Source organism: Lepisma saccharinum, chromosome 13 (assembly GCF_977018435.1).
Source record: "Lepisma saccharinum chromosome 13, izLepSacc3.1, whole genome shotgun sequence".
In the NCBI taxonomy this organism is placed as follows: domain Eukaryota; kingdom Metazoa; phylum Arthropoda; class Insecta; order Zygentoma; family Lepismatidae; genus Lepisma; species Lepisma saccharinum.
Window position 1 is genome coordinate 82,465,047 of NC_139241.1, and position 132,895 is coordinate 82,597,941.

The 132,895-nt window shown below is 36.4% G+C and overlaps 3 protein-coding genes and 1 long non-coding RNA gene across 5 annotated transcripts; 1 reads left to right on the forward strand and 3 right to left on the reverse strand.

Moving 5' to 3' along the window:
• The first annotated feature begins 7,289 nt into the window (after positions 1–7,289).
• LOC145997469 (uncharacterized) lies at positions 7,290–15,822 on the forward strand. Its single transcript, XM_083134551.1, has 4 exons — positions 7,290–7,357; positions 8,834–8,894; positions 10,197–11,017; positions 15,469–15,822. The coding sequence occupies exons 1-3, from the start codon at positions 7,301–7,303 to the stop codon at positions 10,970–10,972; spliced, it is 894 nt and encodes a 297-aa protein (XP_082990677.1). The 5' UTR covers positions 7,290–7,300; the 3' UTR covers positions 10,973–11,017; positions 15,469–15,822.
• A 2-nt stretch (positions 15,823–15,824) lies between these two features.
• On the reverse strand, positions 15,825–24,996 carry LOC145997468 (uncharacterized). 2 transcript variants are annotated; one of them, XM_083134550.1, is made up of 4 exons: positions 24,906–24,996; positions 23,514–23,568; positions 21,818–22,075; positions 15,825–18,834 (listed from the first exon to the last, which is right to left on the reverse strand). In XM_083134550.1, exons 1-4 carry the CDS (start codon positions 24,930–24,932, stop codon positions 17,921–17,923), a joined length of 1,254 nt encoding a protein of 417 aa, XP_082990676.1. In that variant the 5' UTR covers positions 24,933–24,996; the 3' UTR covers positions 15,825–17,920. The 2 variants fall into 2 exon arrangements, with proteins under 2 accessions (XP_082990676.1, XP_082990675.1); XM_083134549.1 differs by having other exon boundaries at positions 21,683–22,075.
• A 12,394-nt stretch (positions 24,997–37,390) lies between these two features.
• LOC145996836 (uncharacterized) lies at positions 37,391–90,903 on the reverse strand. The gene is made up of 11 exons (XM_083133369.1): positions 90,836–90,903; positions 84,795–84,846; positions 82,590–82,829; positions 81,230–81,378; positions 64,984–65,327; positions 59,405–59,516; positions 55,661–55,942; positions 47,957–48,023; positions 45,382–45,453; positions 40,428–42,804; positions 37,391–37,583 (listed from the first exon to the last, which is right to left on the reverse strand). The coding sequence occupies exons 1-10, from the start codon at positions 90,842–90,844 to the stop codon at positions 40,442–40,444; spliced, it is 3,690 nt and encodes a 1,229-aa protein (XP_082989495.1). The 5' UTR covers positions 90,845–90,903; the 3' UTR covers positions 37,391–37,583; positions 40,428–40,441.
• Positions 90,904–95,784: 4,881 nt separating this feature from the next.
• LOC145997090 (uncharacterized) lies at positions 95,785–116,100 on the reverse strand. The gene is made up of 6 exons (XR_014442867.1): positions 115,857–116,100; positions 113,678–113,776; positions 112,013–112,040; positions 111,319–111,351; positions 110,729–110,769; positions 95,785–95,962 (listed from the first exon to the last, which is right to left on the reverse strand). It is a non-coding gene; the product is annotated as an uncharacterized LOC145997090 (long non-coding RNA).
• Between the last annotated feature and the right edge of the window lie 16,795 nt (positions 116,101–132,895).

Below are 132,895 nucleotides of genomic sequence, written 5' to 3' on the forward strand. Positions count from 1 at the left end.
CTTTGGGTTAATCCATGTATACCTTAAGAAGAATAAGTGTTTGGGGTCCACGTGCAGTCACTTATGAGTTACTTCGAAGGCCTTTCCACCCATCTGCCTTCGAACTGAGGGTATCCCTTATCGCACAACACTTGAGCAACCTTGCGTTCTGACGTCATGTTACTCTTATCATAAATAAAACATTTTCAGTGAATTTATGGTAATAGAACCAAAACTAACAGACCTTAACCTACAAACGTAGGCATTCCTCGTCTGACGTCAGAACGAAAGGTTGCTCAAGTGTTGTGCGATAAGCGAGACCCGCGAAAACTGAGGCCATAGTCGAACTTTCTCCTCCATTAGTAAACTTTCTGGTGTGGTAAACATGCACAGATATATTGAATTTTCATTTGCCGAGAAATTTCCGTAAGTTTTAGGCTGACAGAAGTGTGTATACGAGGCGCCATCTTTAAAATGACAAAAATGGCGTTTTGAATCTTACATCATTGGTGTTGTAGCCTCGAGTTCGATTTGTAAATATCAGTTGATACCTCATGTAAATCTGAGCTGTATACAGTCAGTCTGTCCTACAATTTTTATTAGACTTTTAAGGTCTCCTAGTACTTCGTACAGTACAAACAAATCACCGCTGGACAAAGTTGCAGTGACTGCGATAGACTTCCATCAACCATCGTAGCTGTCTGATTCCACAAGCATTTGAGCTTCCACGCTGAAAGTGAGCGAGCAGGAATGTTGTGTAAACGAGGAATTGAGGAAGAAAGCAAAAGCGGAAACTGCATTTTCCTGCTCTGTTTCGAAAGAAGCGACATGCAACAGCTCATGCATAATCTGCCACGCATGAGGGATGCCATGTTGACGTCTGGCGACAAGGGAAAGTTTACTCGGAAAAGGAGTTTATACAAAGTTTCCTTCATACATTTATGAGCGGTTCGTAACACATCTTCTTCACGATTTTTACAATGTTATTACAGTAAAAAAGACAAAAAAAACATATCTAGGTTAGTCACATTGTAGAGAAATAAATAGGACTAAGCCTATACCGTTATCGGTTGGAGTTTGTTTACCGATACCGACCGATACTTTTTCGGGTCCGCAAAAATGCCGCGAAACCCTTTTGCTAAGTCTAATTATCCTGGAAATTGTGTAAAATTGGAAGTTTTCAATATCTTGAAACAACGTTGTGTAGTAAAACTGTGATTGCACAACATATATATTTTAATATTTCTGACGTAATTCTTGAATATTTTGAAGGAAAATTCTGGTAAATTGATGCTTGTAATTGGAATGAAAAACTCACCCACTAATATTAATCAATATTTTGAAAAACTTTTAATCGTTACAATTTTCCAGCATCGGTGTCTGTGGAAGTCTGTAAGATTATCGGCATTGATATTGATACCGGTTCAAATTGGTACCGGCTCAGCTCTTGAAATAAGTGATTTGCAGTTAACACGACCTCTAAGATCAACTGAAGTGGAGTTAGAGTTTAGGCTACTTCGACAATAACATTAAGCATATATGTAATCTCATTTCTTCGATGCCATCTGTATCAGCCTGCAAAGACTACCGACGCATCATTATTGGTCATAGTAACTTCTCCAGAATTCGCCCGTCATCGCCTTGTAATCAAGGGGTCCCGGTTCGATATCCGGTGGAGGCACATAGTGCTTCGCATCCAACTTTAAACTGTAGGTCCAGTCCCGATTAGTCTGTGCATAAAGTGGACTTAAAACACAAATTCAAACAATTCAAATCGAGAATTCACCATTGTGCATCAGGCTGGTGGGGAAAAATGACTTCAAGCGTGATGAAATCTGGAGTATTATTAACATGTTTCATGTATTACTTTGCTGTAGAATTATATGTAAAAAAAATATTAGTAACTACAAATTAAACACTAAAAATCAATTTTCATTTAATTATTTACCATATAATTGTGCTTCATGATGGATCTAAGAGAGATATGAAATAGATCTACTTGAAATATAATAATATCATACGAATTCGCACAACCGTGTTCGATATCCGGTGGAGGCACATAGTGGTTCGCATCCCACTTCAAACTGTAGTCCGGTTCCGATTAGAATATCTGGGCATAGAGTGGACTTACATAGAAACTTTAATATTCACAAAGTCACAACATGTACTCGTACACCAACTTGTAATGTCCAAAGAATTATTTCCGTTCAACACAATTACCATGCTAAGTCATGAATCATTTATCTTTCACACATAGGAGACATTATCTCCGCTAGGAATTAAACAAATGCTTGCATTTGCTCCTAATCATTTATTTTGTACAAAGAGGAGTTTCGAAACCGTTCTGTGTTTTACGGTCAGCGATTCCACTCCCTTCGTTCTGTCCAGTGTCAAGAATAATACCCACAGACATTATCACGTGACTTCAATTTAAAGTTATTACGTACGTTCGTCTATTACTTTGCGAAATACCTATACTTGACAGTGAAGGACATGACTGTAGCAAAAGGAGTATATTCTCAGCCTTGTTGAACGATGGATTTCTATATTGATACAAGCATTGTGCGAATTAAGCTTTTTGCCTTGGAGGGGGCGGGATGCCCACTCAGTGGCGTATTGTGATTTCTTTCTACAGGTATATAGTAACGAACCCTACTCGTCACAATTTGTACGGGATCCACCTCTATATTCATAGCTTTCTAAAAATCTAAGGTAATTGAAATTAATATTGTTTATCGTTAATATTTAGGGTTGGATATACTGTCTGTAGTTTGCGATTCTTCCACTCGCTTCCGCTAGTGTCGCGGAACCTTTATAAAGGCGAGATCTTGGTTAGCAACTTATTAAGATAGGCCCTTCTAAGGACCAAAATTCTGACGGCCCTTCTTAGGACCAAAATTCAGTAGGCCCTTTTAAGGACCACAACACTCAGTTCGTATTTGAACTGCCATCACAGACCGAACCTCGAGCGACAGTTGCAGAGGTAACAGAAGCCAATTCATCGCACTACGCCATTACCACAACTATAAAACAGATGGGAGTCAAGGAAACGGTACTTCTACAGAAAACTTAATGAAATTTTAACTTCAACTAGCAACTCAGTTGGCCTCCGCCTACGGGCGAGAGTAGGACACTCCACCTTAGGGTGAGAGAACCCACTCCGCTTGATAGCGAGAGAAACCCCACTCCGCCTAATTGGCGAGAGATTCAGATATGATATCCGTCAAAGCTCCGTCTCTCGGACGTTGGGAGATTACAGTGAAACCCCATCGTATCGATGCCGAGAAATTCGCGTCTCCAAGATCAACTTCGCATGGTACCCCGTCTCTCCGAAGCAGGAAATAAAACCACGTTTCCATGGTTACTCCCAAACATTTTCTTTTGGAAACTTCGTCCTGAGCACATAAAATTGCAGCCTAAAAGTAAAGGTGTATTTCAAAAGGGATATTAAGTATGTAAGAGGTTATTATCCCTTGTAGGTCATATAATTACATACAAATACTGTTGTCGAACTGTTCTTAGTATTGAGGTAACTGCTTCAATGAAAGCTAAAATCTGGAGTTCGAGGACCCGAAGGTTAAAAAGTTTGTAAACTGTGGAAACTTCCATACATATAACTGTAAAACTATTGTTTTAGTGTATCATCGTACTGTAACGGGTTCAAGCTTTGTTCTTGTTTTAATTTCGTTCTGAATAAACCTTATCTGTACAAGTCCTTTGAGAGGTTACAAAGTGGAACGATATCTCGCTGCCAAAAACTTCAGTAGCCTTTAGTGAGTGCACTTAACATCCGAACTCTGAGTGTAACAGATTTTCATGCCCCGACTGGAGCAAAGGCTAGCATTATGGGTAGAACTTGCAACTAGGTATCTCAGTGTTTGAAGATCGTGTCCGCCCGACCGATGTGTGAAGTTTTGAGGTCCCCACAAGATATATTGCGACCCCGGAGAACGTTGCAAGATTTTTATGTGCATGCAATACATTTCCTGTCAGTAAACTAAAATTATTACCTTGCGTTTCTGAGTACCTTAGAGCATTGGTTCTAACCTAAGTGATCAAATCTAATGGTAGCATTTGCACACAGGGGAAAAACAATCAAAGTCCACTTCTGATGGATATTAAGATTATGATACCATGGTATTGTAATGGTGGTGTACTACAACCTGACATGCCTAACTTTAGGAAAAACACTCATATTCCTGCACAAATCAGAATTGAAAAATCCTTTTTCTGCTTCATTCTATAGCATTTACAAACTTCAAATTGCATTCCTGTAAAAAGTTAGAAAGTGGGCTTTGATTTTTTTTTCCCGTACCCTTCTCTTATATTTGAATGGCTTATTGCAGAAAGGGACCTGAGTCACGTTTGCACAATATTGAGAAAAACAAGAAAAATCGTATAATATTGATAGTGTAAGAAAGAAATGTAGCGCTGTTGGCTCAAATATTCAGCATAAAGAATAGTTAATTTTGCAACCCTCAATGCGCCCCCCTGCAGTATGCTGCTAGAGACAGTGGAGATGAAAAGGTTGCGACTCCGGTACCTTTCTGCAATAAAAGTGGAAACTTTGAGAAATAAGAAGAGATATATATATATCCTACAAACGCCCGTTTGTCATTGCCACATAAGCTAGGTTAGGTTAGGTTATGTTATATATGCCACAGAAAATTGTAGATTCACCAATACATGACAGTGTATTGCACTTTCTGGACTTTATTGTCGGTGTTTGAAGTACAATAATGTACGAGCTCATACATGCATGTCTTATTCTACATCTGAGTCTGTTTCATTGCCGTGTGTAGTGAGCCACTGAAGAATATCTTCATAAAATCCTTCGACGTCGTCTGGTACATACGACAAGGCAGTTCATATGTCCTTCAATTTAGTAAGCTTGATCGGCATACGTGCAACTGGGAACGTACGTGGCGTAGGAATTACAATTCTTGCACCTTTGGACAGATAGAAGGTGTGAGACGTCAAACCTTTGATGAATTCAGAAACCTTGACAGTACCCTTATGTTCAACACAGTATTCAAAGTAATGATACTTGGAAATCTGAAAATACTGCCTATTCTGGTAGGAGCACATGGTAGTTTCCGGCACAGATGCCACAATTTTTTTGTAGACATGAGGTCACCACTTTGCGAAACCAATAATATTACTGGTGTCAATAAGTTTGACAGTATTTTTACCGCCCCGAGCTGCATTACAGATTAGCGTACACAGTTCGTACAACGTATAAATACGGCTAAGTTTATTGCAGAAAAGGACCCGAGTCAGTAACTCAGGTATCTTTCTGCATTAAAGTACACTTTTCACTGTGCATTTTCTTGGCTATAGCCTCGTTTGACTGACTTCCTTTCTGCACTACAAGATGTGTCTGTAACTAGGAAAATCAAAAATACCATTAACTCAGATACCTCAAAAATGTGACTCAGGTCCCTTTCTGCAATACGCCATTCATTTACATTATAAGGAAACCCCATAGTCATACACAAAAGTAGCTTTCGAAGTAGTAACAGAAAACTTGAGCAAATTTCTATTGCCCAGTTCAAACTAACCTAGCCACAAGTTTCTTGTGAACACTTTAATAGTACATGTAAAATATCAGCACTATGCCATGGAAACTTAAGTGGAAAACAGCCTTCTGTTGTCTCGGTGAGGTGAGGTTGGCCAGTTCCACAATGGTGTAGTTCTATACTCTACAAGGCTGTATTCTTTTCGGCATGAAAATCTTTGATGACTGGAGCATTAATGGACACGAATGATTTTTCAATGGTGTTTGTTACATAGTGAAGAAATCGTATAATATATGGTTTCAATCTCATTTTCTTTTTAGGATAATAAAAACATTCGTGACAGGGATAAAAATAATTTCCCTTTGACGTCGATAATTTTTTTTGTGGGTGGGGGGGAATCCCCGACACCCCTTCCGTTAATTCGCACAGTGGATACAAGTAATGGTGGAATGGTGTCCTTATTGTTAAATGTTTACTCCACGCAAGCATTTCTAGAGTTTACAACAATAACCCCTGACTTGTAGTAAAACAATTAGCAACAATTCTTAAATAGTGGCACAGAAACAAGCTATGTTAACCACAAGGAAATTTACGAATGAAAGAATGGTAAGAAGTTGTACATTATGTTAGTGGTTGGTCCACAGAAGTGTACTCGCAATATTTCAAGATGCGTTACTGTTGCAGCAGGATGTTTTTAGAATATGCGTCAATGCCAAGGTAAAAAAGAAAAATAATATATTCCCCGTATTTAGGTTCACCTTTCCTCTTGTCTATGTTGAGTCAGGATTAATGTTGTGTTATCAGATTCTGCTGTACGCGTAGTAGCTACAGGAAAGGTAATAGTGGACAAATTGTTCATCATTATTTTCATTTTTGTTTTTATCCTGCATCCTTGTTATTTTCGAATGGAAATCTGTTGATTCGAAGCAGATGCTGTCTGAGTTTGAGTTGTTGTTTTAAGTCCACATTATGCACAGATAGGCCAATCGGGACTTGACCTATAGTTCAAAGTGGGATCCGAAGCAATGTGTGCCTCCCCCTTGATTACAAAGCCACGACGTTACCATTTATTCACATTGTAGAAAATGACAGTGTTTTTTCTTTACCTAATGTTTTTAACTTTTGGAGAAGTACAGGCTTTTTCTCTTTACACCCTTTTTTTACCTTGGATAAGAGGATTTTCCCTCCTACATTTTGAAGGGTGTAAAATGGCCAAGTGTGTCGACTCACCCAAAATTTTTAATTCACTCATTCACATTGTGGAAACGGATTAAGTAAAACAATGAACATGGTGATTGACCCAATTCGCCTAATATTTCTTTTGATTGATTGATTTAGATTATTTTACTTCACTTTTCTGCCACTTTTGGCTATTCCTGAAGATGAGATTAATGGTGATGAGATGGATGACAATCACACAACACAACACGAGCCCTGACTGCAAGTCCAACCGCCGGAGCCTCGCTAGAGTGCTAAATGGAATTTAGGGTGTACTACTCTATCTCTTTTGCCGTTGGGCGTACAATATGACATTCATTCGACATATGTAGGTCTCTCTGCAACCTCTCCCATCCATAAGCGAGAGTGCTTGCGGAATGCAGTGCAAAACAGCGTCGGTTGCGACAACTCTTCATTCACAATGAGCACTTACCTCTTAACTTCCTCCTGTTCGCAAGCCGTCAATGGAATTGCCTCAACGGCGATTGAGAAGGGGTGTGGGAGCCCAGGGAAATGACCCTTGAAGACTCGGCCACTTTTTTGCACCGCGGTTTTGACACAACCGCTCTTCAAGTATATATGCCATGTTTTGCTTAGGCTTCAAGCTTCTGTGTGGACGACTCGCTGTAGGAATGACGTTGGTAAGGATGTTTCATCTTTTGCTTGCTTCAGTGCTAGAAATTCATTCATGTTAACTTGCAGTGGCTTACACTCCATATGGGTGATTCTGTGATTAGGGGACAATTTAAAGTACCAGCTCTGTAACAATAGTTTCTAAGCATGTGGAGTAATTCTAAAGAAATTCCCAAATTCTAGGTATACAACCATTTGCGTCACACCAATTATTATGAAAAAATGTTCAAATGTAAGAGAGGAAAAATTACCATATAGGTGCAATTTGTCAGTAGGACGTCCCTGGCATGGCGTATTACAATTTAAGTGCATTGTTTTCCTAAATGTTATTATGAAGTAAAAATATTTTTTGCATAAATTATGATAATTTATAATACCATGAAAATAAAAAGCAATCAGCAATATAATATAATGGGGATGCAAATAAACTTTTCCCCCTAGACCCTATGTCATCAGCATGACCAAATTTTAATTTAATTTTTGGAAGACAGGGATATTATTTTTAATTAGAGTAATGGTACACATGACAACACTATTTCAAGTTACAGTGACTGACCATGTGCTTCAGAAGAATCTTGTTAGACTGCAACGATACTTCACACTGAATATATATTGTACGCGAAAGATGAGCAGACTAACACAATTTTAGAATTAAATTGCAAGTCCTCAGCGCTCAACTGGGTTTCATAATGTTATTATACTTACATTGCAAGAATTAAGCAACACAACTCAACTTCCAAAATATTATTTCACTTTATAACATTTGATATAAACTCATTTTTCGATTTTTAACACAAGACATTTTTAATTCAATCTTCTTACATATACATATATAACAAAAACGAATCGGAATCAACAACTTAAAACAAATATCGACAATGATACAGCGTTCTTAATCTCAATAGTTCCCTGTTAATTTTATAAACTTGTACGCAATCGAAATAAAGTAAATATTGGTTATTTGTGAATGTAGAAGACAGTCACAAGACTGATTGGGGTACAATTTACAAATACTCTTTTTTCTGAAACCAAGGACAGTATATTAATTTGTTGTCATTAGCATGGACTAAGTATAATTCAGCAGACTAATAATAAAGTTATATTAAATTTACAATATACTGGTTGAATGATTTGAAGTCAGAAGTCCAAAGCTGGGATTGAATTACTGACGACACCACACAAGTGTAAGAGCTTGCTGTAAGATTAGTAAATCACGCAGTGATTATATTTCTTTGAAGAGTTTACAGTCATCAGAAAACAGAGTGAATTTATAGGGAGAGAAGACAGGATCCCCATGATCTAGATTAGCATGACAGTCATGATATTAAGAGTGGACAGCATCTTTATGTGGCTAAATCCACGGTAGACATGATCGTATGTCGTTGTTGTTCATTCCTTTTCTTTTTTGTAGATATCTGCTTATTGGCAATGGTTCTACTGAATATATCTGAACACTCTGTGATTCTTGTCTATTACTCTTCTAGGTGGCTTCCGTTTTATTTTTCGAGTTGTGGCTATGTGTAGTCTACACTTTTGCAGAGCCAGGTATGTATCTATATGTTTCAGTACTTGTAAATATTTATCATTTTACACTTGTTTGGCATGTCGTAAAAGTCATATTTTTATCGTCTGTGAATAGCTACGTAGTTTATATATTACTATTATTGATTGATTTGTTGTTTTAAGTTCACTTTATGCACAGTAAGGCTAATCGGGACTGGACCTACAGTTTAAAGTGGGATCCGAACCACTATGTGCCTCAACCGGGAATCGAACCCGGGATCCCTTGATTACGGTACCACTGCGCCATCGGGGAGGCCACATATTACTATTATTGTTTTTGACCCAATGTAATTACTAATTCCATGAAAATAACTTGCATGTTCTTAGTAAATATTTACTTTGCTTGGGAAATATCAAATTTGTATGCATTTCAATTTATGTGGTGTATACATTTGCAATTTCATATCTTGACATAGCCGAACATTGCATTTATTCCAAAAGTATAATTAGAAAGCAAACAAGCATGTATTAACACTACCACCAATCATTGGCCAAAAGTTTACGGGTCGATATTCTCGCAGTTATACCTTACAGATAATACTATTGCGTTATGCATTATTTAGTTTTTTCTTATAGACTATTATTAGACAGACTAATTAAGACTGAACCTACAGTTTAAAATTGATCCGAACCATTGTACAATGTGCTTCTGCCGGAAATCGAACCCAGGACCTCTTTATTAGAAGACAACAGTGTTGGAAACTTCCTTAGGTATAGGTGTAGTTTGTCTCCACATTTAATCACGGCAGTATGTATCCACATTCTCGACATACGAAAATCGGAAAGACTGATCCTTTGTATGTTTTCTTCATTTTACTTTCACGTAGGTAAGGTAAGGTTAGGTTAGGTTAGGAGTGTTCACTGTTTCTGATTGAGTCAGTTTTTCTTATTTGCAGTGTTCAATGAACACTCCTAACCTAACCTAACCTAACCTACGTGAAAGTAAAATAAAGAAAGTATACAAAAATGAAGAACTTCCTACTTATTCAAATGTGAAGACATACGACACTTATTGTCTTTCTTCTTCTTCCAATGTGGAGACATACTACACCTATACCGCTTCCTTATGTGGTGAGAGCATCTACAAAGGCGAGATTGTCAGAAATTCTGGAACTATTTGATCCAGAATAGGCTTTTGTCTCCATCCATGTAAATTTACGTTCAATCTCTCTCTCACATGGCAGACTATAAAATCATCGTCTTGTATTATTCAAGAAATCTTGAATTCGATTTGAAGTTTCGGCATATTTCGTTTTCTTGGACCTATCTTTTTTTGTTTTCTAGGGTATGGCCACAGTATGATGGATGGATCTATGGGTAGTCGCGGAAGAAGGAGTGGTTCTTCTGGATTTGGAAACGTGGCTGATTTCGGAAGAGGATATGGGATGAAGAGGATGAAGATGATGTACGGAATGTCGAGTGGAGGGCGTGGGATGATGGGAATGGGCAATGGGATGATGAAGAGCCCACCAAAGGGTTATGGGATGATGCACAAAGGAGACAGCTATTCCATGATGGGCATGAAGCATGGATATCCTTCAAACATGATGCACATGGGGGGAGGCTATGGTATGATGAGCCACGGTATGGGGTATGGTATGAAGGGAGGGGGTGGCGGTATGAAAATGAACATGGGGTACTCAAGACCATCAAGAATGCCATACGGATCTATGGATTCGTATAGCTCGAAGGGGATGATGAAATCAGGGCATGGTATGATGCAACATGGGTATGGAATGGGAGGAATGATGAGTTCAGGCTATGGGATGCACCATATGATGAAACCTGAACATGGTATGATGAAAGGTGGATATGGAATGATGAAGGGTGGATATGGGATGATGAAAAGTGGATATGAAATGGGAGGAATGATGAAAAGTGGATATGGAATGGGAGGAATGATGAAAAGTGGATATGGAATGGGAGGAATGATGAAAAGTGGATATGGAATGGGAGGAATGATGAAGCATGGATATGGAATGAAGGGGATGATGAAACATGGTTATGGGATGAAGGGAATGATGAGTGGATACGGAGGAATGATGGATAAGTGGCGATAGCGGTTCATCATAAAACTTTGTGATGAGAGAAACTCATAGACACAGGTGAGAGTTTGTTAATTGTTCTTTAGTAAAAAAATACTAGTAATTTATCATTGGTGGAGAAAACATACAAAAATTTAATATATTTACTGTAATATTTAAAATAATAATTTATATTTTAATATTTATACAGTGTGTTTCAAAAGTTTGAAACTTTGAAACACACTTTGAAAATTTATATCACGAAAACCGTAAGAGATATTCACATCGGGTTTACTGCATTATAGAGCCTCATCCTTTGAGATATTTTTCAATGTTTAACATTATCAATTTATTCCATACAGAAAATTAAATAAATTAATAACTGGAGGAAGGCAGCGTTAAAATTTTTCCAGAGATGCACTTTTCAGTGAGAAAACTATATAAGAAATTATCGGAGAGTCAGAATTAGACGTCTGATGACTGATGCCATGTCAATCTGTCATTTGCGACCAATAATGATCATGTGCAGCATTTGATTGATTTATGACTGGCGATTTTATGGATTCAGTGAAAAAGTGCCATATTTGGGTCATATCTCCGTAGCTGGCAACACTAGCAGGTCCAAAATTTGTCAACGGACGCACGCAATATGTGCTTAAATATTGGCCCTACATTTGCACGAAAAATCGAAATCATAAGTTTGCACCGAAATTTGACTTTTAAGTGTAAATTTCTACGCACCTGGCAACCCTGCCATTCTAACACAGCTAACGAGAGCTTGTTACGTAATGGTAAGGGCGAGTCAGTCGCGGCTATACACGTCCGGATTTCGTGGAGGCTTTGTTGTGTTTGTGTCCACTTTTTTATTATTATTATTTTTACAATTTGGACATCAAGTGTTCCGATTTAATCACTAAACTAATCATGTAGGCTATCACTGGGTCAATAAATTTGTTATCATCATTTATCCAAACAAAAACAATTACAATATTTTATAAACATTGTTAATTTGCTGAAAACATACGGGAATTGATCTTCAACTGTAAATACCAACTCTTAACAATTTGTGGGATCATTTGTTGGTGTTTGTTATTGTTGATTGCTGTCAAGTCGGAGAAGAGAAACAGTCTGACAACAATAGAGCAAAAGTGTCACTTTTACAGGACATGCTCAAAGCGGGTATCCTTCTCATGGATACATGCTCACACTCTTCTAAGCATGTTGGTTGGAACTCGGTGAAGTGTTGCCTCCTTAATGTTCAAAATTGCAGTTTCAATGTTGGTCTTTAATTATTGCAGGGTGGTTGGATGTGTCCTGTAAATTACTCCTTTGAGGTCACCCCAAAGATAGAAATCTAGAGAGGATAAATCTGGTGATCTGGGGGCCACAAATTTTTGGAAATAATCCTTTCATGAAAAAACTCGCGCAAGAATGCCATAGTTTTGTTGGAGGTATGGCAAGTAGCGCCATCTTGCTGAAACCAGCAATCGCGTTCATCCTCTCGAAGCAGGGAAATAAACTGAGTGATGATATCTCGGTACACAATACCATCCACTGTTCACTCAAATGAAATGGGACTCACAATACGTCGTCGGGATACGGCACACCATTCTCCAAATTTTTGTGGATGGAGCGGTACCTCGTGGAACGCATGAGGATTTTCAGAAGACCATATTCTGCTGTTTTGGCTGTTGACATAACCATTCAAATGGAACCAAGCTTCAACAGTGAAAAACAAGGGATTAATTAATGATGCCATTTTCTTCGATGAGATATCGAAACAACCTGCAGTACTTAAAAGCGTGTATCCTTATCAAGCAGTGGCGAAGCTTGGTCTTAAGGGGAAGGCAAGCAATGCAGTACTCCGAAAGAGGGGGAGAGGGGGTTGTTGTCCCAGTTTTTCTAGGAGAGAAAGGGCATTTTAAATAATAATAATAATAATCCCCAACTCCTCTCTCAACAGCCATGCTTGTTAGTTCAAATTCTTGGTCACGTTATTGATATAACTTGCTATTACTTACAGTTTCCCGTACACAATTTGAAATATCCATGTTTGTTTTGGTAAATTCTCAGCACACCAAACAAAAGAGAACTCTTACTTGAATCACTCGTTCTTCCCACACAAATGGAAAATGTTCCGAAAAGCTCCGAAACTAACAGAAAAGTGATACCAACTTCGTTGTAAAAATTATTGTTCACGGTAGAATAAAATAACTGACTTGAAGCTTAAAATTATATGAAGCATTGGAATAATAAGTCATTAGAACAGGAATAAAATACGCCGGTTCTTTTATTTACTATGTATCATATTAATAAAAATAGTATTTTGAGTTTGATAGCATTTAGGACTTAACGTTTTTGCTATTTGCAGGTCTCAGAAGAGTGTTTCATTGCTTTCTTGACATAAGTGTTATCGAAAAAACATCAGTTTATTGAATTTGTTTGTATGGAAACTCACGATAAATATCGTGTAAATTATTTGGTAGTAGTTGTCAACACTGGCGTGGCGTTGCAATTTGAGATGAGAGAGTGTGAGGCGGACAATAGCCAGCTGTTCTGCAGATTCCAGTGCTCTCCAGCGCCGGGGACAACATGTTTATCTGCACGTTTTACAAATCGTGAAAGTTAAAGTAATGCTTTAAAGTATGTTTACGTGGAATTGGAACAGTTATAATGATTTATTTCAATAATTCTGTGTTTATAATAAAGCAAATATCCATCTTCGATATCGTGTTAACACTTATATGCTTTCTGCTAGTAGTGTCTGCTGTCTGCTTGGCTCGGCTGTTTTCGAGAAGCCGAAAAGCTCCGAAAAGCAGAGCTTTTATTAGTGGTTTGGGGACCGTACCTTCACCAGCATCTACCCTTCGCCATATGATACTTCAGAAGCGTTGGTTTCCCGCGCAGTGGCTGCAAGCAGAGAGTTTGGTGCTTGCCAACGGGCTGCTGAGAGAGTTTGCGGCCGAAAAATTTCGCGAAATCGAGTGCAATAGAAACTAAATAAGGCACTCAACATTAAGTACATTAAATACTATTTTAATAGTGCAAGCAGTGCTTGCATTGCTTGTACTATATCTTCGCCACTGTCAAGGTGTCGCAGTTCTTGAACAGCTCGAACGCGATATGGTTTAGGTAGCTTTCTTCACATCACAGCCCTATGAGCACTGGAAAGTGACAAGTCCGCTTAAGACGCAAGTTTCCTCAGGCTTTTGGTTGGAGATTGTTCCAGGCGTGCAAAAACGATGGCGACCACTTCGTGTTTTGTCACATACACTTCCGGTTTCTCGAAATCGACACACTACACGTAAAACAGTTGCTTTGTGAAGTACAGCAGAAGCAGGGTATTTATCTTGAAAAACTTCTTGCACATAAGTGTAAGAATGAATAGTAAAATACTCTTCAACAATGCACAACGCGCTTCTCAAATGAATACGCCATGCTGAATCAACCAGGCACTGCAGTGGCGAAGCGTGAGCGAAGAAAATTCAGGGTAGCCAGGGGCAGCCTAGGATTCTCTCAAGAGTCCAATTTCGCTACAAAATCATGATTTATGATTTTTCACGTAAATGTATGGACAATACTTTGGCACATGTTGCGTGCGTCTGGTGACAAAATTTCGACCTGCTAGTGTTGCCAGCTACGGAGATATGTTCGAAAAATGGCACTTTTTCACTCAACCCATAAAATCGCCAGTCATAAATCAGTCAAATGCTGCACATGGCATCAGTCATCAGACGTCTAATTGTGACTCTCCGATAATTTCTTATATAGTTTTCTCACTGAAAAGTGTGTTTCTGGAAAGAATTTAACGCTGCCTTCCGCTAGTTATTAATTTATTTAATTTTCTTTATGAAATAAGTTGATAATGTTAAGCATTGAAAAATATACCAAAGGATGAGGCTTTATAATGCAGTAAACCCGATGTAAATATCTCTTACGGTTTTCGTGATATAAATTTTCAAAATTTGGGTTGCGCGACTTTTGAAACACTCTGTATTTGATGTCACGGGTACTATAAAAATATATATTTTTTGATAAGTTGTCCCCTTAATCTTACGATTACTAAGAGCGAAATCAGAACTTATTAAATTAAATGGAATAGTAAATCTTGCTTCAAACATAATAATTTTTACGAATTTCCCAAAATTTTAAAAACACTTGAACAATTTACCGGTACTAATTTCAAATTATTGCTTATTTTCAAAAATTCGTTCCAGCACTCCGTACTATATTATATTCTGATATGTTTTGTAGGCTAATAGTTGATTATAGCTATCTATTTAAGTATACACCTACATCTCAAACGATACTTCAGCTTTAAGTTAAAAACGTAGAACCACAGAAAGTATTTTTAAGATATATTTTAAATCACTTTTAGTACTATATATTGAGATATATATATATTTAATTTAATATATATATATATATATATATTTATATATATGAATGTAATTTATATATATATTTAAAATGACGTTTTGTGTTTGCGGCGATATTGTACGCATAACTAATGCATACCTTTTTACTTGCAGATAATATATTTCAAACGTAACTTCATGGAAGTGTTTCGAAAAGTGTTGAACATCTTTAACGTCTCGTCTGATAATTGCGAATTGGCTTCCACGTGTGTAGAATTTTTAATATTTTCAGTTTCCGGCAAGCATGTTTGGAAATGAACTTACTTATACGTATATCAGTCTTTTAAATCGTAATATTAATCAGAAAGTATGCAATATGGTAATGAAATGTATGTATTGTAAAATATTTTCTGTCACTGCTCTTGCGTTAAGCATGTAATTTATTTCTGTGATTGTGATAATTTTTTATTGAAAGAAGTTTCTAGAACGTGATTGTTTTGTACATGAATAATAAATAAATATTACTTAAATACATTCTAAATTATTAGAACTCAAAGTCTTTCTCTGTAAACATTTTATTTTAATGTATCAACATGTTTCAATTATTTAAAATAAGTAAATGTATCTTCATCTGCGTATTTTATTACAAAATTTCAAGTTACATATATTAATAGGAACACATGATATAAAAAGTATGAAATTAAAATTCAATTTACAGTTTGTTCATGGATACTTCCAATTTCTCCTTTCGTTCAAAATTAGAATAAAATATGGCTAGAATTGACAATACCGGAAGCCTCTATAATTTGTATCCTACTTCTTATACTCACGAAATAATTAGTCGCGGTGGTTTATCTGATGTTTACATGTTGGGGTGAAGTGAAGAAATTAATTATTGAGCTGTAGGAGTTGTATAATGAGCTTCTTCATTTTGGCATTCATTCTCCGTATAGAAGTATGTAAACCATGTTTGTTGACATAAACAATTGACGATCACAATCGGTTACGCTGTCTACAGCGTTGCAAGACTGTTGACTTGATACTTGGAAATCATGGATCGTGCAGGAATGGCGGAAGATCAGAGTAAGAAAGTTGTTAATGTATCACAGATCTTGAAATGGGAGTATGGAGGAGATGGACGAGGACTAATTATGATTCAATGTAAATATATATGCGAATTTCAAATAGAATTCAACTTTTTTAAATCATGTTTTCATTGGTATTTATCAATATTTTCATATAAAGGGGCTCTATAGAAAAAGGCGGGGCCGCGGTAGCGGTAGCGGGCGGTAGGTCAATTACCCCAGGGGTGGAGCCCGGAATCGGAGGGAACTTAATTCTACTTTTTTTTTCAATTCCGATTCTTTCCTTACCTTAAATTTTACATTTATGGAATCCTTGATTCATAAAATTTCCAACGATGTATCAAACATATTTTAAGAGGGATCGATTCGACATCCTTAAATCTTTGATTAAAAGTAGGTTTGGCAACAGTGCATCGAGCATACAAATTTGCTAGTTACGAAAATGGCGTCTTCTGTGTAGAAATCTTGAAGATATAGTACTACTAAATTAAGATTTTTCAATCGGTAAGTGATCGCAAATTAGTAAATTCATGGTAAGGTTAGGTTATGTCGTGACAATATCAAGAACATATATTATTCGTTCTGAAACGTAAAATATTGCGATAAACATTGTTTTCGTGGAAAAATCCAGAGTTTGTGTTCGGAGCAGGGAGAGCTAAATTTAACTTATTTCGCAAAATATTAACAAAATCGGAGAGCCTTCCGGTATTGTCAATTCGCTCCTAAAATATATTTATTATGCTATCTACTTATATGGATTAACTCTCCACAATGTTAAAAGCAATAACTCACAACAGAATATTAGTCTTATTTCCTTCTTTCTGTATAATAGCTAAATTTATACTTTCATACATATACTTATATCAAGAATAAACAAACATCAAAACATATTTATGTAGATACGAACTAGCAAATTGCAATTTTATAAAATTCATTATTAGAAGAGTATGTCCAATTACTTTGCATCAAAGTACATTAATGAGGAATTGTAGCAAAGAGGTGCCAAATAATCATTTTAAAGGACACACCTCGTATATGTATGTAACGGAACTTTAGGTATTAAATATAATCCACATTTTATACTTTACTCTACCCACCTTGGATAAATAATGAAGTGAAAATATTACTAACAGTTGGACACGACTCTTCTTGTATGCATAGGACATTCTAACATTCAGTCTCTTTCTCATACGCACATAAAACATTCAGAACACACATTCACACACAGACCAATGATAAAGTATCACATATATACTGAAAACACTATGCATTTACAGTATAGTATTCTGAACCATTTTGTTTTTCATTAGCATTTCTTTCGCTACTCCAGTGTTTATCGTTTATATATGTACTACAAAAGATAAACAATAATCAACAATAAATTGCTTGATTGTTTTTTAGACTGGTAACTTGAAGCTCTGAGAATTATATGAATTCTTTATATTGCTCTAATATTGGGCAACACGCAATCGTGTTAATGAACAAGCTAACTCAAGTACTAAAAAATCAACTCTCAAAAATTGAACTGCCATTTAAATCACTTATTTTACATGATTGCTGCTAGTCGAACCATAAAATCCTACCCTGCTTGTATTTGACTTAGTTTCAAGTGCATATTTGCTAATATCCCTACCATAATATTCGCCATACCCTGCTTCGTTGACGCCATTATAATCAATGTCACTGCCTCTATAATTGCTACCTTGCCCGTAACCGTTCCTGTACGATCCTTGTCCGTAACGGCCTTGGTCGTACCCTCCTTGACCATAACCACCTTGACCGTATCCTCCTTGACCGTAACCGGGCCTGTTGCCTCCTTGTCCGTAGCCTCCTTGACCGTAACCGCCTTGACCGTAACCTCCTTGTCCGTATCCTCCTTGACCGTAACCGGGCCTATTGCCTCCTTGTCCGTAGCCTCCTTGACCGTAACCTCCTTGTCCGTAACCACCCTGACCATAACCGGGCCTATTGCCTCCTTGCCCGTATCCTCCTTGTCCGTAACCACCTTGTCCTTGACCGTAACCACCTTGCCCTTGTCCGTAACCACCTTGCCCTTGTCCGTAACCACCTTGCCCTTGTCCGTAACCACCTTGTCCTTGTCCGTAACCGTTTTGTCCCCCTGGACGATTTCCTCCTTGTCCGTAACCGTCCTGACCGTAACCGGGCCTATTGCCTCCTTGCCCGTACCCACCTTGTCCGTAACCGCCTTGTCCGTATCCTCCTTGTCCGTAACCGTTCTGCCCACCTTGTCCGTAACCATCCTGACCGTAGCCGGGCCTATTACCTCCTTGACCGTAACCACCTTGCCCATAACCAGGTCGGTTTCCATAACCGTTTTGACCATAGCCAGGACGGTTTCCTCCTTGCCCATAACCATTTTGTCCATAACCTGGTCTTTGACCACCGCCTTGTCCGTAACCACCTTGACCGTAACTTCCTCTATTTCCATAGCGGTCTGGAAAATAAGAATGCATGCATGTCAATTATTTATATAAGAAACGGTATTATACTAATTAAAAAATTCATATGAACAATTAATATTTTCAGTGACTAAAACAATTACGCATCTATTCAAATGCACCATCAAAGAAAGGTTGCAAAGTGCAGACTCGTTGGCGATTGAATTTGGACAATGTTTCTGCAACTAGTTATAATAATTAATCGTTTGTTTATTTTATATTATATAAAAACGAGACGTAGAATTTCTAATGTTAGTGTAGAATTTTAATGTACAATTTTAAAGCCTTTTCCTTCTTAGACGTAAAGAATGAGTTGTTTCAGTTATAATATTTATATTAGATTATATAAATATTTGTAATAAAATATAATATTTATATTAGTATATATATTAGGTTAACGCATGTGTTCCATGTGGAATGTTTATGAGGTATATGTTTAAGAGAATAGATATATACATAAAGGTATACATGTTACGAGGATTCCAATACATTTTCATTTAACGAATGCCTTTGAATACATTTTTTTACTATAATATTGGGACTTATTATAGCCTACCACTATATATTTATAAGATATAGAAGCAGAGGCAGACTTGTCGGTGATAAAGTTACGAAGCAAGGTTTCGATGTATTATTGTATTCGTTTGATCATTTATTTAATGAGTACATTATTCAATATTAATGTAATAAAAGTGGCAGATAATCTACGTAAAATAACCCAACTAGAGAAAGAGATATGGGATAGAGGCACTGTGTGTCTATTATACGATTAGACACACTAGGTCGTCAGGTCAATTACCGGTAAAAGCATATATTATCGATTTTATCAAATATGTACTTCATTCGTCTTTACCGTTTCAAGGAACAAACATGAGTACATTTCAAAGTAATAAATCTAACTTATTTATTTAAATTATTAAATTGTATTCAATTTAAACAATTAAAAATTTCATTTAAAACAACTAAAATGCAATTATGACATGCTTGCAAAGTCATCTGAGATTTTTTATCATCTCCAAAAAAAAAAAAAACATTTAGTATTCTCGAATAACAACTTTCTTTTGGCGAAGTGTTATCACAGCACGCTATGACACCAAATGTCCCGGGTTCGATTCGTAGCCTGTGTATAGTAGGGATGGCCAGATCCGGATCCCAAAATTTTTCGGATCCGGATCCAGAGCTACGTGTTTTCTTTTTTTTGTTTCGGCTAAAAAACTGTTTTAGGGGCAACCCCCCCCCTTCAAATGTCAAGATGAGGACAAATTGAAGTGGGAATTGAGCCCTGTGTCCCCCTCCGATTTCCATGAAACTTGGCAGGTATATAGAGGGGCCCAAAGGAAGAAATACGTGTTTTTGTGTTTCAGCTAAAAAAAAACGGTTTTAGGGAGCAAGTCCCCCCCCCCCCAAATGTCAAGATGAGGAGAAATTGAAGTGGGGATCTGACCCCGAAACCACGTATTTCTTCGATTGGGCTCATCTATTCACCTGCCAAGTTTCATGGAAATCGGAGGGGGACACAGGGGTCAGATCCCCACTTCAATTTGTCCTCATCTTGACATTGGGGGGGGGGGGGATTGCCCCTAAAACAGTTTTTTAGCCGAAACAAAAAAAAAAACACGTATTTCTTCCTTTGGGCCCCTCTATACACCTGCCAAGTTTCATGGAAATCGGAGGGGGACACTTAGATAACCTCCCTTGTTAGTCTTACACTTTGTAATTATATAACACTGCATATATTATAATGTTTTATTTTAATTTTTAAAACTGTAACTGTAGAACAATTGTATAATTTTTGTATAACATTTCTATCTTGTTAAATGTGTTAAAGGTTTCATCCTGGAATGGAATGTCTCACATTTATGTGTGTTTCCATTTCCAATACATTCGAATGAATACATATTCGTTTCAATGGCATTTACAAAATCACCTCTGACATTTTATGTTAAACAAGTAAGATTATTTTTGTGCACGAGTGTGTTAGCCGATGGGTAGCAAAGTATTTTAGGAACAACACTTGAAAAAAGATCTTGTAGGACTAACTAATGAAAAATTTCTTTGTAATGGAAGATCATAATACCTTTTAAGGTGTGGTAATATTATAATGGGATTGAGATACGAAACTCTCGGATCCGGATCCAGATCCGGTACTTTCGGACCCGCATCCGTTTGGCCATCCCTAGTGTATAGTTGATCTTTATTATGAGTGCCCCTTCATCAATTTCATGATATCATAACTTTCACTCTATAAAATTAAACAAATCAATCAATCAAACATGTTTCTTAAATGTTGGAGAATGGCGAGTTTCAAGATCTATGAACTGTGAAACTTCAAAGCTCCCATCAATGTTTGCATGAGATCATAGTAATATAATACTTAAATGCAACAATATAAACTAAATGTTATATATTTACTTAAAGACTATACAACGAAATCATAGTTTAAGCTGCGAAATCACGATGTGATACATGGGGGCTAAAGTAAATATCATTGAACCTTCTTGCACTATTTTTCGTTTCCTAAGCAAAAAATGTGTTGAAATTCACAAGAATGGACACAATTCGCATTTTAAGCCAAATCCGTGTCATTATCTATATTAACTGAACAAGTTAATCAGAATTTATGGTGTAAAAATCACGAGGTTATTCATATGATCTTAGAGTCAATATCATTGGTCCTTGTCGATGACGTACAACTGTCAAGGTGTTCTGAGTATATTTTGTTAACACACAATGTTAACAAAATAATAACATACAGTGTAAATATTGTACTTACCACCCAGTCAGCAAATACATCCACACACGTAGCCCTGTTATGGGAATTCTATTAAAACAGATATCACTTACCGCCATAACTCCCGCCATATCGACCACCGGTTGCATCATTAGAATCACCAACGTTTCCATACTTCCCATTGCCAAGACTCCCATAACGTTTACCACCACCGGTTCCATAATTGCCACCAGTTGAACCGTACCCACCGTCGTTCCCATAGCGACCGCCGTCACCATAACTTCCGTCGCGGTTCCCATAACGTCCTCCATCGCCATAGTTCCCATCGCGGTTCCCGTAACCTGGGTATTGCCTGTTGTATAAACCTGGTCCTCTTCCGTAATAGCCGCCGCCATCTTCGCCGTAGCCGCCATACCGTCTTCTGATTAGCCAATAGGAGCTGCCTCTCCCATAGCCTCGTCCGTAATCACTGTCTCTGCCGTACAGGCCTTCTCCGCGGCTGCCTCCTACGGCGAAAAGGAGAAACCATGATATTATGATGCTTTGGCTTTTCAACATTGACTTCCATTTTTCGCAAATGCGATAACGCCAAAGAGAATGTTAATTGATGCGGAAAAGTGTTTATGTATGTGCAGTGACATGTCCTGAAAACCTTTTTCATCCATTCGAAATCGCGAAATAATGCAAATTTGGCTGAAAATTCGATTTGTGGCCCTTTCCGCCAAATTCAGCACATGTTGTGCTTAGATAACGCAAAATACTGTGAAAATCAATCCTTATTGTGTTCTAGCCAAAAAATGTGAATGGTACGAATATATAACGTGCGCGTTTTCCAAAATGTTGTCCAAAAATACAAGAAATGATTCCAACAGATACATGATACCGCCTTGAAATGAGAGTTACCCACGGTTGTTCACCTTCTATGGGGATGTTTTGTATTAGCGAGGATATTGACGGGGATCTGACGAGAGATAGAGAGGCGTAAAACCGGTATTTGTCCCATGTCAAATAATGGAAAGTAACTTCCTCAAAAATTGTTTCTAACACGTGAGACCGTCACATACAGACATGGGCCACATGACTTATAATCTATGATTAATTTTAAGTATATTTAGCAGAAATGTGTGCTAAAATAAAAATCCAAATTTTGGAAAACAAAATAACGCCAATTTTGAGGAAAAAATTGAGATCCCTATTTTTTTGTTGAGAACTCAGTGACACAACAATCCCTCGAGAGTCAATGGCTTCCAAGCTTTTTTTTCTTTCATTGAGCGACGCGTGATCAGCACATCGAGTCTCATCGCCGCTGTTTTCTGGTTTTCGATATCGGAGTTCCCTATTTTTCACTTTCAAGTAGCTCCCCGATTGTTGTACGAAGCTGAGTCAACACTGATAATTTTTGAGCTCTCAGCGGGTACCGAACCCGGAACCTTTCGCATCTAAAGCATACTTGTAACAAATGTTTTAGTATTCCCAAGCAAACAGTTTGAGTGGTTCAAATTAATGTAGATTGTTAGATGAATGCCCAACCAAACACTTGAGAGTATCCCAAATACTTTTTTTTCCTATACCATTTGATTGATTTTGTTTGTTTTACGTCGTATTTCTGACAATTTTGACTAATCGCGACGACAAGGATGAGTTACCATATTGTGAAATTGATGAAGGGACAGTCGCAAGGCATGGGCTTGAACCCGGGACCCCTGGCGTGGTAGTGAGCTGTGCTAATCACTCAGCCACGGAGGCCAGCAACGTTTTTTTCTGGGCCCTAACGGCAAGAAGAAACTACACGAATAAGGAAAAAATGATGTAGTAGTCAATTGTTCTTCACACCCAAATGAGTTACCCTTTGACCACTTTACTAACTAAACTTCATCGTCAGAGATACAAAATGGCTTTTAACTGCTTAGGCTAATTTACTATCCCTTACAACTATTATATTACCTGGGGTCTCGTTCCTTCCGCTTCGAATTAACAGAGTCAACAGAAGAAGGATGGCCTAGAAATGAAATTTGAAATATCTGATGTTAGTCTTCTATTCGCCAATGCGAGAAATATGTGCAACATTACATATAAAGATCTTCGAATTATCAAGTAGAGATATATAAGTAGAAGCTTTATTTTGTGTGTATACATATACTTGTATATTAGCTTCTCTCTCAGATCAATTTCTAAATTAAATTTATATGTACAGTGGGATCCATGAGTATTAGCGTACAAATTGTATATAAACATGTTCGTGCACTTTGTTTGACCCAATAAGAGCTTGAAGAATTAAAATAACTCAAGAACAAGCTGTTGACAACTTCTGTACCAGCATACATAAAAATCCATCACTTAAAATCACATAGGATGTAAGAGAAAAAGTAATGAAATGGATAATTTGCACGGTAATACCACAGATAGAGATATATGTTTATCTGTAGTAATACTCATGGATCCCACTGTACGTGTATGCAAGCAGCAAAAAAGAGAGAGAGAGAGAGAGATGTTCGATTGTAAGCACCTGAAAATTAGTGATTTTGACCAAGCATTTGTTTAAGTATAGAGAATAAATGACTTTCCACCAACAGCCAAGATTTCGTTCAAGTATAGTTATTTGTTGCGAACTAATATTTGGTCAGAAATAGAATATTTGTTTAAAGCTGACATAATTGTTTCCTCGTTAAAATTATTCAAGTTAAAAATTGCACTTGGAAAGCATCTAAGTGTAGTTTGATATATTAAAAAAAGATTTGTCTCACTTTATTTATTAACGTATCAATTCAGAATACCACGTCAGATCTGACCATGCTTTTAGTGTGTCTAAGAAAAATGTTGTTTTAGTAGCTTTAACGAACATTATCTTATTGGATGTAAATAGTAATGCAAACATGGTTCGGTTGGGGGGACACATCCAGCTTCTACTAACAGTCACTAAAATTGATTGCTAAGGGCTCTAAACCTGGTCGTCGTAAACTAACAATTCGTAACTTACAATTCAGCTTTGGTGTAATAATGTACCACATGTGATTAAGTTAGGAGGACCAGCTTCAGAGGTCTTAGCATTTACGTTTTGGTGGAAGCTCGCACCACACCAAATCAACCTTCTTAGTCAAAATCTAGCACCATTCCTAACTAATGCGATCCAATTTAAACATTCCAAATTTTAATTTCTTGGTTTGTTTAGGTTGAATTTGGTATCAGACATTTCTTTCACTTTCCTTTAGCAGAGGAATCTGGACTTGATCCACACCACATTTTGGTACCCCCATATGACTCGTGAAATAGATTCAGACACACTATTATCACTATGTCTGGATGATTTCATGAAAGATCTAGCTTGAAGTGACTTACCAGCAAGTTCGTCCATTTGGTGTGCATTTCTGTCCTCGTGGAAACAACGTATCCCAATGACCCGTAAGCGCAATGGTGGATGTTTTGTTTGTGAAGCCGAGCTTTAGAAGGAGAAAACTTTTATAAGCAAGGTTGAGCAGGGACAGCATATTCCGTAAGCCCACGTTCACCTTAGCTGGAGCCGAACAATGAGAATAATGTCGGGAAAGTGGTTCCTCTTTTGGGTGGGCGTTTGGTGAGGTTGCCTATGACAACACGGTCTTTCCTCCACTTCCACATTGAGACGGTGTAATTAAGACATTTCTGCACGTTGATATGGATACGTAAGCTTAGGAGAGCTTTCGCGGTAATCTTCTCATCTGGAGAGGATGCAGTTCGCATCGTGGACGTCCGTCTCTAGCTTCGGGAAGTTCATCTGGAAACAAGAGACAGTTTTCGCACCGTAAAACCTTCCTACTTACGAAATTCTCGTGACTGTGCAAGTTATCACTGTTTCCACACCAAAATAACTTCACTTAGTTGCACTCAGTGTCATTTTTTAAATATAGTAATTCTCAGTTTTTGAAATTTTGAACTATCATGGACCCCACGAAAAAGGATTGATTTGGATTAATTTACTTCGCTTTTCTGCCACTTTTAGCTAATCGCGGAGATGAGTATAAGTGATGATATGATGAAACTGATGAAGGGACACTTACAAAGTACACCCATGCCTAGCCCAGGATTCGAACTCGGAATCCCAGGCGCATACTGAACTATGATAACCACTATGCCACGGAGGTCTTGAAGCAAGCTTTTTAGTAGGGATGTGCCGAAGCCGATTACAGATGTATGAAAATCGGCAGAAATTGACATATCGGCATCGGTATCGGCATCGGCAAAAATCCGATATTTAAACCGGTACAGATTATACTAGAGTTTTACCTTCTAATAAGTTTTATATTCTGGTTTTGTAAGATTTATTGACAATTAGGTTATGATTCATCATTATTGTAGTGGTTTTGTAATAAAATTATTGCAAACTCTCATTCAGAGGACCAACCTAACTCAAAATCGGAAATAAAACAGAACATTGCTGAACCAGGATCTACTGTTGTATTGGAAATTCAAAAAAGAGTATTCAAACCTGAAGCAAGTGCTGAGAAAATACTTGGGCATACCTGCTGCATCAGTATTCAGTGATTGAGTGTTCAGTGTTGCTGAACAGATTTGCAGAACTCGTGTTTCTGAAGTTGAATCTGGCAGCAGTAAATTTCCGACATTAAGAACAGGAATTCATTTTGCATTTCAAACAACTGCTTGTGTACTAATGTTAAATCTCCTGAGAATCCATGTTCTTAAAGGTTCACATAACCACCATTTGTAGATGCAAAAGTACATTCGCATCTCTTGAGAATACATGTGTATAGCTTATACATATGATAAACAATAGAAATGTACATAGATATTTATTTTTGTCATGCTGAAAATAACATCCCATTTCTGGTTAATAATCTTATGTATCGGAATCGGTTAAATATCGGCATCGGTATCGGTTCCAAAAAATATCGGCGAGTACATCAGCATCGGTAAATTTTCAGCTTCCTCACATCCTACTTTTTAGCTAAAACTTCAACGAATCATCCTCCTATTCCTTCTACCAAGAAGCTATTTGCGGTGTAAATTGAGAGAAATCCCGGGCGTCACTATTAGAAATATGCATATATTAATCACTTACATATCTACATTAATTTGTTTCTTATCTTTTGTCATGCTCAAAATTTATATAAATTTATACAATGTAATTTTGTATTAACAGCTTATTAATAATGTAATATGTAATACATCATATTATTTCAACACAACATTTTCGCGAAATATAACAAAATAGCAATTAATAACGAAAATAATGGATGATACATCATGATTAGTAAACTAAATAATAAATAAATGAACATCTTTGGGTCAGTCACAGTCGGCCCCATGGAAAATTAATGTGAACAAAAAATGTTATATAAATTGCATTACAATGTTGATTATTGTAAGAGCATTTCAGGAACATGATAACTTAAAACTAAAGCAGTGTGTTTTGAGAGGGGTAACGCTAAAATATGCCTCTTCCCCCTCCTTTGGAAAAAAATATCTTGCTTGCCACTTCCTGGAAACAGTCCTGCGTACGTCAATGCGTTGAACGCATGATCACCACTCATGGAATTTTTAAGGCGTAAAATTTATGTTGTCTACCAGTCATGAAAAAGTAAAGAAATTATACTTGTAGTCAAGGATGTTTGCTTTCACAATGATTGATTGATTTATTTTGTTTATTTTACTTCACTTTTCTGTCACTTTTGGCTAATCACGAAGATGAGTCGTAAGATAAGAGGGACGAAGGGACAGTCACAAACATACAAGGATGACACAGCTTGATCCCCACAGAGGGATGTGACTCAGTCAAGACGCCAGAGCCTCGCTAGTCTGCCAAACAGCCAAGGGTGTACTCCGTGGAAGGGAGGTTGATATTTCGGAAACCCTGCTATCAAGGACTTTTTAGGGGGGTTCGGACCCCCCCGAATGTTACCAAGTACTAACATTAAATAATTTAAATATAGTTGAATAGATTTTGTTTAATCGATCGTTATTTATTTCCGCAGAACTTATTGGAAGGCAAGGAATTTGTCTCATACGGCTTTGAGGGACAGATCCAAAGATTTATGCACTCTACTACTTATCATAATATGCATAAAATATTAATCAACAACTCTACTTTTCGCCAATTGTAATAGGTAATCAAAAGTGATCATCGTGCAATTATTTTTGCGTATTACAATTGAATATAACTCCTTTCTTGTTATTCAATAAATACTCAATTCTCTATCTATTACTTTACATTCATACAAATGTTTGTCGATCTTAACCACACGTAAGGTAGATAATGAATACATACTGTTATATATTTAGTATTTTATTATCTTTTTATCAATTCATGTAATAATAACAATTTAATATTTGTTAATTTACATATTTAATTAATATTTTATATTCATTTAATATAATTAATTTCATTGAATGGGTGAGAAAAAGAAGGAATAGATTGCACAGAGTGTAATTTTTGAGAAATCAACGAAATGGTTCTGGGGCTCAAAGTACATTATTAATTAAAAAACTTTATATTGTGAAATTATAATACAAAGCTCTGACAATGATTCTAAAGCATACTTTTTGTAAATTGTAAATAGACACAGGTACAAAAAATCGTGGAATGTTTTCCTTTTGGTTCTCACTTGAACGTAGCAAGCAATAAATGCAACTTTTAAACATTACAGCCCAGTTATTAGTTAACGAAACATTACTATGAATGCAAGATAAGTGTTCTTACCAAATAAAATGTTTCTATTAACAATTCTCGGTAATAAATTTTAAGTAACACAACATTTTCTTGAAAAACGGGCGAACCTGCAAAATGAACATTACTTTGAACAGTATTTTCTGAACAGCCCTGCTAGTCCCTATCAGAATATTCATCATATGCAGACTGCATGGATGAAGACCATGATAAAATGATGTCATAAAACTCTTTGCAGTCGTCTCGTACTTTATGCACAATTTTAGCCACGTCCAATTCTTTTATATATTTTTAAATGTTACTGTTTATTGGAACTTTCCCACCATAAGCATTATTAGTAGCAAGCACAATCTCACCGTCTTTGTAGAGGTTGAATACTGCTTCTAATGTAGTCTATAAACTCATGTTCTGTCACATAACCTTTTTCTTCTTTTTTTTACATGTACTTGCTAATTTGAAACACTTCTCTGCTTTGCAAGCTTTTGGTGCTCTTCTTAAACAGCGTAGGCCACCATTGTTTAAAGTTGATTATTTGTTGATTTTCAACCGCTTTTACTTCAAATGTTGGCTGCTTCTTATCGGTGCTGAGAGCTAAAAAGCAAACATTGAAGGAATGTTTTCCTTCTTCCCCTCAATGACATTTCCCACTGTCCACTACTACGAGAATGTTTGCTTTCTCTGTGTGAGTTGAAGCATCATAGCTAAAGTAATAAAATGGCTATCTCAGCTCAAAATGACCAGAAAGTGGAATATTTACCTTCTTTCTCTCACCCATTCAATTATATATATACAGGGTGTTTCAAAAAATACTTTTACAAACTTTGAGAGCTGGTTCCTCAAACCAAAATAAGAAGAAAAGTTCATATAAACATATTTCCGAAAATCCTTAGTTTCTCAGTTATTAATGAAAGAACATAATGGCACATCTGTTAGACATTGTCAGCTTATTAGCAAATGTTGAAACTGTCATCAACTCAGAAACTCATAATAAATGTTCAAAATATCCTCCACTTGCTTCCACACACGCATGCACGCTTCGGACCATGGACCGGCGCACCCTTTCACATATTCCCACACGGTGTCGAACGGTTTCGCAGGCTTCCATGACACGCTGATGAAGTACCTCTGCATTAGGAATGTCTGCTGCATAAACCAATTGTTTTAGGTAAAAATCCAAAGGATTGAGGCCGGAGGAACGTGCAGTCCATCGAACTGGTCCTCCCCTACCTATCCATCTGTCATGGTAGATATCAGCCAGTGCATCTCCGACGTGTGCATGCGTGTGTGGAAGCAAGAGGGGGATATTTTGAACATTTATTATGAGTTTCTGAGTTGATGACAGTTTCAACACTTGCTAATAAGCTGACAATGTCTAAATGATGTGTCATTATGTTGTTTCATTAATAACTGAGAAACTTAGGATTTTCGGACATATGTTTATATGAACTTTTTTTCTTATTTTGGTTTGAGGAACCAGCCTCAAAGTTTGTAAAAATATTTTTGAAACACCCTGTATATATGTATGTGTGTATATATATATGTATTTCTAGATATGTGCCTGCCTGCTTTCACAATGATGACCATTGCTCTTATTCTTAATTTATAATGATCTTTGGAGCATTTGGAGCAATTGACTGAGTGATAGTTGTCTTGCATTATTATTTTTCAGGTCTACACCTATCCTAAAACATGCAATATTTCCCTGATAGTCGTTTATGAATATTTGGAAATCTAAAATTGTATTGAGTTGTGGTTTAAAATTTTTCAGCTTTTTTTCTTAAGAATTATATTCTTGTAAAAACTTCACCATCCAAGATGAAGTCTGAAGCATCATTTTTTACATGCATTAATATAACAGTTTTCATCGTAACCAGCCTTTTGGTATTTGTTTTTCATTAAATTTTGCCTAAGTAAGGGTCGATTAAATAACGGTTAAGATAAGCGAAACAAGATCAAGAGAAAGTTAAGAATTTTGTGTTTGTTATTTTGGTAGACACCCTGGCATAATAATGGGGAAATAACGGAAGATAGAAATTTGAATGGATCGATGATATTCAGAAGACCAGAGAGTGGGAGACTTGTACTTTCATGTCATAACATCTTTGTTAATTTTCACGCTGATCATTACAAATGGTATGAGACTAGGGTAACAGTTCGTTATATCGGAGACACATTTCTTCATTTTTACAGAAGAAACTACTTACGGAATTAAGTTTCTGTAGCATTTTGAAAGTTCTTGGAGGTACAGTATTTTCTCACCGTAGAATGCTGCACAACAATAAAAAGGCACTTTTGATATAATAAACTTGCATTTTGTGCAAAGCGACAACATTATGCCGTTGTTTCCATTATGTACCTGGAGATGGCGCGAGCGTCGAAAGTCACGCGGTCTCGCCAATGTTTCCAAACGTGCCTCTTTTTTACGAGAATTTCTTTTTAACTATGCTTACCTAACCTAACCCAACCTAACCTAACCTTGCCGGAAATGGTTCGTGGGGCTATCGTGAATGGTTTTTGGGGCTATCCGTCAATGGTTCGTGGGGCTATTGTGAATGTTTTTTTGGGCTATCCGTCAATGGTTCGTGGTGCTATTGTGAATGGTTTTTGGGGCTATCCGTCAATGGTTTGTGGGGCTATCGTGAATAGTTTTTTGGGGCTATCCGTGAATGGTTTGTGATGACATAATGAACATGACAGTAGGTATTTTTCGGTTAAGAAGGTTGAAACACTGCATATCCACTCCAAATCGACAAAACACAAGCACGACGCGCGATGATCCACAGCTGTGCATGCCATATTGTATGTTCCGCAACGGAAGAAAGGAACCAAAAGAATTACTAGTAATGTGAAAAAACGATGTTATTTTCGTTTAAAAAGCATAATGGCACCTTGAACTATGTTCCGCAATACACTATTCGTAAATACGAACCATGAGAAACAGAAAATATCCGATTGTAATGTGTCTCCGATTTAACGAACTGTTACCGAGACTAGATTCAAAAGTTGAAAAATACGACCTTGTTGCTTATCACAGCCCATATAATAGCTATACATAAATGCTATCATAGATTTTACGAAACGGGACAGGACAGGAGTAATGATGGCGGTCTTGCATTTTTGTTGAAGTTTCGGCAACATTTGTTGTTTGTTATTTGTTGTATATTTTTCCTGTCCTGGTTTCCATTTATTTTCATATTTTTCCCTTTCGGCTCTGCTGTCATTCTAGTAGGGCATTTAACATTGTATTACATTGTACGAGTTATATTATATTAAGTAGGCCAAGTAGCTGTACCTGATCATTTTTATTCTATTACATATATTTGTATTTCTTCTGCCCTTGTCCTAAGTGGTTTATTCAATTTATTTGTTGCATATTGAACCTGGTATTCACCCATCCGAATACTGTCCAGCGAAGACGATGCGTGATTTGTGTTTCATTTAGCCGGTTGCAGTATTATGCGACTTGCTGCTTTGTGTATTTGTAATTTTTGAGATAATCTAGTCTCGGCATTTTATAAATCCGCCTCCTAGGATCCCTTTGATCGATGTTGCTGATGGTTGGATCGATACGATGTGCCTTTTTCGCCCGAAACTTTATCCTTTCGCTTTGCATGTAGTCGAAACACATTTCGAAGGCCTCTTTCAATGTACGCTGATGCAACTTTAGACTTTACTCAAAAAATGAAAGACAAAGCAAGTATCCACTGCAGAGAGCAATGCAAAGCTTCCATTCTCATCATATGTGTGCATGACTGAAGTCCGTTCGGTTGTCGTGTGTGAAACACGAGCCTTGAAAGTTCTCTTCCAGATAATGACTCTCGCTTGCCGTGATCTTCCGTCCGACAACATTGTCCCACATCGGAGCTTTCGGTGTGAAGCTTCAAGCTGTGAGAATCTTCACAACGATGGTGGTAAAATTGTAGTGGTTACTTCGATATTTCGTTACAGCAAATACCTCAGCAGACCACTCTCTAACATAATTTCATTTTGGTTTTTGCAGTTTCTTGTTTTGTTTGAGTCCATATTTAAGCTAAGATCGGGTAATATGTACAGGACCAGCAGTTTCAAGTAGGAACTACTTCCACCAAGGGAACTTTTGATTTACTGATTTGATACACATATTCATAATCCCGTGTTGCTTTAAGCCGATATCCGTGGCGGAGTGATTAGCACAGAGGTCTTGGGTTCGAATTCCGGGTCAGACATGGGTGTTCTTTGTAAGTGTTCCTTCATCAATTTTATCCTTATCGTCGCGATTTGCCAAAAATGGAAGAGAAGTAACGGTAAATAACAAATCAAATCAAAGCGTGTGACTTTATACTTGTCATCAATAGAACATATGCACCGCACTGTCAATAAAATGGCGTCTAATGGGACAATATACGATAATATTAATCTCCAAGTCCCCTGCATATAACATCGTAGCCGGTTTGATGGCAGAGGGCGTTAAGTGGTCGACTTTCGATCTCGCCACTAAAGTTCTCGAGTTCGAGTACCGGCCTGGGCGTAGATATTAATGTATGATGTTCAAAGTACCTAAGAACATTGGTTGTAACGTAGACAACTATTTATTTATTTATTTATGTCTTGGATTATACTGCTGAAAAACAGCATACCTGCCTAATACAGCGGTTTATGATATTGTATGACATATACACAATAAATACAATTAAAAAATAAACAAGAGTACTACATGATACAATACAGTAAGAAGACCAATTGCATTAACATAAAAGAATTACAAATTTATAAAGTAAAATGCAATCACTTATACTAAGAAACACGTCAAGAGTGAAATTACACGTTATTTTCATAATAAAAGGTTAGTAGACTCCAGTGGATTATGGCCGTATGTGGACATAAGAAAATTAAAATACCTATTCTGTCTAAAATAAGAAATGACAGAAATTGCAGAGCAGTTATTTCGGAGTGCTCATTGACGAGTCTTTAGTGTAAGTTTAGATAGTAAATATGGGATATCAAGTTTTCCATTAATTAATTTGCAAATACAATTGTAATCGTTAATATTTCTTCTTTCCAAGAGGCAAGAAATATTAAGTTTGTGTAACAAATTATATTATTCATAATAAAACCTAAAGAGTCTGAATTTAAAGTACAAAAATGAAACAAATCTTTTCTGTAATTACATTTTCAAGCATAATTTTCATATTATTGTTACGTGCATAATTCCACGTTGTTGTACTGTATTCTAAACCAGGCCTTACATACACAGTAAATAACTGAAGTAACAATAACAGATTGTTTGAAAATTGATTGTCTGTTAAATCTTAGGATAGCATTTGCACGTAATTTACATTCTAAGGAATTCTCAAACGAATACGCACACAAAGAAAGCTATGAATCTGGCAACACCGAAAACATGAGCAAATCTTCTATTGCCAAGTTCAAACTACTGTAAATGTCCATTTAACTTACCTACAAGTTTCTGGTGAATGCTTTAATACATGCAAACTATAAGCACTACGCCATGAAAACTTAAGTGGAAAACAGTCTTCTGTTGTCTCGGTTCGGTGATGTTGGTCAGTTACAGAATGGTGTGCTCTAATCCACAAGGTTGCTACTTTTCAGCAGGGAAATCTTTGATGACTTGTGACTGGACCATCAGTGAACACGAATGATTTTTCAATTGTGTTTGTTACATAGTTATGATGGTCTATGCTTTCAATTTAATTTGAGGGGCAAAACCCCGTCATCCCCACTTAACTCGCATACTTTCGTCAACTTAATCTAATAATTGTTCATCCGCGTCCGTGACAGAAAAATCGACGTAAAATAACAAGAATGCAAATTCATAGCAAGTTATGTTTGTCTACTAACACTACGTGCCAGATAATGAGTGTGACCTATGTTAAACGAGTACTATATACTATATACCCATGTGAATATGAATTTAATTTTTTATATACCTACTAACATTAACAACCACATTTGACTACTGAATAATATACGTTAAAACACACTGAACCTAACAGAACAAATGATTCAATACGTCGAGAAAGACAACTTCTTTTGATGTCTGAAATCTTAGTGGATTATTAATCTATCATCTTTTTCCTATGTAATATTGCAGGTTCCAAACAAACTACAGTAAACTCTCGTTAACACAAACTCGTTTAAGACGAACAGACGAACACTCGGTTAACATGAACAAAATGTTGGTCCCGGCAGGGATGTATTATATCTTATAGAAAGTGTTATCGGTTAACGTGAATTTCGGTTACCACGAATTACGAACTGTTTTTTAGTCCGTTGCGTCATTAGATCTCATTTAACACGAACTTCCAAAGTTTTTCAAATTATTTTCCCGTTGTTCCTCTGCCGTTTCTCTGCTAGGTATGTAAGAAATCGCTCAACAATCTCTATCATCTTGTCAACAATCAACTTATACAGTATTGTAACTAACAGATTCAGATCAACAATGTGTTCAAATGTGTTTTCTATTCTTTAAAACATAGCCAGTACGAGTAACAATGATTAAAACTTGGGTGCAATTGCTCGACAATCGCGATCATCGCGTCAACAATGAGCTTATACGTATTTGACCAACAAATTCAGTTGTGTTCAGATCTGTTTTTCTATTCTATTGGACACTTTAGAACGTTTCGCTGTAACATCCGAATTGACCGCTAGTTTTACGGAAGCTTTGAGTACAGTTGACCGTGAAGTTACCAGGCATTTGCGTTCCCGTCTGCAAGCGCAATATACAGGAATTTTTCACAGAAAATGATCTGTGAGTGTTTTTTTTAAAGTTAATTACTGTAGTACTGTAGTAGTGTTTCCTTGAAAAACTGTATCATCGATGCAAGCTCTTTCGTTGATTGTTACATTTAAGTCAATACAGTTGAAACTGAGAGGACAGTAAGGTTAACGGAGTATTTGAGCATGTAGTCCCCATCCGTAAAGTGTATCGTTAGATGTATTTATGTCTCTGTTTAATGTCATGTTATTTTGACGCATTTCAGACTCAGGACCTCCTTATTTGATCCGAATAAATTCATCCTGCAGCTTCATATTTGTTTAACTTTGATTCATTTGGTCTAAAAATCCAACGGAAGTGGTCTCCGTTTTCGAAGTTAAACGATCTGAAAAATCCTTTTAATTTTGATCAGGCACGTTTATTTGCCAGAAGAAGGTTACATTATTTAGAACTTGTATTCATGTCCAGATATTATTAGAATGATTAAATCAAGAAGACTTAGGCCATGTGGCACGAATGGGAGAGGAAGTAAGAGTTTGCAGGATTCTTGTTGGGAAACCTAATGGTAACAGACCCGTGGGAAGGTGAAAACGAAGGTGGAGGGAAAACGTTGAGATGAACCTAAAGGAAATTGTTAAGGATAGAGAAGATTGGATTGATCTTGCCCAGGATAGGGACAGATGGGAGTATTGTGTTGCTGCAGACGTAAACCTTAGAAGGCTAGAGAGTGGATCTCACATATATTCTAACCCCTTTGGCCTCAAAATAGGTTTTAGTATTATGTACATTGACAGTGTTACGTCTTTATCACTCTAAACAAACTTACAACCACATTACCCCTTCACGGACAACACAAGACGTTCTATCATACTGTGAGGCCAACGCAGACGTGGGATGCACTTTAAGGCTTTTTATAAAAAATGTCATAAACTTACACAGTAAAGACTCCATAAAGCTTCCTCTGATGTTAATTTCGCACAAACTGCACTCACAAATAAAATTCTAGTTCGAGATAGAGCTGTATTAATCTTGGAAATCTTTGCTTCTTTACACTAACAAAATCAACTTGCATCAACCATCAAATCAATAATTCACATCACCTAGCAACCAAAACTGAAATCTTAAGGTTGGTCAATTACCATTGGAACGGATTACAAAATTGCATCAAATAAAGTATGACGTCATACTATGACACAAGTATTTCATTTTATATTTAACAGGTTAAACATTGTATTGGGGAGTGTAACAACCGCAATTGTTCGAATAAATCTAAATTAATTGTAATTCACCTGCTCGGTACTTAGAAGTTTTAATAACATCTGGGGATTATGAATTAGCAAACTAAAAAAAGCTCATTTTTATTCATCGCTAAATGTTCTTTATTTTAAAAATGGAGTGTTTAGTATCATTAATTTTTTGTATGCCATGTAGATCCATTTGTGCAAGAAAATACTTGTATTTCTGAAAAGAAACGAGAAAATTAGCTTGTAATTTGATACAGAGAATTAATACAATGTGCTGTTTCAGTTATACTGACGTGATGACTGGCATTCTGCAAGGGGCGGGACGTTGGTGGGGGTTATAACTTCCCTCCCTTTCCTTCAGATTTGGTGTGACAAATTTGTAATTTATGTAACTGACAATTAATAAAATAGTCATGAGTTAACATAAAGTTATATCATCCTCCTTACAAAATTCCTCAGCACACCACAATTGTAGACAAGTTTGTTAGATACTATTTATCTATCAAACTTGTCAACAATTTCGTCGTACCCAGAAATTTCGTAAGGAAGTTGGTTCAAATTTATCCTGGTCTATTATTTATCTTGTCTATTTTGTCTATGGCAATTCGGCTTCCTTTCGCGATAATTGATTGAGTTGGTGTTTTAAGTCCACATTGTGCACTGGTCTGGACCTACAGTTTAAAGTGGGATCTGAACCACTATGTGCCTCCACCAGGAATCGAACCCGGGACCCCTTGATTACAGACGTCTACGATACCACCGCGACATCGGGAGGCCCTGTTTTCGCGATAAAAATAACAATTTGTAACTTTATGAATTCAAAATTCTTGAAAATTAGAGACTTGTCACATTTATAGAGACTTAAAACTTATTTTTCTAAGTTTCGATTCTATGTTTTTAGACCAGGTCGATCAAGATAGTTGTCATGCGCTTTTTTTATGAATCTCAATTGTTCAAAAAGATGGATATAGTGATCTTAAGAGAAATTTCATATGCTTTCAGGATTTATCGAATTCGAAACAATGCGGGTGGTCATATGGAAGTGTGCTAAATTAAACTACAATGAACATATTTGCAGCAGGATTGAAAAAAGCTTCTTTCTATATTTTACATGCGTTTCACCAAAATGTAATTTATATTATTACATGGAATATCTAGAATACATCATAAATAAAACACTTATTAAAATATAAAAAGGGTTTTACGTTTTTATTACAACATTACATGTTTTTACAACAATAAGGTAATCGTGTGTGTATATTACAATGCATTCATTCTTAGAGACTGATACACCGATCGCAGGTCGATAAAGGCTCATAACCTGATGGCTTCAAAATGAATCTTTCCTCTGTGGAACATTCATTAGCTCCCTGAATATTGTAAGAAGAACTGCCCTGCGAATAGAATACAAGACTTAAATCAATTTCTGTGCTTTGAGTAGTAAGGAGAATTATTTTACATTTTGCAGCAACAATTTTTGAGGTTTAAAATGTATTACATAAGTCAAAACTGATTACAGTATAGAATTTTGGTGTTAAAGCATCAGGAGGTCAACTTTTAACCTCGGTGGTGTTAAACTGGTGTTAATTATCAGTGTCTTTTATCTCCAAGTTTCATCCCTCACATATAACTACAACCCCGCCATATACTCACTCACTGTAATATTGCTGCCTACAGGACTGATCGTACTAACATAACATTCCGAATATTTTCCCCATGTATACTGGTCACTGTCTTCTATTACTTTTGCAGTTTGTTACATATTAACCCTTCCCTTACTTAGACATAATATGGGTCAATTTTTTACCAGTCAAGAAAGTCAAGGAAAGGTAAATAAATCGACAGGTAGATCAGAGTGCGAAATCATTTAAGACTGTTGGTGGGGAGAGAGAGCTTAATCAACAAACCTCCCTCCCCCACAAACATATATATCAATTATACAATAGACATATTTATAATGTTATTAAAAGTAAAAATAAATTACTAAATTAAAAAATATTATTATTATTAATTACACAAAAAGAAATAAATTTGTTACTTTTACATATATCAGATATTATAAAGTAGCAAACTACGTCATTTACTAACTGATTAAAGATGTTAAAAAATTATGAAATAGTTGAAGTGGTTTTATTATGTGTAAGTTTTTATTAAGTTTTTTTGCTTTATGTTAATATAAATCAATTAGATTTCATAGTTATTATTGTTTTGCATTCTTTTATTGTGCGTAATGATGTAGATTTGTTAATGATCTCTTGAGAGAGAAAAAGCATTAAACACTCACTACACTAATTTGTGCATGTTTTCGATATTATTCTTAGTACAGTTAATTTGAAATTAAATGTAATTGCTTATCTTTTGTTTGTTGTAACAAAAACTCTCCCCCCGGAAATTTTTGGTTGGGGGGGATTTTTGAGGCCAAGATTGTTGGTGGGGGGAAATCCCCCCAGGATTTCGCACCCTGAGGTAGATCAAGAAGTCAAGAAAAAGTCAAGGCATTCTCGTACTTGTGGTCAAGGATGTTTACTATCACAATGATTGATTGATTCGTTTATTTTACTTCGATTCTCTGCTCCTTTTGGCTAATCGCGAACATGAGGATGAATGATGGTAAGATGGATGAAAGGACGATTATGCTGGCTATGAGTCCAGACGCCAGAGCCTCACTTGTCGTACAAATGCAGTCCAGGGTGTACTACGTGGAAGGGAGATTGACATTTCGGAAAGGGTCAGCCCTTACACCCTGCTATTACAATGATGACCAGCTGAATTGCTCATATTCTTAATCCATGATGATAATTTGAGCAGTTGACTGAGTGATAACTGTATTGCGTTTGTTATTTTTCAAGTCTACACCTATCCTACCATATGCAAACTTTCCCTGACAGTTATTTATGATTCTGAATATGTGGAAATCTAAAATCGTATTGAGTTGTGGTTAATATTTGTTGGGCTTTATTTATTAATAATTGCTCTCTCTTATATGTGAATGCTGAAGCATTAATTTTACATGCATTAATAGATAAAGTAATTCTCTTGTTAAAATACAGCTTCAGTTTTTATCTTAACTGGCCTTTTGGTTCGGTTTTTCGTTTTATTTTCTTAATTGCTTATTTTCAACATTACCTAAGTGTGGGTCTATTAAATAAATGTCAAGAACAAGTCAAGTTCGGATTTGTTATTTTGGTAGACACTTTGATATAACACTTTTTGATAATTCAGTAAATCGATATTAATTGCAATTTGAGACTTAGGAAGCAAGTATGCAAGTACATGTGCGAGATTATTGCATACAAGCTTAATAGTAGGAGTGTTTTCAAATAACTATAGGCCAAATAAATGTTTATAATGTCCGATTTGAATGAAATTGATATAAATATTACTGTGTGTCTGTGTTACTTCGTCTAATAAGGTAAACCGGGGTATTAAGGACCACGGGGCATTAAGGACCGTGTGCTAGAATTTCGTAAAAAGCGCAAAGAAATGCGAAGCAGCAGGCGCGCCAGCCGTGTGCACGGTCTGTGATCCTCTTTTGTATGCGTAAATAGTACTCTGCACACAAATGGCGTGTAAGCTGCGTAGTTAAGACTGAGAAACGGAACCAGCCAAAAGGCAGACGCGCGAAAACGCCATAAAGAACTGCTGAGCGGCTGTATGAAGTTAAAAGCGCATCCTGGAACGTCTACTACATTAATAGCTGCAGAAGAATCACAATTAGAGGAGTGCTTCATTCTATTTCCTCAGTGGGGTTTTGGAATGAACAAACAAGACTTGTGTGACGTAGTTCAACATTATTGTGTTTCGAAAATGAAGAACGTACCATTCAAAAGTGGACCGGTCCTTGATACCCCATTGGCTGGTCCTTATTACCCAGCAAAGGGGCAATTGGGACCATAAAACCTACCTTTCACTTCATTGTTGTTTTTGCCTTTGCATTATATTCCTACTCGTTTGTGTTGCCATTAATGTAAACTAGAAAATATACATTCCAGAATGTATCCTGTTTGTGTTTTCTTGAACAGCTCCTGATGAATTTATTCAATGAAATAGCAATTTGGTGGTCCTTAATACCCCGGTTTACCTTCTCGTAAGGATTCGAAAACAACTGAATGGTATTAAGGTTTTGCTCCCTTTAACAATGATAATTACTCAATGCAACTGAACAATTATGAGTAACAATGAATATTATTCTTTCTATGTGAAACTTACAAATTGGCAAAAAGTTTAAAACAACTCACCTTGTAGGATGAGGCTAGCTCTTCTCATTCTTCTTTGTTTTCTGGGTAGCTTTTTTTGGTATTGTTTTGGATTTTGAACTTGGTTTCTTAGTCTGTGAATCAATGCGTTTAGAAATAGTCTCTTTGCTCTCACTGTGTCCGGATTTTCTTTCACTCTTAACGCTCTCCTCAAAGTTCAAATCGTCCCTGGGTAAATAACTGTCCTTACTTTCAAATTCATTATTGTCAGCCTCCACTATAGTCCTATACACATTGTCTTCCTTCCTTTTCACTGTCCTGTGATTGTTGGATCTGTAGCCTGCTATTGTCCTGTACACTTCACCACTGTCCAGCGCGCCACTGACCCCTTCGGCTATGTCGTCGTCTGTTTCGTAGTAGTTTCTGAAGTCACCTTCAGCGTACCTCTTCTTGTTTTCGGAATGGCGTTCTATGATTCTTCCATCTCTGAAATCTCCTGGTTGTGGGCCACCGTGCACGTCTTGAATCGTTCGGTATTCTTGACTCTCAACTATGACGCCGTTGTCCTTAGCGTTGTAAGGGATGAAACCTCCTGTGTCCCCAAAGCCTTGAGGTAGTTCTCGTGAGTATTCGCTGTTGTAATTGTTCTCGTTGAACACGTAGTTGTTCTTTTCAAAGTTTTCTTCTTGGTAAGTTATTTTGTACTTGCTGTTTGCTTCGGAGCCTCTGGTATTGGTATTGCTGTTCCCCAATGTAGCACTTGTACCTCGTACGTTATTGGGATGAGGTTGAGTATTGTAAGCAGCGACTGGGGGAGAGTTGGTTACGGGCTTGTAGGCTTGTTGCGCGGTGTTTTCTTGCGGCCTGTATCCTTGCGGTGCATCATTGAAACTGGAGGGATTGTAGTTGCCTCTATCTCCATGGTTAGGGGCGCTTTGTGTGGGTGCAGGCGGGGGGTTATAGTTAGTGGGGTTAACTGGTGGGTGTGGTTGATTGTAGTGTTGATTGGGATTATTCTGTGGCACAGAATACCCACCGCCGTGCTGGGCATTGTTGGGAACATGCTGTTGAGGTACGTATCCATGCGCACCATGGTTCTGATGGTTGTAGTTATTCACTAAGTTACCTTGGTTATTCACAGGAATATTGGTTTGAGGCTGTTCGTAGCCGTTGTAGGTGACGGTTGGAGGAGGATTACTTGGGTATTGTTGATGGTTATCAGTGTTGTAAACATTGTTTGGTGGTTGGTAATGGTTATTGGGATTGCCTCTACCATACTGGTTTTGTGGTGGAGGCACGTAAGAGTTTGCATCGTGGTAAATTGGTGGGGGTGGGGTCACTGAAGTACTGATAGGAAGACGAGGCTTCTCATAATGCGATGGTTTCTTCTTGTGACCAGGAGCACGGTGTTTGTAATGGGCCCCTGTGTGGCGGTGGCCCTGCCTTACTGGCTGCTGGTAGCTATTTGAGGGACTTTTGTAACCTTTTGTTGGCCTTGGGGGCGGTATTTGTTCCCTATAACCTCCTGCGCCGTGACCCTTGTTGTTATAGCTATTGTGTACTGGAGGAGACTTGTAATTGTTGTTATTCTCATTCACAAACGTGTAACTGTCTGGGATTGGGCCTCTGTAGTTGTTCAAGTCTTCGGTGTGTGTGATTGTGCGATACCCTTGCTGGCCTACGTTTGGGTTGGCATTGGCAGTTGGATGCTGATAGACAATGTTTGGATTTGAATACCCGTTGTTGTTGTGTGCATGTTGGGTAGGGACGACACGGTTCGCATTGTTGTATCCGCTGTTTCTAGGATTTTCGATCGGCGTTCGATGTATTGTATACGGCACATCGTCATTGTAGGGATCGTCCACGTTTACGCCTTGTTGTTGATATGTATTTGGGGAGGCAGGTCCTTTTACGAGCTGGGACTGAAATACTCCTCTTTGCGGTTGGGTCGCAGATGTGGGGATGACGTCATCTAGAACCTCGCCTTTAACATAACCCCCGCCATTGACATTGTATGCGGGTGCGTTTTGAACTGGATGCTCGTGCAGATTTGGTACGTCCACATGAATATGGACCGGAAGTTGGTACAGAGATTGATCGTCAACGTTTTGGATGACGTCAGGGCTTCCGTAGGTTGGATTCGAATTGACGACCGGGAGGTCTATGGCGTGTACAATTTCGGGCTGGCTGTAAGTAGGCTGGCTATAAGTTATGGTTGTATGGGGGTTGCCAACTCCTTGCTGAGGATTGCTGCGGATCTCTCCTTCGTACCGTGATGGAGCAGTATTCCCATGGCCTCCGATGCTATTAGATGATGCATATCCTCCACTCTTAGGGGTATCATGGTCCACTGTGTATTGGACGAACTTCAAATGGCTGTATACCTTACCTTTCTGCCCAGCATTGGCAAATTGTGCATCTGCAATGTAAAATGCTGTTGTATAAAAAACGTTTAAACCTTAACAATTGAATTAGTTACACAAACAATATTGTTCCCAACAAGACCAAATGCCACAGAAACATAACAACAATCAACCATGTTCCATTCTTTATACGTTATTGATGAAATAGGTTAGATTGATTTTTATTATTTAGAGTCGTTTTTCTGTCACTTTGGGCTAATCGCGATGATGAGGATGAGTGATAATATGATTAAATTGATGAAGGGACACTTACAAGTAACATCCATGCACAAGCCGAAATTCGAATTCGGGAGTCCTCAAATAGTTTAACGGTGCAGAAAACTCTTCCATCTGTTCATAAAAGGTGTCTCTACCTGTTCTCGAAGCCATAAACAATTGTTCTCAAACATTTACGTATCTGTTAGCAAAGCTGTTGGTTAAAATGTTGTTCGTGTGACCGATTTAATTATAAGTTAATTTTGTTGTGACCTATTACGCGCTTGTCATATTTCATTCAGTTAAAATGCTTTTATATGACATTAATAAAACTCATTCTCAGTGGCGAAGCGTGACATATTCACGTAGTCATCACAAGATTTGCCAAACGTCAGGGTCGATCTTTCAACGGAGAAGGGGCCACAATATTTCTCTCGATAAACGCCAAGGTCACTGCCAATTCAATGTAAAAGCTAATACCACAGACCTTACGACTACAAAAGACACATAAATCTATCCCATAAAACGAGAATTATTAAATATAATGGAAAATGAAATGCAAACACCTCAATTGTCGCGTTTAAAGGTAAGAAGAACCTTTATGGTTCGCCGCCAATTGTTGTTTTGATAATGAAAAGCATATTCATATCGTTCAATGTGTGCTTTTCCTCTTAACAAGTGGAGATAGCAAACATTCAAGTGGGGTGCCCAGGATTTTCGAAGAGAGGAGGGGGGGTTACGTGTACTTTTTAGTAGTGATTCCTGAAGTCCTCATTTTGCCACCTTTTCCTGCCTTTTCTTTCTTCTTTTTTTTTCAAAGAATATTGAGCCTAAGTAGAATTATGATCCTCACCACCCCTCCTTGAGCACGCCACTGGACACTCGGAAGAATCTTGATGACTCCAGACAAGCCCTGCCGTGGCTCTAAACATGGGGATGGGGGCTCAAAAAAGGGCCTGTTATGACCCAGACCTTCAAGAGTGGGGGAAAGTACATATCGTTGGATCTGTCTGCCTGTTCGGTTGTTCTCGGCACCGGCAGAGACCAGAGAGATTCGCACCATTCTGCGAACACCATTGCCTTCAATAGGGAGCTTGGCGGGAGGGTTCGGCGCGAGGGGTAGTACTGGGGCCTCATTTCGATGCGCTAAGATTAGCGAATCCCTTGCATATTTCGAGCTGTTTCATGCTGTCGCTTGGCTTATTTTCCACAAATATGCGAGTAATCTGACTTATTATTTTTACTGCTTCTCTAAAACATATAAAATACAATATTTTCAATATTTTGCTTGGTCATCTCCCGATGAACGGAAACCTCGTCTCTGTTCATTCTTACTTTATGAATGTTGAATGTCCTAACTTAAATCACTGGGAACTGTGTGTGTTGTTGTTTATATTAACAGTCTACAACAATCATTATTATAAATACAAGATACAGGCCCGTAGTCAGAATTTTTTTTCTGGGGCTCGTCCCATATCAGGAGCTGCCATCTATAGCCGAAAAGTGGGTGGTAGAAGCCCTGATGAATTTCTCAGTATATTACAACTTATTATACAAGATGTATAATCCTGGTAAGGAAGTTAAATTAATTACCACTATACACTATTTAAATTAGATATTTGTAGGATTCTTGTGGCTTCAGCTTCCCCGAAGCACCCTCCCCCCTGGATATGTGTCTGGAAAGACTTGAATATTTTTTGCTCTCATACTCAGAATTGATAAACAATTACTTGATTTGTAATTACGATTCGCATTAATATTTTCTGCACCTGAATACTTTATACCTCACTAATAATTTTCTAACTAATATTTACACTACATGTATGAACAAGTGAGAAAAATACGGATACATATACTGTATGGTTTTTTCCTAAGAAAGAAATGATGCAATCAGCTGATGCATACTTGTGATTTCTGCAAATAAACTTACTGAGCACAGGTTTCATGGCTGGAGCAGCTACAGAAACATAAAAGTTCCAAAATTATTGAAACTTCTCCATTCATGTTTAACTTATTTTTATTTCAATATGTAAATTTGTCTACATAATATGTTTGGCTCTTCATGGATTTACAGTTTCTTTTTTGCTTTTATAGCATTCCGCATTGAAGCTCATTTTATGGATAAGAATTTTGCATTGTTTCGGTTTTACATTTCTTTATAAACGTTTTCTTGTTTAGAAATCATAGCATCGGTGGATACTGTAGAATGTTATGTAAGCTACGCATTTTTTCCCCTAACAACTCGTCTTGTGATCTACAGTGCAGTTAGAACAATATGGAACAATATTACATATTTATAAATTCTATTTACACATACTATTATACAATACCACTTTACTTGCCCATGTGTGATAATAATTTGTTTTGGTAAAACTTGCCTTGTGATGTTATGGGTAACGGTACATCTCCTGTTGGGAAGTATTTTCCACTCGGCCCGTTCGTATAAGAACCTGTGAAGGACAAAGAAGCATAAAAAACAGTTGAATAAGGAATGTTGAATCTCTACTAACTTGTATTGATTGATACATTAATTGTTAGTACGTATTTGCATATACTGATATACAGAATAATCTACGAGTTCTCAAAGCTTAATTCTTTCAACGTACTGTACTATCCAATCAGCTCATTGAATGATTGTCACACGCTGCAGGAAGATCTAAACTCCTTCGCAAACTGGAGTAAGCAGACGGGATCATAAATGTGAATAAGTGCAACGTAATGTCATTCACCAAAAAAAAAAAACAACAACCATTACACACGAGTATAAAAATGGCAGCTCGACGGTGAAGCGTACGAGAGTTGTCGTTGACCTCGGTGTCCACTTCACATCTGACCTGTCGTTCAACACCCATTATCAAGCCTTGGTGAAAAGGTGTATAAAGCTAGTTGGTTTCATTAGAATAAATTTTCTGTTTAATTTTTCTGTGCCTACAGTTGTAAAAATATACGTCGCACTCGTTCGTCCAGTACTGGAATACTACAGTCCCATATGGAATCCACAGTACAAAACATGGAAAGAGGAAGTGGAGAGCGTCCAAAGGCAGTTCGTGAAATGGCTGTGCTTCAAGGTGAACATTGAATATCTTAAAAAGAACTACACATCTTTCTTTATATGCAAGCATTTCGGTCTGGAAACTTTGTTCAACAGAAGAGTCGTCAGTGACGTCATTTTCTTACAAAAATGATTAATCATGGCTGTGAGTGTTCTGCACTTTTAGAAAGTATAAACTTTAATGTAGGCCGACACAGTGCAAGAAACCGAAAATTATTCTACACGGAGAGGTCAAGGGTCAACACGCACAGGTTTTCATCTGCAGTGCGCATGCAGGACACAGTGAATGAACTATTAAAAACTGTAGACTTCGACATGTTCACACACTCACGTAGTGTGCTGAAAAAAAGATAATCACAACAATAAGTTCATAAATTGATATAAATATTGTGTACATAGACGCTCATACATTCATGTATTCTTTTTTTCTCTTCGCTATCGTTATTTATTCACAGTGTATTATGTTAAACAAAATTGGGAAATGTATCCTATGCTGAACAAATAAATAATAATAATAACAACACACAGAACACATTTCTTGTACTAGTAGTTCTATAACAATTTATGCATCATAATTCATGAACTTTATTTTTATTGATCTCAATTGAATATCATTGTTGCCGACATAGCTGCAATGTTACAGTTGCGTGAATTAGTCCAATTGCTAATAATTATATTTATTCTAGTTTAGGTGTAAGAGAAAGTAACATTTGTACAGTGGGATCCATAAGTATTGGTCAGCAAATTGTCCATGACTATTTTCGTTGGTTTTAATCTTCATCCTAATTATTTTTAAGGAATGTATTTTTATGTATACTGGTTCAGAGGTTGTAAGCAGATTGTTTGGTGTTTTGTGTCAGTTTTTGAAGCTCTCATTGAATAAAATAAAGGGAGTAAACGTGGTGATGGACAATTTGCTTGGTAATACTTACGGATCCCATTGTACAATGATAGAATTTTAAATGAGGTGTACAAATTTTGGGCATAAATATTATTCCTCTGTGTAATCGCAAACGATTACGTATAAAATAATTTGTATTAATGTAAACAAATAATTTGTTTATGCACTCACTTCACTTACTATAACACCATTAAGCCTTGTTTCCATGATATGAAAAACTCAATATGCTGACCAAGGTAGACATTTATTTTATTATAAAACACAAATTAAACGTAACGTTTCAACCTTCTAGCAAGGTGTATGTACACATTTGTACAGTGGGATCCATGAGTATTACCGTGCAAATTGTCCATCACCATGCTCATGCTTTTTATTTGACCCAATAACAGCTTCAAGAATTAAAAGAAAACTCAAAACAATCTGTTCAAAACTTCTGCATTACCATACATAAATATCCATCGCTTAAAGACACATAGGATGTGAGATAAGAATTAATGAAAATAGTCATGGACAATTTGCACGGTAATACTCATGGATCCCACTGTACTTGGTGCAGAGTCTGAAGAAGACCTTGCTAGAAGGTTGAAACGTTACGTTTAGTTTATGTTTTATAATAACATAAATTACTGCCTTGGTCAGCATATTGAGTTTTTCATACACTTACTAGTTGGTTTAATTTTGGCCTTTAACTAATTCACAGAATATTTTTCAAATCCTTTTAATTGCTTTCGAAAATTACTTGCCGTTTTTAACTGAGTTGTTAATATTATCGTAAACCTTAAAATGGGCAACAGAGTTCACAGTAAATTTATACACATAGAGTTTTCCTTGCTTTCTGTAAATTATGTGTTCTATTTGTAATAGCTATGAAATAATTTTACAATCAAGGTAGGAAGAAAACCATGACATTTAAATGTAAAAATGTCTATTTGGATTGTTAATCGAAAGAAGATTGATACATGAGAGAAAAGTACGCTACTAAAAAGGTATTTTAGCTTACCTTGAACCGGTGGCTCGGCATTGGCCGTGTAGATAACAGTGGCGCTCAACAACGCCACAATACCAAGCTGCGAGAGAGAAACAATAAATGATAAGTTACTAAGAAATAATTCAACTTTAGTTTTATTAAGATAAATATATTTTTCTTAAATGCTTTGAACAACAGAATGAAATTAAAAATTTCCGAGTTTTATATTTACTGCTAATCAAAAATATACATATATACAATATACATGTGGGTCCCTTGATTGGTTCGGCTTGTTTTAGTTTTGTAACTTTTGGCTAATCGCGAAGATGAGGATGAGTGATGATATGAAATTGCTGAAGGAACACTCACAGTCCCAGGCCGGGATTCGCACCCAGGACCTCCGATATCGTAGGGCGCTTTACTAAGCAGATACCTTGATTGATTGATTAGTTGTTTTAAGTCCACTTTATGCACAGTAAGGCTAATCGGGACTGGATCTACAGTTTAAAGTGGGATCCGAACCATTTGTGCCTCCACCGGGTATCGAACCCGGGAACGCTTGATTACAAGGCGAAGACGGCAGATACCTTGAATTCGCATCAGTATGAAGAGATATAATATCACAATATCAGGAATGAATTTATAATATAAAATGTAAAAGATATGACCGTTTAAGAAAATAATTTGATATCTGTACTTCACATTTACTCGTGCATGCACGTATCCACATATAAATTCTTCTAACCCCATGAATGGATATCCAAACGTCTAACTTAATTTATACATTTTTCTGGTAAACACATCTGATTTTTCTTTTTCACGTGACCCATTGGTTAAATATTGTTAACGGTAAGGGCGGGCGTGTTGCTGGAAAAAGATTGAGAAACGATACATGAAGAAGCCCATCCTTGCTATTCTTGTACGCTCTTTTGGAATTTCTTTGTTTTATCATTGTTCAACTCAGAAGGCCGATGTGAAAGAATGTGCAATACATTGGTGTGGAAATGTAAAAACAAGTAGCTGTTACAGCCAAACGCATGTTAAAATTATGAAATTTTAACCTGATATCTGGTCCCCGACAGAAAATACATCTGACAGCTTAACGGAAACGCAAAATTTACGTCATTGTTCTTTTGTTTTTACCCTGCGAGTTTGAGAACTGGGACATTCCAAAACGTTTTGTGAAGAGTGGATAATTTTGTTTCCAAATACATGTCCATTCTTTCGTTGTAAAAACCTAGGGGACAAAATGCAATTGTTTTCAGCGACAGTAAATCTCAAGAAAAAGTGAGAAAAGGTAAAGTTCACACGATGCTGTTTTTGTTTCGAAATCGTCTTGAGTCCAAATTGTTTTAGCTTCTGCTTTTAAAGAAGCACAAGTTTATCTGTGGTATTCCAGCCGTCACAACGTGGAGGATCCGAGTCGTTGGATGAATGATGCTACAGCTCTGAGGACCACCCAGCATTACATCAATAGAGACACCCGGGAGAAGCCTTTAGTGATAAAGGCGGCCGGAGTATGGTGCTGATAACATCACCGAGATTTCCTGTGAAATAATGTGTGGAGCTGTATTCACACGCATTATGTGCCTTCATGCAACAGGGATACTATCATGTGCCCTTAATTACTTTCATATTTACAGGTGCGGTTTTGCCCGTGTTGTATTGTATTTATATGTTTGTTTATCACATCGTCACTCATTCTCATCTTCGCGATTAGCCAAAAAGTGGAAGGAAAGCGAAGTTAAATATCAATCAGTCGCCCGAATTATTTTTCATTTAATTATTTATTATATATACATTACTGTAGCTAGAACATAACTAACTTTCGTGACTTTTTCAGGAAAACGCACGTCTACACAAACTTGCACGCATAGCATTGCGTGAAAAAAAATAATTAAATTCCCGCCTAAATTAAAATGTCACAGCAAGCGTTCCTAGAATCCCCACTCCATAAAAAAATGCAAAGGTCAAGTTCTACAAATTTTTACCTAAAGTACTCAACTTTCACATCAGAATATAATTGAGTTGGTGTTTTTTAAGTCCACTTTATGCACAGTAAGGCTAATCGGGACTGGACCTACAGTTTAAATTGGGATCCGAACCACTTGTGCCTCCACCGGGTATCGAACCCGGGACCCTTTGATTACAAGGCAATGACGCTACCACTGCGCCATGGGGGAGGCCCACATCATAATATAACAACAATGCTCTAGAAAGTACAAGCATGTTAGATAATATAACATGATATCAAAGAAATCGATTTAATGTTCATCGCGAGAGAAATTCCAACTAGTAACAACGTTGTATGTAAAACTTGAGTAGTTCATCTTCAGAAATTTTCACAAGGATCCACGAAAAGAAAGCCAAAATACTTTTTTAACATAAGAAGCTATCACGCAAAGGGTGGTAAACATGGGAAAACATTGGCGTTAATTCGTAGCGAACAAGCATGGCGGTCGTGTAGGCTTATCTGTCAGAAAACGTGAAGAAAGGAAAAGTTTAGAGGTGGATCCCGCGCGCGGGAGAAAACTTTTCCTTTTGACGAATGGCGACCCGTTCCTGAGGATCACTGCACCGAGACGGGTTTCTGTCTGTCTGTCTTTGTTTCCTCTGGCTTTCCGGATGTTTGTGGCCCAGCGGAGGGTGAAGTCGTGACCTACGACACGCAGAGGAGACGGAAGGTGTAGAAGGAAAATCAAGTTAACTTAGGCCCGGAATACTGAACTGACAATTATGTATTGTTTTCAGCGTGCAAAACGTTTTACGCTATTTTCGTCAGGTTATGGTTGCCTCTCACGGAATGCACAAGGAAACAGTAAAAAACAGCGAAAAAAATAAAATTAGTCACCTTCATATGCATCATTGAGGGATTAAGATAATTTGGGGTATATTTTGTATTTTGGTTATTTGGTAAGAAGCAGGCCATGTGGCACCAATGAGAGAGAAAGAAATAGTCTACAGCAGTGGTTCACAAAGTGTGCACCGCGGCGCTGTGGGGAGCCATGGCTGGCCTACAAGGGCGCAATATTCCAATATTTTCACTGAAACGATGTGATTGTTCCAAATATGGGCTTATTTAGTACTTTTTACACAAACTGTTGCGGAATTTGAAGAATCTTTATTTTTAACTTAATGAAAGCAACCTAACCACACTAATAGAGCGTTGCAAATGTTAGATAGGCGGGAAAATCTTGAAACACTTAGGACGCCGTGAAACGAAAAGGTTTGGGAACACCCTGGTCTACAGGATTCTTGTTGGAAAACCTGATGCAAAGAGACCTGTAGGAAGGCCAACACGACGATGGAGGGATATGGTTAAGATGGACCTAAAGGTAATCGCTAAGGTTGGAAAAGATTGGATTGACCTGGCCCAGGATGGCTTGTGTTGCTGCAGCCATAAACCTTCGGGTTTATGAGGGCTAGAGAGTGAGTGAGTTAGTTTACCACTACCAAGCTTGCCAATTCTCTCGGAATCGAACTCGGTCTCCCGGACAAACTTTGTTATCTCCAGGAATGACGAGATTTACTATTATTATATATTTTTGTTATTATCTTTTGATTTTCTTTTGGTATGCATTTCCCGAGCAAAGAAATTTGTTATTGCAAGCCAATTAAACTTCACAATATTATTTTGAAGACTCGTGAAAAATGATTCCTTGTTTAAGTGGTAGGAGATAGAAATAAAAAAAAAAAGGTAAAGCTCTCCCCTGTGCTTAGCACCACGACATGAAGGCGTAGAGGGGGTGTGGGGGTAACTCCCCACACTTTCTTGATTCGGTCGTGAGTGGGGGTGATATGATCAGCAGAAATACGAAGTTTAAATACATTGTTGCTGCGCCAGAGCGCCTACACAGGAGCTGCAGAAAACGAAAATGAATTTGTCGTTTCGCCAAATTCTCGAGACTTCTTTAGTTCCCTCCAAATAATTTTGGTAGGTACATTATATAGATTTAATTCGTAGTGGGATCACAGTGGAATTAAGTGCGTTTCGGTGTTTGTGTTGTTTTCATAGCCAGGGCATCAAGCCATTACTTGTATTAATAATGTATTAATACAATGCAATATTGTATGGCTTCATTGTAACCCTGTGAAGATAATAAATAATAATAATAATAAAGTTAGTTCGGGTCGCCAGAAGAGAGAGAGGGAAATATTACTGTATTCAATGACAAGTGGAAAAGTTATTTCGATTGGTTACAGAAAGAAACAGTGAGATTCAGCGGAATGTAGCGACTGTATGAATAAATTTGTGGTATTGTATTTTGAAGAATTTGGTTTAGTATTACAGCTTCAGAAGTCTGTGTTTATATATATATAAATTGTGCTAAGTTGTTTTGATCAAGTTGATTCGATTTTGTATTCACCGTAGCAACACCACAAAGAGATGACAACTGCTATCCAGGGCATTAATCTTCCAGACCATTTTCATCTAAAGTGTTAGAAGGCTGTAAACAAATCTCCCGGACTTGTTTTCCTTAAAGTTGGCAAGCCTAGCCTCCACAGGATACTCTCAACGATGAATGATGCTGGAGACCTTTTCGAAGTCACCTGAATGTCAACCTCTCTTCCACATAGATCAATGTGGACTTAATTATTGCAAACTAACAAGGCTGTGACGCCCAGACCCACATTATCATCTGTGGGAGATTGTTTTCTGTCGTCCGTATGTATTTGTGATTCTCCTTTCATCCATCTCATCTCATCACTTTCATCCACATCGTCGCGATTAGCTTAAAGTTGAAGAGATAAGGAAATACGTTATAGTAAAATCTAATTATAAGTGAAAGACAAAGCAATAGGAAGAATAGAGAGGTAGAAAAAGCATAGCATTAGACATGTAACGGGAGGTTTGCCTTAGATACAAATCTAGTTGTCATTGAACGCCATGTAGGAATGGTGCTTCTGATTTAGAAGTGTAAATTGGTGCGACCCATAAAATAAGAATGTTATTACTTACATGTCAAGGAATAAATATATACACGTGAATAATGAAAATACATGTGTATCTGGATTTGTGACCCACCTAATATATGTAAATAAATTATTTATATATGTATATAAATTGCATATACATAAATATATCGATTTACTCTACATTTCAATAATTCATTGAAGGTTTTAAGGTTGTTGCAAGAACAGTCTGCAAATCACCAATAAAATTAAATATAGTAATTAATTAGAAAACACAAATCACTATCTCTTTGATTATGGTGACTGTCGATATCTAAAATGGGTAAGATAGGAAAAAAATATACAGTTTTTAATCTATTACGTGCAGCCAAGAGTACTAATTTTAACGATTTCAAATTTATTATGTGTTTGAGAGATTTATTACTAGTGTGCTTTATTGTTCACAATTTCTTCCGGCTGATGCTTGATATTAATAAATTCAACATTATTCTTAATCATTGTTACTAACGAAGAAGAGATTGCTAAACGTAGAATGGACAGAAAATCAACACAATTCCAGCAAAAGCACAGTTAATAACTTTTTAAATCAAAGGCAATCTCCACTAATTACCTTACATTTTTATGCGTATCCAATGGAACGTAATTCTCTGTTATATTATTTTTTGATGCTTCGTGTAGTTTATGTACGTTCATGGGTCTCCATTCTTCGCAACAAAACAGAGAATTAAAATTATGTTCGTATTTTCAGTACGAGGTTACTTTTCATATTTATAAGTACGAAGCCCTTTGTACACAACATTTGTAATGAGGGTGGATAAAAACGATGACTTCTTTTAAAAAAATAATTTCTCATAATTTTTTATTTCAATCGGATTTTTTTTATTTAAACCGATTTATTTTTAAAAAAAGCCTTAAAACTGCTTGTATGGTTTTTGGCACCACACATATAGATATGTTTTTTTTAAAAAAACAAAGGATTTGTGTAGTAAACGGCTCTGTAAAATATTCGAACAGTTTGATTAAAGCAAATAAAAAATTATATATAAATATACATTTCTCTGTTTCTGATACTGTATATATAAACCACCTACTATGGAATGTTTGTTGAGTGTGTGAATGAAATTATAATACATTATTTCAGTAACTTTTCTTCCAGTGAAACTAATAAATTCTGGATGTACTCTATAATTGTAATTATATTAAAATATTTTTTATAGTTGAATTTTGGCAATTCTTTAAATGATAGTTTGCAAAATATCAGCTGCCATGTTTATTTACAGTTTAATGATATTGACACTATTTACCGTTTAACATAATTAGTATTTTGTATGTTATTCCAAACAAAATGTTTTTCTTTTTCCTATAAATATTATTGAAATTTAAATCAAGCTAAAATAAAGTATGCTTACAGTTTACATATTACGTTTCCTTTCGTGCGAACTCCACCCCCATCAGTACATATATTTGTTACATTTCTTTTCTTCCTTAGAGCCTAATCAACACTATTAAATGATTATGAGATTAATGTACTTTCACCAAAAGAGATTCTGATGTCTACAAAATCCTCATGTACATTATTCTATAAATTATTTCTTTAAAGTGATTTAAAATCAGTGATTTTTTTTCTTCACAAAAGTCACCTGATTAAATCAATCCAAGCTGTTTGTACTATTACAATTTCAAAGTTGTGTGGTAATTTTTACCATTGATAGTACATCAACGTATTTGAATAATATATTCTTGAGTTATTTGGTATTAGTTGTCAAGTAACACCTCTTTAATATTATCTGATAAAGTAAATTCAAAATATTTTCATCTTAGAATAAATGACGTTTTGACACTTAGAAAGATTAATAACGCTTGATATTCATGGCACATGTCCTTAGCATTATAAATATTAAATCATTATATGTATATATAAACTTTCATGGGCATCACGAAAAGGTAGGTCGAAGAGTTAGGTCTACCTCCCCCTCCCCCTGAAATTTGAGAGCGTTCATTTCAAATTACAAAAAGCAAACAGTCTATTATTTTTATAGTCGATAATAATATAAATAGACGTAAGTTATTTATAATTAGAAATGGGATGACCAAAGTAAAAAAAATAATCATACCGAAAAATTGAGTGTAAGATTAGGTGAGATTTTAATATATAATAAAATCACTTAATCCCAAATATTTCAAAATTCAAAAGGAAGAGTTTTATGCTAGGTTTCACACAACTTAAATTTTACGAATAAACTTTCCCTTGAAAAAGGTACGTAAAAGATTATAACAAAATAGAATAAATATGTACTTCAATATTTTAACTGTGAAATGTAAAAAATAAAAGATGATGAAGAAAAATTATTGTGTTCATCTGTTGGAGCGAGCATAAAGCTGTCACCACGGATTTAATAATAATAATGAACTGAAAATAATATTTATTATACGTTTATAATAATAAAAAAATGATGCTTTATTATTATTATTATTTCAAGTATTGAAGTATATGTTAATGACCGAAACCCGAAACAGAAACACAAAATTTTTGGCGATGCCCATGATAACTTTCATTGTCCTGACAAGTTGTGTTGTGCGTAATAAACATTCCATACCGAAACCTAAAGAAACGCACACACCGCTATTATGTGTTGATAATGGTGCAGACTAATATTAAAGTACACAGAAGGAGCATCCAAGATTTCGCCATTCGGCACAAAAGTCCTTTTCAACATCACAAGAACACGAGGCACTGCCACTATCACACACGAGGTTATCCAAACCCAAGAGGAATTCAGAAAGGACCACCTCAACGCGGACCTTGCACCAACCGGCACTCACCTGGTTCATGCCTGCTTCCAGCGCTTGCTCACTTGGTGCTGTGGCTGGGAGACGAGATGTGTGAGGGCTTTCTCCTGTGGTTTGCCTTTTATACGTCGCATTGTTTTGGAAAGGGAAGAAAGTAATCCTACACATTGGCTTCTCGAAGGAAAGGGCAAGGGGAGGCGATGAAAGATGGGAATTTCTTCCAATTAGTTTCCATAAGGCTGATGGAACGTTGCACTCCACAACGTGGTGGAATGCGAATGACCAGCAATGAATGAGCTTTATGCACGAGTTGCCCTTCGTAAAGAAACGATTTATAAATTGTTCTTTATCTTGTGATTTTGTAGAATAATCACATGAGTAATAAAACCTGCTAAACGGTAATATCGCGTCACAAATGCAATTTACACATGTTAGGATTTGATCATTAACGTCCCTTGCGGAATAACGCTGCTGGTGAAACAATACTATATTGTGTCGTATTTCTTTTTGTCCTCTTTAATTAAGTGTATAAGTCTTGTTGAGTTGGTGAAACAGATAAAACAACAACATTTGCATTTGGGGCATTCCATGTCAAAGTGTATACTCAATTTTCGAAAGCAAAGCTGTAACTTTAAATTGTGAGTCAACATTCTAGTTTTGTCATTTGAATTAAAAAAATCAAGTATTATACATAATTAAATTCGAAGGTAGAATGTATTTTACATATTGTCAGTTTATTTTAACTTTTTGATTTGCTTTTGTTTTGTATTGTGTCCCACCCGTGGCACAAAAAACAATTTCTCCTTTAACTGTTGCATTTCCCCCTCAAATCCACTAGAATATTAAAGGTCAATTACCTTCTCTCTTTGTTTTAAATAATTTACTTTTTATCATTTGACAATTCACAGAAATTAAAATAAATGTCTTAAGTAAAGAGGCAGTGTTTTATCTGTCCCACCCATGACACAAAATAGTTCACTTAGCTATAAATCTGGGAAAGTATTCTAAGGGTAGTTATGTTTAATCAACAGTGTTTCGTTTCATAATTCATTCCACAGAAACTGTAAGAGAAATGTAGCTTAATTAAGAAGTAGAATAGTTACTTTAATGCCAAAAATGTAGTTTGTATTGTAGTTATTTTGCTTGGCTTCTCTGTCACTTTTGTGTCAGGATTAAAGATGGCTAAATGCTCTAGGTCAGATTTGAACTTCCAGGTTTATATTCTGTGGCTTTGTTTATATGTAGAGAGCGGAAGTTGATGAAATGTCATCTTTTTTCTGACATCTCTGACACGATGCCCATTAAATATACACAATATTACACTTCGCCTAAAACCCAAAAAAGGTAATTTTAAATTGCATTTTTTAATTATTTTTTTTGCCAATTTTCAGGTTTTTGGTCATTTTCCCGGATTTTCGGCATTTTCCCGTCATTTTTCGCAATATTCGGTGTATTGTTTCGTCATATTTAGTCTCTTCTTTCATTTTGGTAATATTCTTGAGTCTTTTCTCCATGGTGAACATAGGCCTAAATATATCTCACAGGATTGTAATTTATGAGCAAAAGAAATGCTAAACTGGTGACAGTCTTTGTTGTGTCGGGGGAAACCACCAGGTGTCCGTCTGGGGCAAACTCAGATTTAAGATCAGATAAGGTCAATTTTTAGGCTGAAAACTAACAAATTTAATGGTCATGTTTTGCATTTTTTACGCCATTTTCCCCATTTTTTAGGACATTCTATAGGTCATATACCTATATTTTTTAGGTCATCAACTTCCGCTCCCTATTTATATGAATTTGTGAAGGAATGGTGTACTGTACTTGTTAGGATTAAATGTATTTAATTTGATTTATTTTACTTCGCTTTTCTTCCATATTTGGCTAATCTTGAAGATGAGGATGAGTGATGATATGATGAAATTGATGAAGGGGACACTCACAAGGAACACATGCCCAGGCTGGGATTCCAGCCCGAAACCTCTTTTGTCTTAGCGCGTTGTGCTAACCACTCCGCAACAGAGGTCGGCTAGTCAATCTTGGCAACGAGGATGAGCAATGACTGATTCACGTACGCTTTATTCTCAGATAGGGTAACCATGTCTGAACTTAATTATAATGGGATAAGAATCAATGTGAAACGAACCTCCCCAAGAATTGAACCGAATCCAACCACTTTAGCTATAGGAGAGATATTGAAATGAACAGTAAATGCCTTGTACATGATCCGAACCTAGAACCATTCAAAACGTAGCCTACTCTTCTAGGGACTCTAGTGAACATGGCAGTTAATTGAAAAGCATTGCATATTCCTATATTTACCAAAAGTGTATTCAAGATAAATGACTTGTAATAATTGCCTTCGAAACAATACTAATTGTTTGGTACGTTCACTTTCATTGTGTTTATTTTCTGGAATTCCCGTAACTTGGTTAATGGTTATGAAATGACTTATCGTGAGTCTGGTAGAGATAAGTGAAGCAAAACTCTGTAATTGTAGAATTTCAACAGCAAATGAAGATCTAAAGATTTCATGACGAATAAGTCACGATAAGCAGATTAAGAGCTCTTTAATGTGTTTCATTGCCAACGTTGCATTAGTTTCCATTGCTTATTCGGGGTGACCCTTTCCGAAGATGCCAAATGTCAACCTCTCTTCCTCGTAGTACACTCTGGGCTGCATTCTTGCAGACTAACGAGGCTCTGGTGCCTGGATTCGTGTATTGTGTTCTGTCCATGTGTATTTGTGGTTCTCTTTTCGTCTAGTTCATCTTTCACCATTCATTCTCATCGTCGCGATTATACTGATCGTATTACCAGCTGTCGGCTGGCTCTTTCTGTCCCCCAATCGTCTCAGGGGTGTGTGCGGCAACAAACTCAGTTCCGAAGTAAAAGCTTTAGGGGTAACATCGCTCTCCCGAAGTAATGTTGCCAAGCGTACGCCAGTTACATACCGTCTCGTGGGTTGGTGGTTCCGGAAACTTAATTGTCCAGGACCACGTGTGCAGTTGTGCCATTAGTTGTGCTGACGATATCGTTGTCGGAGAACTCTCACGTTTTACAGCACGTTTGGCAACATATGGTGCATCAGACGCTCGTTTGTTTCGTCGCGCTAACAGCGTTCGGTGCCTTGTGACTCGAAAGTGCCCGATGTCAGTCGAAGAAAATTCAACTGATCGCTGATTCGCTGTTTCCCAGCCGCCAGTTGGAAATGCGGTCAGTATACAGGGTGTCTACCAGTCAAGAAAGCCAAGAAATAAGGAAATTATACTTGTGGTAAAGAATTTTTCCTATTTTTTTTTACAGTATAGTGAATTTACGTTGTTTAATACCAGTACTGGGATTTGATAGAATTGAATATTTGGAAATCGAAAATTGAATTGAGTTGTGGTTAAAATTTGTTCACTTTGGTGAAGTTTTGTATAAATATTAAATGAAGTAATGTGGTCATTCCCCATCCAGGATGAAGTCTGAAGCATTATTTTTTACATAATTAAAGCAAGTCTAAATCTCTTATTCAAGTGCATCTTCAGATTTCATCTTAACCGGCCTTGGGGTAAGGGTTTTTCATTGAATAAAAAGATCTATTTTCTTAAATTCGAACTATACCTAAGTAGGGGACGATTAAATAAATGTTAAGAAAAAGTCAAGAATTTTGGTATAGTCACAAGTGGCAGAAAACCAATAATAAAAATAAACCAAATGAATCACTCATCCTCATGATCGAGATTAGCCAAAAGTGCCAGAAAAGCGACGGTAAACATCAAATGAAGACACAACCTTTGCAAGGCCCAATTTCCCCTGGAGGAAAGCCTCAATTGCAACATTCCAGCAATGGGCAGGACTCTCCATTGTCGGAAGAACCACGTTGACAGACTCCACATTCACCCATCTTATTTAAGAAAAGGCATAAAGGGTGCAAGTTCGAGATAAACCACGAAGTCGTGAGTTTCCACTTGGTAGACCGGCAGGAAGCAGAAGCCCACGCGGAAGGTACGGGAAAGAAATTGTTGAAATACTCTCAACAATGGGGAGAATGGTGGGTTTGGTGCCATGGAGGTAGGCGGCGAGAGATGACAATTATGTTTTCCGCTCAGCTTTTGTGTTTGCATAATGAGGTGTTTATTGTATACACGACAGTGTGTGAGAATGTTGAATGTAACGACATGGCACATCATAAAACCAATAGAATATTCAGCCGGCTTCCGTGGCGGGGTGGTTTAACGCAGCGTGCTACGACGCTAGAGGCTCCGGGTTCGATTCCATGGGCATGGGTGTTATTTGTGACTGTCCCTTTATCAATTTTATCATATCGTCACTCAACCTCATTGCCGCGCAAAAAGTGGCACAAAAGCGACGCTAAATAAAAAAAAATAACAAAATGAATTGAACGTGCAGTTTTATATCATTGCAGGAACGTCGTTAAGTCGGACCCGGGTGTGGGGGGGGGGGGGCAGTGCCGGATCTACAATCCGTAAAACCCCGCAGTGCGGGGGGGGGGACAAGTAAGCTTTTAGGGGGCCCTCAGCCATTGACATAGTAGAGGGTTCGCTTATGTAAAAGATAAACGTAGTTACTCACGGGTACCGAAATGAATACAATATCTGCAGGTAAAGTTAAAGTTCCCTATGCATATAGCACCGTGTCATGAAAGCACATTTAGGGAATTGGGGGGGAGGGGGTAGGTCTCCACATATTTTTGATGTCGGCCATCTTGGAGGTGATATGTGATCAGCACCACGCTGCGGCCGCCTATACCCCCCCCCCCCGATACCATTTGATTTGAGGCTGGGTGGGCCCTAGAGCCGCTTTATGCGGGGACAAAGCCGAAAAAATTCCGAACTTAGCTCACCCACCCCAGACTGCCCGCGTGGCAGCCAGACTAGAATCAAATCTGGCTAGAATTTCACGAGAAATGCCGGGGTTAAGGTTCCTTCAACGAATCTTTAATCAGGAAAACGTTACGACTGCGTGATTGTAACAAATGTACCTATCATTTTCCAGTTGTGAGAAAATAGTGTACTATATATCTATATATATCACATAACCAACCCCCTTCCCAATCTATTTTTTTTTAGTTTGGTGGGTGTAGGTAGTATTTGGTAATATTTTGCAGGAGGGGGGGGGGGCAATGCTTGTAGATCCGGCACTGGGTGGGGGAGAATGGCCCCTCCGAAATTTCCACATGACCCCTCCCAAAAAGAGCACATCAGCCTAGCTATATCACTGATCATATATGAATGCCATGTTTTAGAAACCATCCACTCCCTAAGAGAGCTGTATTGTTGGAATATATCGTACAGGGCTGTAGTTGAGTATACGCCGTGTACCCTTTGGTTAACCTTACTCCTTAGAGTTTACCTTCTGTCCCAATACGTAAACATTCTACTTTCATTTCGTTTATATGTATTTATATAATTTGGCAACAACTCCAGCAAGTTTATTAAGGCTAAATACCTACAATTTCACGTGATCGGAAACATAATGTCGAGAAGGCCCATCAGTTAATCAGTTTGTCTCAGAAATATAGTATGGGGTCCCGGGTTCGAATCCCGGCCTGGGCATGGATGTTTGTGAGTATCTATTCATCATATCATCACTCACTTCGCAAATTAGCCAAAAGTGGCACAAAAGGCGAAGTAAAATAAAGCAAGTCAATCAGAAATATATGAAGGTATGGCTGGAAAACTACCGTGGTGCAATTCAAGAGTTTGTGCAAGACGTCCTTGTGATAAATATGGTGAAGTATCAAAAGAGGCACATTGGAGTGTTTTAGATAAGTGCGGTCTTCAACGAATTTTTCTTCCAGTTCTTTTATTTTTATTGTTATCAGCAGTATTATTAAAGTTATCAAGAGTATAGAAATGCCAATTCACAAAAGCAATAAGCAAAAATATAACATTCAATACCTGCTGGGAGATGGTAAGAGGCATAAATTATTAAGGTGCAACTCAATGTAGGAGAGTAGCAACACACACACACACACACATCTACATTGTTTCAAAATTATTAGTTTTGGAAAGAATTGTACTGAAGCTGCCTCGTAATTTATCTTGTAAAAAGTATGTTTGCTTGTATACGTATTAGAGCATATCATTGTTAGAACTGTGTCGTGTGTCCGTTTCACTGGAATGTCACATAAACTAACTCAATACGCGCACACGTTAATTCTTGTATGAAAATATACAAGCCAATATATCTAATAAAAGTCCATTTAAATGTTAATGTAGTTATATTTTATTTAAGTAGCAGTTACCCTTCAGTATGTTTACGTTGATATTGATAAGATATCCAGAAGTTATTAATGATGAAAGTCAGGCTGTTACAACATCCCTTTATGCAATAACAAAGCATTGAAAAATCTTGTATTTCAACTCACGTATCTCCTATTATTGCAAGAGAAAACTTTCTTACGTGGTGGAACAATCAGAAGCCTTCGTTGCTTTAAGGTAAACGTGAGAGATTTCTGGATTGAAAAGCGCGTGTTCTGTCGCGGCGTAAGTGTTCATGAAGACTGACATGTTCTTTCAACCACCTCATTGTTGCTTGATGTGAGATTTTCATTTGAATTGGCAAGGAAACTTTCCCCCCTTATTGTAATTAAGATATTGTTACCTGCAAATGAAAACCTCTGATACTGTTTTGAAAATTACCCATACGTGTTTGTGATTGTATCTTCGTCTTATCTCACTTCATTCCCATCGTCGCGATTAGCCGAAAGTTACAGGAAAGCGACGTAAATTCGAGTGAATCAACAAGGAAATTAGTTGTCCTACAGTTGTTCCATGTGCTTCAGTAACGAGCAGCAGGTGCTGCCACCATCGGATGTAAGTGGAGTTACTTGAACATGGAAACGGCATGCAAGGGAATCATATCGTGCAGTTAAGGAAAATTTGAATTTGAATTTTTGTGTTAGGTCCACTATGAATCGAACCTGGGGGCCCCTGGATTACAAGGTTATGACCCTTTCCACCAGTTAAGGAAAATAGTTACTTCGAGTTGTTTTGTTTGTTTATTAAAAAGTAATAGTGCATGAGGATGTTTACACAGTTTCCCTAACACAGGGAGACGACACCAGAGGTCCCGGGTTCGAATCCCAGCCTGGGCAAGATTGTTCTTTGTGAGTAATCCATCTTCAATTGAATCTAGGGTTGACAGATTTCTAAAATAAAAAAAACGGGACATACAGATTATATAGACATGGATATAGTTAAATTTATTTTTTATAACATTTTTAAACATTACAAAATCAATTGCTGTTTAAAGCATTGTTAATCCATAATTTTTAACATTTTGGCAAAATATATTAATATTTGAGTGAACTCTTGGCGTCCTTTAAGAGGACATTTTTTTCCAATGCATTACTATAAAATTCAGAACATGACATTTTCTCATTCACTAGAACTTGCAATATGTTTTCCACTGTCGTTAAGTCCAGCCGATTTCGTTCTTTGCTCCACTGTAGAGTCATCACAGAAAATATGATGTATAAAATGATTTTGAAATTTGAATTCGTTATTTCTTTAGCTAAATACGGGACAAATGCGCGTCCCGAGAACATGTTCCGGGATACCGGGACATTTCTTTAAAAAAGGGGACAATCTGGCAAACCCTAATTTAATCATATCAAAACTTATCCTTATCTTCGCGATTAGCCAAAGGTGGCAAAGGGGTGAAGTAAAATAAACCAATTCAATAAACAAAAAATAATTTAATTCGGTCTGAGTTATTTCATTATGAGCATAGAACGGATTTATACACACTAAAATAGTTACATATGCTTAGTTAATTTAATCAAAATATGGAATTACATATGTACTTACAATTGTGAATAATGGCAATTATCATTTCACAATCAAAATTTAAATACAATTTTTTTTCTTTTGTCTGTGTGAGTTTTTTGTCATCTTTATGCACAGAAATACTATATGGGCTGGATCTACAGTTTAAAGTGGAATCGGAACCAACATGTGTCTCCATATATTTTGTTTCCGAAACAATGAATTAATAAACTTTCTTTTAAGTAATGAAACGTGTTTCTCCGCCTGGTGTCCCTAACGATTTATGTTGACTGAAACTGAGTTGAATATCGCTGAAGCAATGGGAATATATTCAATGGATTTCACCACGATGGTTTGAGCTTACTTACATTCTCTGTTGTTGACAAGAATGTTAGTATAACAGATGCATTATCTATTGTCAAGATTTAAATTAAACAGACGGTACAAAATGAACAGAACGGAAACCTTAACACAACTCGAGAAAATTTAGTAATAGCATGAATATGGAATATATGTCGGAATATGTGTGAAAATATGGAAATTAAATGTAAAAATAACTAAAATATGCAAAACAGGTGCTCAAAACTAATATACCGGGCGGCCAGAATAAAGTTACCCAACTCACAGCCCTCTGTAGCCTGTTTGAGGCATCGTAGAACTCTGAAATTTGGTGAACCCACTATGCAGAACATGGGGAATAGGATGACGATAAAAAAAATAGTTCCATTTTCCGACACCAGGTTGAAATGTGACGCTGTACTTCCATGATACAAATAATCACGTTAAGTGATTTAGCTGAGTTTTTAATTAGAAAGACATTTGTTAGTGGCTGGAAGTTGCGTGAAAAATAATCTCTCGTATATTGCAAGATTGCAAGGTAAAGGCAAATCCATAACCAATTGGAGCAGTTTACGTCATTATTACAACCCATCATGGAAGTACAGCGCCACATTTCAACCTGGTGGCGGAAAACTTGAACAATTTTTTTATCGCCATCCTCTTCCCTATGGTCTGCTTAGTGGATTCACCAAATTTCAGAGTTCTACGATGCCTCAAACAGGCTACAGAGGGCTCTGGCCACCCGGTATATAAAAATATGGAAAATGAAAATATAACTTTAGAATTTTTCATACTATGGTTCGCAAAGATAATACAAATTATCATTTGGGCCTCCCCGATGGCGCAGTGGTAGCGTCTTCACCTTGTAATCAAGGGGTCCCGGGTTCGATACCGAGGAAGGCACATAGTGGTTCCGATCCCACTTTAAACTTTAGGTCCAGTCCCGATTTGCCTTACTGTGCAAGTGCCATCTCAATTAATCAATCAACAAAATAGCATTGGGTACAAAAATCCTCCACGGTTATACCAAGCCGTAGAATGTCGACGTAAAAAATGCGAAATACGTATATGTCAGGCGCATTACATTTAAATTCCAATAAGTATAGAATAATAGAAAGGCTACAGGAGTGAATGAGCTACAAAAATACTTTAATAGAAATGAAAAGGTTAACAAGAGGAAGATTATATTAAAACAAGTGTAGCAATATCATTTCCACAAAGCACGCAATCAGAAAATGCCCTCCAAAGCAACTTCGTATGGCGGACTTGCTGGCAACGTCACTCGTAATGTCTGGAATGTCTGCATTGTTTGTGTCTTTCCCTCGTAAACCTGGGTTTGCAGACGGGACGACCACCGTGTACTTCCGGTTGAAGCTGGTGTCTGGGTCTTCGAAAGAAGCTCCTGGCTTGAAGTCGTACTCCCTAGGGAACGACTGACTCCTTCCAGGGACGCTTCCAAACTTCGCCTGGGTCATCCCTACGACGCCCGGACTGAAGTTTCTGTCGCCGTGGCCTATCTTGTAGGAAATCACCCTGCAGCCAGTGTCACGACCAGTCCTCTTCACTGTGACAACCGTATCGTCCTATAAATAAAGAAAGTGTTTTGTTATTGCACTTAAAAGTAACAACTGGTGCTTTCTGAAATTATTTTCAGTGATATGAACCCGGTCATGAAAACCTGCAACAATTAATGGAGGTTCATCGTGCTGACCACACGTCACCCTGTAGCTGGTTGGATGATATCCACGAGTGAGTGAGGCCGGCAGTCGGTAGGTATTGTTTTTTCCAAATATGGTCTCATAAAGCCATGACACAAATCAAGATAAGGCTACACATTTTGAAATATGATCTTAAAATATATTAATTAATAATTACTTCAAGATTGTATTAACAGTAATTAATTATTGCCCCAGAGTGCCCTTCCTAAAGATGGGGCAACTGTTAACAGCGTGAATATCTATGCAATACATTTTAATGTATGGCCGACTCTGCCATGTCGCCGCAGATTTTGAAATTTGGCTAGCAACGGTGAAGAAAAATAATAATGGCGTGTTTATTATTCTGATTTAATGATACCCGTGATACAAAAAGCACATACTACACTCGATATTTTTAAAAAAAAGGTAATGGACATTTCCGTAAGCGAACTCAAAATATTTAAAAATATATATTTTTGTAGCACTGAATTTGAGAATTAAGGCGCGATGTGAAAATTTTCAGTCGCCATGGTGACCGGGTGCCCTGTATTCTTCTACCCCTGGATACACACACGCACACACACAGAGCTAGAGGGAGAGAGAAGTTTATTCAAAATGATTGTAATTGCCGGGGTATCAATATATTTCTGGGGCAGGTCATTAACCATATGGCATTCATAACCGCACCAATTATTGATGCAGCCACACTCAAAGTTTTACTTCGTAATAGGAAATGACGAGCGGCTAGGGACATGCTAACAGCACCTAACCTAACCTACTAACCTATCCACGTAGGCACATAATAGCTTAAATAAAGAAAATATAACTTGCCAAACCTATTTACATGCTTTCTTATGCTGCCTGCCTCCTAGCGGCCAAAACATCTACCTCAAATTTTTGCTATTATAAATACCATATGTTTCTTGACCTGGCCAGAAAAAAATATGAAATCTCCGAGAAGCATTTTGAATAACCCGGTATACCACGGATATCAAGCTTCAATTTTGACAAGTTAACGTTGTTACCATCTGATCAGATAATCCGATAGTGAAGATTTTTGAGTGTGTGTGTGCGTGTTAAAGTTTCGTGAATAAAGTTGTGCTGCTGACTTGTATTTTAAAATCGTTTCGCTCGCTCGTAAGTACTTCATGGTTAAACTTTATATACTCTGGACTGTCACAATTGAATTAGCTTTCACAAACCAAAATAGCGGACTATGTCTACTCATGCACTATAACCATAATATCTACCAAGATCAGATCACACAATATGGTAAGGACAATTATTATTATTAACATATCTTGAGTGAATATTCGTGTTCAATTTTGTGAGAAAAGTTCCGAAAATTCGATTTCACGTAAAGTGAATTCACGAACTATGAATTATAAGCAGAGAACGGAATCATATGATGCTAAAATCAATGTTATTTTGTATTATCTTCGTGGCATGCAAGATCGAAACATGCTGTTGTTGTTTTCCATATTTTTACATACACACGTATTATCCAGGTAGATCGGTAAACTTTCTTGAAGCTTGAAACAAACTTCTCGTGTAAACCGAACAAGCTTGCTCTAAGTTTGCATCAGGCTCGAATCAAGTCAACTAGTTTCCGCAAACTTGCAGCAAGTTTGACATGACAAGCTTGCATGAAAATTTCAGGAAACTTGCCAGAGAAAGCTGTATCGTACTGGCTTTGACAAGCTACAAGCAAGCTACCACAAATAAAAATAATAATAATAAAAAAAACATACTTTGCTAAAGACCTGTTCCGGTTACCCGAATGGGTCAATACAATAATATAAATTTGAAGATACTATTGTATGTATAGAATACTATACTTTTTCTTATTTTTATTTTCTTATTTTTTTGTGTGTTTGTGTATTACATTGAAAATAAAGATGTACAGAAGGAGAAAAAACGGCGGGGGAACCGTTAAATTCAGAGCAAAAGACGTCCTGGTTTATTTAAAGGTACCAGGACATTAAGCGTATACCCTCTAAAGTATGCGGGTGGACGCGGGCTTACATCGGGGGTTCTCCCCCCCTTTTAGATATGTATATGTGTCTCAAAAAGTATTATTTCATATTAACTCAATATGTTCTGTACTACTGTATTTCTCATGTTCTAATAATTTTAGGTTCTAAAAAATGTGATTTTAGGTATATGCATGTTGGACGAGGAATATATTACGGACCTTATCTATATATTCATACATGGACTCCTAAAATAGGTTCTAGAAATCTCAAAATAGGTTCTAAAAAACTTAAATTAAGCTCGAAAAATCCTGAAAAAGGTTGCAAAAAGACATAATTTGGTTCAAAATTCCTGAAAAATACTGATTAGACCCAATCGTTGAAAACAAAATTTCACAAGAACCGTAATAATCAAATATTAATTTTCTAAACAAATTTTCATTTCTTTATATCATTTTCAAAATTATTTACAAATTTTTATAATACTGCACTTGTGCTGTTAGAAAAAGTTACTTGTTGATGTGAAAAATGAATTACGTATGTATAATTTGCTGCACAATATCAGGGTGGCTGCTCACTTGGAATTCCTTGAATTCCGGGAATTACACGTGGATTGTTGGCACCGGAAATTATGCGTGAATTATTGGCTCTGGAAATTATTCACGAATTTTGGCAAAACATGACAAAAGGTACAACCGGATGTTTTCTCTATTCCAATTTTGGAAGTACGTAGACGTGAAAAATTGCAACTTTTATTAATCCAAATCCCATGAAATTTATACAAGTTTATAAATGTCCTGAGGCAAGTTTCTCTCAGTTTAGATTTTATTTTATTTTATTTTTTAGGAAGAAAAAGAAAGCTGCATGGAAAATAAAAATAATAATTCTCAAACTGTTAACTTTTTAGTGTCTTTTGCAGAACAATCTATGTGACAGACGGAAGATTATTACAAAATAATATATCTTGAAGTTGATTAGGTAAATTTTTTGGTACATTGGAATCATACAAACCCTTTAAATTGTTAATATTTTTATGTGTGGTAGGGAGGGTGAGAGGCGGTAATACGTAGGGTTGGAATAGCGAGAACATTCTGCTTGTATCCTTGAATATTTGGAAAGTTCGCCTTGAAAACAAGGAATTATACTTGAATTTTATCATGGCCCTAGTGACCACCATTAATCTTTTTGCGTTATCCACACTCAAACTCCACCTTTGTCTGTGAGGATCATTTCATGTGCTGAAAATTATCTTTCAACAGAAACATAGTCAGTAATGCAATTGCAATCAAGGGGTTCCGGATTCGATACCCGGTGGAGGCACATAGTGGTTCGGATCCCACTTTAAACTGTAGGTCCAGTCCCGATTAGCTTTACTGTGCATAAAGTTGACTTAAAACACCAAAGCAATCAATCAAAGCAAATTTTACCTCGCAAGACGTGAATACCAAAGAGGACCAAACTGACACAAGAGTGAGGAAATCTAGGGTGACCAGACATACTCTTTTTAAGAGTATTATACTCTTTTAGAGGTTCATATACTCTATACTCTTTTCAATTTGCAAAAATCTCCAAATATACTATTTTCCTTGCTATTTAATTTCATTCATTATTTACGCGTAAAAACGTCTTAAAATCCACAGAACGGAAAACGTCAAGATATCAACAAACTGAAGTATTTACTCCTTGACTCAAGAATTTCCTATGAACAATTTCAAGTGTCATTTTCATATTCCATCAACAAGCAAAACATATTTCAAATTCATTGGAATTTAATGATAATGATTAGGGCTGAGCCGATTCCACTTTGAACCGATACCGATACCCTTACCGATTCCCACAGATACCGATACTTGAAAATTGCAATAATTAAAATTTGTTCAAAATATTGATCAATATTGGTGTGTAAATATTCTCCTCCAATTATATGCATCAGCATACCAAGAAATTTGCTTTAGATTATTCAAGAATTGCATCAGAATATTAAAATAGATATTATGTAGTCACAAAATATAGTTTTATGTGCAAAATTAGTGTAAAATAAAAAGGAAGTTTTAATTTTGCATTATTTCCAGGATAGTTAGACTGTCAAGAAGTCGCGCGGAATTTTTGCGGACCCCGTGAAAGAGCAAAATGCATGCGCACCTTCAACCTATAGACTATACTCTTTTTGGTCAACAAATATCTGGTCACCCTAGGAAATCTCAGAAGTTTTCACTTGGGATTGTGCAGGCAGTAGAGACGATTAGGTGCCAGAACTGAGAATGGGGAGGAGGGGGTGGGAGCAAGGACAGTTTTTATCTTACTAGGCAAGGCTTATCATTAAAGTCTATAGTGCAGGAGTAAAAGGTAGGGGGGGGGGGAACTGTCCATGTTCGCCGCCACTATCTGGAGGTAACAGTGACGTCAAGACATTTTTTGCTTTGTTTGAAGCTTTCATAAACATCATATACGTACTTGGAGGGAGGAAAATCGACAGAAAACATGTTTTTCAAACTACCTAGTCATTGAATTATTTCGCCACCAAACCTAGTGAGATATAAAAATCCCGTAAAACCTAAAAAAAAGGTTTAATTTAGGCACATAAAGCTAAAATAGGTTCTAAAAGGCAAAATAGATTAGTTTAGGCGCTATAAAACTTCGTCAGCTGTTTCGTTTTTTAATGAAACGCTGATATAACTTGTTATTTCTTATTTATCTGCAAAGGAAAAAATAGGTTTAAAACCTAAAATTTGAGGTCTAATTATGATTCATTCCATGAACTAGTGTATCTTGTGTATCATCTTCTAATAAGATGTAGTGAAAATGTGATCCAGTGAAATGTATGATAAAGTTATGAATGTATACATTCTAAAAAAAGGTCAATAAAAAAAGCAAGTAATACAAGCTTGCCTCAAGCTCTCGATCCATCTGGCCAACTTTTAGCACATATTTAACATATAATTTTGACATTGTCAAACATTTTCCGATATAGGTTGTATTCCATATTCATGATTTAACTACATTGTTCCTTGTTGTGTTAAATACAAATTTTTGTTCGCCAGTGTTCTCTGCTGTGTACTCTTTGTTTATTCAAATCTTGACAATGGAAAATGCATCTCTTATTCTAGCATTCTTGTCAACAATAGAGACTGCAAGCTCATGCTATCGCGGTGAAATCCTTTGCATGTTTTAAAAATATTCTCATTATTTCACGAGATACTGAACGCAGTTTCAGTCAATATAAATCTGTCTTTAAGGACAACAGGAGGATATTTAGGTTTCAGCACTTAAAAGAAAGTTTCGTAATCAATTCTTTCGGTAACAAAAATAAAGAGCATTTTTACATTACAATTAATGTCATGTAAGCTTAGTTTGTTAATCCATTGTTTTGACAAGAAAAAATAAAGCATATTTTGATATTTGAATTTTGCATTAAAATTAATGCAAAGTAAGCCTAATACATTTTATTTACACCAGCTCCTTCTTTAATGAAAATTGCCACTTTGACCTATTTAATTCCAGTTTCGATTAAAATAACTAAAGTGTAAATCACCAACCCTGAGACCTTCTGTAAACAAACCGTCTCACCGATTCGATGTATCAGTGAACACGGAGACCTTCCCGCACGCATAGAACTCGCCATGTTGAAAGTGGCACTACTTCCTTGCTGTTCACATGATTATTTTTAGAAAATAACCAATGTTATAAAATATCATTATGTACGTACAAAAATCTCTAAGCTCATTGAAATTTACAATGCATATTCCTACAAAATGTTCACACTTATCTTGCCTTGCCATGTCACCAAGTTATTTTACGAAGTGTACTATATTTGGCGGAACAAAAATCGTTATTAGGATGCTTGTCAAAGTTTCCAACCGCAATAAATTTACGAACTTTCTTTGTCTTGTTTTGATGATCATCATCAATATATTTTTTTGGAAATACAGCATTGCATAGGGCTGTTTATGCCCATTATAGGTATATTTTATTTACATAAGATACAATATACATAAAATCTACAGACAAATTTCAAATACACTCCTAGCTATATCAAACCTTAGAAATATACATTACACTATTATATCATATTGTCTAAAAAAAAATGCAAGTAAAATGTATTCAATTCGCATGCAAGAAAGAAGCCAAATTTATGGGAAATGATTACTGGTGCAAAGAGTTAACCATAAAAGTGAAGCAATAAGTACAAAGGAAAGAGCATTGGGTTTAAAATGAGACCTCATTTGCGGCAGCATATCCCATACTACAAAGTTGCCGTTGTTTTACCTTACGTAACGAATCCTGTCACGTACACAAACTGCGTTGCTTTTCTTTGAAATAAAGGACCATAGATGGCAGCATGCAAAAGGAACAACGGTTATATGAGGTGATGCATAAAGCAGTCTAGAAAGTGGGTAAGAGATGGCACCACCCAGGAGAACTTATACGATTGTAAATAGAGACAACGGAAAGAGCAGATATGATGAAATAGTGATTGTATATATTAATACTAATTATGAGGAAATAAATAAATAAATTTAACATAATAACAGGATATAAATAAGGAGAAAAGGGGAATTATCATTCAGTAACGGCATAAGTGATTAATATACAAAAGTAATGAAGTCGAATTGTAATTTCGATTTTGTGTCTTTTTCGGTTCCCACGAACTTAGAGTTTCATGTGGCTTTTGGGTTGTTATTTCCCAGGTGTAGCGCCATCTCACGGCAACAGCCAAGCACATTTGGAAGCGCATACACTGTAGCTCCAAGTTAAGGTTAGCGCCGGCTAGGCGGCGATCTTTAACTAACCCCTTTCTCTTTGTTTGTCTGTGGGATTGATTTTATTTCCGTCAATTTAAATCGACAAAGAAAAGGAAGAAGAAATATTGATTACAAGAAAGAGAAGCCTTAGCGATTATAAGAAGAAGAAGCCTTATTAATTGCATGAAGAAGGCACCTTAAGAAAAAGATGATATATTAATTAAGAGGCTATAAGAAGAAGATGCCATATTAAGAAGAAGATGTCATATTAATTATAAGAAGAAGATGCCATATTAATTATAAGAAGAAGATGCCACATTAATTATAAGAAGAAGATGCCATATTAATTATAAGAAGAAGATGCCATATTAATTAAGAGGCCATAAGAAGAAGAGGCTATATTGATTACAAAAAGAAGAAGCATAAAGAAGATTAGCCACAATAGAAGAATAATATTGTATAAGAGGATTTACAAAGATATTAACACTTGTATATAATTATTCAAGAATATAGTACGAATTGTACCCTCCGTAGTGGGTTAAATCTGTTGTTTCTTTTCATATATTCTTAGCGTTAGTAACCTTGGTCTGTGCCCAGAGGTATCTCACTGTTTCTACCCTGTGCTAAGCTGGCAGATGCTCACGCGAGGGACGTGGCAATCCTGTAACAACGCTGGAATTTCGTGGGGATTATTTTACTTCTATGAGTTTGCAATGCTTTCTGCATGCACGTGGTTTTGTTTACAGAAGGTCTCAGGGTTGGTGATTTGAACTTTTTTTTTATACATAACTATATAACACATTTTGGTACATATATATCCGTGCCCTGGTTATACTGTATGGATTGTGTTGGTTTTTAAGTCCGCTTTATGCACAGTAAGGTTTATCGGGACTGGACCTACAATTTAAAGTGGGATCCGAACCACTATGTGCCTCCATCGGATATCGAACCCGGGACCACCCTGATTATACGTATATGGTTCAGAGGAATGTGTTCCATGTATTTGTATTTTACGTCGCATTTGACATCTTTATGCTAATCGCAACGATGATGAGTAATGATGCTGGTGATACAAAATAACACCCATGCCCACAACAGGATTCGAGCCTGGGACAGTCTACGGTTACGAGACAAAACATGTATATTTCGCATGCGGCTAGGGTTTTAGTGTGCTCATGGACTGAAACCGCCGTGATTTAGTCTTGTTTTGCACCGTGTTTTGAAATATGTTGTAATAGGAAGGAGTTGTTTAGCTCGAATATGATGTTTCATTTTGCAGCTTTGACATTTCCTTCTATATAATCAGGTAACTTGCGTAGTTTTCAAGAAAATTATGTAAGGAATCAATGTATCCGAAACATAACGGGGCATTATTGTACTCAAAGTAATATTTTATGTTGTTTTGGAAACCAATTTCGTGCAAGGATTATGTTGAAGTTATATTCCAGATTGGAAAACAAGTTACGTCACCAGAGGTGTTATTGTAGTTATCGGTTCAGTTGGAGGTCACGTGCTCTATTCTGACTATTTCGTCAATACACAGTCTCCTTGCAACAGTGTAGGACCTGTTGAAGATTCAGTGAGACGGTTCATGAAGAACCCAAGTGTTTACCAACAAAGGAGCTTATGGTAAGTCGAGTTACAAGTCGACTGCAAATTGCCGGCTGAATGCTATTTTATCGTATCTCCACTTTTAAGACTTGATTACGTTTTCGTGTTCCGTACATGTTAATGTGCCACGTTCAGAAACGACGTATCTGGTTGTCAGGTGGCGTGAAACATTCTTAAAAATTAAAATGTTTATGCAAATCTTGTCGTATATTACAAATCCACATAAATCAAACTTTCATCAGTTAGTGCAGATGGACATACGACAAATACTATTCAGCCGGGGAAATGTGATATATATATAGTGAGTCTCACGTTCAACAATTACTGTACAAAAGATAACTGAATGCGTAAACCACGCAGGGCCGTTTACCATACTTTCTTTAACCAAAACGTGTGTGCCACAACAATATATGTTTCATGCTTAACAACAATGCACTCAAAATTAGATAAAAGATAAATCAAAAGCGTAAGCCTCGCAGGGCATTTCTCCAGCATTAATAATTATATATTAAAGAATATGGCTATCACGCAGGATAGCTAAATGTGATGACCACGCAGGGTCGTTACAGGATATTGGTAGTGGAAGTGTTAATCGTGCACCTCCTTACTTACAAGATTCAATGTCACCCCACTAAGATACATTAAGGCGCTACAAATTTTAAGTTCAATGAATAAAAGTGATTAATAGGAGAAACGATGTACGAACGCCACGTACGATATTGTGAAATATTTTCAATTAAAATGAAAATGTGGATGTAATATTGTTCATTGCAGATATGCATCAAGTCGGTGACATGATTCCCAGAGTGGTGTTTCTTCTCTCTCCTGCCATGCGTTGCAGCTGGTGTGCTTCATCTGGAGACAAATTACCAGACACCTCGAGAGATGGAAGATTTGTCAAACTGCGTCCTGGATATCCTAGGCAAGTACTTCAGTAAAGCAAGAACTTTGTATTTCTTGCAGGATGAACGCGTTGATGAACTGAATAGTGCCATTAGCAGAGATGTCCGGCATCCAGTCATGTCCACTGAACTAAGCAAAGGCCGTATTCTTGAATACAAGTTGGGGATGGGAAGGTTCTTGACAAGAGACAACGTTCATTATTTGATTACTTTGAAGAACGCAGAAATCTTCCATGGAGCTTTTGATGCCATTATGCTTGCAATTGCCTCTCAAAAAGATGTCAAATTCTTGATAGTTGTTGCTAGTAAGGAAGTTAGTCTAAACGGAATAATGGAAATTCTGTCGGTTTTTTCGTAGAGTGCGCATTATGAATGTTGTTATCCTTCATCTGATCAAGCTACCAGAAAACATTCCGGGGTACCATGTGGCAGCAGGCACATACTTCCCCTATTCGGAGTACAACTGTGACAAGATTGCAGACATTGTAGACGTGTGGAATGGCAAACAGTTCGTTTATGGAGAAAACCTTTACCCTAACAAAGTAGGGAATTTGCACATGTGCAAACTATCATTTACGGCACAAGAATACCATACCTTTTATGTCGAAAAAAACTTACCTAAGGATAAACCTCAACTGACAAGTGTACATGGGAGGATGCTGAATGCTTTTGCGCAGAAGCACAACTTTACTTTAATAATTGAAAACTTTCGATGTACTGGCATACAAGGAGGTTGGATACATTCTGAGGGAAATAGAAAACTTGACTCCACGGAAATACGTAACGGAAAACTGGAAGGTACAATAAGGGAGATACCCGCTAATCCATCATTTCATGTCATGTATGATTTAATTTATTCAATGGCATCTTTCTGTGATGGGTTCGTGGTTCCTGTAGGAAAACATTATCCTCCATGGATGAACTTGATCTTTCCTTACGGACCTATTTGTTGGCTATGCATTTCTATTAGCTTCATTCTGTATTTTGCATTTTTGAAATGCCGTTCAGAAATTCCTCATAATAGTCAGTCAAGCCTGTTGTTCAACTTGTCCATCGTTTTGGGAATCTCTGTTCCTCAAATGCCGGAGATGTTATGTTCGAGGTTTGCCTTTGCCGTTTGGGTGCTTTGTTGCTTGGTGCTGAACGCAGGCTACCAAGGCTGTCTCTTCAGCTTCACAGCTCATCCCAAAGTGGAACCACCCATTGATAGCCTGGGGGAACTTCTTGCTTCTGGACTGCCTATAAGTTCTATGGAGGGGATGGAGACGCGGTTCAAACAATTCGAAGGCGACATCTTCAAAGCTCTGTACAGCAGATGGGTTCCATCCAAAGACCTTGGAGATACCCTCGAAGCAGAGGGACGTCGCCCTATATGTGCTTACCTATTACATAGATGAGATAGCCAGGGAAATGAACATAACAGATCCGTATGGCACACCGCTTTTTCACATTATGCCACAACGCATTTACACCGACCCTGTAATGTTCCGCATGAGGCGTGGTTCCCCCTTTACAAAACCTTTTGAAAGTGTAATCAATGCGTGTTTTGAATCCGGTATATCCAAATTGTGGGAGAACATCGAAATGTTTCGGTACAGGATATACATTCAAAATAGCTATCGTTTCAAAGAAGTTGAAGAAAACGTGGTCTTTGGATTAATGAACGTAGAAGGGTATTTTGTCTTGCTCATACTAGTAATTATTTCGAACTTTATTGCGTTCGTAGGCGAACTCCTATATAAAGCTGTCGGAAAATGGAGATGCAAATAGAAGATAAAAGAGAATTAGAATACACACAAGCACACACTGATTCATGTAGTAGGGTGATGAAAATTTGGTGTATCTCCTAATACTGCACCTCCCTCGGTACATATAGGAGCATGTCCTGTTCTGATCAGTACTATAACCTTTGTCAAAATAGTTCCAGGACTGATGTTGTGAAAATAATATATTCAACTCACCAAGTAATGGTTCTCGGTCATGTCAAAGTATTCCCTCTCGCATGTATGCACAGATGCTACTGTTTCTGTAAGTCTAGGAAGCAAGCAGAGAAAGCCTCTTTTTGGTGCTTCTCAGCTCATCTGTAGCTTCCCTTTCAGCGGCATTTTCACACGGAAAAACTGGCGAATATGGAGGGTGTGAAAGAGCAAGAATACGGTGTTTGGCGAGCAGTATGGGACCTTGCATTATCATGCAAGAGCTACCACTGATGACACACATGCATATTCAATTTCAATCTGATATAAAGCGAACATTAACACGATGGTGTTCTCAAACGTTCTACATTTTCGGAGGTATGTGCTGTTGAAGGCCGGCCTGCTCTCCTGAAACCTCTTATACAATTCGAACACACTGCCTCTTGATATTGTCTGGTCACCATAGGTTTGCTGTTTCATGTTACATGTATCCGTGTGCGTTTTTCCTAGCTTAACGCAAGAGTTAATACTAGTAACTCTCTGCTCCAATTCCGAGTCTTGCGTGACTCCAACAAAATGGGCCAACACGACGACCAAGTGTTGCTTGGACACATCCCTACCACCTGGTGGTGCTTACGCGAAACCACTTCCGAGGACATATATGTCCACAAAACATATCAGGTGATTACACCCAATTCGCCTGTTTCATTATCACTAGAGAACGGATATTTATGAAATTCCATATTCTCTATACGTTCCGATATGCATAAACTCCATTGCGCATGAAAAAATTAATATTTCATAATATTTTGACAAAAGCTTCACATTTTACCAAATTTTTCATATTTTTTATATTTTAATGTTTTATGCCGAAGTTGTCTTAATTATATTACAAAAATCTTCGTGGAATCGCCAACAATATGTTTACGATATATTTGTTCTTTTTTCTGTTCTTTGGGTTTTCCAAGCATTTCTGGAGCAAAATGCCATAAATCTATGTTTATCTTCAGCCATTGCTGAGGATGACTAGTTCTCAAACCCTTGGAGGTGTTTGGGAGGGAGGAGCTAGTGAATGGAATTTCTCTGTCCATCAGTTGCTGTGCTTCATTGTTTGTCGTGACTTGTGGCTGTTGTGAGCAGGACGTGGAGAATTGTTTGCTAGGAATAAGTGATAAACGAAGATGCCGAAAGCTGGAATTCGAGATTGGTGATCTGAATTTAAATGTTACCGTACAGATGGGAAAACAGACAGACAGACAGAAGATCTAAACTGCTTACGGGCAACATGGAGAAACTTGTCGTTATTTACTGCAATAAATAGGAGTTCTGCACATGATTTGCAGTATATACTGAGGAAGTAATTTTGTGACCAAAGTCGTTTATTCCATTTATATTTGAAACATGTAGAAATACTTCGAAATAAATTTTCATATTTTGGCATTTTCAATTTCATATCTTCCTAAAATTTTCTTCATAAGAATCCGTTCTTTAATTATCACAATTTCAGAATTTAAAGTGGAAAGCGACTCTACCAAAATGGCAGATAGTTTCGGAAAGGTTTCAAGTGTTGAAGTGATGCCGGCAGATCTCCCTCCAACCCCCAACCCCTTCCCCCCTTCGTAGCACAGCTTCATAGAGAACAAGTTGATAAGGTGTGATCTCAAGGAATTGCTTACCAACATTCTGTCGCGTATCTAAAAATGGGACTAGATAAGGAGGATATCAAAACCCCGGACAGAAATTTTTGACTCAGATGCCAGCCTACATGAACTCTCCACGTATGGAAGACCTTTTCAGGAAGGCAGAAGGGAAATATTAAGTCCGTTTCATCGTATTCAAACATTCATTGAGAATAATGAACGTACATTGATGCGACTCCAACAATGTAACGTCAGTTTGTGCCATAGAATAGGCAATTTGTTTCCTTCACATTATTCTCACGAGAACTTTAATTATTGGAATACTGTCAAAATTGCATTCATCAGCTAGAATAAATTCTTCAATTTTTCGTTGCACTTTCACTAATTTTTGGTGCAGTACTTTGCTTTTAAGTGCAACTATTGGGTTTAGACACTCAGACTTTTTTGCTGTTAAAATTTATGAACCAGTGTAGTAAATACATGTAATATAAAGTATTTTTTGTGCATTTTAAAATGTATGTATGCAAATGGGTATCAACTACACTCACGAAATTAGTGTAATATTTATAGTCTGTGCATGAAAAATATTCACATACACATTGTTGAAATTCAAATTTAACGCAACACTTTATATAGGTTAAAGTTACAGTGATGTAAGTCAGTCACTGAAAAAAAAAACAGACACAGAAACCAGATCTACATAAGTCAATCTGTTAACAGAAAACGTGAAGTAAGTCATATATTCATTCAACTGGCAACAGATGACAGTTTAAGGTCTAGTGATAAAGGAAACAGCTGTTGTGTTGATCAGCAAAGTGCTGTGAGTCAAACTGTTTTTTTCTTTTTTTAAAAGTGACTTACACCACTGTAACTTTAACCCATCCATATATAAAATGTCAGTTAGTTTAGTTATTGTAGCTTAAGTTACTTAATTTAAGCGTGACATGTAAGGCTAATGTTTTACATGTATACACATACACAGGCAGACTTATTTTGCTTAAAGCTTGGCCATTATAAGGGGATGAATTTCTGAAGTGATTTCCTATTCTTTCACATTTCACCATCTCCAGAACGAACATTTCAGTGATTTTGTTCTAATATTATACAAAAATTTAAAAAAAACCAAACATAGCATCTGGAAGTATAAATACGTAGATTTTGCAAAATTTCTTCATGTTGGAGTGACTTGTGTAATGTGTTGTGAAAGCAGAATTGTTCAATTTGAATTCATTCCATGATAAAATGTTTTCTTCTAGTTTCACACATAGCATCATAATATCATTACTAATTGCTTCAAAGATGTGGTAGTATACATATTCAATCACATTTGAAGTAAGCGCAAGTAATGTATGAAGATATTGTATCTGCTTCTATACAAAATAAAGTTAAGAAAACATTTTATGACATCAATGTCTAACTCGTTCCATAACTTGCATCTTTTCAACACTCGTCAAGATTACAATATCGTTCTTATCTACACTAAAGTTGCTGACCAAGGCAGTTTATTAAGTTTAGTTGTTCGTCTGAGTAAGACCTTGATAGAGGGTAGAAATGTTACGTGCAAAGTATTTTTAATTCTTAATAAACTGCCTTAGTCAGCAACTCTGGTGTATTTAATATGGACACAAGGCTTAATTATGTTATCGTTCCTATCCTGAGAAATATCGTATTTACCGACATATAAGACGCACCGGTGTATAAGACGCACACTTCTTTGTGCACATGTTTGAGGATGGAAGTTTTATTACTGAATATTATAATTAATTTAAAATATATAGGAATATGTATGTATGTAGGTATGTATGTACAGTCCAGCCAAGGAAGACTAAACTACCTGGAAAGGACGATTCCAAACGCGAGAGGGGAAGCAGGAAGAAGCACTCGCTAAACTATCCTGTGGTATTTCACTTGTGTTTATTACCGCTTTCTGTGTTGTGTTTGTGATGGCTCTTACAATTCGCAAGAACCGTTTCGAAGTAGAGTAACAGAAATTTGGACGTTTTGGCCTCTGCTGTACATTCTACAAAACACCCTCGTTACACTAGAAAATGTTAGAAACCATTCAGTTACTACATTTATATTTATAATACTACATACAATAATACTATTATTAGTGAATACTATCCTGATTAATGCTGTGTACATTTATGCTAATTATAATATTAACTAAGGACATAAATTTAATTGAATGATCTAATATAAAGCTACTTGTTTTAGAAACAAGTTCATCTACTAATGTGACGATATGAATACTTTTCTGATATGTTCTGTTTGCTGATATGGTACATGGATGACTTTAATTTCGTTCTGAACCCTAACATAATTCGTAAACATCTCTCTATGTATTTTGGCAGCGATGTTACTACGTTGAAACTTCATTGTTGTTTCCACAGCAGACAATTTTCAAGGAACCCGCTCCCTGCCCAAAGTGCCGTCACCCCTATTTAGCCACTGAACACGTCCGGTTAGCGCATGCGCACTTCCGTCCATGGTCTCGGCTAAGGCAGCCAGACAGTAGGTCTACTTTCAAGAGCTTACGTCGGTCCATGTGGCGGAGTGATTAACACATCGCGCTACGACGTCAGGTGTCCCGGGTTCGAATCCCGGTGTGGGCATGGATGTATGTGAGTGTCCCTTCATCAAATTCATCCCAATCTTCGCGAATTAGACAAAAAAGAAGTAAAATGAAGCAAATCAATCAATCAAATTACTTACGTAATCTAACTAGGATGTATTTTAATCTTTTTCGTTAACCTTTTCGAGGGGAAGGGGGGGGAGGGAGGAAATTTCGAAAACGTCTTCGTTGTCGTCGGCCAAAGATCTACCTCCGAGACATTCGGAGGTAAGGTCTTGAGTTGGCAACAATGGACTAACGCACCATTTGCTTCTATGAAACAGTGATTATAAACATTCATTTGCATAATATGGTAGAACTGGGAAATTAAATGGAAGTAAACTATCATTACAGACAACTGAAGATTGTATGAAGTATTTGCATACTCACCCCTTTTCCGGACCTTTGAACGTTGTAGCTGTCTCCATCGTTGTTCACATTCTCATTGAAGCATCTCACAGATTTAACTTTTGTGAACGCTGTGGGCTTCTGGGACAGACTCCATGGCCAGGAAGAACCGTAAACGAAGTCCCCTGGATCTTTAAAAATATTTATTTTCGAGATTTGTTCTGTAGAAACAAGTTGAATTGATACATATCATGTAAGCACACGGCCATGAAAATAGGCGGCTTGGCGGAATTGCGCTGGTGCCACATATGGGACAAGCAAAACGAGGGCGGGACAAAACGATGGTTCCTGCGCAGTGTGTGGCAACGTCAACCGGGCCGGGCTATTAACCGGTGTGGAGACCACCTTTATGGCAGTGACCTTCTGTAGCCGCGTTTACCTGCGAAGGAACTTGCTGTCAAACCGCCAATTAAGCTTGGGCAAGAAGTGACAACGTTAAAGCTCACCCTCCCCAAAGCAGCCATTAAGGAAACAAGATTTTGTCAAAATAACCGTTCTGCGCTGGGAATGGACACCTCTCTCTGGGGCATACAGCTGTCACCCCTTACCTTTCGAGCAAATACTGTCAGTTTGTATCACGTGGATTACGAAGACCAACTCTACGAGATCTTTCATTCTCTTAAACTCCGAACACACGGGGTTGTGCTCCGACGTGGCAACAGCGCGAACTTCTGCCACCCGCCTCATTTCATGGTCCTGCGTTTACTCACTATCTTCGCTGCAAGAGAACATACGTCCAGGCTTAATTATAAATGTTTACATTCATACCTCGCTGATTTTTATGTTATTTTCCTATTGGATGCGGTTTTAGAGATGACACAAGAGTCTTGTGTACTATAACAATGAATGTTTTTGTTCAAAAGTGATACAAGAACGGAAATAATTTCGAGCAATGTTCCTATCAACTACTTGATTGAAGCAAGAAGTTTTTTAATTACTTTATTACTTTATTAATTACATGTGAGAGAAAAATGACCTGATGTATGAACATATAGGACTGTGAGGTTATTTTGTGATTCTGTATTAACTAAATACATAATAAATACTATTTTCAAGGAACTTTTTGCTATCAGACAAATATGTCATATTATCACACCTATAAAAGTGGCGAAAATTCTGTTTCCTTTTTAAAGAGCTAAAAGGGGTTAATTATGACCAACACTAATCTAATCATATTTCCATCCCAGCCTGGACATGGATGTTTGTGAGTGTCCATTCATCAATTTCATCATGTCATAACTCATCCCCATCTTCGCAAATTAGCCAAAAGTGCCACAAAAACCGAAGTAAAATAAAGCAATCAATCAATCAATAATCATATTTCTTTTAAAATAATTACTACCTTTCCCATAATTCCCGCTGTTGAATGCACCAGGATCGGGAGAATATTTTTCGCTACTCCATACTCCACTAAAGTAGTCGACACTATCATACAGGTTGGGCTTCTCTATGTTTTCTGTTTGAAATTTGTCCTCGGTAGAACTGTCCAATCCGGTGCTGTGCTTGAAGCTTTGTTTGCTGGCGAACAAATATCCTCCTCCATACTTGCGATAAACAGTCCCATAGATACTTTGGTGGAAACCTGTCCGTTGTACGAAATGCATAAAACACCATTTTACATACACCATAATACTATATGGATGAATCAAAAAGAAGTTTAGTAAAATTGTAATTTTTCCATTACCAATTGCTTCATCACCACATTGATTGTCCCTTCATCAATTTCGTGTAATCATCATCAGCATAGAATGGACTTTTATGTATTTGCTAAATAAATATCTTTATCAAATCAATGTTTTTTGCATTATCTTTCAGAACCGTGGCATGTATGTTCGAAAGATATTATTTTCATTTTCCATATGTTTCCTATGTTAGCTTGTAGCACATATTTAGTTATTTTTACATAAATTTCCTGTCTTCAAATATTTTCCGGCATATATTCCATATTCATGCTGTTACTACATTTTGTCTTCTTGTTTAAAATACCAAAGGTTTTCCCTTAATCAGTATTCTGTTAGTTTTGTACTAACTAACTAACTCTCTAGCCTTCTTACACCCGAAGGTTCATGGCTGCAGCAACACAAGCCTTCCATCTGTTCCTATCCTGGGCAAGTTCAATACAATCTTTTCCATCTTTACAAATTTCCTTTATGTCCTTCTCAACGTTTTCCCTCCATCTTTGTCTTACAGGCCTCTTACCATCAGGTTTCCCAACAAGAATCCTGTAAACTCTTCTTTCCTCTCCCGTTCGTGCCACATGGCCTGCCCACCTAAGTCTTCTTAATTTAATCATTCTAATAATATCTGTGCATGAATACAAATTGTGCAGTTCTAAATTATGTAACCTTCTCCACTCACCTGTCTGCTCATCCCTTTTAGGTCAAAAGATTTTCCTAAGGATTTTATTTTCAAATATCTACTCTTAATTTATGTAAGGGACCATGTTTCGCATCCATAGAATACCACAGGCATGATTACTGTTTTGTATAATTTAACTTTTAGTTTCTTAGTTATTATTACGAGAAGATAAACGTTTATGAAGAGAAAAGTAGGCTAATTAATATGCTTTCTATTTCCTAGTTCGTTTTGTAATCTCTCTTTATTTCAAATCTTGACAATAGCCTTGCATCTGTTAGGCCAGGCTTATTCTAACATTATTATAAACAATAGAGAAGGCAAGTCCAAGCTTTGGCAGTGAAATCCATTACTGTCATTACTACATGCGATATTGAACGCAGTTTCAATGTATCATTAAATTAATTTAATGCCCTTAATTCCATTATTTTCTATACCAAACAACCAGCGAAGTACAGAAGCGTCACTTAAGTACTCTCCAATTCAAGCATTGGCATCCATACTCTCTGTACCTGGCTCAATTCCACAGATCTGTCTTAGGGACAACAGGAGAATATTCACGTTTTAACACTTTTAAAGACAGTTTGGTAATCAATCGTTTTGGTACCAAAGAATTAAACACATTTTGTATTTCAATTAATGTTAAGCCTGATGCATTTTATTTAGCTAAGAGAAATTAAATTGCCATTTTTCATATATGAAAGCGTTATACTAAAATAATTAAATATATATTACTTTTTTAGTGTCGCGGGTAACACAAAGAGGAAGAAAAATCGTAAAATGACAAAATTTATGATTGTAAATTACGGTCAGGAAATAAGAGATTACAAGATTGTTGTTGGGAAACCTGATGGTAAGAGACCTGTAGGAAGGCTAAGACAAAGATGGAGGGATAACATTGAGATAGACCTAAAGGAAATCGGTAAGGATGGAAAAAGATTGGATTGATCTTGCCCAGCACAGGGACAGAGCTTGTGTTGCTGCAGTCATTAACCTTCGGGTTTAAGAAGGCTAGAGAGTTTCTTTAGTTTAGTTAGCATTCTACTATTGTACTTTATGAAGAATTTACTGTTGTTTGTAACGGCATTACTTACTAAACGATTATTTCGGCAAAAATGTATATTTTAAATTAGCAAACTTCTATTTTAAGAATATGCACATTGTAAGAATTTCACAATGGAATTAGTCTTACCATTTAAGCAATCACTTCTTGTATGAATGAGAACGATTCCTGCTATAAGAACCTAAAAGACAAGAAAGAAATTGCAAATAATTACCTTCAAATGTTTAATGTTAACCATAGTTTTACTTAAAATTTGTATATGTCCCTAATAGGTATGGATTTAGATGTGTGCAGTTATTTTAGTAGGAAAAATTTACTATAAAAATTTCCTAAGAGTCGCTTTTACTAATTATATAGAGAACTATTGACAAAACTTTGTAATAATAGAGAGTCGTCCACTTTTGAAAAAATCTATGTAAATCATTTTTGATTGTAATGATCCCCGTGACTTTGGTCAGGACCGAAAATCCTAAAAGCGTCTATGACTTTACGAGACAGAATTGATTATGGGGGAAAATTTTAAATAGCAGCGCACCTAAAGGAAAGTTGAATTTTCGTGAAAGTGCATTGGCTGCAATTCTTTTCCTGTTGATTCACTGTTGCAAGTCACAGATTTCTCAACTCTATCGCTCACGCCAAAGTGAGAATTGGGCGTTAACGAAAGTTCCAGTTCTAATAATGACTGGACTTACTCGATTGTTGCTACTCTTGTTCTCGGCAAAATAGCCATATGAAAACTGAGAATAGACAAAAATAATACACTGCTCACGTTAGGGGAGAATGGGGCACATTTGAACACCACCGATTTTATTGTTTTACTTCATAGTCAACTTTTGAATGCAAAAATTTTAAAAAAATCTTGTAATACATGTAAACATACTTTTTACACAAAAATCATGGTTATTTTCAAAGTGAAATGCGTTAAAAAAAAATACAATGAGTAAGTGCATTTCTCAAGGAGGTGTCAATGAGAACAACCTGAACACGACGAAAATTGCATCATTCTGGGTTTTAGATATACAGTAAAACCTCGTTAATCCGGACTAATGGGGGGATCGGGGGATAAGTTGACCGGTTTAACGAAAGTCCGGATTAACTTAAATAACCTAAAAGAACAGTAGAAAGAGCATTTAAACTCCGTTTATAGCAACAAGACTAGTGTTGCCACGGGACGAGACGGGACAGGCTTTTAAAAATTCGAGACGAGACGAGATTGACCATGTGTCATGAGACAAACGAATATTTTCGAGACGAGACAGCATTTCCACGAGACAGGCCAAAGTCTCGTCTCGTGGGCAACACTAAACAAGACACGTTTATTATGGTGTATTTAAAGGGCATAGGCCTAAATGCACTATACAGTACAGTACAAAGTCTGCGGGAAACAGAATTTCATCAGTGGTTGACTGCCTTTTCCTTGCGAAGTTCTCTTGTTGACTTCTATCCACATTTAAAACCTTGCATTCTGCTTCTTTTTTCCTTTGGCCTGTCCGGATTAAGCGAAGTCCGGCTTATCGGGGTCCGAATTAACGAGATTTTACTGTATTTGAAAAGGGGAGGGGCCCCTGAAGTAAGCCCGCCTTCTCCCGTATACATTCGAGGGTATGTGCTTAAGTCCTGGTGCCTTTAAATAAACCAGGGCGTCTTTTTTAAAAATTTCATCGGTTCCTCCGCCTTTTGGTTTTCATATTTATTAATTAATTAATTATAATATACAAATTCATATAATATACAAACAAACAGAACATATATAATACAGTATATAAAGGAGTACAAAATGTGGACCCATTCTAGTGCCCAGAACAGATCTTGTACGTGAATTTATTAGTCTTAATATATTGGGATAAGAATAAAGATGAGTATTTTATAGAGTGTTGTTGTAATTACGCGTCTATTTGAATTTAATGATATTTTAATGTTGAGTTATCCAATTTTGATAAAATTTCTGGGGTCCAGAACAGTTGCTCGGACGTAATGACGTATGTGCTGTGGCGAGTGTATGTTATAAGGGGGATGAAGTGTTGCTGTGGAAAAGTTGGGTAGGTTGGGATGCGATGTTGCATGCCCAGACGCTCTGCACTCGCTCTGGATTTCAGATATTGCCACCATTGTGCAACCATCAGGTATTGTTGCTACAGGCTTCATGCAAGTCTTGATGGTATTCTTGTGCATTTTTGCCACGGGCCGCCTGGATTTTGATCCACAATTGCTATTCTACCTTTGTAAACATGTTTTACGGCAGTAGTACACAAAATGGTGTTCATTTCAACCTCGCACACACACAACAGCACTCGGTGCACCGACCACTTTCGGCACTCCACACATGGGCAAGGACCCCAGCTGACATTGCTCACTGTCTTATAGTATATGCACGATGCTATCACCTTATCCTGACAGTGTTGCCACTTTTAGATTTACAACCCACGTAGAAAGTGAAAAGCAAGACGTTTTGAGAGGTCCTGAGACTGCCACATTGGGGGCCGGGGTTCGATTCCAGGAGTAGATAATCCCAAGTGGCTCTGGGGTTCGCCTAGCCTCTAATATAATAGGGGTAAACACCACCAGAGCGTGGTGTCGATTACATCAGCTTCACATATGTCATCATGGATACGTGAGGTCCTGTCTTCATGGCGCACCGTAGCTCACTTCGTCGTGTGAGAACCAAAGGGACGTGACTCTAATTTATCAAATTTCCAGGAGAGAGGAAATGATGTATTCTTATGAAAGAGTCAGTGAATTCGAGATATTTGACTCCACCTTACTGCTAAGAATTAGAATTGCAAATATATCGATCTGACTCGAAATGGAGATCTTCAAAGCAGGTACGTATCTAGAGATAGGGTCATGCAGGGACATCTCGACACTTGGGAGATCCCGACACTTTTAAGAAAAAACCCTCTCAAGCATGTGCTGCCACCTAGTTAACGGTCGAAAAGCACAACTCAGAAGTGCTTCAAGGTCTGTGTGTGCAATTGTTTGTCGACGGTTGGAATACTTGATTTTTGGGGGAAGAAATACCATCCGAAACTCTTTCTGGTGAGTAAGTCATAGTGTCTAAAGACCGTACTATAAGAATAGCATTGAAAACTGATGTATATTTTACCGATGTGTGTAAATTCATTAGATTTACAAAGTGGACGGTGGAAGGGCCAAACACTGGTGAATATCGCTGTCTGCTCCAAAGAAGCGTGCACGTTCATAAGAGGCAGTGCTGCCATCTAGTTGGAAAAAATGTAACTCTGGGAGATTCCGACACCATGCTATGGGGAGATCTCGACATGTCGAAATGTCCCGAATCTTGCAATTTTCGGCAATGTCTCGTCTACAAAAGTTTTTGTTTCTCTTTCAGGTATCGGAAATGCCTCGAACATACCAATATAAAGGAATTCATGGCAAGTGGAAGCCAGAGGATATGGCGGCTGCGATAAAGGAAGTAACAGAAAACAAAATACCTCTTGCAACTGCGGCCAAAAGATGTAATGTTCCTAGAAACACGTTAAGAGCAAGGAAGGTAACGGGTATTGTGTCAAACCGGCAAACTGGAAAAGGAACAACACTAAGTGCTGCTGTGGAGCAACAATTGGTTGAACATATGCTATTGTTAGATTCGAAAGGATTTGGTATGACAATAAAGGATCTGAGGGAGATTACTTTCAAATTTGCAGAAAGAAACAATGTAAAACATAAATTTAATACCGAAAAGGGAATGGTAGGATATGACTGGGTGTACTCTTTCCTAGAAAGACATCCCAATTTGTCCATTAGAAAAGCACAAGGACTGTCTTACGCTCGTTCAAGAGGTCTTAACAGAGATGAGGTTCGAAAATTTTTCGACAATTTAAGGAAGATGTACGACAACCTTGAACTATGGGAAGATCCGGGAAGAATATTCAACGCAGATGAAACTGGGCTACAGCTGATATTCAAGCCAGGAAAAACTATTTCTCTCAAGGGGAAAAAAGACGTTTATCACGCCACGACGGGGGAAAAGGGTTCTACAGTCACTGCAATGGTTTGTAGCAGTGCAACGGGAAGTGCAATTCCACTTTTTGTGATCATGAAGGGTGTCCGACATAAACCCTCCTATGCAAAAGGGTTGCCGAATGGGGCATGTGTCCAGTTGTCTGAGTCTGGGTACACGACTAGTGAAGTATTTCGTCACTTTCTTGACCATTTAAATAAATACAAGCCTCAAGGGAAAATTCTGCTTATTATAGATGGGCATGCCTCTCATTGCAAGGACCCAGATGTCCTTGAGAAAGCTACAAATTTGGGGATCGAAATGCTCTGTCTCCCTCCTCATAGCACCCACAAGTGCCAACCGTTAGACGTGTCTTACTTCAGAAGTCTGAAACACTTCTACAATGAGGCATGTAGAAATTTCGTTCATCATCATCCTGGGAAGGGGATCACAAAGGACGATTTTGGAGAGATTTTTAAGCAAGCTTGGGATAAATCGGCAACATCAGGTAATCTTGCCAGTGGATTCCGAAAATGTGGGATTTATCCATACAATCCTGACATACTGGAAGACGATGTCTTTGAGTATCAACTGGTCCCTAGTGAAAATGGTGGAGTTCCAATCATACAGGAGGAAGAAATTGCTCGTGGTCAAGATGAACGATCTTCTTCTGGTAGTTCGTTTGCAGAGCTGTCTCCAGTACCAGTGACAGAGAAGGTTTCTGGACGGAACAGAAGGAAGACCCAGGAATCTGTCATTGTAACATCCGCCGAATACATTCAGAAACTTCGTGCAAAACAAGCCACTCCTTCATCCAAAAGGCGTCAAGGAAGGGCTGCACCCAGTACCTCGAAGGATCTCAAGAACAATGAAAATTATTGTGGTGGTTGTGGTGGGTACTACTTCGACGACACTGAAGGAGAGAAATGGGTGGAATGTATGGGGGACTGCGGTAAATGGTTCCATGAAGACTGTGTAGAAGATGGAAGTGAACCTCAGTTCACATGCCAACAATGTGCCTAGTTGAAACGTGGTCTGTGTCGTGTTTACCACGAGACGCGATACATCTTCTGAAACTAGCGACAAGACGAGACACGCCATCTTTAGTCTTTGCCTTCCGAGACGAGACGAGACGACAAGAGACATGTTTTTCAGGCGAGACAAGACACTCATTATAGCATTAGCAATGTGTTTGAGTGAATAACTCTTGATATTTACATCTGTTTTGAAAATGTTTTCTTTACTGTCGAGATCTCCCATAGCTTAGGGAGAAATGGACATTTTGTATACTTTTATTTTTATTGTATTTGTAACTTTTATTACATTCATGTCGTTTCCAAACTTTTCAAATAAGTCAATGGCATGTTCATGTACATGTATACAAAATGTAGTCATTAAATGTGCAAAAATGAGTCAGTTATTCCACGATTTCTCTTAAGGTGTCGAAATGTCCCTGAATGACCCTATATATATTTCGAGGGGGGGGTCCGAATCAAGAGGCTCGGAAATAATAGTAAAAATAACATAAATGTTTAAATTAATATTAAAATATGAGCATTATTAATATTGCATTTTTATTACATGAATACGTATGGCGTAAGAATATAGATGTGTAACAGCACATATTTATTACCTAGCTTGTGTATACTTAAGATCGCCAAACTTTGTACAAGAACAAGGAAATTAATGTCAAATAGATAAAGAATTGAATATTTATTGAGTAATAAAACATGTTAGATCCAGTTGACAAAAAGTAAAGTTCCTCATTAATTTTATGAATATTATCATAATAGTAGTAGTGTGCTTAACTCTCTTTGGTACGGTCCTTCAAAGCTGTATGATAACAATATAATAATCCTTGCCTTACAAGTTCAAAGGAAATAAATAAACATCGATTATAGTGGAACAAATACTAGCAAGTACATTATTATTATTTTATCTTAGTACTTGGTCTTTCTGGAGGGGAGGGGGTCCTGATCCCCAGGATGGCCCTTGCTTCATAGGAGTTTATTTAAACAAAACTGAACACAGCATTTTTGGAGTTACGTTTCCCTGCTTTTCATACGACGAATTTTAACCTCAGATGATACACAAATAGTTTAGATTCATGGGCGGATAAGATACGTCAACACATTTCACTTGATTCTTGTCTTAATATGTAATAACTAATTGTACACTTACGAATTGATTAGGAAATGTCTGAACTCACCCATCTCATGGCGGTAGCTCTCTGCGTGCTGCGTCCAAGAGTCAACCTGTTCCGCTTTCTTCCATCCACTCACTCCCTGCTTACCAAATGCCGTGAGCAAGCACTTCTAGCGGTGGAAGGAGTTGTTGTTTTTTCGGTACTCTGAGCAAGAGGCTTCACGGTTCGCGTTCGTCGCGGTTGATTTGCCACAAAAAAGCGCAGACGGAAATTTAATAAAAGTGAGCTAATCTAAAAATTCCGAACTGAACTGCAGATTGTCCGATATATCCCTAGATGTACGACATATTTATTTATTATAACATATGTATCTACTTACATTATAACATACTCGAGGTTCGGTGCACTTCGTACTCGGCTCAGATTTGTCTAGGTGTAACTTTCTTTGTACGACAATGCACGTGGGTTGCTACAAGTCAACATAATTATATAATTAACTACAAGAGACAACGGATAACCTTTGCGAAACCTTATTGCTATAGGGGGATAAATTACCTTGTCCAGCATCTGTGAAATTAAAACCTGAAATTTTGGATATTTTCTAAAAGTTTAATTAACGTAAAATTTCAAGTATATACATGTCGTATCCGAACGTTCTTTTCTCTAATTATCGGGCCAAAACTCTAATTTTGATGTTGGAATCTCTATTGTTTGTAACTGGATACTTTACATTTCATTAATTACATCGGGAGTACGCTTGTCACAAGATAGACTAGCGTTACTCCAAGAAACGTCTTAACAGGCGCTAGGTCGCCCGACGTGTACATTTCTCAACCTTCACGGTGACAAGGCACTAGGCTGCCCGGCGCACCGTAATTACTTCAAAATAACATCCAGTACAAACTACCTTTTTACCTGTAAATCGGACACCAAGACACTAGCTTGCCCGGCAATCCAATTCCTTACAGCATCCGTTACGGGAGATCTGTCCTCCGATGCGAACTGACCGAAGCGAAAACAGCCTCTCCCTTCCAAGTCTCAGTTCCAACAGCCGACCTCCCCCACTCTCATCTGGGAGTTTATATACGTTTTGTTGGCGTCTGTTGCCAACGGCCTTCTTTCCAAGTTTTTAATCTTTAACAGCTAAACTGCCCGCCTGTTCCTTGAACGTTCGATAGAAAAGAGAGCTACAGGGTTTTTATACATGGAATATATACGAACCTAAAAGTGCATAATAAATTGAGATACACTTATCACATATACATACTTTTATACACGTAATTACCTAATTAATTAACATATTAATACATATTTCAATAAGGAAAAAAAACACTGTTGCCCTGACACGGGGTCAGGGGAACAACTTGCAGAATGAACAACAGGAAGTTACCATGACAACGACAATATAAAAAATTATGGCGATTGAGCCCATGTCTGGATACTTAAACTTTCTAATAATATTAAACAGCTATAACGGGATTAAAAGTTATGAATACTCGAGTTTGAACTCCAATTAAAATTTAACCAGTAGACCTACATCAAATTTTAGCTATCTGCTATGTCCGTTGAATCATGGAAAATGCGGGCTGTCACAGCGCGGTGTTGTCCACGTTCAACACACATCTTCACTCCGTTGAATAAAAATATCCAAAAAATTGGTTTCGCAGTGTGAATTGACAATGATAATGGATAACAGTTGCAAAGAGTTTCAAAACAAGAACAAGATCGTATTTTTAAGGGTACCCAATATTAAGAAAATATTTTTTTTCACAAAATTGGTACGAGCCTGAAATCTGAAAATTAAGAATTGTATTTAAAATATTTCTACCTGCACAGTATTTAAATTTCATGACGATCGGGCCACAAATTTTTTATTTGTAGAATAATTTATTTTGGACAACACCAGTTGGTTCCAGTGTCGGATCTACAAGCCGCAAAACCCCGCAGTGCGGGGGGGGGGGGGGGCGGAGACCAGTGACGGATTAAGGTTGGTGCTATTGATGCTGCAGCATTAGGCCCATTCCTGAAATAGACCCAGATGAAGACAGACGAGAATTTTCCGAAATCTGGACAGTTTTCTTTTGTTATATTAACCTGAATATAAATCTTAGAATCAAATTTGGAGCCCCAATTTCGGACGCCTAGACACAGTGGTACTTATTATTCAGTTACTATTTTTCTTTGTGCTGTGACGTAACTATAACGTCGTTGTGTTTATTGTTCGCAGAAGATTTCAAGTTAATGCTATCCATTTTACGTTAAACAGTTTACTTAGTAAAGCATCAGGCCAATTTCGTCTTAAGCCGGCGCTGCCGGAGACAAGTAAGCCTTTAGGGAGCCCTCAGCCATTGACATAGGAAAAAATGAACGTAGCTACTCAGGGATACAGAAACGAATACAATATATACAGGTAAAGCCCTATGCATATGGGGTAAAGGAGGGGAAGTTCGCCACCAAAATGATTTTCATTCTTTTTCCTTCTAAACGAATTGGGGAGGAGGACAAAATTTATACAATACAAAAAGTAGTCATTGTGGAATATAAGGAATATAACATAAATACTGTGTTACTTATACTTATGACGTAATATTAAAAATACTAAAATGAGAAAAAGTGGCGAAATTCCCGCCACATGCTGGAAAATTCGCCATAGCCCTATAACTTATTTATCATTTTATCGTCAGTTTAAGTGCATGAAATACCAAGTTGTTGCCCATAACTCAGACAACAAAGTGTAAAAGACCTACAAATGACAATACAAAACTGCTTAAAAATATACAATACAAACATGTTTAAGAAACATAGGCCTAAATGTTCATATGTTAAGCATATTTTGAAACTGAAAATTTGTGTAAATAATATGAATATTTTATCGAATGCTTGCATAAAATGTGCAGCAACAAACTGCTTTGGTAGACACGAACGTAGCTAATATTTTAAACGTTGACTAAATCTTGAAACAAATTAATTTGCAATCATAAGCAATAATCTTAACGTTAACTAATGTTTGTAATTCAGGGTAAATTATTTGATATTTCTAAAAAAAATTGTTGACAGAGATAAAACATGACCACATTTAAGAGTAGGTATATTAGATGCCCATTCCGGACACATGAAATGTTTACATGATGAACTATTACTCTTATTTATTTATGAGTATAAAACCTTTGTTACTTAACTTGTATCTTTTCGTAGGAACCAAATCACATGGACTTGCCCTAAACATTTCTCATTTTCAGCAACTTCATGAAGAAATGTGAACGTTACTCTTACCTTTTTCATCATAATTGCCTCTGCAATTGAGCACACAACACATATACACCATACGTCATTTAAGCATATTTATACGTCATGTAAACTAGATTACAGTTCTTAAATTTGCATTACAATTCCATATTCACTAAAAAGGTCCAACATTGATTCCGAAGAAGCAAATCAAACATGGCGGCTATCTCGCCTCCAGTTGATGACGCTTAGTCACGTGCATGGAGCAAGCCATCAGGCTTTCAGATAGAGAAGGTAATGGCTGAACACGGAGACCTTCCAGCACGCATAGAACTCGCCATGTTGAAAGTGACACTACTTCCTTGCTGTTCACATGATTATTTTTAGACAATAACCAATGTTATAAGATATCATTATGTACACGAATCTTTAAGCTCATTGAAAGTTACAATGCATATTCTTACAAAATGTTCACACTTATCTTGCCTTGCCATGTCACCAAGTTATTTTACGAAGTGTACTATATTTGGCGGAACAAAAATCGTTATTAGGATGCTTGTCAAAGTTTCCAACCGCAATAAATTTACGAACTTTCTTTGTCTTGTTTTGATCATTTTCATCAATATATTTATTGGACTTACAGCATTGCATATGGCTGTTTATGCCCATTATAGGTATATTTTATTTACATAAGATACAATTTACATACAATCTACAAACAAATTTCAAATACACTCCTATCTATATCAAACCTTAGAAATATACATTATCATGTTATATCATTTTGTCTAAAAAAATACAAGTAAAATACAGTAGAGCGTCGATTATCCGAAGTAATTGGGGGACATGGGTGTTCGGAAAACTGGTTTGTTCGGATAATCGAACTGTACATGTTTATTTGCCAAAAAGAAGTACTGTACAGTAAATTTATTCATAAAAACAGGCATCTCTTTAAGTATATATTACAAAGTAACGTACAAAGGCAACTTTAGTAGGAATATATAGTATGTGGTACAGTTTATTAAACAAAAATATGTACATATTACATACGCATTTTGCATGAACAATACACACAGTATACAAAATTAACGTTTAAAAAAATCCTTTATTTTGGTCTGTCTAAGCAAGCCTAAACGCTTACGAGCAGCTAAGTCACGTACTTTTTTCATTACAGATATCTGAAAGTGAGCGAGTACACAGTTCGGTTAAGCGGTCCTTCCGTTGACCGACGTTCGGATAATCGACGCTCTACTGTATATTCAATTCGCATGCTAGAAAGAAGCCAAATGTATGGGAAATGAGAACTGGTGCAAAGAGAAGGTGAAGCAATAAGTACAAAAGAAAGAGCATTGGGTTTAAATTGAGAAGTTATTTGCGGCAGCGTATCCCATACTACAAATTGGCCATTGCTTTACCTTACGTAATGAATCCTGTAACAACGCTGGATTTTCGTGTGGATTATTTTACTTCTATGAGTTTTCAATGTTTTCTGCATGCACGTGGTTTTGTTTACAGAAGGTCTCAGGGTTGGTGATTTGAACTTTAGTTATTTTGCATTAGAATCCACTAACAAGAGAAAATAAGAACATTTAGAAAATTGTACAATCGCCTTCTAAAACGTGCCTGATTTTGATAAATGTATTTGGTTTGGTTGATTGTTGTATTGGCTGGGTAGTGTGTGGAACAGGAAACGCTGGGTTGGGCATAATCTTGGTTTAAGAGAAGCGGAAAGTGCAGTGCTTCGGTAAGTGTCAAAAACTAATAAACTAGAATGAATCTAGAATAGAGATATTACGAAATTATTTATTGTAAAATTTCACAATGCATTAATAACACGACACAATATAGGAATTGAAGTAAAGATTTAACATTTTTTATATCTGGTTAAAATTATCAGTGATGTTCTACTGTTCACCATATTTCTTGATTTCATTGTTACAGCAGCCATTCTTGTAGTACGGATATCTGAATACAAGTTGAATAAAATTATTAATTACTTTCTACTTGAGGCTATATATACACAACCTACTAAATCCAACTAATTAAGCTAGCACACTTTCAAATAGAATTATTTAATTGTACAGTAAAACCTGTCTATCCAGGAACATGATGGTTCCGAGCAAAAGTTTTCTTCTTATACAGGGTTGACTTTAAATACAGTATAGAGCGCTGCAGGAAATAATGGAAATACAGATTTACATTTCGCATTACTTATACTATACTTATACTAGAGTACTAATGCATGTACGTACATGAATAAAAATGCAATACATTCATCAATTTCATCATATCATCACTCATCCCTATCTTCGCAAGTTAGCCAAACGTGGCACAAAAAGCGAAGAGAGGGCCTTGGGCCCGTTAAACTCTCCTCTTATATACGGCTATGGAGTCAATGGAGTTATGTCTAGCCAGAATGATCAAAAATTAAGAATATATATGACAGAACGAGGAGCCCAAGAAAAAAAAGACCGTGCTCTAAAAACTTTTTCCCTCCCACCAACATATGCATACATAATATTGAGTGCTTCAGAACCCATGCCAGGATTCGAACCGGGAACCCCTGGCGTCGTAGCGCGATGTGCATAGAGGGAAAGAGAGAGATTGAAAGATGGAATAATAGAGGTGAAGAAAGATTGAGATAAAAGTGAAGAAAACATAAAGAAACAAAGAGAGATAACAAGAAGAATAGAAAGATGACGAAAGAACAGAGAAAAAATAGACAAAGAAAGGTGGAGAAAGAGGGTAAGAGATGAAAGAAAGAAACGGAATCGTAACAGCTATGAGTATTGTAGTGATATCGACAATGTTACCAGTAGTAAAAGAATACGATAACGTCAATCGCTATTTAATATTCGCAATTAATTTGCACGTACTTAGAACTAATTTGCACGGGTTTTAATTAATTTGCACGTATTTAGAATTTATTTGCATGTACTTAGAATACTTTACATTTATGTATTTGCATGTTTATAACTTTTTATGAATATATATTTATTTATTTTATGAAAAATATGTATATAGAAGGTAATTAGAGGTACTAAATGCTATGCATATGGTTTTATATTCATTACTGCAAAGTATGTAATGTATGAAACTATAATAATTAATGTTTATAATATTGAAAATAAGAGTTTATGGTTTATGAACCGCTATGAAAGGTGTTAATGATACGAAAGAAGACGGTCCCGGTACTCGAACCCGCGATATGTAACCTTAATAAATATAGTGCACTATGTAATACTGTTATATGGCATATAATATATTGAGCGGAGAAGAACTATGTATAACGTGTGAGCTGAGTCTGATGCCAGACAGACAAGGGTGAACTCCGCGCAGGTAGAGAAGAAAGGAATTTGGGGAGTGTGCGTTCAAGGTCAAATGACGTCACAACGTCAGAACAAAGAAAGAACCCGATTGACCAATCAGAACCGGTTTTTCCAAGGTTAACCAGTACGCAATAACAGGGAAAGGTATGCAATACTGTAGGGCAGGGGAGGGATTCAACCAGACAACAAAGGATGTCTGGAAATGCGCAGCAAGGGTCAAATTTTTTGAAGCTATGCGTCGCTTGTAGAACCGGTTTCCGCCGCCAATTAATATTCCGCTCAGGGTTGCCCCAAGGCACAGGACGCTTTAGCGCGGGTTTGGGGCTAGAACGCTTGCATGTCAGAACAGGTTTTTGTCTAAGTAAGCCAAGTTTGCCCAGAACACAAGAAAAAAGAATTTTGGGATATCCAATTAGATTGGAGCGAGAACTTTAATTTGAACAACGAGAACGAAGCGTAAGGGTTTATTATCTGTACTAGGAAGAAGGGAGAGCTATCAGGGACTGGGCCTACAGTTTTCACTATTTGCTTTTATCACGGGGTAACAAACCTAGGACCCTTTGATTATTGATTTAGGTAGTAAATTTATGTTACTGTGTGCTATTTAACATAACATTGAGTTTATTTTTTTACCAAACTTTGACTTTATGTCAAATCTTTTACAAGTTTTTATGTATTTTTACCAAAATAACACTATTTATACTATTCAGGCAACATTTTTTATTAAATGTTGGACTCGCAAAGACATTTTTTCAACTTTTAACTTATTATTTTACAATTTTATGTTAATTTTTTTACCAAAATAACACTATTTATACTAATCAGGCAACATTTTTTATTAAATCTTGGACTCGCAAAGATATTTTTTCAACTTTTAACTTATTATTTTACAATTTTATGTTAATTTTTTTACCAAAATAACACTATTTATACTAATCAGGCAACATTTTTTATTAAATCTTGGACTCGCAAAGATATTTTTTCAACTTTTAACTTATTATTTTACAATTTTATGTTAATTTTTTTACCAAAATAACACTATTTGTACTATTCAGGCAACATTTTTTATTAAATTTTGGACTCGCAAAGACATTTTTTCAACTTTTAACTTATTATTTTACAATTTTATGTTAATTTTTTTACCAAAATAACACTATTTGTACTATTCAGGCAACATTTTTTATTAAATTTTGCACTCACAAAGACATTTTTCAACTTTTAACTTATTATTTTACAACTTTATGTTAATTTTTTACCAAAATAACACTATTTGTACTATTCAAGCAACATTTTTTATTAAATTTTGCACTCACAAAAACATTTTTCAATTTTTAACTTATTATTTTACAACTTTATGTTAATTTTTACCAAAATAACACTATTTGTACTATTCAGGCAACATTTTTTATTAAATTTTGGACTCACAAAGACATTTTTTTACAACTTTTTAACTTATTATTTACAATTTTATACCTATTTTTAACCTAAATAACACTATTTATACTATTAAGGAAAGACTTTCAGTTATATTTTCGACACACAAAGTGTGTGTTCTCAACTTCTATCTGTTTATTTCACAAGTTTAGGCTTATTATTACTCAAATAACACAATTCAATCTGTTCAGGAAAGACTTTTAGTTACATTTTCGACACACTAAGTGTGTGTTCTCAACTTCTATCTGTTTATTAGGCTTATTATTACTCAAATAACATTATTTATACTATTCAGGCAACATTTTTTTATTAAATTTTGGACTCAGAAAGATATTTTTACAACTTTTTAACTTATTATTTTACAAGTTTATACCTATTTTTAACCTAAATAACACTATTTACACTATTCAGGAAATACTTTTAGTTACATTTTCGGCACACAAAGTGTGTGTTCTCAACTTTTATTTGTTTATTTCTCAAGTTTAGCCTAATATTTACTCAAATAGCACGATTTGATCGTATCTTTTATTACATTTTGGACACACACACACACACACACACACACACACACACACACACACACACACACACAGAGAGAGAGAGAGAGAGAGAGAGAGAGATTTTTCCAAGTTTACAGGATTATTCTCCAAGTTTACTCAAATAACACAATTTAAATGTGTTGTGAATTAGATTTTGTACACACGACGTGTGTTTTGTCAACTTTAACCCTTTCATTTTTAAGTTTATTTTACCAAAGTAAGACGGCTTAGTCTATTCAAGAAAGTTTTCAATTATATTTTGGATGCAAAAGTATATTTTGTCAAGTTCTACCCTTTTATTTTACAAGTTTAGGCTTATTTTTACTCAAATAACACAATTTCATCTATTTAGGCAACATTTTGTTTCTTATATTTTACTCACAAAGACATTTTTTTTCAATTTTTAATGTATTATTTCACAAGTTTATGTAATTTTTTATTCTAATAACACAATTTTAACTATTCAGGCAACATTTTTTATTGCGATTTGGATTTACAAAGAGATTTTTTAAATTTTTGTATTAAATTTTCTATTTATTACGTTTTGTATTTCACATTCACTAATTTTTAAAGTTTTACTTTTTATTTTTATCTAAAAACTAAATAAAAAAGTATTTTTAACTAAAAGTTATTTTATAGTTTTCGGTTTTCAGATTTCCACAATGCTATTTTTGGTTCTGTATTTCTATATTAGGATATTACAGTTCTAAGGTGTGTATAATATTTCAAAGTATTTTCAGGGTGTATTTGTTAATGCATTTGGATGATAACTATTAGTTTTTTGGACGAACTAATGTTAAGAATATTTCAACCAATCAGAAAACGCGTCGGTTTTATTTCAACCAATCAGAGAAGGCGTCAGTTTGCTTATGAGGTATAAAAACTGCGTAAAAGCAAGCAGAAGCTATTTTGAGAAGTATTTCTGAAGCATTGCGTCAGAGAAGACATCAAGTTGTGATTATTGTCTGAGATTTGAAGACAAAGAACTCAAAAGAAGCTATAATTAAGGTAAGTGAATTGTTACATATATGTATGGTGCTTTTAAATAATGCGTAAATGCAAATATTGAAACGAAGAAAACGTCAATGCAAACCAAAAAGAATATGCGTAATGTGAACAAGTACTACAACTATTTTTCTATTTTTCAGGTGCTTCTAATTTTGTATGTGTGACTGAAAGGGACCATTAGTAAAAGATGGCGTCTTCAACCTCCACAAACAAGGCTAACCACACTGCGGTGAGTACCTCGCAAGAGATTTTACCACTGGAATGTATATTTCTCCACTAGTTTTTGAAATAATATATAAATCCAGAAAACAAAGAAACGAAGAAAGTAAATACAGAAATGAATATGCGTAATATAAACAAGTACTACAACTATGTTTCTATTTTTCAGGTGTTCTTATTTGTGTACCTGTGAGTGGAAGGATCTATTACTGGAAATAACGCCAACAAAGTAACCAACAAGGACATGAGTCAAATAATTGCATCATGTCCATGTTTTTCCAATTATATCTATAAGGACTGTGTGTTGGAGACTTTGAAGAGGTATACACCTGGCAAGTATATTATATGCTGGGGATGTTATTCTAATCAAGGCAACCAATTAGCCCACGATTGTGTAGTTAACCATTTCTACGAGTGTGAGTGCGTATGCTGTAAAGATGAAGATTTACTCTCTGAACGTTATTTTATTTGCCAAGGAGAACGCTGTTTGAATAAATGCCAACGATGTTTTAAGTGGATGTGCGAGAGAATCCAGTATTATTTACAGGACTTGGATAACACAAAACATATTTTTGATTTTTATATTACTAACCATGAGGATGTTGCGGATGCTTTGACGGCACACGAGGTACAGACAGAATACAAAGCTTTTTATAGTGTATTATGTGAAATTTCAAACAATATCGAACTAGTGAAAACTCTTATAGATCCTATACGCTCAGCAGAGCTTACTTATGGTAGCACAGGATTTTTGTGAGAGTTGAATAGAGACTGACTAATAACACCGAAAATGGTGCAATACATTATTGATGTACAAGGATTTATTTATAACAGAAAATTTATATTGCGTGAGATTTGTGTGAGTTCTACAAATTTGGACACTGTGTATTATGCGCTTGTGAGTGTTCCCGATTATTTCAAAGAGAACAAAGAATCGCGCTGGGTTAAAGACAATCTCCATGCATTAATGTATGATATTCCTTGTGGATGTGAAATATACTATGTCCGGAGGGCAGTTAGGAACTTGAACTGTCAAGGTGGTACATTTTTCTGCAAAGGAAAATCCCAAATTATCAAAGATTTGTTTAATATTGATAACATTGTTGATTTACAAACTGTAAACTGTCCATCCCTTAAGAATTTGTATATGTTTCAAGGAGGATTGTGATACTTCTGATACTTCTCCCCCAGCTGAACAAGGTTGCGCATTCAGAAATGTTCAAGGACTTGTATGTTGGTACAATAATAAAAATATTAATGTGTAATGTATTTAGTGCAAATAATAAAGATTTGTGAAAAAGAAATGTTTTCTATGTTGTTATTTAGTTTTAAAGCCTTTATTCAAGGTATTTTCAAGTATTACTGGTTTTTTGGCTGCATCAACACATGGGTTATTTCTATTTGGTTTATTATACGAGGCTACAATCACTATATGTCTATGAGGACTAAAATCCACTGATTGAACCTTAAAGCTTAGGTTTACTATGTATATTGATTAAACACAGGACAACACGAATCTTACAGAGGATTGTAGGAGGCATAGGCCCACACGCCAGAGCCTTATTAGCCTGCAAGAACAACTTGTATGTTGAATTGTGACTGTTTAGCAATAATATTTATAAAGTTTAAATCATTTTCATTAGATTACATATATATTTTGGATTCAAATAAAACACTCAAGTTAAGTTTTTTAAGTTTATTTTTATTTAATATACAAATATAGAATATATCAAATTTACATATATGAAAAGTACTCTACCAAAGAGCAAAAGTCACATAGGGATTACGATTTAGCCGATGCTGAAATTCTTCCATGAGGGATTTGTAGTAAGAGAGAAATTTTTGCCACTGTTTAAAGTTGAGGGTGACTCCACCAGAGATGCTGGTGATTTCCACTTTTATATTTTCTCCACTGCCCTCGAAGGTGAAGTAAGGTTCTCCTATAATGTCTATAGATCTGAATCTGTCTTTTTGTGTGGGGAATCTGTTTTTGTAAGTGTCGAAGATCACATCTGATTTGTAGACGCATGATGGGTACTCTTCTTTATTTAGGACAATGTATTTTTTTTTCATGTTTCAAAATCAATTCAGTGTCTGCGAAAGTACCTCGAATAATGATATCCATGTTGGCATCGATGATGAATCTGGTTTCTGGTTTTATGTTGTTCATTTGGTGTGTGCCTCTGATAGACTGCATTTTGGTTTGGTATCAATAAAAAGTTTTAAAAATATGCAACTAGTGCTACAAAAGGAACGGAAATTATCGACAATTTCTGGATTATAACTAAAATTCAGTTTGCCTTTTACATATCCAATATTTACATACCAACACTAACTAGACTTCGATTTATATAAATGTAGCAGGAACTATATTTCTGAGAATCAAACTATATTAGGATTATATGTTAAACTTATACAAAACCAGATTATTCTATGTAAGTATATTTATATTGACTGGATTATTTAACAGACCAAACAGAAAGAAGGCAAATTCCACTAAACGTAGGTGATTGCATGAAAATAACTAGGTCAAGGAGTGACCAACAGTGAGCTGAGGTTATATATAGAGGGTCGCTCTTCATAATTCTTACCTTCGCTGGATCGGCGAAGGAACGCACTTGTGGGCGGTAGAACCTGAATGGGCTCCACCAAGACATCGGAGACTCGAAGAAGATGTATAGGTGGATGAACCCAAGTAGGGTCATAGGCGCTAGGGTCAATTTGGTTATTTCTTCTTCTATGAGGAACCAATTTGGCCAACTCCCCACATTAACTTACATTGCTTATAACTAATTAAATTTGAAGAAAAATTATAATCTCTTAGACTGTAAACATATTTTATATTTAGGCTGCACAAGATCCAATGATAAAATTAAAAAATGGTAACCACCCAGACAGGGACTCGAACCCTGGACAGATAGGTTAAAACCCATCTGAGCACAAGGTATTCTTTTTTTGAAAAGTTAGTTATGTTAAGAAATATCGTTTGAGAACTCTTTTGGTCTGGGTCGACAGAGAAGGAGACAGCATTTCCAAAATTTTACAGACTGGATGTATTTTACCACCACTATAGAGGTCTTTACTATATGTAATTCGAAACGCTAGAGTTCAGTTAGCTTTCAAAATTGAAGTTACATAGTACAATATGTTGATGTTTTTGTGTTTGGCACGCATAACAAGTTACACTATATCTAATTACGGACATATAATACTAAAACTTTGCTAGTAGTTGATGAGATGACAGTAAATTTGAGAGTTTTAGCATTATTTGTCCTGAAATGGATATATATAAGATATAATATAGTTCCTGCTACATTTATATAAATCGAAGTCTAGTTAGTGTTGGTATGTAAATATTGGATATGTAAAAGGCAAACTGAATTTTAGCTATAATCCAGAAATTGTCGATAATTTCCGTTCCTTTTGTAGCACTAGTTGCATATTTTTAAAACTTTTTATTGATACCAAACCAAAATGCAGTCTATCAGAGGCACACACCAAATGAACAACATAAAACCAGAAACCAGATTCATCATCGATGCCAACATGGATATCATTATTCGAGGTACTTTCGCAGACACTGAATTGATTTTGAAACATGAAAAAAAAATACATTGTCCTAAATAAAGAAGAGTACCCATCATGCGTCTACAAATCAGATGTGATCTTCGACACTTACAAAAACAGATTCCCCACACAAAAAGACAGATTCAGATCTATAGACATTATAGGAGAACCTTACTTCACCTTCGAGGGCAGTGGAGAAAATATAAAAGTGGAAATCACCAGCATCTCTGGTGGAGTCACCCTCAACTTTAAACAGTGGCAAAAATTTCTCTCTTACTACAAATCCCTCATGGAAGAATTTCAGCATCGGCTAAATCGTAATCCCTATGTGACTTTTGCTCTTTGGTAGAGTACTTTTCATATATGTAAATTTGATATATTCTATATTTGTATATTAAATAAAAATAAACTTAAAAAACTTAACTTGAGTGTTTTATTTGAATCCAAAATATATATGTAATCTAATGAAAATGATTTAAACTTTATAAATATTATTGCTAAACAGTCACAATTCAACATACAAGTTGTTCTTGCAGGCTAATAAGGCTCTGGCGTGTGGGCCTATGCCTCCTACAATCCTCTGTAAGATTCGTGTTGTCCTGTGTTTAATCAATATACATAGTAAACCTAAGCTTTAAGGTTCAATCAGTGGATTTTAGTCCTCATAGACATATAGTGATTGTAGCCTCGTATAATAAACCAAATAGAAATAACCCATGTGTTGATGCAGCCAAAAAACCAGTAATACTTGAAAATACCTTGAATAAAGGCTTTAAAACTAAATAACAACATAGAAAACATTTCTTTTTCACAAATCTTTATTATTTGCACTAAATACATTACACATTAATATTTTTATTATTGTACCAACATACAAGTCCTTGAACATTTCTGAATGCGCAACCTTGTTCAGCTGGGGGAGAAGTATCAGAATGATACTTGCACAATCCTCCTTGAAACATATACAAATTCTTAAGGGATGGACAGTTTACAGTTTGTAAATCAACAATGTTATCAATATTAAACAAATCTTTGATAATTTGGGATTTTCCTTTGCAGAAAAATGTACCACCTTGACAGTTCAAGTTCCTAACTGCCCTCCGGACATAGTATATTTCACATCCACAAGGAATATCATACATTAATGCATGGAGATTGTCTTTAACCCAGCGCGATTCTTTGTTCTCTTTGAAATAATCGGGAACACTCACAAGCGCATAATACACAGTGTCCAAATTTGTAGAACTCACACAAATCTCACGCAATATAAATTTTCTGTTATAAATAAATCCTTGTACATCAATAATGTATTGCACCATTTTCGGTGTTATTAGTCAGTCTCTATTCAACTCTCACAAAAATCCTGTGCTACCATAAGTAAGCTCTGCTGAGCGTATAGGATCTATAAGAGTTTTCACTAGTTCGATATTGTTTGAAATTTCACATAATACACTATAAAAAGCTTTGTATTCTGTCTGTACCTCGTGTGCCGTCAAAGCATCCGCAACATCCTCATGGTTAGTAATATAAAAATCAAAAATATGTTTTGTGTTATCCAAGTCCTGTAAATAATACTGGATTCTCTCGCACATCCACTTAAAACATCGTTGGCATTTATTCAAACAGCGTTCTCCTTGGCAAATAAAATAACGTTCAGAGAGTAAATCTTCATCTTTACAGCATACGCACTCACACTCGTAGAAATGGTTAACTACACAATCGTGGGCTAATTGGTTGCCTTGATTAGAATAACATCCCCAGCATATAATATACTTGCCAGGTGTATACCTCTTCAAAGTCTCCAACACACAGTCCTTATAGATATAATTGGAAAAACATGGACATGATGCAATTATTTGACTCATGTCCTTGTTGGTTACTTTGTTGGCGTTATTTCCAGTAATAGATCCTTCCACTCACAGGTACACAAATAAGAACACCTGAAAAATAGAAACATAGTTGTAGTACTTGTTTATATTACGCATATTCATTTCTGTATTTACTTTCTTCGTTTCTTTGTTTTCTGGATTTATATATTATTTCAAAAACTAGTGGAGAAATATACATTCCAGTGGTAAAATCTCTTGCGAGGTACTCACCGCAGTGTGGTTAGCCTTGTTTGTGGAGGTTGAAGACGCCATCTTTTACTAATGGTCCCTTTCAGTCACACATACAAAATTAGAAGCACCTGAAAAATAGAAAAATAGTTGTAGTACTTGTTCACATTACGCATATTCTTTTTGGTTTGCATTGACGTTTTCTTCGTTTCAATATTTGCATTTACGCATTATTTAAAAGCACCATACATATATGTAACAATTCACTTACCTTAATTATAGCTTCTTTTGAGTTCTTTGTCTTCAAATCTCAGACAATAATCACAACTTGATGTCTTCTCTGACGCAATGCTTCAGAAATACTTCTCAAAATAGCTTCTGCTTGCTTTTACGCAGTTTTTATACCTCATAAGCAAACTGACGCCTTCTCTGATTGGTTGAAATAAAACCGACGCGTTTTCTGATTGGTTGAAATATTCTTAACATTAGTTCGTCCAAAAAACTAATAGTTATCATCCAAATGCATTAACAAATACACCCTGAAAATACTTTGAAATATTATACACACCTTAGAACTGTAATATCCTAATATAGAAATACAGAACCAAAAATAGCATTGTGGAAATCTGAAAACCGAAAACTATAAAATAACTTTTAGTTAAAAATACTTTTTTATTTAGTTTTTAGATAAAAATAAAAAGTAAAACTTTAAAAATTAGTGAATGTGAAATACAAAACGTAATAAATAGAAAATTTAATACAAAAATTTAAAAAATCTCTTTGTAAATCCAAATCGCAATAAAAAATGTTGCCTGAATAGTTAAAATTGTGTTATTAGAATAAAAAATTACATAAACTTGTGAAATAATACATTAAAAATTGAAAAAAAATGTCTTTGTGAGTAAAATATAAGAAACAAAATGTTGCCTAAATAGATGAAATTGTGTTATTTGAGTAAAAATAAGCCTAAACTTGTAAAATAAAAGGGTAGAACTTGACAAAATATACTTTTGCATCCAAAATATAATTGAAAACTTTCTTGAATAGACTAAGCCGTCTTACTTTGGTAAAATAAACTTAAAAATGAAAGGGTTAAAGTTGACAAAACACACGTCGTGTGTACAAAATCTAATTCACAACACATTTAAATTGTGTTATTTGAGTAAACTTGGAGAATAATCCTGTAAACTTGGAAAAATCTCTCTCTCTCTCTCTCTCTCTCTCTCTGTGTGTGTGTGTGTGTGTGTGTGTGTGTGTGTGTGTGTGTGTGTGTGTGTCCAAAATGTAATAAAAGACACGATCAAATCGTGCTATTTGAGTAAATATTAGGCTAAACTTGAGAAATAAACAAATAAAAGTTGAGAACACATACTTTGTGTGCCGAAAATGTAACTAAAAGTCTTTCCTGAATAGTGTAAATAGTGTTATTTAGGTTAAAAATAGGTATAAACTTGTAAAATAATAAGTTAAAAAGTTGTAAAAATATCTTTCTGAGTCCAAAATTTAATAAAAAAATGTTGCCTGAATAGTATAAATAATGTTATTTGAGTAATAATAAGCCTAATAAACAGATAGAAGTTGAGAACACACACTTAGTGTGTCGAAAATGTAACTAAAAGTCTTTCCTGAACAGATTGAATTGTGTTATTTGAGTAATAATAAGCCTAAACTTGTGAAATAAACAGATAGAAGTTGAGAACACACACTTTGTGTGTCGAAAATATAACTAAAAGTCTTTCCTTAATAGTATAAATAGTGTTATTTAGGTTAAAAATAGGTATAAAATTGTAAATAATAAGTTAAAAAGTTGTAAAAAAATGTCTTTGTGAGTCCAAAATTTAATAAAAAATGTTGCCTGAATAGTACAAATAGTGTTATTTTGGTAAAAATTAACATAAAGTTGTAAAATAATAAGTTAAAAATTGAAAAATGTTTTTGTGAGTGCAAAAGTTAATAAAAAATGTTGCTTGAATAGTACAAATAGTGTTATTTTGGTAAAAAATTAATATAAAGTTGTAAAATAATAAGTTAAAAGTTGAAAAATGTCTTTGTGAGTGCAAAATTTAATAAAAAATGTTGCCTGAATAGTACAAATAGTGTTATTTTGGTAAAAAAATTAACATAAAATTGTAAAATAATAAGTTAAAAGTTGAAAAAATGTCTTTGCGAGTCCAAAATTTAATAAAAAATGTTGCCTGAATAGTACAAATAGTGTTATTTTGGTAAAAAAATTAACATAAAATGGTAAAATAATAATAAATAGTGTTATTTTGGTAAAAATACATAAAAACTTGTAAAAGATTTGACATAAAGTCAAAGTTTGGTAAAAAAAAATAAACTCAATGTTATGTTAAATAGCACACAGTAACATAAATTTACTACCTAAATCAATAATCAAAGGGTCCTAGGTTTGTTACCCCGTGATAAAAGCAAATAGTGAAAACTGTAGGCCCAGTCCCTGATAGCTCTCCCTTCTTCCTAGTACAGATAATAAACCCTTACGCTTCGTTCTCCTTGTTCAAATTAAAGTTCTTGCTCCAATCTAATTGGATATCCCAAAATTCTTTTTTCTTGTGTTCTTGGCTAACTTGGCTTACTTAGACAAAAACCTGTTCTGACATGCAAGCGTTCTAGCCCCAAACCCGCGCTAAAGCGTCCTGTGCCTTGGGGCAACCCTGAGCGGAATATTAATTGGCGGCGGAAACCGGTTCTACAAGCGACGCATAGCTTCAAAAAATTTGACCCTTGCTGCGCATTTCCAGACATCCTTTGTTGTCTGGTTGAATCCCTCCCCTGCCCTACAGTATTGCATACCTTTCCCTGTTATTGCGTACTGGTTAACCTTGGAAAAACCGGTTCTGATTGGTCAATCGGGTTCTTTCTTTGTTCTGACGTTGTGACGTCATTTGACCTTGAACGCACACTCCCCAAATTCCTTTCTCCTCTACCTGCGCGGAGTTCACCCTTGTCTGTCTGGCATCAGACTCAGCTCACACGTTATACATAGTTCTTCTCCGCTCAATATATTATATGCCATATAACAGTATTACATAGTGCACTATATTTATTACCGTTACATATCGCGGGTTCGAGTACCGGGACCGTCTTCTTTCGTATCATTAACACCTTTCATAGCGGTTCATAAACCATAAACTCTTATTTTCAATATTATAAACATTAATTATTATAGTTTCATACATTACATACTTTGCAGTAATGAATATAAAACCATATGCATAGCATTTAGTACCTCTAATTACCTTCTATATACATATTTTTCATAAAATAAATAAATATATATTCATAAAAAGTTATAAACATGCAAATACATAAATGTAAAGTATTCTAAGTACATGCAAATAAATTCTAAATACGTGCAAATTAATTAAAACCCGTGCAAATTAGTTCTAAGTACGTGCAAATTAATTGCGAATATTAAATAGCGATTGACGTTATCGTATTCTTTTACGACTGTTACCGATAAGCGAGTGGCAACAGAGGCGTGTTCCACTTAGAGTATTTCATTGTTTTCTTGCGAGCGAGAAAAAATAAAGGAATAAATTCCCGTCTTACTGAGAATAAAAACATCTCGTTGGTCTTTAAATGGTGTTCCGTTTCCGCGTTATGGAGGTTTCCGCCTTAAGCAGGTCATTTTCAGGTATAAAATCTGGGGACATTTTTTTTCCGTATTTACAGGTTTCCTTCTTATAGAGGTTCAGGGATATGCAGTTTTTACTGTATAATACCTGTGCATAATTATACTGTAGATTAGAGAACATTAAGAATTAACGAGAGTTTTGTGTAATTTGAGTGATCTGTTTACAAGGGCATCTTTTCATAATGTCCATTTTCTTTTAACTTCTTGTGCTTATTTTACAGGGTTAGCCAAACCTCCCATTACCCCTTATGTATTTTGCGATTATGGATCTGAAGTAAATAGAGTATGATAAGAGACGAGACACGTTAGCTGAGGAGGTTAGTCCAGAATGTCTGTGTGAACACCATCATTTTCATAACAGAGAATTATGTGCCTCCAGGTACGGTGTGAAATTCTACTTCTGGGAGGACAGTTCAGAGGTGAGACAAATCGTGAGAGGTACATCACTATCTGCACACAAATACTACTACTACTGCCACGTACAGTGGGATCCATGAGTATCACCGTGCAAATTGTCCATCACCATGTTCGTGCAATTTATTTGACCCAATAGGAGCTTCAAGAATTAAAAGAAAACTCAAAACAAGCTGTTGACAACTTCTGCACCAGCATACATAAAAATCCATCGCTTAAAAACACATAGAATGTAAGAGAAAAGTTAATGAAAATAGTCATGGACAATTTGTACGGCAATACTCATGGATCCCACTGTACAACTACAACCACTAAGTATCACTACGAACCACTATCACAGCACAGACTCACATACCTACGGGGTACCTACAATTGGCTCACCCTGTACATACTATCACCATATTGTTTATTCGGCACGAATCTACATCTTTGCAGTTAAATTTGAAAGTCTACAGATTCACTTTTAAACATTTGTTGATACAATGAGATCATATTACGGTACTTACCGCTAGAGGAAGGAAATCTCCCACTAATGACTTCAGAAATACTGTGAGAAAAAAATCAGGTTAATATTAAAACTCTTCACATGCAAATGTTCTGAAAAAGCAACATAATATATGTTAATTAATTTATGTTACAAAATAGATTGCTACTTCTAATAGTCGACAGAGTTGCTGTATTATGTGGTTTTAACTGTGTAAGAAATACCAGAAATTTTTGCATAAGAGAAATAAATTTCGGACAGTTCTCACAATTTTACCAATCTTATTACCGATGTTTTTACATGATAAATAATCTGTTTATTAAAGTAGAATTGTTTTTTGTAAAATTGTAGCCATTCTTACATTATTTATTACATATAATCACTATTTTAAGAGTAGGGTAATGGACATGTAACCGTCAATATACATTAGACTCTTTTGTATTTATTCTAAATTACCTTAATGTTTATATTTTAATCTCTAAACCTATTTGAATATAATATAAAAATGTACATGCAACCTCATCACAGTATTAAATTACTTATGTATGATGACATAGATGTTACAGATCATCATGATGAATATGTTTTATCTATAATTTCTAAAATACTTACGCAGCACACATTCTACACAATCCCATCCAGTACCTAAATAATAAAAACATTGTGAATTACGATAAGGATATGAATGAATTTCAAGCTTGCAGTTAACAAGTTCAACCTTTCGCAATTGCAAAGCATTGAATGATTTCGTGTACTGTTCTTTTGCGGTGTAATATTTTTTAACAACAATTCCTTTCATTATCTACTATTTTCTTTTACGAATTTTAAAGCAAGATATAATGTAGACATTTGGTTCAGAAAGGAAGTTTTAATTGAACATTCAGTGTACATTACACTTGTTTATTGTGTTTAAAGATATTTATGTTATATATATATATATATATATATATATATATATATATATATGTTTATATTATTAACATATAAACTACAAAGATAATTAATTTGAAACTCTTGTTAATTTATATCTATATAGCTTTATATCAATAATAATAATTTTTCTCGTGTATATCTAATCTTTTTATAGCAACGTCTAATTTTCTAGCTATGTTATTTCAGTTATTAAAAAACGTAATTCGATAAGGCAATTGATTACTTTTATGAGATGATTCATACCATTTTCTCCAGGAATAATAAATAATAAGTTGCTTCTGCTCTATTTAGAGATGGGAATAGAATGATGAGTATCAAGAGTTTTTGGTGTTCAGCTAACAACTTAGTCTAAGAAATACAAAAATGAACTTGCATGGTTTTCCAATCGAAAAGCATATCTCCTGTAGTAATGGAAGAAAAGTAAACATCATTGTATGTATTGAAATAAAGGATGAAATAAAATATATGATACAACTTTATTTTGATGCAATACCTACAGTCTGTGAAATTGTGAATCAAGGTATCTTAATATAGCAATGTCAGGATTAAAGGTTGCTAAATTTTGTAAGTGAGCCCATATTTGAACTAACAGGTTTATATTCTATGTCTTTCTTGAGTCATGTTTAATCTTGACAGTGAACAAAGCAGTTTTTCTGAAATTATATATTTACACTATATATTCATTAGGTTTACAGGAATTTTACATAAATGTGTATGTATGAGTGTAATGCAACCAGCGTTTACTTGCGATAAAGTTCCTTTAATTACAAAAGGTAAAGGTAAAGTAAAGTTCCCCGTGAATGTAGAACCGTACCATGAGATTTTGGATATGTGGGGTTAGGGCCTCACACATTCTCGATCTCGGCCATTTTGGAGATCATGTGAACAGCATCACGCTACGGCCGCCTTTACTCCTCAAAGCTACCCCTAGGTACCCATTGATTTGAGGCTGATTGAGCCCCAGAGCCGCTTCATGCGGAGGCAAGGCCGGCAAATTCCGACCGTAGATCACCCACCCCGGGAATCGAATCCAGGTCTCCCGCGTGGCAGCCAGACGCCCTACCGTCTACACCAACGCCCCCCCCCAAACAAAAAAAATCACACGCAAATACATATACAGGGTTACCTCAAACTAGACGTATTCCTTTGAAGCCATGATAGTACAGCGAATTTTCAACAAATTGTAACCTAAAGTGCCTTATACCAAGGGGTCCGTTTTCGAGATATTCCACACTTATTGATTTTCTTGAAAAACTCCCGATTTCGAGGTACATAATTAAAATAAGAAAAAAGTGGTGATCGAATGCAAGTTGTTTTAATTTGTATGTCATGCCACCACGTTGACAATGTTTTATGAACAGTAAAACAATCAAAAGTGCCGAACATTTTCAAAGAGCAGGTCAAAACTTACTCGATGTTTAAATTTTCAGTGAAGTTTCTTACCAAAAAACAGCAAATATCTCAAAATATCAATAAGACACTAAGCGTACAAACTACTAGAAAAACTTCCTTGTTTTATGAGCTGTCCGACGACGTATTATAATGTTCACAAAAAATAAAGAAATCTGGAAAATAACAACGGGACAGGTTGAGCGCGACTATGAAGTGGAAATTGAAAGAACAATTAAATGAATGAAAGTTTGTATGTAATAATGGATTTAGTTCACAAGTCTTTCTCAAAATGTTCTCCTCTTTGTCGAATACACGTCCGAACCCGCTTCCTAACTTCTGTTTTAGTTAATCTTGAAATGAAAGAGCCTCGCATTTCTTCAGCCGCATCGACGATTCTTGGTTTGAGATTTTCCACGGAAAGCACTCGTGTTGAGTAAACTTAGGCCTTCATGTGCCCCCACACATCAAAATCGACAGGAATCAAGTCGGGAGACCTTGCAGGCCACGGGATTTGCCCTACTCTACCGATCCAACTCCTTGGAAAAGTTGCATCCTAACCTATGGAAACTTTTCACAAAATATTATTTTCATTTAATTTGAAATAACCCTTGAGTGAAAGCATTTAAAATAGTATTGAAATACTTGCCCTCATTGAAACACTTGGTAATTCTTGAAAAACTGAAATAAGGTGCGAATAAATGTGTTCTGCTTTCTCATCTTTATTGTTTTCGTGTTCGGCATGCACCTGGTAATAAAATAAACATACAAGGATTAGATTACATATTTGAAATTGGTCACGAAAAGGGTGATCAGATTATTAAAACAACAAAACGGGACGGCAAAATGTTCACATTTTAATATAAAAACTATTTCATTATAAATACTTATGTTTAAAAACTATTTAAATACTGTGTAAATAATTGAAAACTAATTAAATCATGTGTAAAAACTTACATAATATGTTGATATGAACTGCACTCCGACCAAGCAGTGATTTAGAATTAGAAGTCAGCCATTCATTGATATTTTGCCGATGAATGTATCTTCTTCAATACATCCTTCTTTTCAAATAACATTTTGTGCAAATGTATGGACGTGTGATTAAACTTACAACTTTCAAAGTTTGTACTGAACGAGCGTTCTTGTCACTTGTCCACAAACAATTCATGTACAAAAACACTCGTTCAGTGGGGGCATTAGTTCCAGGTACACAGAGAGGAAATTACAATATTTTATGAAAATTCGAATGTTGCACATTGGTGACATTGAAATGTAAAAATAATTTCTACCCAACAATGCCATAGTTCTTAGTAATAGTAGAGAAGGTGTATTGTTGTAGTAATTCTATGCCGATAAGTCATTGTCACAAAACGGATATTTTGGCGTCCCGTTTTACGTACAAAATAATCGGGACAGAGACTAAAAACAGGGGACTGATCCGGCTAATACGAGACGTCTGGTCATTTTGGCCACACGAAGCAACAACAACATATAATTAAGTACACAAATTTTCCTTTATCTCGAAACAATTGCACGTTGTTGAAGAACTAGCGAAATTCTCGCTGTGGCACAGTCACGATATGTACGACGTATCTGAGCAAGAACTGAGCCAAGGCCATCTACAAGAACATTAGCGATTTTATAGTTTTTTTCTGAGTCGACATATTAAGAAACATAAATGGCAATAATACAAACATAACTCGTGGCCCTACAGCCCTCGAAGGGCCTTCGCCTATACCCCGACTGCCAATCTCCCTCCCACAATCCTAGGTAGAGGTTATAGGAGATGTTTATGACCGGGTTACGCTACTCACGCGTAGCTCCCCAATTTCCTCACGCTGGTGGGTTGCCACCGGTCCTATCCACAGGTCGAAAACCAAGAGTCTAAACCCATGCGGACTCGAACACACGCCGTTCCGCAGTAGGAATCGAAAGCATAGCGCCTTAGACAGCCGCGGAGAGGGGGCCATATTAAAAACAGCCTATGTATTCACATCAAGACAATTACAATGTTTCGCTTGTATCGAATTTGTTACCTAAAAACAAACTAATCGGGATTGGAACTTCAAAGTAGATTCCGAAACCACTGTACAGTGTAGCTTCACTAGGAAACGAACCCAAAGCCCTTTGATTATAAGATGATGGTATTAGTAGATTCATCTGAAATAGAAGTCGTTTACATTGGTTGTATAAACAACATTACCTCAGCTGAAACTGTCCAAGTATAGAAAATATTTTACTTTCAATCTGTGTCAATAGTTAATGTCATTGCTTTGTAATCTACAGGACCATGATATTTGTTGTGTATCAATCAGTAATACTTCAAGTTTCAATAAATGTCTACAAATGGCTACAAATGTTCACACTTTTCCCAAGAACTCCTCGTCCACCAAACCAAGGACGTTTCATATTCTTGTTAGCTGTCGCAAATTCTGCGGCATAGATGACACATAGCTTTGTTTTTCACAAACCTCAAATGCAGAAGTCTGGGGGTGTAAAGTCTGGGAACTTTAAGGCACAGCCTGCTTTTTCTGCACCTGTAAAATTCGCCATTTTCTTTAACACTACACCAGCGCCACAATGACCGTGTTTACAAAAGTCTTGCGCATGAAAACAAAACTTGAAGATTTTCTCATTGTTGTGTTTCAGATATTTTTTTAAAAATAATAAACATGATAAGCTGTTTACTCTATTATGATACAGGCTCTACTTAGTCATTTGTTTTTTAGGCGCACGTGCCCATCAAATCCGCCAATTTGTAAGTAGACAGGGTTTTACTGAATTACAAACTATTACATGTCATACAAGCTACAGAGAATACCTACTTGTAAGGTTGACAACACCACAAGAAGAAGCCCAACGTATAAGTTCGTTCCCATTACGATCCGAATTAAAGAAATTTCAAAGATTGTCTTTGTGTTTAGATATATCTACAGCAATGTTCTTGCCACTAGGAAGTTGAATTTCTCCGAGCAAAAATGATGACGTAATGTCTCTAGAACCATGCTTGAATGATGGTAGTTTTTTCAATGCTACGCTCAAGTTGTACTAAATATCAACAATCACATGTTTTTCACAGCGTAGTAAAGAAGAAAATAATGTTTTCAGTTACAATTCAAAACTAAATAACTTTAATGATTAATTAATTAGTTTGAGTAAGTGAAACGATAAGCTCACCTATTGTTATTTCACTGGCTGTACGGTAAGTACTGTGAATTTCGTGTTCGTATATAACCATGTCTAATGATACATATTGCATAAAGTTCAGATCTACGACACACAATTATCAAATGAATTCCGAGACTAATTTCAAAGGTATTTTGTTGCTGCATAAACATTAATCGTTCGTTGATTGAATTGATTGATTGAAATGTGAATTTTGGGTGCGTCATCACTGGGGTTATTTGCACCCGTCACATTATAGGAGGCTTAAGCCCCGTACAGTGGGATCCATGAGTATTACCGTGCAAATTGTCCATCATCATGTTCGTCCACTTTATTTGACTCAATAAGAGCTTCAAGAATTAAAAGAAAACTCAAAACAAGTTGTCGACAACTTCTGCACCAGCATATATATAAATCCATCGCTTAAAATCAAATAGGATGTAAGAGAAAAAATAATTAAAATAGTCGTGGACAATTTGACAATTTCCCACTTACCTTAACTAAAATGAAAACGTGTGTCTGAGGCTGTAAATGGGCGCTCAGTACATAGTACAAAATAATGTCCCACAGAGATTATACTGGCTGTAAGCAGGGTTGCCAACCCTCCCGGAATGACAAGAAAGTCAAGAAAAAGTTAAGAAATCAACAGATAGGTCAAGAAATTATCATTTTGGTCAAGAATGTTTGTTATCAAAATGATTGATTTTGTTTATTTTACTTCGCTTTTCTGCCTCTTTTGACTAATATAAAATATGCGGATAGAGGGTGGTATAATGAGTTGAAAAAAATGAATAATCAGGAACAAACAAGGACGATATCATCAGCCTCACAGAGTATTATACTGGCTGTGAGTCCAGACACTAGAGACTCGCTCCTCTCCTAAGTGTAGTCCAGGGTGTACTACGTAGAAGGGAGGTTGGCATTTCAGTGTCTTCAGAAAGAGTAGCCCATTCAACACCGCTATCACAATGATGACCATTGCTCTTATTTTTAACTTTGTTGATAATTTGTGCACTTGACTGAGTTATATCTCATTTGCTATGTAACTTTCCAGGTCCACTATACCTATCCTATGTGCAAGCTTACTCTGACAGGTTTTTTATGAATATTTAGAAATCAAAAATAGTATTGTGTTCTTGTTAAGATTTGTTCATATTCTTTTAAATTGAGAATTTTATTCCTATACCTTTCCAACGCGTCTGTGTCACTTCTATAGGATTGCCGAAATATTTAAATTTAAATTTAACAAGATTATAAAAAACATTGGTCGAAATCGCATATTTTGCACCCCTGAAATACAAAAGATATGAAAAACTAAATATGCTGACGAAGGCAGTAATTTATTTTATTATAAAACATAAACTAAACGTAACGTTTCAACCTTCTAGCAAGGTCTGCTTCAGACTCTGCACCAAGTACAAATGAAACAAGGTACAAAACAGGACGATATATATATACAAACATTACTCCCCTCCAGACTATTAGAAAGTTGTTCTGGAACATTCTAGCAGGTGGCTTTCCCTTGTCAACTGTACTTTCACCTAAAAGGCTAAATATATTTACTTCCATATAGAATGTGGTTTTACTTTTTATCTCATGCTCTTTTTCCTTCATTTTTCTTCCTTCTCCTCTCCTCTTTCTTTCTCTCATGTCTTTTCCAATCTTTCTAACACCTTCTTCCATTCTTTGTTTAACTTCAGTCCCCCATTCCAGTTCATTGTGTCTTCTTCACCTTTCTTCTCAATTTCCTTGGCCTCCTTCCATTTTCTCACTAGTATTCTCTTCTCCCTTCCTATCTGCTTAGCCTCATCCCACTCTGTCATGTCCTGTTTCTCTCGTGTGTTTAAATATCGCATTTCTCTCTCTCTTAAGTCGTACATCATCCCTATGTGTTTCAACCTGTCTTTCAGCCTCTTTTTCGTTTCTCCTATGTACACACTCTGACATTCTTTACATAGTCTGAAGAAGACCTTGCTAGAAGGTTGAAACGTTACGTTTAATGTATGTTTTATAATAATATAAATTACTGCTTTGGTCAGCATATTTAGTTTTTCATATCATGGAAACAAGGCTTAATGGTGTTATAAAAGATATGGATCTAATGCAACACGAAACAATAACAAAAAAAAAAAAGTTTTCCTCTTAAGAAATACACACTAATGAAGCACTAACTTAAACCTTTCAACGTGTTTTAAGTATCAACTCTTGATCTGAGTAGGCCGTAAGGATTGACACATAAGACATGTTTGAACTACATGTAAGGACGAACGTGCATTTTGATCTCCCGCCACACACACACACACACACACACACACACACACACACACACACACACACACACACACACATGTGCATTTAGAGAAATCGTATGCAATCACAACAAATGCACATGAAGACAATTAACAGGATGACACAATTGATCCCCTATTCATCGATATTTACATGTGGCCGAGCAAAACATTTTTTCAGGAAACACTTATTCAGTTGAAGATATCGTGTCCCTTCAAGATCCGTTCCAGTCTTATTTGATGTCATCAATCCTTTCTAACGTAGTTTACTGTGTCTGAAATGAAATTATTTGTGAAACATATAATTGTTGGACATTTTTTCCCCCCAGGAGGGCAACAACCCCCTTATTCCATCCGGACTCTTGGAGAAGTGCATTGGCTTATCTAATTTTCGTTATTTTCTGTAGGGCATTCGCCGTTACTCTCTACACCCTTTTTAATGTATTAGTTACTTCCGCCCTCTTTACTGAAAAATTCTTGAATGCGTGTCAGATAGGCCACTTAAAAATCTCCCTTGTAAAAAAATCCATTTTATTCACTATTTTTCTTATTGTCCGGAGTTTTTCTTTTTACCTTGCAGAGGTTAATTATAATTAGTGCAATGATACAAGAACTCCATAAACTGTAAAATGCAGGCCAATGGCTGCATTAATTGTACGATGCGGACGTTGAATCTCTTGAAATGAAATTGTGTTTTGCCAACGAATTGGTAACATACGCTACTATTAGTTCCGAATTTATTTTCATAAAATCTAAAATATTATTGCCTATGTGATTTTAAGGGCAATATTAGAAAACTGAGGAAACACAATCAAGTAGTAACACTGTTGAGCCTTGTTTCCATGTTAATGAAAACTTAAATTGCTGACCAAGGCTAAATTTATTGTAATAAAAATAATCACTAAAAGCGTAACGTTTCCACCCTCTAACAGGATCTTCTTCAGATGAAGATTCACATTAAATTGATGAAAGATGCAACCATCCATCATCTTATATATACATTCCCAGAACAGGGTCTATTCACAAAATAACATGATAACATTTCCTGTCAGGAATTATTAAGTGGAATCTCCTGACAGGTTATTGACACTACCTGACAGGTGATTGACAGGTACCTGGTGAGAGTCTGTGCCTAATTAATTCCTCAAGGTGTGGATGTAGACAGAATCCTTATCTCCTGAACTCCTCTCCTCTTTTCTTTCTTCCTTATTCTTTCCTCCTTCCTTTCTCTCATCCTCTCCACTCGTCCATCCACTCCTCTCCATTCCTTGTTGATTTTCAGCCCCCCATTCCAGTTCATAATTTCTTCCTCTCCTTTTTTCTCTATTTCCTTGGCCTCCTTCCACTTCCTCATTAGTCCTTTCTTCTCCCTCCCTATCTTCCTAACCTTCTCCCATTCTATGTCGTGTCTTTTGTGTGCTTCTCCAGCTTTAATCTTACGTTATCCTTATGTTGCTTCAACCTGTCTTTCAGTCTCTTTTTTGTTTCCCCTATGTACACACTCTCACATTCCTTGTCTTGTTCGCTATCCTTAAAATGCTTTCTGTATGTTCTTATGTCCGCGTTTCTAAGTACTTCGCTTATCGTTCTCTGTGGCTTTTCCCATACTTCTTATGTCAAATCACCTCTCTTTTTCTTTATCTTCTCCCTCTCCTGTTTCTTTATCTTCTTTCTTCTGTTTACGTCAAGTCTGTCTTCCTTTTCGTACCCATTCTTTTCTAGCTGATTCCATAGAATCTCCATTTTGCTTTCTTTTCGGGAAAGGAGTGTTAGAAAAAGTGGGAAGGATAAGAGAAAGGAAGGAGGAAAGAGGAAGAGAGAATAAGGAAGAAAGAAAGAGAGGGGAGGAGTTCAGGAGATAAGGAATCTGTCCATGTCAAGACCTTCATGAATTCATTAGGCACAGACTCTCACCAGGTACCTGTCAATCACCTGTCAGGTAGTGTCAATTACCTGTCAGAAGATTCAACTCAGGAATTCCTGACAGGAAATGTTCTCTGATAATGACTGGTGCCTTCATGTTGTTTTGTGAATATACTCTGTGCTGGGAGAGTATATATAAAAGATGATGGTTGTATCGTTCATCAATTTATGGTGAATCTTCGTCTGAAGAAGACCCTGTTACAGGGTGGAAACGTTACCTTTTAAGTGTATATATTTTTTATACTATAAATTCTGCCTTGGTCAGCATTTTAATGGTTTAATAAAGTAGTATTTAAAAACTGTAAAATTGACTTCAAACTGTGAAGGAATATCCAGTTGAAGTAATCAGTGTGTTCCAATGTTCGCAAGAAAACGAAATATCGTACGTTGTTTACAGCATACTGAGCCTGGTCAGTATGTCCTTTTAAGGGTTAAGATATGAACAAATGTTTATTTCCTTTATGTGAGAGAAATAAGTAAATATGATTGTACAGTAATTTTTCAATTAATTATTCCTTAACTCCACATATCATTTCCAATGTGATATTTTCTGATTACACTAAACAGAAGTTAAAATACGATCATACTAAATTGAATTAATTTGGCAGATTCTTCTTATTAGTATTCTGCAAGCATGGACTCTACTTGTAACTAAATCTAATGTGCATTAATCCCAAAAAATACAGTCAATATTAATTGCCTTAGATAACAGTTGAGCCGGGCTTAAGAACTCTTGGGATTAGATTGTTTTTCTTCATAACTGATCAGTGGTCCTTATTTCGTGATGGACCTCTCGGACTTTTAACCATTGTACTTGATCTTAGTCTAGTTTCTGAAGACACAGTTTTAATCTAGGCTTCACAGCTCTGTACTCAATTCAATACATCCAGGTAAATTCCTTCATCTAATAAGGCCATACATTCTTATGCTGCTGTAACGTAACTTACTTCGAGTCAACTAGTTTGTTTCACGATTTCATGTTACCTTCCTTGCACACTTTATAAAATGCTTAAGCTCATGTCACTATCATATATTCTATAAAATCTCCAGTTAAATTGTTAATTGTACGACCGTGTTACATGGGCCATTGCTTCTTATCCATGTCTGATCCAAAATGGAATTCTCTTTAACCTTTTCAGGGAATATATCTGCTTGACTTGAGACTTGGTCTCCTAAACTAATGGAGTGACTGGCAGGGAAGGTTGGGGATCTTCCGCCCCACTTTTCCTTCTTTGCCACACCCTATCCAACAACTGAGCTAAAATAGAGAAAGGCTTGGTTCTTTCCCTCACTCCCAGCCATGCACTCCACCAGCTGATAAGGCAAAGTCTCAAGGTGAAGCAGATGTATTCCCTGACACAAAGTCAAGATTATACAATCCCACACAGACTATCACCAGCACGAGTCACATAACCCGAACCCAAAGCCTGACGCCTTAGATAACACGAGACTAGATATCCGCCTTTTGCCTTAAAATACTTGAATATTCAACGTTAGTGTGATAAATCTGGAAATAATCTCATATACGTGATATGCTATGTCGAATTATTAGGTCAAAATATAAGCAAATATACAGGCCATATTTTTGAACATCATGCAATCTTAAAAGGAAAATTAAAGTGACAAAATTCTGAAAATATATAGAGAAGCAATCTAGCTACGAAATATAAAAACTGAGCAAAATCTATGATGGTTCACAATTTTTGCCACTGACAGAATGTGTGCTTGTTTAAGAGATGGATGGGTATCTTCCTACAGAGACAATTGATGGAATGCGTACCTCAGGACAATTATAGTTCAATTTCAAGCGTACGACTTTATTAGTAACCATGAAATATCAAACAATTTCTGAAATGAGAATCATTGTATCATTATCTGACTATTATTTACTCCACAACACTTTGTATTATCTCAAAGAAAGTATAACATGCAATATAAACATTCAAAAATGAAATTTCTCCTTGATTCTGTCGTTAACTTAAGTTAGCAATTTATTGCAAAGCTTTTTGTTCTTTACAGAATTACAACTCAGAGAATATATAAGCAAAAGAGCGCTTTGTTTGTGTATGTGTTTTTCTATCCCCAATAGAATGTGTAATGAAATCCCAGCTTAAAAGTTCGTCGTAGAATTGAAACAATACATGACTGACTACGTCACCCTTCAGTGTTGCATGGAACTAGGCAACAGAAAATCTCTTTGATATTAATTAATGTACTTTCTGCGGTATAACCTTGAAGATTGTTTGTAGTATTTATATGTATACAGTGTTTCTTTCTAATATCATGATATTATACGGTTCGTTGCTAAAAGAATGGATAATGAAACGCTTGCACAACAATTTTGATCGAAAAACTGCTGCATGATGAAGAAATGGTGCATTGTTAGAAGAAATCTATAGAAGTAGAGAATTATACACGGTGAGTTCTTCGTTTGCATGGGTGTAATGGAAGAGTTGGAAGTATCTTTTGCTGTCTTTAATTAGTTGAAGCTGCTTTTACGTTGTATCTCAGAAATTTATTTATCTTTTAGATCTTTTTGATGTTTGAGTTCTATCGTCTATTTCTTACACGAACTGATATGAACGAAACTAGAAGCTTGAGTTTGAGTTATTGATTTCAGTCTACTTCATGCAAAGATAGGCTAATCGAGACTGGACCTACAGTTTTACAAGTGGGATCCGAACCACTATGTGCCTTTACCGGGTATCGAATATACGTGGTTGATAAAAAAAATGACCATATATATCATTACTATTTACTTGACAGAGCAATTATTATCAGTAAGGTTTTTATGATAGAAATATAATCGACTGTGATTTACACACCTTTTTATTTAAATTCCAGGTGAAGAAATAACAAGCATATCTAATTAGCGCTGAAAAGTCGAAGAATTAGAGAGATGTCCCTCGTGCAAGGATTCTATCTCAGAGCATACATAATCCTCGCCATTCTGTCGCTCCAAACATCCGGCAGATTGCACGTCTCCTTGCCTCAAGACGAAGTGGAGAGATCCCTCGGAATGCTGTGCTTCAAGTACTTCACTTGGATGGAATCCATTTTCGTGTTTGATGGAACAGAAAACGAGACTACTATCTCTAAGGAAACTTTCATGAAACAAACTCAAAATCTCCCTGTGTCAATTGTAAACCTTCGAAGCATAAACAACAAAACAGATCTGCAAGTATACAAGAAACTAACAAAAAGTATATTTCTCATATTGGTTGAAACTGTTGAATCCTTAAAGTACTACATCACTCAACATCTGGAAATACTGTTAGAAAACGCTAGAGAGAATTTCATACTTGTGTACACAAGTAAAAGTAATACTGCAGAAGATATGGGTGAACTCTTTAGTATCGTTTGGTACAAGAAAGTATTGAATGTTGCTGTAATCCAAAGCGAACATCAGTTTGCATATCAAGACAAATCCATCTTTAACTTAACCTTTACCAAGGGCTTACGGTTGAAGGCGTCAAGATATAACCCTTTTCATAACATTATTGCAACAGAATATTTCGAAGCAGAACAAATTCAGAAAGAAAACTTACCACTTTCAGAAATTTTCTCTCGTGCACAACCAAAAAACGTTCACCTTTACCCAGTAAAGACAGCTTCACTGTTGGTTGATTTTTCACCAATGTTTTGCAATTCAGATTCCTCTGACATGTGTGAGGATGAGGGAGTATTTGGGTTCATATTCAAGATATTGAGGGAGAAAATGAATTTCACTACAGAAAATTCGATCATTTATAAAGGTTCAAGGTACGGAAGGAAATTATCCAATGGAACGTGGATAGATTTGTGTGGTGATCTTGTTTACAAACGAGTTGATCTTGTATACGCAACGTTTGGTTTCAGTGCAGATAGAATGGAAGTTATGGATTTCACAATTCCGATAGACATTGATCCTTTCTTTATTTTTGTTCAGAAAGCAAAGATGGTTCCTCAATGGATGTCATTATTTCTCGCTTTTAGCTTTGACTTGTGGATTGCAATCGTAGTAGTTCTAATTGTCGTAACGGTATGTTACAAGTTGATTGTGAAATACTCTGCAAGTTCTTCAAGTGAAAATAATTATTTCAAGGTATTCCTAGGCATGTTTTCAATTCTGTTGCAAGTATCGTTGGATCAACCAATCGCCACATCCCAAAGGATTCTGTTTTTTATGTGGGTTTATTTTTCCTTGATTGTAGCAACTCTCTACCAAGGAGGAATCGTTGGTCTCTTGACTGTTCCCCAATATTATCCGGAGATTAACACTTTGAGACAAGTGGGAGACGTCGGAATCAAAGTTCACGGCGTGAGATATTTCAGGAATTTCTTTTATGACCAGAGAAACCCTAGTATGTACAAGATATACAACAACTTTCGTGCCGTCACTAATTATACGCCATTATTTTCAGAGGTACTAGTAAATGACAAAGTGGCAATGGTAGGGCTTCCACGCTCTACTGAAGTTCTGATAGCTAAACATTTTGGTTGTTCATTGTGTGGATTCCCTTATCATATTGTAAAGGAAAATGTAGCCGTTCGTTTGGGGGGATTTGGCCTTTCGAAAGGGTCACCGTATCTTCCTCGGATCAATTCCATTGTGGGAGGAATAATAGAGGCCGGGCTGATCCACAAATGGGAGAAAGATATTCTGAGGCATATGAAGAAGGAAGGAACCTGCAAGAATGCATGTGGATCGGAAGAGGACATAAAACTCTCCATGTCTCATTTGCAGGCTGCTTTCTACATGTGGATGTTTGGATGTTTCCTTGCTTTTTCTGCCTTCATCTTGGAAAAAAATTGCAGGAAGGCGAAATAAGCTTTGGATAAACTCCTGAAAATATTGCAAATTCTTCTGGACCAGGTAATTGAAATTTGAGTTAGACTAATGCTGTGTTGTCGGGGTTCTCTCTACATGCATAGACAGGTGAAATGTTGAAACTTCGAATTCATCTACCTAACCAATCTTAAACGCTATGATTAAAGTTAATACAACGTAAAATTTATCTCTCTCATACTGGCATTCATTCTTTGTGCTTAATAAGTAAGTGTTTTAATATTCATTGCCATTCACATTGTCTAATATGCCTCATTAATTTATACTTAATATAGTTTTTAGAACATAAACTGAAGTCTTTTATTAGATATATCTGTGATTTGGTGCGGAATCACTCATTGTTCGTAACAGTGAGTGCATATTTGGTACGATGTACCTTAACATATGCTCACGTTTATGTTAATTTATCTGCTATAAATCAGAGAAGTATCATAATTTGCGAAGAGTCATGGTATTTATCAGTTCCATGTATGGGTTCAGATAGGCAAGGAAGCTCCCGGGTTCGATACCCGGTGCAGGACGTAGTGTTCGGATCCCACTTTAAACTGTATGTTCAGTCCCGACTTCCGATTATCCTTTGTGTACATGTGTACATAAAGTGGACTTAAAAACAATCTCAGCAACAACTGCAAGAAATTCAATAAAGCTACACAGTTTTTTACACCATGTGAGGAAATTGTCTTCAATTTTTTAGAATTTCACAAAGATTATAATGAACGCTTGAAATGGAAAATCTTAGGTGAGGGATGTTTGTACGAGCTTTGTAGTTAGCTTCTATGGTTTAACAGGGTGACAATAAGACAAGTTGGGGGATGCTTTGCGAAACTTTCACTAGCTGGGGGAAGGGATATCATGATCCCTACGCATCCTCTCATTACTTTAGCACTCATTATAACGAGACCAATCATGTATATTGTTATTTTTGTGACAATTAAATGCTACAGACAGACATTGTCGTGTAATGCTTCATCAATGTAATCTTATCATAATATTCATCCTCATATTGGTTATTAGTGAAAGTGAAGTAGGAGCATTGCAAACATTCATAACATTCTTACTTTTTTTGCATTACAAACTGCCACTTCCAAATAAAACATGCAGTTTTGAATGTATTTTAAATGTCTTCGAAGATACTTAAATATGTAAAATACCTAACCATTGGGCAAACTATTAATTGCATTAAGGTAGAAAACGTGTTGTTATTGACAGTATATACAATATTCTTGCTTCATATTGTTACTTCTGAACAGGGACGTAGCTAGGTTGATCAGTTCGGGGGGGCCAAATCTAAAATTTGTTCCTATGCAAATATTACCAGACAGTAAAGTTAAACAACTCTGTGTGATGCACACACACACACACACACACACACACACACAAATATATATATATAATGTTTTATATGTACATTATATTACATTATAATATTGCTACATACAGGGAGGTTATTTCAGTCGTTCACCGCCAGCGTGACGGCCGTTCGTCGGAGTCTTCATGCAACAGGTCCCGGCAAATTGCATTACAGGAAGTCCGTAACAGAAACCGCTTGTTTTCTAATGTTTCCACTTTTCACAATTACAGTTACAATTACAATTGAAATAAGCACGTACCTTGTCGCAAGGATGCTGGAAAAGGTGCCCTCCCAAATACAAATATTTCTGGCACCTTATTTCTGACATCTAATCTTAGATTAGACATCGCTACTTTATCCTCAGTTGTCGCGACAGCGCCGGCAACTTATCGGAGGTTGGGGGAGTTGTCAGCCGCGAGAGGGCGCTTCAAACTGCACGTATCGGCAGTGATGCCAACCGTAGGGACATGTCCCTACGCATAGGGACTTTTCACTAAATTTCGCCCGCGTAGGGACAGATTTTGCCAAATGAGGGAAATCGTAGGTACTTTTTTCAATCTTGGAAAATTACATTTTATGTATTAGTTTATCTGGATACTTTAGCGAGGAGGAAAAAAAAGAACTAACTGACAAGTCTCCATCAGAATTTTGGAACATGTTATCGGTTACCAAAAACTTTCAAGGCACGTTCTTTTTTGAAAACATTTCCACTCTCGCGAAAATAGTGCTAACATTGCCCCATTCTAACGTGGAAACGGAAAGAATATTTTCAATGTTAAGTGATACAAAAACAACAAAGGGAAATAAAATGGGACCAAAATTGTTAAAGACTGCAGGAAATACAGCATATATCACCAACCAACATCTATCTCTTCACAGCAACACCATGTATGACTTCAAATAACATAATCAATAGTAAACGACTCAACGTTATTCATTAGGGGTGTGCGGGATCCCGAAAAGTCAGGACCGGGATCGGGAAAAAAAATTACCGTCCCAATCCCGACTTCGGGAAATGACTTCCCGACTTTTCGGGATCCCGAGCAGTCGGGAAATACCGAATGGTCACTTTAAAAAGTCGTTAATTCTCGACGTTTTCTGCATTGTAAGTTTTTGGAACTTATCGAAAATTGTAAATTTTTATTCTAGAAATGCAAAAACAATCACTTAAAGTGAAAATGACTTGTAAAATTCGAGATTTCCAGTGCTTCGGGAAATTTCGAACATTTCCCGTCCCGAAAATTTTCCGACTTGGTCGGGAAATTGCAAATTTTTCAGTCCCGAATGTCGGGATTTAAAAAAATTACCGTCCCGATCCCGTCCCGACCCAAAAAATTCTGTCCCGCACACCCCTATTATTCATTAAGGCAAGAATTTACAATACCGGACCCTTCTGTAATTTCTATGCTACGTCTTATACTCACGAAATAATTAGTCGTGATGATTTATCTCAAGTTAACATGTTGGGGTGAGGTGAAAAAATTGTTCATTAACGTGTAGAAATTGTAAAATAAGCTTTTCAATTCTCGCAATGATTCTCCGTATACAAGTATGGTAGCCATATTTGTTGATATGAACAATTGACGTTTGCAATTAGTTACGCTTTCTACAGCGTTGCCACACTGTTGATTTCATACTTGGAGAGCATGAATTGTGTAATAATGGCGGAAGAGAACAGTAAAAAGTTGTTAATGTTGTACAGATTGTTAGGTTGAGTGTGCAGGAGGATGGCTGTGGGCTAATTAATAAACTTATGGATTTCAGTATATTGCCCAAAGAACGTCCTTACATGTGACAGCGACAATCACGATGTAGAAGAACTAATTTGATTACAGGTAAATTTGGCAACAGTGCATCAATCATAAAATTGCAGGATACGAAAATGGCGTCTTCGATGATGAACGTTTGCCGTTAAAGTGCTACGAAAATAAGATTTTTTATCGGTTCGTAATCACCATTAGCGCAAAACCATTCACGGATAGCCCCACTGACCATTCTCGGTAAGATTAGGTTAAGTTAGGTTAGGCAAGGCAACCATAGTTAAAATTTGGGCTCGAAAAAAACATGCACGGGTAGCCCAACAAACCATTGACGGATAGCCCCACGAACCATTCAGGTACGGTTAGGTTAGGATAAGCAAACATAGTTAAAATTTGGGGTCGTAGTAATATCATGAATGTATATTTCGTTTTTTTAAGTATTGGAAACACAAAATCTTCCGGTAAATAATGAGCAATCGTGCCGATCGCGGACCACTCAATTTAACTTATTTTGCAATTTCTACACGTGACCCACAAATTTTAACTTCAAATTCGTGATTAGGAGGCCTCAATTAGTGAGTATGCCAAATATTACAAAAATCGGGGAGGGGTCCTGTACTGTAAATTCGCTCCTTCATTAATTGTGGAAGCACCGAGCAGAAAGATTTGGTAAGTAAATGTGTATATTTTATCTTCTGTCTTGCATGCTCATGAGGTGTTTTTTTTTTTTTTAGTCGCTTTACGTGGAGCAGGAACATTTGGTCAGTTGTAGGGACATTTTGACTACGTCTGTAGGGACATTGCCGAAAAATGGTTAGCAACACTGTCAGCTACCAGACGTAGTCACTGTACGTTCATGTTCACTTCTGTTTGCGTTTATCAGTACGCGTGTTGTTTATACTGTGTTATTGTAATGTGCTACTCATGGCCAGTGTTTATTGTGTGTTATTTGTTATTCATTCATTACTTATGCCGTTAAACAAATATACTCTTGAACAGAGAGTTTTTATGTACGATAATTACGTGAAAACGAATTCTTGCAGAAAAGTGGTCAGGGAATTACGAGAGACAGGATCTCTTGAACCTAAGAAGGTTCAAGGAGGTCATTTTCAACATCTCTTATAACACAGGAGGTTAGTGATCATCATTATTATTACTTTTAAATATCATTTTACGCTTTCGGTTTGCTTTATGCGCCGGGATGCTGTCTTCCCTTAATGTCAACTGAGGATAAAGTAGCGATGTCTAATCTAAGATTAGATGTCAGGAATAAGGTGCCAGAAATATTTATATTTGCGAGGATACCTTTTCCAGCATCCTTGCGACAAGGTATGTGCTTATTTCAATTGTAATTGTAACTGTAATTGTGAAAAGTGGAAACATTAGAAAACAAGCGGTTTCTGTTACGGACTTCCTGAACGCAATTTGCCGGGACCTGTTGCATGAAGACTCCGACGAACGGCCGACACGCTGGCGGTGAACGACTGAAATAACCTCCCTGTATATAGTACATTGGTATATAAAACTACTACGAAGTGTATATAATATATATGTGAATACTGGAGGTCAAATAAACATTCGAGTTCAAGAATTTTTAGGAAGCAAATCAATTTATGAAAGTACTACTATTAAACTATTACTTTACAGTTTTCTTAATGTATTTTACTTTCTGCCTGTCTCAATGACAACTTCTTCTTTTTTATCGAAACTACTGTGGAAGTGCTAAGCTGGTTTCTTGACATCTGATAAATTGTTCTGTGCAGGATTTTTCCTATTTAGCTATTCTGGAGAATCCTCCTGTGGATTGCATTATTGTCTGTCAAGATATTTGATATTAAGTTTCCGGAAAGACAAAACTACTACATTTATTTTCAACACAGCTACAAATGCAACCATCATGAGGATTCTTCCAAACCTACAGGTGAAAGGGCCTCGCCGATGGTGTAGTGGTAAGGTCGTCGCCTTGTAATCAAGGGGTCCCGGGTTCGATATCCGGTGGAGATAATGGCACAGTGGTTCGGATCCCACTTTAAACTGTAGGTCCAGTCCTGATTAGCCTTTCTGTGCATAAAGTGAAGACAACAAATCAAACAAACAAACCTACAGATGAAATCTTACACATATTCATTTTTCAGAATTTACGAAATCTGCTTAGCACTTTCAGAGGAGAGATGTTTTTGAAAATTCCTCTCTGCTGAGACATGCAAAAATCAGTACAACGATTCATTCTTTCAAGCAAGCAATAACAATTTTACTTTCACGAGTCATCATGTAAGTAAACTGCTACATTTTCTTCGTCCTCTTGCATCTGCCCCGCCTCCCTCCCCCAAAGCCCTCCTGCCTCGTCACTCAAGTTATTCCTTGCTCGAGGGCACCGAGGTCATTGGACCGTTCTGGTACTTGGCACCCTGGATAGAAGCAAAATCTAGCAGAATGAACAAAATGAATCGGAAACAAAGATTTACTGGGGAAGGGAAAATTTAACCATATTTGCGTGTTGCCTTTCAGAAACTGTGCTCTCAAACAGCAGGGTTACAACCCAGGGATAAGTCTTCTCTACCATTTGATTGTCATTTCCTTCCCTTTATCTTCTCCATCTTTCCCTTGTTCCCTTAAAGCAAGAAAGACCGCTCCTTGCAATTTGTCAGGTTCGACAGGTGACGACTGTCCTCTCGCAGAAATATTTTATGACAGGCAGTTCAGAGAATATTTGGGACGCAGTGCCGCCTTTGGTTGTATGCAACCTTCGCGCCAACATTTGTTGAACAAGCTTGTTGTATTTTCTCCATTCAAGCTTTGTGCTGGTCTTAGGACCGCCTTGTGCCTTGTCAAGACGTTGCTTTCCTGAAGATAGAAGATCGCGTTTTATTCGTATTTCTGGGCCTCCTCGATGGCGCAGTGGTAGCGTCGTTGCCTTGTAATTAAGAGGTCCCGGGTTCGATACCCGGTGGAGGCACATAGTGGTTCGGACCCCACTTTAAACTGTAGGTCCAGTCCCCATTAGCCTTACTGTGCATAAAGTGGACTTAAGACAATAACTCAATCAATCAATCGTATTTCTGGCTGCGAATTTAGGCAGGGACGTAATGATAACAATAATAGGACGTTACAAAATCATATTAATAATAGTAATAATGATGACGCCTTTAACATTGAAATTATTTTCAAATTTAAATTCTAGCAGTATTCCAGCGCAAGCAGCACCTTACATTACGCGAGTGATTTGTAACTCTCCTCCAGACACAAACGTACGCAGGATTTTCTTTCGGAGGGGAGGTGGAGAGAGACAATATAAAATATTTGGTAATTACCACTTTTGGGATTCCTTTTTAAAGTTGTTCAAAGAGAGAAATGGTATCTAGGATCATTTTAGGGGGTGTGGGGGTTGCACTTACCAATTTGTTTTTTTCCCCGAGTTCTTTGCAGATTTCATTTCAAAATTTTGTTTTTCTCAAAGTTTCGGGAGAGTTGTAGCCTCATCAGCTCCCCCATGTGTACACCAATGCCTCGAGATGTAATAGGAAAAATAGGACGCGTGCCACTTTTCTTTCGAAAATTGTGCACCTCTAAACTTGCACCCTGCATTATCGCAAAACGACGTTGGTGGTTTGTACAAGTGTCATGAAGACACTGACTTAGGTATTTTCACACTTTGTTTATTTCTGTCTCAGTTCGTGTTATCAGTAGGGAGCGCGTTTATAATAGCCACAAACCATGCTAAATAGACAGGTAAATTGGCGCCAAAAATGATAACTTCAAAAAGCCCAAAAGTAGGTAGTAAATATCAACTTGTTATTACCTTTCTTTTCAGTTCATTTGTGAGTTTTCCTTCATTAATTGCCATTTACTTTTATTCTATGTATATTTTATTTTTCAAATTTTGAACCGCTTTTTTGTTACTTTTAGTTAATCGCAATGTTGACGATTATGAATGGCAATTAATGAAGGAAAACTCGCAACCGGCCATCACAATTATATGTAATATGCAGAATATTATTAGCGACTCAAATATTCTGGTTTTTCTTGTTGTTTTTTAACATTCTCAAGAATAAATTCACATTTTTGCTTTATATTGCATATTTCTTATAACGACACGTTCACCACGGCGGGCCTCCCAGGTGTGGTTTACCACGTTCCCTTATAACCAAAGAGTGCCAGGTTCAAGTCCCGATGGAGGCACATTACACAATGGGTCGGAGTCCAATTGACATTATAAATCCAGTTCCAATTAATATATTTGAGCATAAAATGGACTTTAAACTATTTTTGATTACGATGACAAGTTATTGTAATAATGAAAGAAAATAATATCTCCTTCAGGATTCAAACCTAGGACTCAGTTTTACAGAAATTGTAATCTCTAGACCAGTGGTTCCCAAAGTGTGCGCCGCGGCGCCCTGGTAGGCTTACGGGGCCGCCGCGTGATGTTCCAATATTTTCAATGAAATTCAGTCATCGATATGATTGTTCCAAATACATGTTCTTATTTTGTACTTGTTACATAAAAAATGTTTCTGAATTTTAAATATGTTTATTTTTTAACTTAAGG

Bases quoted from the DNA above. Each gene is read 5' to 3' on its own strand.
- LOC145997469 (XM_083134551.1), top strand. From the start codon at position 7,301: ATGTTTTGCTTAGGCTTCAAGCTTCTGTGTGGACGACTCGCTGTAGGA. The intron at 7,358-8,833 runs GTAAGGATGTTT...TTACTCTTCTAG, and splicing joins TCGCTGTAGGAATGACGTTG to GTGGCTTCCGTTTTATTTTT. The intron at 8,895-10,196 runs GTATGTATCTAT...TTTGTTTTCTAG, and splicing joins CTACACTTTTGCAGAGCCAG to GGTATGGCCACAGTATGATG.
- LOC145997468 (XM_083134549.1), bottom strand. From the start codon at position 24,932: ATGCACACCAAATGGACGAACTTGCTG. The intron at 23,569-24,905 runs GTAAGTCACTTC...TTTCATTTCTAG, and splicing joins CCAAATGGACGAACTTGCTG to GCCATCCTTCTTCTGTTGAC. The intron at 22,076-23,513 runs GTAATATAATAG...TTTTCGCCGTAG, and splicing joins CGGAAGGAACGAGACCCCAG to GAGGCAGCCGCGGAGAAGGC.
- LOC145996836 (XM_083133369.1), bottom strand. The intron at 82,830-84,794 runs GTAAGACTAATT...TACAACGGACAG, and splicing joins AAGAAGTGATTGCTTAAATG to GTTTCCACCAAAGTATCTAT. The intron at 48,024-55,660 runs GTGAGTGCCGGT...TCTCTCTCGCAG, and splicing joins TGGAAGCAGGCATGAACCAG to CTTGGTATTGTGGCGTTGTT.